At 42.3% G+C, this 140,729-nt stretch overlaps 5 protein-coding genes and 1 pseudogene across 5 annotated transcripts; 3 read left to right on the top strand and 3 right to left on the bottom strand.

Annotated features, from left to right (window-relative positions):
- Positions 1–27,183: 27,183 nt before the first annotated feature.
- LOC139303461 (very long chain fatty acid elongase 6-like) lies at positions 27,184–35,531 on the top strand. The gene is made up of 4 exons (XM_070927291.1): positions 27,184–27,281; positions 32,002–32,133; positions 34,105–34,256; positions 35,101–35,531. The coding sequence occupies exons 1-4, from the start codon at positions 27,187–27,189 to the stop codon at positions 35,529–35,531; spliced, it is 810 nt and encodes a 269-aa protein (XP_070783392.1). The 5' UTR covers positions 27,184–27,186.
- Positions 35,532–43,131: 7,600 nt separating this feature from the next.
- Positions 43,132–58,299, top strand: LOC139302925 (transmembrane protein 150A-like). Its single transcript, XM_070926579.1, has 7 exons — positions 43,132–43,196; positions 45,528–45,575; positions 46,947–47,033; positions 48,441–48,508; positions 52,387–52,514; positions 57,173–57,350; positions 58,052–58,299. Exons 1-7 carry the CDS (start codon positions 43,132–43,134, stop codon positions 58,297–58,299), a joined length of 822 nt encoding a protein of 273 aa, XP_070782680.1.
- A 2,744-nt stretch (positions 58,300–61,043) lies between these two features.
- Positions 61,044–67,213, bottom strand: LOC139303101 (S-adenosylmethionine synthase-like). The gene is made up of 9 exons (XM_070926809.1): positions 66,965–67,213; positions 65,720–65,797; positions 64,809–64,931; positions 64,602–64,714; positions 64,059–64,202; positions 62,951–63,169; positions 62,012–62,194; positions 61,241–61,374; positions 61,044–61,146 (listed from the first exon to the last, which is right to left on the bottom strand). The coding sequence occupies exons 1-9, from the start codon at positions 67,053–67,055 to the stop codon at positions 61,044–61,046; spliced, it is 1,188 nt and encodes a 395-aa protein (XP_070782910.1). The 5' UTR covers positions 67,056–67,213.
- Positions 67,214–67,342: 129 nt separating this feature from the next.
- LOC139303593 (vasoactive intestinal polypeptide receptor 1-like) lies at positions 67,343–71,538 on the bottom strand (annotated as a pseudogene).
- A 5,692-nt stretch (positions 71,539–77,230) lies between these two features.
- Positions 77,231–103,559, top strand: LOC139303758 (microtubule-associated protein tau-like). The gene is given in 11 exon segments (XM_070927593.1): positions 77,231–77,300; positions 85,813–85,978; positions 90,377–90,400; positions 92,967–93,005; positions 93,620–93,623; positions 94,634–94,689; positions 95,076–95,353; positions 96,984–97,076; positions 99,423–99,504; positions 101,248–101,354; positions 103,362–103,559. Coding segments are annotated over 10 exon segments (1,029 nt in total). The 5' UTR covers positions 77,231–77,300; positions 85,813–85,830.
- A 3,020-nt stretch (positions 103,560–106,579) lies between these two features.
- On the bottom strand, positions 106,580–130,198 carry LOC139302997 (KAT8 regulatory NSL complex subunit 1-like). Its single transcript, XM_070926678.1, has 15 exons — positions 130,153–130,198; positions 125,798–127,271; positions 116,178–116,319; positions 115,889–115,972; positions 114,508–114,617; positions 113,741–113,882; positions 112,696–112,861; positions 111,984–112,139; positions 111,304–111,522; positions 111,005–111,159; positions 109,821–109,945; positions 109,583–109,640; positions 108,708–108,820; positions 108,368–108,620; positions 106,580–108,288 (listed from the first exon to the last, which is right to left on the bottom strand). The coding sequence occupies exons 2-15, from the start codon at positions 127,201–127,203 to the stop codon at positions 108,082–108,084; spliced, it is 3,336 nt and encodes a 1,111-aa protein (XP_070782779.1). The 5' UTR covers positions 127,204–127,271; positions 130,153–130,198; the 3' UTR covers positions 106,580–108,081.
- Between the last annotated feature and the right edge of the window lie 10,531 nt (positions 130,199–140,729).

The raw sequence follows: 140,729 nt of genomic DNA, 5'->3' as shown, positions 1-140,729 counted from the left end.
CTAGAGCCAGGAGGCGATTAGCTTAGCTTAGCATGAAGATTGGAGGCGGGGGGGGGGGACAGGCTCTCACCAAAGTTAAAAAATACTTCTATCAACACCTTTAAAGCTTAATAGTTAACATGTTCTGTCTTGTTTGTGTAATGGTGAGTTCCAACGTTGCGTCTCCCAGTCTTAATGCTAAGCTAACCGCCTCCTGGCACTAGCTCAATACATGAGTTTGGTATCAATTATTCCTAAAATGTCTTTGTTTGATAACTCTAGTCGTGTATATTTCAACTCAATTTGTCAAAATATTTCTCAATAGAATGAAGGCCACAAGTTGGTGGGAGCTATACAACCAGGAGACGGTTAGTTAGCTTAGCATAAAGACCTGGAGGCAGGGAAAAAACAGCTAGCCTGGCTCTTTCAAAAGTTCAAAATTACACCTACCAGCACCTCTAAAGCTTACTAGTTAACAAGTTATATCTAATTTGTTTGATATGTACACAAGCAGAAATGTCAAAGCTACAATTTGTGGCTTTAGGGGGAGTTATATGCTTTAATAATGCTTCTTGGGGAACAACAGTCACACTAAACACGGAGCATAGGTATAAACTGCAGTTTGTACAGAAATAGTTCCTGCAATAACAAAAATAGTGTTTGTGTGGGGACTGAACAGACGAGACTACAATGTGTTTATGCTAAGCTAGGCTAACAGCTGCAAGAAAGTGAATAAGCACATTTCACAAAATGTCAAACTGTTCCTTAAAAAAAAACGAACAGTGTAATGTGTAGTTTTGTGGGTCCCAAAATTCACCCAGTGCCCACCTGTATTCCTGAGGTGGCTGCCCCGGTCTCGTTGCTCTGGTGACTGGACTGACTGGACTCTGGGGACAGACAGTCCCTGTCCCCCAAGCTGCCCGTCACCCCACTGGAGCTCCGTGAGGACGACCCTCCCATCACTCCATTCTGCTCCGCCTCTGGAGGCTCTTCTACCCTCTGCAAGCGTGGCCGCTGCCCTGCCACGAATCCCTCCATCTCATTGCCCTGTCCTTCCTCATCGCAGCCCTCATCCTCCTCTGGAGAGTCCAGCACCACTGGTCCCAGAAGCAGGATCTCTCTCCTCCTCTGCTCAGCTCGTTTCTGCTGGGCTGTGGGACTGAGCGGAATGCGACGGTGACTGGATTGATGATCAGGAGTTTGGTCGTTGATGGACCCAAATTCAGGCTCAGGGCTTGGCCTTGGGATGTTCTCCTCCTGATTCCCCCACTGCTGCCTGGATGTCCAACTAACTGGTGCCTCCTCAACACTCTGATTGATACAGAGCCTGCGAGCTAGCTCTGTGCATTCCCCTCTCTCGAAGCAGCTCAGGTCTCCTCTCTTGTCCAGGCTCGGGGACCAGGTGTCTCTGGTGTACTGCGGGAGCTGACGACGATGCAGGGTGGGGGTATCTGGTGCTCGGAGCTCTGCTTGGAATAGCCTGGGGTCCCTCATGGGGGAGCTGAGCTCAGTGGGAGGATGAGAAGGACGGAGAACGCGTGAAGGAATAGCGGGTGAACTCTGAGCCGCTGATAACATTGAGCTCTGATGCTGAGATTTCTGCATGCAGTCCTCCTGGTGTGTTTGATAATTAGTATGGGAGTTTGTTTCAAGTGAGTTTTCAGGCTGGTGAGAGTCTGTGTTGTCAGTTGCTGGCGTGTGTTGGTCGTTTAAAGGGATGTTCATCTTGAGCGTTTGCTTAGACTGTTGTGCATTTGGAGGTGAATTGTGAAATTCTCCAGCATTCGAGCCTCTTGCAGGCTCACCTAAAGCGTTGTGCAATGAGGACATTCTTGCCTCTGTGAAAATAGAAGATACTTTGGTAGCCTCCTCTGCTAGCCTGCGGGCAACTTCAGGGCTATGAGCCGGAGAGGATGATTTACTGTCACTTAACTGGTTCAAGCCCTCAATTACATTATTGCCAAGTGTGAGGATTGATCTCTGCGGTGAAGCGCTCCTGTTACATGTCCTGTGGACATGTCTCTTGGTGGCTGGACTGCCTGCCACACCTCTGTCCTCTCCTGACCAGCGACGAGGGCTCTGGGACTCGACACAGGACTCAGGCTTTGAGTGAGGAGACTGCCTGGACTGGGAGGATAGCTGGTCTGATGCTGGACTCCGAGGCAGCCCACAAACAGCCTGGCTCTTATCTGTGATGTAGTCTTTGGGGTTTACGCTGATGTTCTGACGCTGAACAGGAGACCCGGCCCAGGACTGACAGCGTGGCTGTTGGTTGTAGCGTGAGGATGAGGTTTGCTCAAGTGCATGGGCTAGTTTAATCCTTAGTAGAGGGGAGCCAAACTCCTCCACGGCCCTCTGGGTAGCTGCCCTGCCGATGGGGTCCAAGGGTGGATGGCGAAGGCCAGGAGAGAACGTCTGCTGGTGACTTCCTGGAGATCGGAAAGTCAGCTTTGGACTGGAGCTGCACGATGAATTGGGACTACCAAACCAAACTGGGTCGCTGAGCCTTTTACGAAAGTGAGAGGGGGTGGATCTTTCCTCCCGGGTCCCCCTCTCGCACACAGAGTGGCGTGGACTGTCCACAGTCTTCACATTGGACTTCTCAATGTAACTGAAGGTGACCACAGATCGCGTACCATCGCTGACTTCTTCCTCGTTAAATCTCCGGCAGATGGGAGACGTGTGAGGGACGGTGACCTTTCCAGAAGAGGGCATTGGTGGAGAGTGGACTGTGGACACTGCGTCACAGGGTGCCCTCCAGTTCTTGGTGAGTGTAGGGGAGCTGCCGGCTTGCTGTATCTGAAAGCTAACAGTGTTTCTAGAAGGAGACTGGCTGTGTGTGCAGTCCTGAACCAGACGGTGAGCTGTGGAGGCCTTTGTGGCGGTCTGGCTCGTTAGCTGAGACAGGAGCTCAGCAGGGCTGTCCTGAACCGAATGCCCCGCAGCAATCCCTTCTTCGTTTTCTCCAAATCCTTTCCCTCCCTTCTGATCTGGGGCAGACCTCACTTCCACATACAAATGAAGGACTTTTCCAGACTGGGACATGACCTCCTCTCAGGCCGTAATGAGGACAGAGAAACAGAAATGGAGCAGAGAGACAGAGTCAGACAGGGGGGAAGACAAAAACAAGGGGAAGTTCTTCTTTGTCCTCGTCTTTTTTTATTTGTTGGTTTGTTTTTTTGTTTTTCTGCTGGTGGTGCGTGTCAGTTTATTTTTAGACGGTCTTTCTTTTCCCTCCCAGAGCGTCTGTGTGCAGAGCAGAGACACACAGGCTGAACGGCCAGAGGACAAACATGCCCATGGGACACCTCCAACTGCTCCCTATTCTTCATACCTGTGAATAAAAGAAAGGAGGAGTTGTTACCTTTTGTATCCTCAAATGACGCCAGATACACACAGGATATTCCAGTATCTGTGATGCTCGCTACTTGTTATTGGTGCTTTCTCTTCATACTTTCAGATTACAGTAAATTCTTTACATTTGTGTGAAAACAAACCAGCATTAAAGGATAAATCTGCCGTTATACTTCATTTTTTGTCAACAAATCCCATGAAAACTAACAACGTGTTAATCCATCTCTCAATACTTTCCAACTTCTCTACCCTGTCAGTGGGACTCCGAGCTCATCTTACCTTTAAAAACAGGTCACAAATACGTAAATATGTAAGTCATTTCCCATAACAGCTGGGCACTGAGGTTTTTTTGCAAACATTAAGGTGTGATCAGACAGAAGGCAAAGTGACATTCAGAGGGGGCGTGTTTACTTATGCAGTCAATGCAAAGATGCAATCTTCCCGTTACTTTGTCTGTGTGGCTGCTTTCTTTGCAGGTACTGGAGGTGGCAGAGGGTCATCAGATACACTGACAACACCTGGACCAGGACCTGTGACGGGGCTCCTTAAAAACCCTTTTGGAGCTCAGTCGCTTGGTGCTCTCCTCCCTGAGACACCCATTTGGTTTTTGGTTGACATTTGGCTTCTGTTGCTGCACCATACAACATTGCACCTGCACACTCCTCCACTCACCTACACTGCTGATTTTTATTCCTTTTTATTAATAAATAATTGTACATTGTGACATACGTGAATTCGCCTCACAAGTTGAGGCAAAGATGCGTCTGAATAACAGAAAGAAGTTTCTGGGGTTTCTGGGATCAGTCAGACTTTGAGTTGTCACACAAACACACACAGACACACTCCGCACACACTGGCCTATGTGTATGCTACTAGCTAGCTACAGCTAACGTCTACACAGTCTATAAATTAGCTGTTTGGAGTGAATAAAAATGCACCAACATGGTCGAATTTGCGCGAATAAAACTACATTTTCTGTCTGAACAAAACTTCACTCAAACAGGAATAAATAGTGCATTTGTTGGGGGCTATTTTTAGATCTGAATTAATACACATTTGGTGCAATGGTGAGTATTTACAGTGGCAGGACGCTGTATGTGGCCCTGACGTGTATAGCTGGATCTCAAACAGAGGAGTGAAATCCTTAGAGGTAATTTTTCTGGCAACCTGTTCCCTGAAGCCGCATAAATAACACACACACGAGGCTGTTTGAGGAGTTAATTGATTCGTACGACAATAAATAATAGTACTGTAATCCTTTATCTTTAAGCGGAGTAACTACACTCTCTCTGCCAAAACCAGAGAGGAGCAAAATGCTGCTGCTAGCCAAGGTACAGCAGAAGAAGAGTGAGCGCCTCAAAATAGTAACAAGGCAAAACGATGGAAAACAGCCTCACTTCAGATCATTGCAGCAGGCTTAAACCCCTAATCCATTTAATTTACACCTCTTCTGAATGCATACAGATAAGGATGTACACACTAAAACTTGCTCGAGGCCAACTGATTGGATTCTGCATCATGACAACAAATTGGTGCATTATAAAGGCAACACAAACCTTTAAAGACTTATCAGGTTTATCTACATTATTATATATATCTGGTGAAATCTAAAAGCTTCTTTTACAACTTCAGACTTTTCAGATAATATGTTTTAAGTGGGTTTAACTGTAAACGTATTGAAAGGAAAGGACTCGCCATCCCGCCACATGACATTTTGACTCCTTGTTCGGTTCAGGCAGCTGACAGAGACAACTTCTGCTTTGTTGTAAAAGGTCATTTTTGCTCAGAATTGGCCTTGAACGCACGTTTTAAAATGTCGAACCCGTTCTGAATGTGCACAGATGCTTAGACGAGGTCTTAACAACTTAACATGTGAGCCTGTCATTCACTCATGAAGACGTCTAAATGTTGAGCCTCTTCTAAACGTCCATAGACGCTTCGATGGAGAAGATGATGTCAATACTGAGCCTGACATGAATGTAAGTTGGTCACTCTCTCTTGCGGTCACAAATTTGGCCATAAACCACGTGGCGATATGATTTGAATTGTAGACAATACAGATAAATGATTAACATGCTTTTAGGCCCTTTTCAAAGAGGCACACTGTGGATCTCGTGTACATATGATCGTCTGTGGGATAAAGGTTGTCCTGTAGAGAGGTGAGTAGCTGCTTCATGGTGTCAGGGAGAAGAGAGGAAGCAGGAAATGATCCCTCACTTCCTCCCTTCCTCTCTGACTCACCATTGATAAGACCCGGTGACAGTGCTTTATCTTCTTTCTGAATGAAAACAATTCGACGCTCAGGATGCAGCCACAAACGAATCTATTTAAGGGATTGAGTTTCTGATTGTGGGAGGGGCTCGAATGGAGCACTGAAAATCAGATTAGCCTGATGTGATCAGATTTTATTTTAAGAATCGCTGTGACATTGATGCAGCAATGATAACGAGGACTTCCTGTGTGCAAAGAAGTATTCAAATGAGTAAATTTAGTTCCTCGCTTGTCTCTGTCAACCCATATCTGTGAAACCTCAGAGGTTCACCGACAAGTCAAGCATCAGATCCAGGACACCCGCGGTGCTCAGCCACATCATAGCACCAAACACCAAACGCTTATTACAGAAATGTCTTTGTTATTCTGCGTTCAAATCCTCTGCTAGAGCCACTTTCTTTTCTTTGTTGAGCTAAATCCAGTTTAGGCAGTTCCTCCACTCAGCCCAGCTGAACTCTTTCCAATTGTCGCTCTTCTGTTTAGCATTCATGCAGAACAACTTTCCACGCCAGTAACGCCGCAGACAACAGAACTGTTGTGTAGAAGCGGGGACGGTGAACTCCAGGCTGCTGCCAGCAGCGACAGATTGGAGTTGCCTTATGGTAGCTGTGGGAGAGAACGTGTGTGTCGAAAACTGAAGTTGACAGAACAAAGAGAACTTGTGGGGGAGTTGGCACGCAAGGCGAGCAACTTTCCCTCCTTGACCCCGACTGATGTTTCTGCCCTCGCTTCAAAGAGACCGAACTCAATCTCACCGATCTTTTCAGACGAACAAATTCTCCTTAATTATTTCACCCAGCGTCTCCGCGTGGAGTCGCAGCAACATTTGTTCGGCTGTCTGCTGCCGTTTCGACCTTTACAGTCACTACAGGCCACCTGAGGAAGCTTTTTTTTTTTTTTCAATTCATTATGATAACAGCATCTGCAAAGTTCCTTCATTTAAAATGCAATTAAAATGTTTCTTTCTCTGGTTCTCATTCGCAAACAACTTTTACTGCCTCTCCATTTGTCGCACTCTGTCTTTCTGTCATTTTCACACCTCGGAGCTACTGTTCCCACAGCTACACCATTCACAAAAAAGGCCTTTGTCCAGTTGTTGCTGGCTCCACAGGGTCCCATTGTCTATAAAGGTGTGAGGAAGACGACGTGGCTGCTGGGGTTCATCACCAATGTGAATGTGAGCCACTGACTGACTGAGGACTAGATATGATTTGTCGCTAACAACGAAGAGTACTTCCACACTAAGACTAATATGTTTCGGCCCTTTGGTCCACACTGAGCCGAGCTTTTCAATAACAGTCCATATGCTGAAACCTGAACACACTGGCCTTGCATTTAAAAGTTGGTAAAGTTAGCGTGTGTTCTGATGGAAAACACAAAGGGGCTACAGGCTGAAGTTCACTGACGGAGGTTTATAATATTATGAGGAAGGATTTTACAAACCTGGAAAGTTACCACAGCAGCAATCATTTAATCTATTATCACGATGATCTCAAGGTAGAAATTCACATTACAGAGTCATCTACCAAGAATGTGCGCTTGTAGGTATTTGATTGGCCAATGTGGAGTTGAGCCTGCTTCGACCCAGCGGTCTTTCCCCGAAGCCCCCGCCGCCTCAACAGCGAGTGGTCCTATTCAAACGACTGAGTGGGCTGTTTGTTGGCTAAGTTTTAAAAAACGCATCTTTTTCTCTCCGTCGGCTGCTTTTTAAACGTCTGAAAACTCTGTCCTCGTGTTTTAGTGTGGGCGATGAAGACCGAGCTTCTGGAAAATGATGAGGAGCTGTGAGGCAGTTAAGAAGACAACTTTCTGTCACCTCTCACACTATATTGGAGATATTGAGTTCAGCTGTATTAAAACATACAGCACTGTTGATCACAAAGAGCAGGAGAAGATAAAACAGAGGTGTAACCAGAGTCGGCTGTGAAACACAGTCATTTTGTTTGAAGTTTAACCTGTTTTCTGTTGTTCTGTGGACTGAAATCAATAAGAAAACGACCGGTGAAGCTTGTGTGGACGCTGCGTTTTCAGCTTAATATGGACACGCTTGGTTCATCATCATGAATGTGACAGAGCTGGGCGAGCGACAGATCCACAGGGATTATCATTACATATGATTTGTCATCTTTGTTGCCACCAAGAGAGGAAGTCTGCAGGACGACGCTGGCTGGTATCGATTCTGGAAGGAGCTGATGAGGCCTGAACTTCCTTTGTACCCCTTTGATCCATGAATTCATCATCTGAGACAGATGTTAATGGGAGCGAGCGAGATAAAGAAAGAGCACCAGAGACAGATGGAGAGAAAGTACAAGGACAGCAGGAGGAGGGAGTCATGTATGTGAAGGAGAGAGCTGATGAGAGTGATGGGAGTGTAGAGTTACAGGAAGGTCCATGTGAGAGGCACAACTGCAGATGTAACATAACCCTCTGCTTCTGTTTGAAGGGTTTAAAGGGGCAGTTCAACATGTTTTCCTACTTAACCGTGGTGGTGTCCGGCCATGCAGGTAGTTCAAGTGATAGTAGAGATGCAACGTTACCAAAGATACCAAATATAAGGGATTGTTTTTAGGAAATGAAGACATGCGCTGACTTCAACTGGGGGTGGGGGCTCATTGAATCAGAATCAGCTTTATTGCCAAGCAGGTTTTCACATACAAGGGATTTGTCTTGGTGCATAACAATAATATAATATTAGGAGAGAATAAAAAGATAAAAAGAACAAAAAAAAGTCAAGAGGCATAAATAGAAAATTGGTGACGTTCGTTTTGGCCTAAAAGGAATACCTGCAGCCACCACTCAGGGCTGAACAAACGGCCAACTTTGTTTAGTTTCAGCTGATATCGTCCTGAAAAGATGCTCGAATTGAACGAGACAGTAAGGCTCTTTGTGATGAAGAAAAACCTGGGAAAAGATGATCTTGAATATATATGATTCTGGAATAAAGTGGCTTTTTCCCGCCTCTCTTCTTCTACAAGACTCTCGCTGCAGAGTTAACCCCCGAGTGCCCAGTTTTCTGACAGCCGTCCAGCTTGGCGCCGGCTCTGTTGGGACCATCGCTGCTGTGCCAGGAGTTACAACAGAAACAGACCATTAGCACTCGCCACCTGCCACGCTCGGCTAGATTTACAGTATTCAATCACATGAATGAGCTAAAACAGTGGTACTTTAACTGAGGTACTTGTACTTTGTTTGAATTCTATCATTTATGGGTTACTTTGCAGATTAAGATTTAAAATATAACATAATCTCATCTTCCACCAGCTGCACCATTAAAAAGCCGTTTACATATGAATGCATCAATCCAATAATAATAATAATATCACTTCAGTGTGTTTTGGTGTTAATACTTCCTATTATTATTCTCATATATGATCTGTTTACTTTTAGTTTTTGAGAAACACTGGAGTGACTTTAGCCAATAAAGAGCATGATTGGTGCAACAGCAGCCTGCAGAGGTTGGACATTAATGTATGATTTATGTGAGATATTAGATATCATTTTGTATTTGTAAATGCACGATGTATCTTTGGTCATATCTCATCTGTATTTATGAATGTTTGAATTTTCTTTTACACAATTTTATCAAGTCACTTGATTAAGTATTTATTACTGTAGAGGAGTCCCTGGTTCGTTTTTCCTATAGACAGTGTTCACTATGGTGGTGGTATGGTTTTGTTTATAAATGTACTACCGCTCTGATTCACACCTCTGACTGACTTCTTCTCCATGGCAACGGCAGCTAAGGATCTTGGGTATTGTAGTATTTACACCCTTCCACTAAAATCACAGATACAACATGACTTTTCAGAAACAAAGTTGAAATAATTAAAACTAAAAAATGAAGATATAAAAATATAAACCTACAGGGTTGTTAGATTATCTGGGAGAGTCCTGTATCTGTGTCCGTGTTACCATCCCGATTTTGTTATATCCATATCTTGAAATCCTTTAGGCGGGGATCTCTTTACAGCCAGTGTGGACAGATGGAGTTAATAGCTCTTTTATATGTGACTATTGTTTTAAGATTAACTACGATAGACTGGAGATAAAATCTCCTGTGTGACATGTCGACACTCACTGTGATATTTTATTGATCACTTTTCTGTTGGGATGTTCTTGCATTTTAAGGACGGACCTGATGGCAGAGCTGCAACTCAAGGACAAACATGCAAAACTTGAGCAGCACCTCTTGACATTCCTCCATAAACACAAAGCCACAGCTGCTCAACACTGATGACTCATCCTCTTGTTGTCCTTCTGGGTGTCATCGCTAACAGTAGGACACACACATGCTCACATATGGATAAACTGCATCAGGGCTTTGGCTTTTACAAGTCAAATCACACAGGTAATTAAACCCCAGCCAGCATGTGCAGCTCTAAAATTAGCTCTGTGGACACGAGGGGGTGCGGATGGAGGTGTAGGGAGGGGGGGATCTCATGCTAATATTAGCTCTTGGTTTGCTTGTTGCTGGCGCTGCAGCAGCTACGATGTCAGCAACATGACAGGTTGTGCAGTTTAGGTAGAAACACATTAAAGCCTGCGGAGATTAGGAGGGTTTGTATGGCGGTAATGGGGGGCATTCACAGTGCAACGTGAACCCTCAGACCCCTCATCATCCACTCACACTGATCGGCTCCTCTAATATCAGGTTACATCATACTGTATTTGGCACAGCATGCAAATTCCCAAGAAATGGCCGAGGGCTCACTGTCACACCCAAAATACACCGCGAGCTCGATGAACTTCCACTCGCGCTGCTCTGAATCATAATTAACCAAGCGGCGACTAAAGAGGATGAACTGAAATTAAAGAGGGGAAGAAGAAGGAGTGTCAAAGACGTCTCAGAGAGATGACTTTGTTTGCATGTGATACGAGGCCGCCTCGCTCTCCAGCTTTCCTCTCTTTCCCTTTTTTGCCTTCAAAGACACATTCAGACAAAAGAGACGAGTCCTCTGACTCATGCAGACGCACAGAAAGTGTGTGTGTGTGTGTGTGTGAGAGAGAAGAACGATGCAGAGAAGCTTATTGGTGGAGAAAAGAAGGGAGAGACTTTCATTCAGTACCACAGTGGCCATGACCTTGCTCGCCCCTCCACTCATACACCTCTCATGCCTGTGGGAACATTTCTATAAAGCCGCCCTGTTAATAAACAGCTGACATGTGAAGCTACATTTTCTGTAGTTAAATCTGACACTTTATATTTAAACAACCGAGCAGAACTACAAAACCTAAAAGAAAAAGTCTCAAACATTCTTAAGCATGTACAGGCTGATTTCCACTCTGGTGTTTTATTCATGTTATTAACGATGCATCATGTTTCAGATACTGTAGATGTAGAATTGTTTTCTTGGAATATATTCCCAGATTATGATTCCAAACCAGCGACAACTTTAAAATCTTCAGAGAAAATCAGAAACCACTTTCTCCTCCTGTCATCTGTCCTGCGGGGTCACGCTCTGCTGAGTGGGTTAACGTACAGTGCATCCGGAAAGTATTCACGGCGCTTCACTTTTTCCACATTTTGTTATGTTACACCCTTATTCCAAAATGGATTAAATTATTTTTTTTCCTCAAAATTCTACACACAACACCCCATAATGACAATGTGAAAAAAGTTTTTTTGAAATTTTTGCAAATGTATTAAAAATAAAAAACTAAGAAATCACATGTACATAAGTATTCACAGCCTTTGCCATGAAGCTCAAAATTGAGCTCAGGTGCATCCTGTTTCCACTGATCATCCTTGAGATGTTTCTGCAGCTTAATTGGAGTCCACCTGTGGTAAATTCAGTTGATTGGACATGATTTGGAAAGGCACACACCTGTCTATATAAGGTCCCACAGTTGACAGTGCATGTCAGAGCACAAACCAAGCATGAAGTCAAAGGAATTGTCTGTAGACCTCCGAGACAGGATCGTCTCGAGGCACAAATCTGGGGAAGGTTACAGAAAAATTTCTGCTGCTTTGAAGGTCCCAATGAGCACAGTGGCCTCCATCATCCGTAAGTGGAAGAAGTTCGGAACCACCAGGACTCTTCCTAGAGCTGGCCGGCCATCTAAACTGAGTAATCGGGGGAGAAGGGCCTTAGTCGGGGAGGTGACCAAGAACCCGATGGTCACTCTGTCAGAGCTCCAGAGTTCCTCTGTGGAGAGAGGAGAACCTTCCAGAAGGACAACCATCTCTGCAGCAATCCACCAATCAGGCCTGTATGGTAGAGTGGCCAGACGGAAGCCACTCCTTAGTAAAAGGCACATAGCAGCCCGCCTGGAGTTTGCCAAAAGGCACCTGAAGGACTCTCAGACCATGAGAAACAAAATTCTCTGGTCTGATGAGACAAAGATTGAACTCTTTGGTGTGAATGCCAGGCGTCACGTTTGGAGGAAACCAGGCACCGCTCATCACCAGGCCAATACCATCCCTACAGTGAAGCATGGTGGTGGCAGCATCATGCTGTGGGGATGTTTTTCAGCGGCAGGAACTGGGAGACTAGTCAGGATAGAGGGAAAGATGAATGCAGCAAAGTACAGAGACATCCTGGATGAAAACCTGCTCCAGAGCGCTCTTGACCTCAGACTGGGGCGACGGTTTATCTTTCAGCAGGACAACGACCCTAAGCACACAGCCAAGATATCAAAGGAGTGGCTTCAGGACAACTCTGTGAATGTCCTTGAGTGGCCCAGCCAGAGCCCAGACTTGAATCCGATTGAACATCTCTGGAGAGATCTGAAAATGGCTGTGCACCGACGCTTCCCATCCAACCTGATGGAGCTTGAGAGGTGCTGCAAAGAGGAATGGGTGAAACTGCCCAAAGATAGGTGTGCCAAGCTTGTGGCATCATATTCAAAAAGACTTGAGGCTGTAATTGCTGCCAAAGGTGCATCAACAAAGTATTGAGCAAAGGCTGTGAATACTTATGTACATGTGATTTCTCAGGTTTTTTATTTTTAATAGATTTGCAAAAATCTCAAATAAACTTTTTTCACGTTGTCATTATGGGGTGTTGTGTGTAGAATTTTGAGGAAAAAAATGAATTTAATCCATTTTGGTATAAGGCTGCAACATAACAAAATGTGGAAAAAGTGAAGCGCTGTGAATACTTTCCGGATGCACTGTAGGAGACCTTAGAGAGGACAGCAGCGAGTTCAAACACCTTTCTAGATAAACCAAAGCCAAACAGAAGCAGGCTGCAAAACAACATGACTAACTTTTATCTTTTGGTCCAAGAGGAACATTTTCATCATCTCGCCAAAAGATCATGCGGCTCCAAACCGGTAACTATTGACAAACTGTGGCTGCAACTAAGGATTTAGCCCGTCAATCATTTCTTTTTGATTAACTGACTGATCTGAAGCATCAAACACAGCTTTGTGTACAGCTACTGCCGAGGGCCTGCAGTACATTAATGCTGTACAAACTACACGTTCAAGATGGTCAAAAGAGATATATTACAGTGACACTTTTTATGTCCAATACCAAAAATAAATCAGTCAAATGTCAAAAAGGGGATGAAGCTGTGCAGCTCAACATCAGCAGCATCAACACTGAAAGACTTTTCCTACAAAATCAAGACGGTACGGTTGAAATCATCGTCACAGTATTAATAAAAACATTTTCCGACATCGCAAATTACAGTTCAGAGCACTTTGTGTTACAAACTCTTCAAATGTGTAAAACAAAACTAAATGCTGTCAGTTTTGTGCTCGGAATCATTCATTTGTGCCACAAAAAGATAACAGGATATCATCACTGTATATTTGCTGAAATAATAGATAATAACAAATTTACAGCAGCTCATTGGTTTAAATGACATTGCAGGTCTCTCTTAAACAGTGGGGGCACTGCATGTGTCGACACGCTCACACAGCTCGATTATACAAAAGTATGCCGTCCCCCGTTTCACACATGTTCTCTCATTCATGCCTTCACACTCACAATCTCACACACCCACCCACACACACACACACACACACACTATATATATATACACACTGTAGAGTTCCACTCTTTTCTGTCCATAAGTCTTCCAACATGACATGCACATCTGGATCATCTGGATCGCCGGCGCTGTCAGCTGCCTCGGCGGATGTTTATCTTTATCGACCCCGAGCTGTCAGCAGAAACCAGAGACACTAACAGCTACATTTGTACTATAGACACACACACACACACACACACACACTCTCACACTCACCTCTCCTCCTCTCACAGCCGCTTCATCCATACAGGATTTACACCTCCCACATGGTTTATCTTGTCTCATCCTCTCTGTTATTCCTTCTTCCTTCCTTCTCATCGACCCTCCTTCTCTCCAGCAGATCAGCGCAGACCTGTCCGACCAGCCTCCCTCCCTCCCTCCTTCCCTCCCTCCCTCCCTCGGCAGCAATGCTCACATTCAGCCAAATAGCTCGCTCACATCACCTATAGCCCTGCCCACTTTCCCTCCCCTCTGCCTTTCCCATGCATGCTGAGTCAGTGTGGAGTAGTTAGTGTGGGTGAGGGAGGTGCTGCGAGGAGGGAATGTGTAAGACATGAGGAGGTGGCGGGGGGGGGGGGGGGGGGGGGGGGGGGGGTGGACCCCCTCTCTCCATGTGGGATAGAGATATGAAATAAAAGTGGCAGATGTGAGTGGATGAAAACTGGACATGTGGTCTGATCTCAAGCAAATAAGAAGACGGGGAACTGAAGACGACATCAGAGACGATGTGAATTTATCATGTGACATTTTTAACATGTGATAAATTCACCTGATATACAGATTCAGATATTCAACGCGTGAAACAGCATTTTACACGTCATAAATTGAGATACAGGAACGTGCTTTGTATAGGGGAGAATAATAGAGAATAAAGAGAGTAATCAGGAAATCACAACTATTTTACTTTACAAATGATGTTCAGAAACATCCCTAAAAGACGACTACTACTACTTTAAAGCTAGTTTCAGCTTTAGGTGGATGAAGTGTCTTAGGAATATAAAAGCAAGCAGACAGATAAACTACGACTAAAGTGTAAAAAATATATTTATTTTTTATTTTATTAGATGAACCTTTTCATTTTCTGCCTCATCAGATGACCTAGCATTATCCGTCATACAAACTATTGACAAGCGCAGTTTTATTCTTAAATGTAGACTTTACAACTGCTTACATCGTAGAAAATGAGAGATAATTCTCAATCTAAACATCTGTATTTATGTCTTTTAAAGCGGTTTTAATGCCATGTTTTGATGTCTTTCTTCATTAATTGCCGTGTGATGAAGACAGAGACACGTTTCCATGTTCTGGACAATAGCGTGAAAATAAAATAAATAAAAAAACAAACAAACAATCTGAACTACATTATGTGGCCAAAAGTATGTGGACACATACAGAAACAGTACATTTCCCAGTTTGGTGCGGTAGAACTTGACTGGTCTGCACAGAACCCTGACCTCAACCCCATCCAACACCTCTGGGATGAACTGGATCACAGACCTGATCACCCAACATCTGTTCTGGACCTCACTGAGGCTCTCGTGTCTGAATGGGAACAAATCCCTGCAGCCACGTTAATGCCTGTGTGTCCACATACTTTTGGCCGGGTTGTGTAACATCTATATTTGGTCCATACAGTAACGTCAGTGTCTATTTTGCTTCACGTTATTTTGTTCCAGTTTTTAAATAATTCAATAGAGCATAAAGAGTAACATCCTGATAGTTTCTCTTAATGCTGCAGGAGTAGATGCATTAAACACCGCCTCTATATGACAGATATTCAATAAAAAAAGTTTCTCATAGAAGAAAATATGAGTGACACATGAGTTATGATTTATCAAAAACCTCTTACAGGGTCTGAAAACATTAGAGAGGAAAGAGCAGCAAAGCGCTCGCTCTCACTCCTCTGAAATATTAAAGAGAAGCTCGGAGCCTTGAATGAACAAAAACACTGTTTCACTCTCATTTTCTCTTCATATGAACGTACATGTTGACTCGGCATCCACTCTCAGGTACTCAAACAGCCACAGCGGTTGTTTCGAAAATATAAAACTACCTCCAGTCGCTGATTTATTGGAGGTTTTTTTTTTTACACACAGTGTTGTGTTTATGAGCAAACCCAAGCAAAAGTTACGGTTAAAGCTGCACTAGCAGCAGAACTACACCTGTTATTGTCCTAAATTACAAAATGGAGCTACAAAAAAGCCATTTGAGCATCCCATCCTCACTCAGTGAGCTTCTACAGAGAGTAAAATGTTTCCCTGTACAACATCCACCAGGTCCCTCTCAGATTCATGACACAGTGACAAAACTACAACTTTCTCCTCTCATCCAAAACGTCCTCGTAAACACAACAGACCCTCAAATCAAAGTTTTAGCGAGTTGAGAAGTTTTTAAACAGGATCGGAGTCACTTTTCTAGATAGACTAGAAAGACTAAATGGCCAGAAATATGTGGACACCCATGAACTCTCCTGGTTTCAGGCTTCACACCAGATTTAGGCTGCAGGGATTTGTTCCCATTCAGACACGAGAGCATCAGTGAGGTCCGACACCGTTGGGTGATCAGGTCTGTGATCCAGATATCACTCTATGATATTGCTCTGCTAGCTGACATTCAAGTGTATCTAACGGGCAGATATATTCATGTAACTGCCCTCGAGTTCAAGATGAGCTGTGTGAAAAAATATGTTTACGTTTTACAGGAAGAGGAATATTTAACTTATAACAAGAGATAAATGGACAAACACAAGTTTTGTGTTTTTTTGGAAATGTTTAAATATACATCATTTCTGTTAAGTTTGGCAGGTGTCAGTTGTATCTCTAACGCAAGATAAATGGATAGATAGACAGCAGATAGACAGATAGATGGCGGTTAGGCATTTTTATCCTTCGACCTCTACTCAGCCCTTGAAGCAGGCAGCCCATTTATCTAAATGGAGCCGTGGCTGAAAGCGTCAGCAAAGTCTGGCGCTCGACGTTCAGCTGCATCCTCCAGTGTTGAGCACACGGATCAACGTCTGACTCTGAGTAACAATATCAGCTCGTCGGGTCCTCTAAGAAGACAGAAACCGGATCAGGCGAAGTTACGGCTAAAGCAGCTTATGTTTACTTATATTAATACCTTGAAGAGTTTGGAGATGTTTGACAAAGACGTACCTCTGACAGCAGATTCGTCATCGCTTTCAAACTCCGCGTCCGCCTCAACAAAGCACCGCAGTCGACAGTTTGGCACTTAGTTTTCCTGTGTGCGTGTGTGTGTGTTTAAGTGTACGAGGTGAAACAGGTGAAAATGACAGGCAGCTATCAGCACCGGCACATCTCTGCAGACTGCACCAAGCACCGCCGAGCCAGCTTCCACCTCACCGCAGCGTCAGCACTCCTGAGGCAGATGTGGATGAAGCTTTCAGCAGCTTGCACGAAAACAACAACATCTTGTCCGCCGTTCTATTTCGGACGAACGACGTTAAGGACAATCAAATTAAAAGATCACGTTGATTGCCTCCACCGGCCAATGCCGATCTTTGTGGGTGAACTTGAAGAGTCCCACAGAGACAAACAATGGCACTCATTGATCAATGAAGTTTTAAAAATAAAGTCCTTGGTGTGACAAGTGGAGGATCAGGATTGGATGTCTGTCCTTCACTCCCAACTGTCTTTCTCCACTTACGTCAGGTCAAGAATATACAGAACGCCACATGTTGATTAGTGCTGTAACTATAAAAAGAGTAGCAGAAAATCAATCCACAGCTATTTTAATAACCTCTTAACTGTTTAAGAAAGAAAAGCTTGTGAAATGTGAGGATTGCTGCTTTTCTATCATTATAAATTCAGTATGTTTGGATTTTAGACTGTCGGTCGGACAAAATTAGACATCTGAAGACGCCACTTTGGGCTCTGGGAAACTGAGATGGGCACTATTTCCTGACATTTTTACAGACTAAATGATTGTTTGTTAAATTACTCATTTAAACTGACCCATAAACTAAAAACATTTGAGTCAGTTTCAGGAAAATGTCTAGAATTTTTCATCCTGGCTGTTATTTTGATATTGGTGGCCTATATTGGAACAATCTTTAGTCTTTTTTACACAAATCACTGCTGGTCTCTCAGTCTGACTGAGCATAAACACATAAAGTAGTCCCCTTGATTAGCTATTGTCGCTAAATGCATAGGTGTCTACTTCTGGGGCAACGTTTTGGCTAACCAAGCTAGCTGTACAGCAGTTTGTTTACATGTGCGAGGCTGTGGGTCGCTGTTGACTTGTCTTATCAACATTGTCGTGGTGGAAACTGCATTTCACCTCCCCAAAATCCACTGAAAGATAAGAATCAGGCCGACTGGACCAAATGGTCAGTTCTCCAAAAGGGAAACAACAGTAATAACAAACATTTAGGGCATTTTTAGCCATGCTAGCTCCGGGGATGGCAGTGTAACTCTGTCGGTTGGTCAGTCCACCACTGTGGTCCAGACTGAAATATCTCTCTGAAATCTGATATTTTGTACATTGTCTTTGTTTCTAATTAGCAAATGTTAGCATGCTAACACGGTACAGCCTCACAGAGCAGCTAGCATGGCTGTAGAAGCTTAGTCTTGTAGTATTATCTTTGTTTTATCTGTTGAAATAGAATAATGGTATATGTATGAAACAATAAGTAATACTTATTTGTTTTTGCTGCAGATAAAGAGTTGACGTTTCCCATATCTTTAAGTTAGCATGACTCATACTCAGAAAGGCCACCGTTATGAAAGTAAGGGTCGGGTTGCGCTCGATCACAACTAGTTTGTGAGTGAAAACCTTGCCGTCACAGAGGGAGGATGTTGTTTCAATAAATTAAGCAGCAACAATCATACTGGCAGCTTAAGACCTGTTGAAAAACACTGAATGTTCCTTTAAAGCAGGGGACTTTTTACACAAGACATCAAAACATTTCGAAGTGCATTACAGCGCTTGTGATTTATGTAACTGTACACCTCGATTAAACCCCTTGGAATCAGATAGACTGTGATATCACTTGCCGCTGGACACTTAACAGGGCATTGTGGGCTATCAAGCATCAGGGAAAAATCAATTACTGGCATTGAAATGTTGCCAAACAGCCAAGAATGAAGCCCGTATCCCCATCCTCATACTGCACCGTTTGTGAGTGACCGACATGACAAAACGAGGAGGCATTTCAGCATGTAACAAGGAGAGAGCGCCTCTACAACAGATTTGTGTTTCATTAATCACACAGGATCCAGGCCACTGCAAAGCGCTCCATCTGCACCGCAGCCAACATACAGAAAAAGCCTCACAGATTGGAGCAGCGAGCAGCAGACGACCACTCATTATAGGGAAACACAGCAGGATTGTAAAATGCTAATGCTCGCCATCATCACACATGCTCACTCCTATCCAAATGCTAAAAGGCCCTTTTCATTGCCAGCACTCTCACCTCCTAAATACTCCCACTACCACACCTCCGGGACGTATTCTTGGCTTTCAGCGCTGGACATTATGAGCAGAAAATACACCATATAGCTCTTCATTACAGCCACACTGACTTTGAAGTTTGTATCTGCTGGTTCTTTGAAACAAAAAGGAAACCGAAAACTGAGCAAATGATGCAAAAAAAGAGAGAGACGGTAACCATGAGCTAGTGAGAGGGAGCAAAGAGTGGGAGAGTGTAGGAAGAAATAAAAACAGACGTGGGAAGAACGAAAAAAAATAGTAATTCAAGACCGCTCCGGTCTCTCATGCTGTTTTTCTCAGCACCATTAAGAACATGAGAATAAGAACGGATGGAAACCCAAACATTGTTAGCGCTAACCAGTTTGTTATCACAGCTCTCAAACAGGCCATCAAGGCATCTGTGCTTCCTACAACACGGCTGTTGATCCTCTGACTGCAGGATGATGATGTTCTATATAGTTTTTTACTGTCAATACATTTCATGATAAACAAAACCAACAATGAATTGATCCTGTGTATATCTTCTTCCTCTGTGCTGTAGAGCTCCATTGTTTGTCCAAAAGCTTTTAAAAACACATCAATGAGCCACACTGTTCCCTCATCAGCATGAACACACACACACTGGAGTTTATTTGGACTTGGTTGCGGACCTTAATCGCTGTCCACATGTCTTATTTTTTCAAATGTGTCTGCTGTTGTGCTCATTGGCGTTTGTTTGCTGATTCAGACTGTTAACGTACAAAACTAGGCCATTACAGGCTGTGTTTATAAGGTTAATAAGGTGTCATGGCAGCGCCAGGAGATGCGTCATCTTGTTTAAAAACAGCGTGGAAAATGTGAGAATCAATACCAATATTTGAATAAAAATCACAGCCCTATCAATTACTTTTTAATATCATTTCCTGTGTAACATATTCTTCTTTGGACAGACCTGAGTTCAGTGCACAGGAGGGACGAGAGGAACAAAGAGGTTGGAGGATTATTCAGATGAAGCAGCGCAAAGTGAGTTTGTGGCATAGAAATAACAAAATAATGTTTAAAATGTAAATCAACTATTTTAATCAAATACACACCGACCGGTAGATGCAATTAAATCAACATCAAAAACAACTTTTAATGTTGTTAAAGCAGATTTGGGTTTGTAATCAGTTCATCTGTAAATTAAAACAGGTGATTCTTACAGTATCCCTGCCGCCACCTGAAGGAAGCGGGACACACACGTCGGTAAATCTGAGAAGTGCCGCATCAGAGCGCAGTGCGAGTGAGTTTACCTTCATTAAATGACAGATTAACCACACACAGCTCATATTCTGCCTGTTGACATGACAGACGTCAGATGTCTCATTAATCCTGTGCGTCATGACCTCCTAAATGCATTGCGGTGAAAACACTGTTGTAGCCGTTATGTCAACATCTGCGCGACGTCCTGGTGCCGCCTATTCTCTCAGCCACCTGGAGCTCCAATGCTAAATGCTGCTAATGCGGTCAGCAGTTCACTAGAGTCGGTTCAGATGAAAGATTTGGTGTTAAAGATTTGTTCGTACATTTACTGAACTTGACCGGCAAAAAAAACAAGAACGAAATGGCACTTTAGTCTGATTATCAGGATAATACTGCTGCTGTTAATACTCACTACATCAACAAATGTGTGTTAATCCGCAGCTGAAAATAGTCCCAAACAAACACTTTATTTCCTCCTGTTTGAGTAATGTTTGATAAAAAAAACTAGGAAGCTGTTTTAGGAAGATTCACATCTTCAGTAGGAATCAATGGGTTTGAAGTTGAGAGCCACAGACAGACAGATGAACACATTGTTGGTTCGGTCTTTTCATTGTTTTTTCACTCTGAACACATTTCGAAATCTGTGATCAACTATCTAAGTTACTGAAACTGAAGTAACATGAAGTTCTGCAACGTAACAAACACAAATAATTGGAGTGCAGTTGACTTCTGGAGCAGCCGATTCCTCAGAGAGACGCTCTGACAAACGGTCCTGTAAACGTGACGGAGTAGATGTGTGTTTCTGTGTGTTTCTGTGTGTTTTACTTCTCTATAGGAGAGATGGGGAGAATAGAGTCTTTTTCTACCCCTACCATCCATTCACTGAAACCCAGAGGCAGAGTCTAGACTGAGCCCCAGATGGGGGATTCATAAACTGCCACAAATGAAGACAAAATGCTTCTAGCTGCCCTTGACGGGCTCGGACTGGATCTGCTCTCGGGCCTCTATGGGGATGGGGATGGGGGGGGGGGGCATATGACAGGGTCTTCAACCGGTCATGCAGCTTTGTCCTCTCTGAGCTGCAGAGAAGAGACTTTACCTGCAGTGTCATTTATCATTAGCATCCAGCTACTGATTATTTTCAAGATTCACGCCAGCAAACTGTGAAAATGTTTCCATCAAATGAATAAAATACAACGTGTAACGTTACTATCACAGAAGAGTAAGAAGACCAGAATATTTATTATATATAACATCTGAGAAACCAAATTATTGCTTAGAAACATAAAAATGGATTCATCTTTATTTAAATTATGTAAAATCTACTTTTTTTCTGCTTTAATTCAACATGAAATCTAATTATGTTTATCAACAAAATGGCTAATTCTTTGTGTTTTTGAGGAATTCTGGATTTCCAAAACGGCCTCTTGTGTTCATTTGACTGATTAAAGATACAGCAGGTCTGCATGCACCTGTGTGTCTCTGGTGTTCAGGTGCACTTATCTAAAATCCTCTCACGTACACGCTCCCCTCACAGATAAAAAACACTCCGGTGCCAACTTTTCCTGCCAAGGGCGAAACTTCACTATGCGGGCTGCGAGTGGCACGCGCAGATGCGTCAATGACCGCGGTGCTCGTGAGGTGTATGACCTCTCTGTGGCTCTGCGTCCTACAGGTCCGGCTGGATGTGGCAGTGATGCAGTGCACTCGCTGTGCGTGGCTCAAGTTGTGCGCTCACTGCGTGCATCACAGGCAGCAACACGGCACACCAAAACCCGCAAAGAGCCGAAGCTGAAAAACGCACAGCAGTCATCCCCGCACTGCCGCGAAGGCGACGGGGACAGGAAGGTGTCTACTCACCAGAATATGTGGTGTTGTCTCTGGTGCAGCAGCCGCGTTTGTCTCCTCAGAGCTGATGAGATGCTGCAAATGAGACACTGCGGTCCACATTCATCTGCTTCCTCCAGCTCCGTGCGTGTGTGTGTGTGTGTGTGTGTGTGTCGTGTGAGGGGTGTATGAGAGGAGGGGGACGGTCTGTTTCACGTCAGGTGGAGACAGACGTGATGCCGTGAAATGGACAGCTCCTCGTCGGGGTTTTTACCGTCCTCCTCAGCTCTCAGACATCTCAACTGTCTGTCTCTCTGTCTCTCTCTGTCTCTCTCTCTCTCTGTGTCTCTCTCTCTTCCCCATGCAGCCTCCTCTCCTCTCCCTCCCCACCGGTTTGGGCATGCCCAGTCTCTGCCTCCTCACGAGCACCCGTTTATACTTGCAGGTATAAGTTAGTCAGGTTGAACCAACTTATGTCATCAACAGTGGTGGAGGAAGTATTCAGATCCTTTACCTCAGTAAAAGTACTAATACCACACTGTAAAAATACTCTGTTACAAGTAAAAGTCCTGCATTGACCATGTTATGTAAGTATAACCAGGAAATGGACTTATAGTATTAAAATTAGACTGATTAGATTATTATTACTCCTGCATTAATGTAAAAGCAGGATTTTACTGTTGTAGCTGGTTGAGGTGGAGCTCATTGCAACTAATGATTATTTTTCGTTATGGATGAATTTGCTGATTATTTTTCTCCATTAATCGATTGATCAACATTATTGCCAATAGATTTAAATTATTAAAAGGAATGGCAGAAAAAAAATTAGTAATCGTTTCAGCTGAACTTCAACTGCAAAAATCTTCATTTGCAAAGTAACTAAAGCTGCCAAATAATGTAAAAAGTGCAGTACAGTACAGTACAATAGTAAAATGAGGGGCGTTCCTGGAGAAAGAGATAGAGAAAGAGGAGGTTTCCATTTTGAAATGGCAGACCTTGAAGAGATCCTTGAATGAAATAAGTCAGAGTGTAGAAGAACTGAGCGATACTGAAGAAAAACTGCAAAAGAACTGAACATTTACTGAAATACAGACACACATTTGTGACAAGCTTGTGTTTTATTATATGAGATTTAGTTGGACGGTGATGGCGCCCCCCCTCGTGTGTTTCCTGGGAAATAAATACATTCCTCATATGATTAAAGACACGCCCAGAGACCTGGAGATGTCCATGAGTTTCCTCTCATTGTCCTCTGGAGGGTAATAATAGCTGGGTTCTTGTTTATGTGGGATAATGAACTCATCTTGAAATCACTGTGATCTGAATGTTAATAAAGACAGGAACCACTCTATTAAATTAAGATGTTATCATGCATGTCATTTTTGATTAAAAAAAAGCATGCAAAATTTACAAGAACCAGAAGGCCAAACTCCAGCTAATTAAGCTAGCTGGTGAGATAGCCTAGCTGAAGCTAATTTCACTCTTTTCACGCTTCTTTTACTTTCCTGTAATTTAAAAAAAACAATTTTGATTCTCCAACGTCCTAGAATTTTAGTTTGTTACACCACATAAATAAGTCATTAGATAAAACTGTTCATAAAGGAGAAAAGAAGTAACACCGCTAAAAGCTAACTAGCCTAGCTAATAACTGCCATCTCTGAAGCCTCTGGATTCATGTGGTTGATGATGGTGATCAGGACATTAAGTACACTTACTTCATTAGCCACAGTTATGTCACTATGAGATTCTACTCAGATTGTACTCAGTGGTGGAAGAAGAATTCAGATCATTTACTTAAGTAAAAGTACTAATACCACGCAGTGAAAACACTCCACTACAAGAAAAACTTTGTACTTAAGTACAGCACTTGAGTAAACATACTTAGTTTCATTCCACCACTACTTTACTTGAGTATTTCCATTTCATGCTACATCCCAAAAACCACAAGGTACAACATCAAATTAAACTCATCAATCTGCTCATTAGTACCCATTTTTTCAATTTAAAAAAAAATCATAAATATCCCCAATAAAAGTGTAAAAGAAAAATATTTCCCTTCCTAAATAAGAAACATCTCAAGTGTTTGTGGATCCCTGTGCTGCTGCATTGGACCCAGAGCAGCAACATCCAGCTCTTGGTTGCCATCTGCAGGCAGAGAGGCAGGACGTGTGCTGGGTGGAAGTGGACCAAAGGGCAGCAGCAGCAGCAGCAGTGAGGTCGAGTGGCTGAATCTGAAGTCTTCTGCATTCAATTAGAAATAAATTACATGTTTGGAAACAATCTGATGTTTTTCACTGCAGCTGCAGAATAAGAGACAATCTCCTTCATGCTTTGTCCAGCAGATGGCCCTATGTGTTCATTCTTTATTTTGAGGTACTTGTACTTTACTTGAGTATTTCCATATCATGCCACGTCTCCTTCACCACATTTCAGAGAGAAATATTGTACTTTTGACTTCAATACATTTATTTAAGAGCTATAGTTACTTTTCAAATCAAGATTTCACATAAAAAACATTTTGCAGAAGTTTATAAGATAGTAGTAGTTAAAATTAGCAACAATAACAACAACATTAAAGTGCCACTAAAATATTAATACATCATTAATAATGATCCAATAATATAATAGTGCTGACAGTAGTCATTCTGCACTATTAGAGTGCATTAGAGTTCTTTTACTTCTGAAACTTTACGTACATTTTGTTGCGAATACTTCTGTTATGTGTCTCTTTACTTTGCTTTTACTTGTAATGGAGTATTTATATACTGTACTATTTATTTAAATACTTCTCCCACCAAATTCAGTCAATTTATCATCGTTTTTATTAGTGTGATACATTCCTCTCTTTAAATAAGCCTCAGCTGTGCTTTGTGTTTAGTGCTAATTAGCAAATTGTTAGCATGCTAACACGTTAAACTACCTCATTGTGAGCATATTAGCATGATGATGTTAGCAATTAGCTCAAAGCAACACAGCAAACTCTTTGTTTTGTTAATCTACTTTAATCTGTGTTTACACTCCATGTTATAGAATATTTATTGCTGTTATTCTTGTTATTTTGATAATCAATTATTCTCCTTATATTTTATCTACTTCTTTATAAGTCTGATTTGTGTTTTGTAACCTCTTTGTTCTATGTGCTGCTGCTGTCGTGGATATTAGATTGGATTAGGATGATATGGCGTTTTAGTCGTGCGGACTCTCATGTTCTCTACAAGGTTACAGTTAATCACAAATCAGTTGCAACACAACGAACCTGGGACTTGACTGGTCACCTCGATTGCATCCGGTGCTGCCCCATCACGACAGTGAGCTAACAGACGTTTGTGCAGCTGTGCAATCAGGAGTCTTGTGTAACTGCACACCTAACAGTTACAGATGTTCTCCAAGTGACTGTCTCAACTTTGGCACAGACTCCAACGGTTCATCAGTGACAAAATCCAGTTTAGTGAGAAATGACATACTGTACATACAGTTAGTCCGGGGAGATAATGAAGCTCTCACTGAACAGGTGTGTGGACGCAGTATGAGAGTGACTGAAGAAGGAATGTGATTAATGCTAAACAAATTCATTTAACTAGGGCAGCAACTAATTACATTATTTTTTTTGATTAACTGATTAATTATACTAACTGATATTCAGTTTATTTTTATAGACGACGAAGAAAACACATAAATCACATTTGGAACCACAGCAAAAACTGCAGCCAGTGAATGATACAAGTCCTTGTAGCAGTCCTTCATTAAAACCTTTTTTACTGAAGTAAAAGTATAAGCATTAAAATATATTTAAAGTACTAAAAGTAAACATACTCATTATGTGGCATGGTCCTTTTCATAATAATATATATTGTATTATTATATTATTATTCCTATAATTAAATGCATATAATTATTAATGCATGAAGCTGGAGCTAATTTTAACTACTATATAAACTGCTTAGTAGTTTAATCCATAATATACATCATAATTTATTAGTTAATTTATATTTTGTACTAATGATCTGACTCCTAGGCTAGTGGAGTAAAAAGTACAATATTTGCCTCTGAAGTGTAATGGAGTAAAAGTATAAGTACATCAAATGGAAATACTCTAGTAAAGTACAATCTCAAAATTGTACTGAAGTACTCCAGATTCAACCCAAGAAGCAAACATTTAAATGTGTTCTGTCATAAATCAACACATGGCACAACATTACACACTGGTCCGAATATTCACAGTAAAGAGACTGCTCCCAGTCAGGCTCACTGGTTCTTACTGGGAGTGATCGGGTCAATACTCTCAGTGTTAACGCTCCCACCAGACGATACAGCGTCACATCCAAGCCCCGCCCCCTCCGCCTCCATCACTGCATGCTCGAGCTCGAAGACGAGAGAACGTGCTCTCCCTGCGTCAAACCGCACAGTGACAGCGCGAGGAACCGGAAGTATACACTTTTACCTTCACAATAAAAGTTAGGACCGCAACTGATATTCTTTTCCAATGTACTGATTAGTTAATTGGTTCATTTATAGTTACTTTATACAATAAAATGTCAGATCATCCCACCCAGATATAAAATGGAGCACTTCAGGCACATTTGATACTATATTTATTATTCATTATATCACTTATTATATCACTATTATGTATGACATTTTATACTACATTTATTATTTGTTATATACTACACTGTGTGTGTGTTATACTATATTACGACATGTCACCCTATATTATATTTCACTCTATATCCCATACCATATCATACTGTGCTTTACCAGTATAAAGGGCCCAAGACAATGGCACAGTAATTTGTTACGTCATCGCTCCTACACGTTTTATTTTGAAAGTCCAAACCGGAATAGCATTATTCTATTTTAGCTAGTTTTACGTCCCTGCTGAGGAGAGCGAGTGTTGGTGGGGAAGTGCATCTGGTGGTACCGCATCCTCTCGTCACCCTGGACTCTAACCGGTGATAATCCAGCCAATATCATCTGTATAAACGAGCAGCAGTCAGACTGTCCGCTGTCAGTAGACCGGTTCGGCGCGGTCACGTCCCTTCAAACCCTCCAGAAACGTCCAGAGCCCCGCCGGCTTTTAGCGGAAGAAACGCTGATAAAGAAGATGAACGAGACTGAGCTCAGTTCCCCGCCAGCAGAGTACGATTTCGAGCGGCGTTTCGACGAGAGACGAGCTCTGGAATGGATGCAGGAAAACTGGTGAGTACAGGACAATATTAATCAGTAAAAATGGTAGATGATGAGATAAAAATGTCGGTGTGGTCCTCCTCCTCATCCCCGACAGACTGTGGTGGGTGGTGGGCTCTGTCTGTACTCCATGTCCTGTCAGGGCTGCTCGCCATGCGGACCCGGTGTCTTACATTTTTAAACTGGTCACATCTTCCTCCATTAACGTGGTTTGTTATACACGTCAATGTGTCGCAGCCTCAGCTAAAACCCACCAGAATGAGCCAAAGTTAGCTTAAGAAGCCAGGGAATCCCGTTTTACCCGCTTTAATTCAAACGTCCTTGAGGATGCACAACATGACTTCATCAGTGCTCCCATAGGCCAACTCAATAAACAGGTCTTTAAATAAAAATTACATGTAATCTGCATGCATGAAAAATACATATTGCTTTGTTTACGGTGTGTGCACCAAAGCTACGTTGCCACTTATACACACATGAAGCAGAAATGTTGAATCACTGCTCCCATAAACGCCTTCTTCATTGTCCAATTAAATGTCTTGTAAAGAGGGAGTGACCCCTCACTGAGCCACTCCACAAGGGAAACCTAGTAAGACCACATTTTTTCAGTCTCACACTAACAAGGCTGTGAAAGACTGAACCCTTAATGCAGCTGTGTTTCTGTTACAGAGGAAAGTTAAGTGTCAAACGAAGCCTCATGAAGCTCAGGGAAAAGCCGGCCCGGAGCTCCACGTTGTGCACACAGCATGACAGATGTAGACACCTTAAAGAGTAACAAGAGAATAACAGCAGCTTGGCTGATTTTTGCACAAGGCTTGGACCTGCTTCAGCATTCCTTCTGCTGAGTCGCTGTGTAACTTTGCTGAAACGGCACACAGTTGTACGTCCAGACAGCAGGATCAATTCACTGTATGTAGCTCTCTCTGTAGGATGTAGTGGTGCAGTTCAGCATGGAGTAATCTGCTCCTCCTCCCTAAACTTGTTTCTGACATTCAGTATCGGTCGAACATTTTTGACACAAGTGCTCATAACTTGGCATTGATACTGTAACGTGCGTCGATAGAATATTAGTTTTTCTTCAAAGCAAGGGCTGCAGATATTCAGTGTGATTGTCAATTAATCTGTGGATTATTTATGATTTATCGTTTAGTCTGTAAACACAGGTGGCTCATTGCAGATATATTGTTTCAGCGTATGTGTCAGCTGATAAGTGGCTAGAAATAGAAGTACAGAAATGCCAAAGATATCTTTTGAAACTGAGTCACCATTTTTCTTGATCACAATTGTCAAATTTAAGGGAACCATATCAAAAATGGGGAGGACGCAGGCAGACATGCAAACTTCAGAAAGGTGTACACAGTTAATATTGGCCAATATATCAGTCAATATCAATATCGGCTTCCAAAATCATGTTTCGTTCGGACTGTACTGGTGGCAGATAATTGTGGCTGGGGGAGCTAATTGGGCTTAATTAATAATAGCAGGTGCTATTTTTCCTCAGAACACAGATTGACAGTAAATTGTTTCAGTCATTTCGTTCAATGACGTAACATCTGTTACTTCTCAAATGTGAGGATTTGATGCTGTTCTTTGTTATGTATGCTGGTAAACTGAATATCTACTAATATAATATGAAATACATATGTGTTTTGGACTGTAGGTTGGATAAAACAAGCGGTTTCAACACTGCAGCTGGGGCTCTGGGAATTTAAAATGGGCATAATAAACAGTTTGCTTCATATCTTTGTCCATTTTGACTCTGATGAAGACACATGAGTGTTGAAACGTCTGTTTGCACAATTAAAGGCAAATCAATCAGTGTGCTCCAGTCCCTTTTTCCCTCTGGCATATTTCACTATTTCACTTTCACTGTGAGCACGCTGCAGCCACGCCTCAGGCTGTGCCCTAAACAGCGTCTGATATTAAGTCTTTTCCTCTCCTGGCACTGTGGCAGGTTACTGAACATTTCCACCAGCCACTTCTAAAATCTACGTTGACCATTTTAGAAGTGTAAACACTGAGTCAACAGAAAAATACTGCAGCTGGCAGGTGCTAATTTCATTCCCTGGCTATTACCTGAACCATGTCACCTATTACTATTACACTACAATATACTACTACCACTACAATATATATCTTTTAATATAAATATATTTTGCTAGATTCACTTTTTAGACTAAAGTTTAATGAAGAAAATAAACGAACAAAGGACATTTTCTGAGGGTGTTCAGGGGGAGCGTAGCCCATTCTAGTGGGAGCTGCTATGGCAGTGTTTATAAAATGTGATTTAATCCATAAAAATGTCCATCAGAAGTTCTGACAGCCAAAGATGGCGTCTTTAAATTGCTATTTAAACATTGCTAACATTCACTTTATAGTTCAGTAAAACAGCACCAAATCATCACATTTGAGAAGCTGTGAACGGTGAATATTTGTTGTTAATATCATTTATTAACATTATTGCCTCATAATTGGTTCAAACGATTAATCTATTATCAGAATTGCAAATGAATGAAATTGACTTTCTGTTGATTGGCTAATGGATTAATTGAGTAATCAGTTTTTGATACTCTGTGCTACATCCCGGTCAGCAGAAGTACCACCTCTGCTTTTCATTAGCATACACATTAATGTTCATTACACACACACACACACACACCCACACACACACCCACACACACCCACACACACAGTTCAGGAATGTAATAAAAGGGGACATTGTGTTACTCCTTGTCGCTGCAGTTTACAGAGAGGGAGGTGTTCTCTGTCGTATCGCTCACCTTTAGCCTGTAACAACAGCTCGTCATCTTTCTCTGTGCGCGCGCACACACACACACACACACACACACACACACACTCTCACACTCACACTCACAGTACACATGTTCTTGGAACTGTGTGTGTGACGGTTAATATTTTATTTGATAGAAGTGAATCCTTTTTTTTAATGACATTATTAGACATCAACCCAGGGTATCTGCAGTATGTGATCCAGAATACTGATCCAATACCAGTACTTCCAGTTTCCCCCAGGTTTAAACTCTTATGTACCTTATGGATCATGCATATGTAAGGTAACACGTGGCACTAAAAACTGAACTAAACGCATCATTTATGACATTTACAAAGAATATGACAAACTGTTGAAACTCATGAGCACATTTGAAATGTCACATGCATGAATCAACTGAGACTGATCCTGTTAAGTGTTACGGTGGCTCTTCAACAGAAACGGTGAAGAAAATGTTCCAGGTGACGCGTCAAACTGTGTAACAGACATGTGGATTTGCTGTAATGACTTAATTTTATGCATTTTAGACTCATTAGTTTACTCTGCAAAAAACACTTGAATAGACGTAATACCTCAAAACTGCTGCTCTCTGCCTTTGGACAACACTGTGAGAGATGCTGGATTAATTGATCCAAACAATTAAACAGTTTTGCTACTTTATTAATCATTTGAATTATTTAAATCAAGACATAGATGCTGGTTCCAACTTCTTATTTGTGAGGATTTTCTGCTTTTCTCTGTTTTTATATCACTGAAAACTAAATATCTTTGCTTTTTTTTTGCCTGTTGGTCGAACAAAACAAGCTTTTTAACGATGTCATCTTAGACTGTGATAGACATTTTCACTATTTTCTGACATTTATAGACGAAACAATCATATAATAGAACAAAAATAACCAACAGATTAATCAAGAATAAAGTGATTGCTAGTAAACATTTTACTCCAGCATGGATCGACTGGGAGCGGCTATCAGACGCCCCTGTAACATTAACTGGGTCAAGCAGCAGCAGCATCTACTCGGCCTCATATGTATTGTGCCAATCTGGATTAGTCATCTGGTCTATTCCCAAACCACCTCAGACCCACGCACATCCTGACACATGTAATGCATGCATACAGCAGAGTCGTTATTTATGTTGTGACTGGATTTTAAAAAATCAGGTGTGGCTGTTTTCTTTTATTTTCTTGCAGCAGTGTCACAGTGCACACATCATCTTTTTCTGCTCTGTCATCATTTTCTGCTGCCGGCTGTAATTGAAAAAGTATCAGTGGCTGTGGATAAGCCAGGCGCAGCAGGGCCCAGTTAAAATTTGCCTCATCACTTAAGTAGTCAGTGTGTCAACAACTAATCTCTGTTAATCTTTGCTGTGATTGTAAATGAGGATAAGTATGAGGCTGCCGTTATGAAACGGACAAGTTTTCATTCATCATGTTCATGTCGCCTGACACGTGGACCCAGCGAGCAGACAGTCAGATTGTGTCATGTTTGCTTTTAATTGCAGTTGTCTGGTCCGTTCACCCTAATTGTGTAATGTCTTTGCGTAACAGCACCACATCTGTGGGTCATCATCTAGTGTTTCAGGGTCTGACTGAGGTGATTCAGGATTAGCAGGACTGTCTGTCCCGGGACGTCGTCTTCTTCCTCTTTGTAACCTGATAAGAGGTCAAAGTACATGCAGGGCTGCGTGCCAGAGGAGGTTATTACACTGCTTGTTAGTTCCCAATTCTTATTTACACTCAATAACCAGTTTATTAGGAACACATAGCTAAAGCTAATGCCGTCTAATACAACTGTGAGATTATTTTGGAGGATGTCGTTTGTCCTCCTCATTTATATCAATGCTAGGCTAAATGACAGAAGCACCTCGCAACATCCCAGCTAATAAAGTCTCCCGTGTTGCTAATTAGTGTATTATTATGGTGTGTTGCGTCCTCCACAGGAGCAAAGCCTTCATGTTCTGCGGCCTGTACGCTGCGCTCGTGTTCGGCGGTCAGCACTTCATGAGGGAGAGGCCGAAGCTGAACCTGCGACGCCCGCTGGTGCTGTGGTCGCTCAGCCTGGCCATCTTCAGGTGAGTCACAGTCAGGCTGCTGGTTCATTTACTGCTAAATCTGATATTTGATTAATCTATTAAGTGTAAAATACCAAACAAATGTACTTTTTACTCCATTCAGCATTTGAAAGCTTGAGTTAGACTAATTACTTTGCAGAGTGAGATAATTAATACAAAATATAATCAACTAATCACCACCAACATAGAATGTGAATAGAATGTGTGTGTATGTATATATATATACGTATATATATATATATATGTGTGTGTGTGTAAGTGTATTTAAAACTAGCATAGTTAAAGTGATGCTTACACATTAATGCATCAATAAATATAATCCAATAATTAGATTAGCTGTTCTGCCTAATGAGTACTTTTACTTTACGTCATGGTATTGCTACTTTTACCTAAGTAAAAGATCTGAGTACTTCTTCCACCACCCTGGGCTCTTTGGCATTTTATAGACTAAAATATTAATTGAAAAGAAATGATTGACAGATTGACGGATAATGAAAATGCTGGTTGGTCGCAGCTCTAGTCTGCAGTGTGTTACAGAGGTGTGAGGGTCTGAAGGGAACTGTGGGCCAGAATATACTTTTATTTCTCTGGTGTATTAGAGCATAAAATGTGCATGTGTGAAAAGCAGAGCGTAGTCTCATTCCTCTCGAGGGGGAGAGCTGTCTGTGTGTATAAGCAGAAACTAGTTTCTCAGTGAGTCGTCTTATCTCAGCTCTTTAACTAACATCATTGTTGTGAACCTTTGTCTGCAGGATGAGTTCAGGGTGAGTTCAGGGGGGGGGGGTGCTCTGAGAAGGTGTTCACATCTGAAAACGTTCAAACCAGTTAGATGGCACGTCTGTCGCCAACACATTCCTTTCTGGATTTAAAGGTGTGAGCCGTGTAGTCAAAGGAAAAGCCAAACCTTTTGTGTGTCCACCTGACAAGCTCAGACCTCCATCCCGTGTCCACTCTCATGCACTGCAGTAATGTTGCTTTAGCAGAACACAGTAGACCACTTTATCGTCTTAGCTTGCCAAAGAATTTGAAGTTTCTTCCTGGGCCTCCTCCATGACTCTTGATATTTATCCTTTTCATTCACAGATTTATGCTATAATGAGAAAAATGTGAAATGTCATCAGCCTTGTGCTGTAACACTACAGTCTTTACAGAACCTCATTAAGTAGAAAACATGAGGAGAAACGCCCACGGGACGCAGCAGCTTCATGGTTGGGCTTGGATTCAGTATTGATAGACATGTCGGGACAATGAAAATAAAGGAGGGAGTCTCTCATTTGACCCTACGTCCATTCCAGTCATACTTTTTTAGTTTAAAATTTTCTGCAAAGCGGTGTGGTGATTTCTCTTGTAAATTATTATTTCATACATTTTAAAGTCAATGGGGAAACCAAATGCCCACTGAGATACTGAGGTACACTTTTGTAGAAAAGTAGTAGCAGTTGATCAGTAGTCGAATTGCTTCCTGCAGTCTCTGGATCAATGTGTGAATGCACTCTGCTGTTTATAATCGCAGGGCTCTGAGAGGGTTTTACTGACGTTACAGGGATGAGGAACGTAGCAGAGCTTCAACAACAACATGTGGAAGGATGTTTTTGCCGTGGCTTGTAAAAATGGCCGTCTTAACTTTAAAGCTTGGGACTCAGGAAGTGTCTTGACCCTTGAAGTAGGATGATTTATATTCAGCACCGATGGAACGATTACACTTTCACACATCAGGGCTCCAGACTGAGATCATCCCATTTTTCCAAGGGCGATAAAAGGACTGCAGTGAATGACAAAAACAGGTTTGGGATGCCTTAGGAATGATAATGTTGTGTGCTTCAACGAGTCTGTGTCATCTGTGAAATATACGATAACCTGAAAATGGCTAAATAGCAACATTCAGGAAGATGAGACTTCTTATTTTTGAATAAGAAATGTACACACAAACTGTTTGCTCATGTGTTGTCATGTTTTGTGTTGCCTCTGCAGCATCATAGGAGCAGCCAGGACTGGACTGTACATGCTGCACGTCCTCACAAGCAGCGGCTTCAGACAGTCGGTGTGTGACATCAGTTTCTACAGCGCCCCCGTCAGCAAGTTCTGGGCCTACGCCTTTGTTCTTAGCAAGGCCCCTGAGCTGGGTAAGGCTTCCTCTACCCTCTCCTGATGTAGTCCTGATGTAGTCCACATGTCATCTAAAAGTAAAGTAGCTTTACTCACAGATACACTAGGTGACTCGTATTAGAAGTGAAAAGACGTTCAGGTGTTCGGGTTAAAACTGGGCTGAATTTGAAGGTTACATTTAACAATCCAACATGATTGTCTGTAAATTGAGGGAGCAGCGGTGATGTTATGTTATATTACAGACTTCCATCAGACCTCCAGGATATTTACAGGCAAAGACAGACATAAACTGACCAAATGATTTCCCTCCTCTCTTGAGGTATGTTCCTCAGAGCACTTAAACTTTCCAGTAAATTTATCAGCAGACAATTTCGCTAAGAGCTGCTTCTCTTTGTGCTGCTGCTCCTCGTGCTGTCGGTCCGACGCAGAGACCCGATTGCTCTGTGAAATGGAGGCAGATGCTGAGGTGGCAAGAAAATTCCATTAGTGCGTGATTGAAACGGATAATGTTTCCTCGGCTGCAGACGGGAAGAATGTCTTCATCCTCCTGTTGGTCAGGCCATTAGTTCACTACAGGATGGAAGATGAGATGAGACAGAAATGAGTACAGGAGCGTGAAAATGAAGTGTTGCCAAATGTGTTTATACTAGTGCTGGTACGATTCACAAAGAAGCCAAAGCTCTCAAATGTTAAATGTACGGAGAACTTTGACTGCATAAAATACTGCTGAAAATTGGCAAAATGATGCTTTAAATCAGGAACTATCTGATCAAAGAATAAGTAAATATTTGATGTCAGTACTTGACAGTTGATGATAACGAGGTTCCACTTTCAGCCCTGGTAATTGATTTCCTCTCTCAGGTGACACCGTGTTCATCGTCCTCCGGAAGCAGCGCCTCATCTTCCTGCACTGGTACCACCACATCACCGTGCTGCTCTACTCCTGGTACTCCTACAAGGACCAGGTGGCGGGCGGCGGCTGGTTCATGACCATGAACTACGTGGTTCATTCTCTCATGTACACGTACTACGCAGCCCGGGCGGCCGGCCTGCGGGTGCCCCGTCCCTGCGCCATGATCATCACGGCCACCCAGATCCTGCAGATGGTGATGGGCCTGGCCGTCCTGGGCCTGGTGTACCGCTGGATGCACGAGGTGCGCTGTCCGTCCTACGTGGACAACATCGCGTGGGGCTCCCTCATGTACCTCAGCTACTTGGTCCTGTTTGCCTTGTTCTTCTACAACACCTACCTCAGAGGCTCCTCCGGGGACAAAGGATCCAAGGCAGATTAGCATGTCTGCACTGGCAGTCGTATTGAAGCGTGCCATACGTAGAAAGGGGCCATGAATGTGTGAGTCACAACTAGTTACCTGGTTGCTCGGTCCTCCTCTTTTTATGACATTTTCACTTGACTTTTTATAGGCGTCTGTAGCTCGAAACAGTGATTCATCCGTGGATGTAGAGCGGTAGGAAAGAGGCGGCCGGTTCGGACCGAGCACAGTTTAATATGATCTCATGATTAGTTGGGAGTACAGTATGGAAAGAGGGAATACCATGTTTGTGTTTGACTAACATAGTACTCACTTCATTTAAATTATTGCCTTGGTTTCTTAGACTCTTGACCAGTATCAAAAAAAACAGCCATATGAGGGTCAAATATTTGTCAGAGGTGGTTAACAAATGTTTGTAATGAAGAAGTGAGTCCTTGATGTAAAAGCTCTGAACTAAAACCAGTACTTTAAATTGTTAAACATGTTGGGAAACGCAGTTATTTGCTTTCTTTCTGAGCGTGCGATGAGATGAGATTCATGTCTGTGCTGGAGTCAGCATGTGTGTTAGCTTAGCATAAAGACTGGAAGCAGAGGGAAACATCTCACCTCCAGCTGACTTATTTTAAAGATATATCTATATTAAGTTGTGTGCTGGAACTACTTCTTGATGAGTAACAGTTTATCCTTCCGCCCAGTAATTCTTAGCAGTGTTTTGGTTGTAGTGCGGGTTGCCAGATGCAGCCGGTGTCTGTGATACCAAACCTGGCAACCTTACTACGACAAAAAGACTTCAGGCAGCTGCACACGGTCGTTGTTCTGGCGCATTAACTCCCCCTAAAGCTACAAACTGTCTTTTCAACATTTCTGTTTATGTAGGAATGAAACAAGATACAGCGTGTAAATATAGGTGATATTTTTTCACTTTGAAGGGAGCTAGGCTAGCTGCCCCCCCCCCCCTGCTTCTAGTCTCATGCTAAGCAAAGCTAAGCTAACCACATCCTGACTCCAGATCTGCATCTGACATCGATCTTCTCATCGCACTCTTTTAGAAAGAAAGCAAATAAGCGTATTACCCAAAAAAAGTTGGGACTGTCCTGATAGAAGATGTTTTAGCCCCCAGCACAGCTGTGACCTGCAGGACACATGAAGGATTACCCCAAAAGGGAGCGAAAGACCTCATAATGCACTGAATGAAAGAAGAGTTTTTCTCATGTTTAGTTTTAGCGCGCACACACACACACACACACACACTGAAGCTGTTGGTTGGAAACATGTCTTTCTGTGAAGCTGCAGCTACAGTAAACTCAGACACACCCATGAAGTGTTATTTTAAAAAAAGGAACATTAATGCTCGATTCAACGCGTCTCTTCTTTCTGCTCTCGACAAACAAGCACTTGGTTAGATGATAAGATCTGAGTGACGAACACATTCTTCTGCTGACAGCCGTCCAAGAGCACATAACGTCCGGGAGGAGGGTTGTGTAACATGTTGAGCTGCCGTCCTCCTGTCCCTGTCCTCTGTTCTTTAGTAAAAAAATCATGTTTACACACTGTGCACATTTTGCCTTCTTCATCTCACCTGAGAACTTAGACTGGACGAAGCCCATCTCCTCTTCATGACGGGGGGGGGGGGGGGGGGGGGCTTTAGTGGAGCGGAGTCACACATATGAACCAAACTGTGTGTGCTCTGTTTGTGTCACGTTGGCGTCAGCGTGGATCTAAATGGTTGTCAAACTGGGAGCACATGCACAAGCCGGACTCCCCCTCCCACAGTTAAAAAGATAAAGACACGCCCCCCCATCACCTGTTTGCTTCACAAGACTTTAGACCTGTTGATGGAAAGAGGAGAGGTCCTCCAGCCTCCATCTGATCTTCACCGTTCCTGTAAACCGTCTCAGTGTTTAAGGTTGTCAAAGATTCAGTTCATCGCACTTTAATTGAAACAGACTTTAAGATAAAGAAGAAATAAAAACTAAAAATTAAACACGACATTAAAGCGTACACATTTGTGCGATCACTGTTAAGAGAACTGATTCCTGTTCAGCGAAAAGTCCATTTGGGGGACAGATCACGTGAGTGGTCGTAACCATAGGCTGTATATATTTATATTCGTGTTATTTATATTTATATACAGTCTAATGTCGTTACTGTCAGCAGTTCAACCAGAAAGTGATTCAGAGGCCCCCAAGCGGTGAAAGTATTCAGCGTTTTACCTAAAAAAAAAAAAAGCTAAAATTAGAGAAAAGTCAGAAAAAATAAATCTAAATTAATGTAACAGAAAGTATTTGTGTGTCTTATCCTTCTCATCCTCGTGTAAACCCTCATATTTATCTGGTTTTAAGTACTATGTGTGGAGTTTATCCACGTGGTCATAAACATCCTTTTTGTTTTAATGTGCACGCTCGTCCTCCGTTACTTGTACGCTGTCTTTTGTCCCGGGGCTGTTGAACTCCCGCTTTTCCTCGTGTGCTGTGATACAGATTGTTTGAATACATCCAACCCAACATACTGTGGATTAATTCCTGAGCTATAATTGGATTTAAATTGTACTGTAAGGTACAAGATGATGTGTCCATTGTAAATACTAAGAATCTATTTATTTTTAATATATAACACTCATGCAGCAGATCTGAAGTGTACCTGGTAGATGTTAGCCTATTTCTATTAGCTGTGCTTCACTTTGTTCCTCTTTCCATCCAAACGTCATGTTTTATGCCTTTCCTCGTTCCTTAAATCTGCCGACAAACGCATCACGACACCGTTTCTGCCTCTTCAACGTTACGAGATGGAGGATAAATGTAAAGGTAGACTCTTACTGCCATTAATACTTAATGTTGAGAGGAGATTTAGGTAATTGTGTTGTGTGATTTCATGCCGTCCTTCTTTCTTCATGTCCTTTTCGGTGAAACTCGGTGAACAATGTGGATAAATATCTGTGTGTAGTAGCAGCTTACAAAGTGTGCATTGAGGGGGATTCTGGTTTGAACACATGAAGGAAAGATGTTTGTTCTGCCGTCACGTCTAACCACTATATATCACCGTCTGGCTGTTGAGGAGGAGCTGACGTTTACATTAGCCACTTGTCCTTCCTGCTGCCAGAGTGGCTTTAAAAAAGGACACAGTTTAGATAAGATGGCGTTTAACGTCATGTGGACTTCCCCACGTAAAAGTCAAACTACTTTATTTTACATGTTATTCAGCAGCACGTTGGATCTTTAAAGGTGTTTTCATGATGTCTTCTGTCTGCTCAGAGGAATAGGAACAGTTGAACAGACTTGCTGCAGACTTAACATTTCTGGGCAGGAAGTAGAATCTGTGAAAAAGTGCCTCTGAGGATACAACCTGCAGAAGAATAACATTTTGACTTTTCCAATCAGGTGATAACGTGACCGAATCAGGAAGTAACACGAGGAGTCCTGAGACCACAAATGTCCCAACATGTAGCCTGAAGTTCACTCGTGTTTCAGCGCTTCTCACGACTACTAGACCTGTAGTTTTACTGTAGAACCACTCAGAATACTGCTTTTAGGAAGGAGGTGAAGACCGTCGATACTGATTCCTGGTCGGGACTTGAGAGCTGAAAGGCCTGCTTATTGTAACACCGTTTAAACTTGAAGTTATTACGAGTCATTCGTGTGCCAAAACGATGCTTCTGTTGTGTTTTTTTTCTATCGTGGATCCATGAGAGCGCGTCGGTCTGTGCTTTATGTCTCTATCTCTTGTGAAACATCAGAAAACACGCTGATTTTGAAGGGGGGAAAAAACAGTTCAAGGGCTTTTGATGTTGAAATGTTGTTACAATAAATCCATTCTGGTTTTAAAATGTCTCCGTTCATTGCTTCAGAGAGAACAGAAGAATATTTAAGACACTTCATTCGGTTCTTTCAGGAGCTTTAAAGTGAGAGAAACCAAACTTCACTCTGTCCTCTAAAGACCAGTTTGCTCCTGCAGGTATCTTCATCCTCTTGATGTCTCTAGTGCTGCTGCTGTCCTCAGTTCATGAAGCTCATCTTTGCCGTGAAACTTTGTTCATCAACATTCATGATTCCCAGAGGATGAATCAAATCAAACTCCTGCGCAGCTAATGACCCGTCAGCCTCGGCTGTACTTAGAGTTTAGTGCTAATTAGCAAATGTTGGCATGCTAACACGCTAAACTAAGATGGTGAACATGGTCAACATCAGCATGTTAGCATGTTGATGTTAGCATTTAGCTCAAAGCACCACTGGGCCTCAGTGTCTGTGGGTTAACAAACCTACTCTCATATTTTCACTGCAGCATTAAATCCGTTGTTTTTTTTCTACTGATAAATGGTAGTTTTTCTATTATTTCTGTCTCCTTTGGCATGTTTTCGTCTCTGCTGAGGATAGATCGATGGAGGACAACAGAAACTGTACAGGGTGATAATCCATCTCTCTGACATCCACTGTCCTCCACTTTTACAACCAGTTAAATCCCTGAGTGCATGGATTTGTCTTGTCGACACAGTTAAAACCCTAACGGGCGTCTCCTCGGCCGGGCCCCCCCCCCGGCACAGAGTCTGTCCTGTAAACGTCCAGGCTGAGACCGCCGGGACGTCGTGGGTTGATGGAGGACAAAACTCTGCCTGCTCAGCACATTAGTCTCGCAGCTGTGGGTGGGCGACACCAGAGGACATGGAGGACAGACACACTGTGAGGAGCTGAGAGGAGGCTTTGATTCACTACATCCCAGACAGGATTAAGGTCACAACTGCAGGGTTTCTCTTTACAAAACCACCACATGATACGCTGCTCTGCTCTCTGACACTATTTCATGTTTTGGAGCGTTTCACCGCAACAAAAACCACGTTTATTTGAATACAATCACTGCAGTAAACACATGGAGTACATTTACTGAAGTAGCCTACTGAACCTCAGTACAAATATGACAAATACTTTTCATGCCACTTTATATACTTCTACTCCACCACATCTACTCACAGAGGGAAATACTGTACTTTTTACTCCACTACATTTATCTGACAGTTTACTCGTCACTACTCGCTATTTTCTGAATATTTACAAACCAAACAATCAATCGATTGATGGAGAAAATAATCAGCAGCTGAATCCATAATGAAAATAAGTAATAATAATCTAATTATATAATATGCAATAGTAATAGTACAATAGTAATGGTATTAGTACTTTTACTGAAGTTGGTCTATCTAATTATAGTTATCGATCCTTTGGCGCCCTCGTGTGGCCGCTCAGTGTTTCCGCAGCAGCTTCAGTGAAACACAGTAAACCAGCAGCGACATTTATCTGAACACACGTGCTAACTGAAAGCAGCTGTGGGAACCCACGAGGAGCGAGGCACGCGAGGAGCCGCGTGAGGATGCCTTCAGTGCCTTCGGAAAAATGGGAATCCGAACTGAACATATGTCAATTAATGAGCAATAATATCTCTAATAATGGGACTTGTACCCTTAATATTTCAATGTATACACACAGCTATAACTAGTTGTTCAACACATGTTCATGTAATACTTCATATAAGCTCCACTTCAACCAGCTACAACATCAAAGTAATAATAATAATCCAATAATACTATTAGTAATATAACAAGATAAGATAGAACTTTATTCATCTTAAAACATTTTGTGCCAAGGATGCACAAATAGATATAACATCGATATATACATCATGTATGTATGTGTACAAACATGGTAAAATAATACATGTAATACAATACACATACCAATGATACTAAAGGGGATATTACACATAATGAATACGTTTTGATAATACATCATTTTACTTCAGTAAATTTGTGAATGGAGTACTTTTACTTGTAACAGAGTATTTTTACATAGTGGTATTGTGGTATAGTATGGGTACTTTTACTGAAGTAAAAGTTGTGAGTACTTATATAATAAGTTATTTTGCCGAAGACAGAAAAATGACTCTGACAAAACACACTGATCCATCAGGATGAACAATTAATAATGTTATATAATAATATATTACTTTCACATGTGACACTTATTGTTGTATTGTGATTTTTACTTCAGTAAAAGAGACTTCGTGTACAGGACAGTGAGAGCAAACATGTAAACAAACATAAAGACAAACATTAAATCACACAAAAGTGCAGCAACAATAAAAAGACGAGGATGAAAAGTTAAATGGTGAAGAAAGGGGGGGCACTGGAACAGCTAAAGACCTGGTTCATTCAGTAAGAGCCTCAGTCTGAGAGGCACAACTGTCTCTAATCAGTTAAAAAGTTAATGCACAGGCTCATCGGCCCCCTCAGAAGCAGGAGCTTACAAAGGGCCTTGAAGGCGTCACATCCGCTTTCTTGGAAAACATTTCGAGTGGAAAAGAAACAAGAAATCCATCTTCCCAGACTCCGGAGCTCACTCAGGGAGGTTTTCTGCAACTCGGTTGTGAAATCAGTTTCCAGGAAATAGACGGAGAACAAAATGATCAGAACAACAGAACAACATCACCTGCAGTCAGAGACTCTGCTGCTGGTTAATAACCTCAGAAAAGGGACAGAATGGCTCATTTCCAACCTCCGGTGGAATGAAAAGTGTCAGTAAACAGACTGAAACATGACTCTGTGAAAGGGGGGGGGACCAGGAGCGGGTTCAGGGAGGAGTTAAAGTTGCTGCCTCCAGCTGCTCCCTCCTCCTCCTCCTCCTCCGGCCACAACAGTCCGGCTGCAGGCGGAGGACAGGCGGAGGACAGGCGGAGTGTGAGATGAATGAAGACAGGGACACGCAGCCTCAAACCTGCATCATATTCGCCACATTTGGACCATGAACGCGGCTGCAGCAGCTCAGGCAGCGCAGCGCACACTCGCGGCCACTTCTCGCGACTTTTGCTGGAGTTTGGAGGAGCTGAGATGAGGAGCAGATCCTGAAGCCCCCCCCCCCCCCCCAACACCCGACAGGTACCACCAGAGGTGTGAGCCTCCTTTGCTTTAACTTTGCGTCTAAACCGCAGGAGAGCGACTGAGAGGTCTGATGCTGCATTTGTTTTATTAAAGCTTTCCTGTCTTCAAGTAACTCAAGATAATGAAGCTACAGACTTATTCTTTCTGGCACTCTTTCTCTTTCTTCTTTCTTTTGAAGAGACTGAATATAGAGCTCAAACTAGAGATGTGTACTTTTATTTCATGGGTATTTCTTGTGTTCTGTAATCAGTGTTGGATGATTTGGGTGGCAGCGCTTTGATTTACAGGATTTTACGGATGAAAAAATGGAACCATGAACTATATGGTGACGGCAGCTTCTCAAATATGAGAGTTTTCTAGATAAAATAAGACATTTTAAGACATAACTTCAGTTTTAGGTCACGTACCAAACTACTGTTTTAATTGTTTATTAACCCGAGAGGCATTTCATTTACATATTCATTGATATAAAACACAGAAAACGCAGCAGATCCTCACATTTGAGAGGCTGGAAGAAGAGTAGTTGTACATGGATCAATGAATAAACGAATTGGTACGTGACAGCAGGATTATTACATTTCTGAACTGTAAACTGTGATTATGTCACCAACACAAACTGGTGCTTGTGGTCCTGCTGGTCTGGTTCGGAGCCCTTCAGGTGTTTGTCGTTGTTTGCAGTGGAGATCTCCGGCGGTCGTCATGTCTCTGTGGATGATCCTTCCTGTCAGCCTGCCTGTCTTCACCATCGCTGGAATATGGGTCGTGTAAGTCCTCCAGAGTTCACTAAATAAACGTCTGTTTCTTACAAAGCCTTGTAACTCAGGAGTCCAGTTGTCTGTACATTAGCCTGGTTAGACGGGCTACCTATTATCTCTGCAGTGACCTCGACTCGCTGTACAAAGGTCACGAATGTAAAACAGTCTCCTTTTTTGGAGGCAGAGAGTGACGACTTGCTGTTTATTGTGTCGGAGGAGAGTCATCCTTGAAATTCCTCCCGGCTCGTCGCATCTGTAGCTCTTTACATGACAACAGCAAACAGTAAGTGAGCGAGCAGAGCTGCTCCTGAGAGTCCGTCTGTACGAGTCAACAGGTGGAGGGACGATCCGTCGTCCGCGCTGAAGTGTCACAATTATTGCACAGAATTCGTCTTAACTCAGACTGCGTACAGGATTCAAAGGAGATGTCTTTAAAAACATCTTGCTGAGAGTGAGATGAGAAGATCAACGCCACTCTCTGAAGCCAGCAGGTGTTAGCTTAGCTTAGCATAAAGACTGGAAATGGGGGGAAACGGCTAGCCTGTCTGAAGGTAGTGAAATCCGCCCACCAGTTTGTTTAATCCTCACAAAAACTGAGGTGAAACAACAACAAGTTTTGGTTGCTATAAGCTAAGCTAACCACCTATAATTGATTTGTCATGTATTTCTCGGCCGCAGGAATAAAAGTCTGGATATTTTGGGCCTCTTTTTAAAAAAATCTGTCTCTTGTACGTCCCCCAAATTTATGAAAGTGCAGTACGAAACTCCCGCAGTGACCCTTGGAAATGAAAAGTAATCAGTTGTTGCAGCCTCAGCCTCAGGAGAATAATGATTTAATCATAGAAACAGATTGTGTCCCCCGGGGGCTCATTTCTCTTGTTGTTAATGAGAGACTATGAACAGTGGGACACCTTCATCACACACTGCAGGTTCAGGATGTTGAGACGTGTGCTGAGAACTCGCCTTAACGTCTTTCTTTAAGTTGTTTTCTGGACTGACTGACTGTTTCTTTATCTCTCCTCCTCTTCCTCTTATCTCCCTGGTGTGAGTGGATCCTCACACAGCCTCTTTTTATAGGAAGCCTTTCACACCTTCCCGAGAGTTTTTCACGACTGGTCACCAAAGTGCTCCCTGTCAGTCGAGTCAGTAATCCCCCTCGTTCAGCCAGACCTGTTGTAACATGTACTGCAGCTCTGGCCGGCCCGTGAAGGTTTCATAGGAGCGAATGAAGAGATGTGGTTATAAAAAGTCCATGTTTTAGATTTTAATTAAAGCCAAGCAAACTATTTAAATCAAACACAGAAACTAAAATGCTGTAATCGTCTCAGTTCATCGCTGTTTGTGCAAGTAAAGGCAAATCAATTCTTCTGATGCGAGTGACCCCTTGTTATCGGCGATCAATAGAGGCACTCCACGTCTGTTATCCGTCTTCTTGATGTGTTGACGTCTCAGATGTTGTTGACATATGGCAACGGTTTAAAGTTTGAGAGTCTGCGGCCATGCTAGCAGCTCCGTGCTTCAGCACAGAGGCTCTGTGAGCTAAGTGCTAACATCAGAATGCTAACATGCCGCAAGTATAATGTAAACCATGTTCTCCATCTTTAGCGTGTAGCATGTTAGCATGCAAACAGTTGCTTTTTAGCACAAAACAATAAGTAGAACTGATGGGAAGGTCGTTGGTTTTGCAGGTATTTGGTCGAAGTGTTGATGATCGTTCTAGATGTGAAGTCAAAGGATCGCCAACGTTTTTACAACCTGAGGGAAAGTCAGGAAATCAGTCATTAGGGTTTTTCCTCTGGGAACCATGAACGTCCATCCAATCCATCCAGTAGATGTTGAAATATTTCACTGGAGAAGAGAAAACTTTGACCTGTTGGTGGCAATAGAGGAACAGTATCATCACAGTCAGGAGGATTCATCCTCTGGGGGTCATGAAAGGATGGATGTCCATCCAGTAGTTGTTGAGATACTTCAGACTGACTGCGTGCTCGTGGAGGTGGTTATCGTGTCGTTGAGAGATCGAAGGGATTTAAACAGCAGCTCCTGTGGCATCAGAGCGCAGGTTAAAGTACAGCCAGCACCCTCTGCGTAGGTCACGTCACACACGTTTGTTTTATCAGTAAAATGAAATGTTTGTACTCATCATGGGATGTTGTCAGTGGGAGAAACTGAGCTTCAGTGCTGCTGTAGCTCATTTACGTCGTGTTAAACAGTAATAAAGAGTGGAGTACCGACTGCCGTGTTCTGGGACTGAAGCTCCAGATCATATCAAAGTCATGCTGATCAAAACCGTATTTATTTCATGTCTTCTTTGACTCTTCTCTCCTTTTAACTTTACAGATATGCGATGGCCCTGTACAACCAGCACGTCTGCCCTGTGCACAACTGGTACAGAACACACACACACACACACACACACACACACACTCAGATTTAAACACATGTTGCGTTGGTTTTGGGATAAATCAGCATCTTTGTGAGTTTCAGGCCGCTTGAACAACAGTAAAGCAGCTAAATATCATCTTCTTCGTTCATCACAGCTGATATCTAGTAAGAAGGAGGACGTTCACTCTGCTGAGGAAACTCCCAATCTTTCTGTTTCTGTTTCTGCTGTCAGACAAACTGTATGTTGTGATCACAACAGATGAGTTTTCCTGAGGCTCGTTTCCCTCGTCTACAAAGCTCAGTTTCAGTGCGGACGGAGGGCCGAAACAGAGAGGAAAAAGTTGCTGTTAATGTGCCATAAAAACTCCCAAAAACTGTGAATAATCACTCGCAGGTGCCCTCCAGTGTGGAAGGAAGAACACCACTTTCTCAGCTGGTGTGTTTATGTAGCATTGATTCAGGAAGAAGGTCATTCGTGGTGGGTTTATTTTGCACGAGGAATCTTTTCTGGACCGCGCTCCCCTCCTCCTCCGTGTTAATTCAAACAGAAAGAGGCTTGAGATGGAGAGATGGTGGAGGTGGGGAGTGGACATTAAGTAAATACATGTGGAAAGAAAGAGTGTATGTGGGTGTAGAGAGGGAGATTTTTTGGGGCGAGGAATGCAAACAGATTGGTTGAAATGGAAAGAGGAGGACTCGTGTCAGGGCAGCAGCTGGATTTATCTCTGATATCGAGTGACTTCTGCGGTATGTGAAACCTAAACATGGATTTAAATCAATGTTGTCTTAATAAAAGTACCTCCCCAGCTGGTACAGGAAACACATCAATACACCAAAGTACATTAATAACAGTTTTAGTTATTGTATTTATCAGTCAAAGTCAGAAACACCTGCACTGTCCGGGACACATGTGTAAAGAATACACGGCTCTCCTGTTAACATTTAAAATACGGACGTCTGATGCATTTCTTTTCCTACATTTCTAGAAATTAGAAAAAAATGAGGCCGTTAAATTGTAAAAAATGTTAGATCCACGTCCACGTTAATTTAAAAAACGCTGCATCTCTCAGGTTTTAGGTTTGTTGGTGGCAGTTCTGTAGAAGAAAGCCCGGATACGTCTTACAGTTTCACACTGAAAACATCTAACTGTGTTGTTGAAGAGACGTTTCACCTGCACATATTCTGGGTTAATTTTCTACTGCAGGCGTAGATGTTGAGTCGTGATGTACTTTTAACTATTAACAGACCTTTAACACATTTGCTCACTTTACATTCATTATGCACCATTGAAGTGTGACCTGACCTTTGACCTCCTGACGTCCTTTGAACCTCCAGTCTTCATGCGTGTCCGTGTGTGTGTGTGTGTGTTTACAGGCTTTATAATGAGTCCTGTGAGGAGCCGCTTCCACTGCAGAGGGGTCCTGTCCTGTGCTGCACCCTGGACAACATACCCCTCATCAGGTCAGGGATCTGCAGGTCCTTTACCCGTCACGTGGCGGCCCCAGTCGTCTGCTTCCTGTATGTGATCCTCAATAAACCAAACAATGGCACATTGTTGACGCTGAGTCGCCGCCATCGGTGCGGTTTATTGAGGCCACAGATGATGAAACTGACTGAGGATCTTCTTTCCGCTCTCACAATAATAAAAACACACATTGTACACATGGTGTGACCGCGGGGGATCGGATGATGTGAAATAGCAGCTTGCCTCTCTGCGGCCTGCGGCTTCATCTTTATATGGTTTTTTTTAAGCAATAAAATAGTCGCCTTTATTTCTGCTCTTTTATAAAATTCTCTGTTGTTGAAACACTGAACCCAAACAGGAATCTGTTGGCACACATTGTGTTTCACTTGGCTCGCAGCGCAGCCCGAGTGATTAGTGAGAAAACTTTTTTACTGGACGAGTGAGACTCGAGGACAAAATGTGGAATATAAGACTTTTAAGTAGCTGCAACAGAAGATTTGTCTGTTAAATGTTGTGCACTAATCTGAAGCTCCTTTCAGATGTAAATAAACATACATATGTTCACGTCACGACCCTCTTCTTTTATATTGTTACTGCATCTATACAAACTCTTTGCCTGCAGTTCAGCACGTGAGAGTCCTGTCAGGCAGCAGAATTTGCTCTATAATAATGTTAAATTATGAAATTAAATATATTTGTGGATGCAACGTTAGAAGAACCCGTCTCTTCTTCTGTTCCAACATTTGGAGTCACTGCCGTTCTCTCCTCTACCTGGCTTTGGATGAACTGCTCTGACAGCTGATGAGCAGCTGCAGTCGGAGTTGAGATGAGCCCAAACTCGCCCGACTGAGGCTCAGTCGGAGGGGGGGGGACCTCTTCACCTCGACAGGAAGAAGAGCTTTTGTTGTGTGTTGTGGATCCTTCGCCGCTCTTTGAAATGTAAACATCTTCATGGATGCAACTAAAAGATTCCCCCTGCTGACGACCTCCTCAGCATGTCGCTCCTCTTACAGTCCTCATGTTTTCGTTTTTCGCGGCGCTTTTGAACGATAAAGATCTCGGTGTCGTTCTTTCCGAGACCAGAAACACTTTCCCATTTATAGATCATTGTTTCTCTGCTGAACCGCTTTCCGGGGAAAGATGCCGGAATAGTTTTAATGCCACAGAGTAAGTCAGGACACATATAAGGCTGCGCTGCTTTCCATGACTATTTTTAAGGAATTGTTGCCTCAGAGTGCAGCACAGTAAAACACACAGGATCTAAAACCAAAAGGGGGGGGGGACGTGGCGGTCACGGATCTGATTTGAACTCTGCAAAGACTTGATTGAACTTGCACTTTCGCCCACTGAGCCTGGAGGCCGGCCCGCACTAACCACCCCTCCTCTCTGTGTTTTCGTTGCAGTAAATGTGGAACTCTCCCGCCTGAAAGCTGCTTCTTCAGCCTCATATGCAGCACTGGATCCTTCATGGGTGAGTGTCAGTAGTTCGACGTAACTGTTTCTACCCAACATCCAGCGAAACCTTCGGGCTTGTTTTCTCAGCTGTTGTGGCTCCAGCCAAGTCTCTGCTCCCCAGACTCCACTGCCAGGTCCCGCCTCGCCCCCCCCCTCTTTACTCTATGCCATGAATGGTGCATTTTTATGCCATCCGACCACAAAGGCAACGTCTCTGCTCTGCTGTGTGCCAGAACTACTTTAAAGCAACTATTTAAGCTGGTGTGCTCGGGGGTCACTGCCCAGTGTGCAGCGCGGTGCATTTACATTTCTTTTTCTCGGTGACACTTTTTCAGGATCCTGAGAATTTTAAATCCAGGAGTTTTTCCAGTTTTCTGCCAAAGGTCGGGTCGTGCTCGAACAGAACAGAACATATAACAGAAAGAAGCCCAGTGAATGAATATTGTCATTATTTATATTCTGATGAAGTATGTGCTAGTTTTCTAGTCAGCTGTTGCTCTAATAGCTTTTAAACTAAAGTTATGACTCTGTATATTCAGAGAGCACAAACTAACACCTCTGCTGCTGTGTGACCCTGTCTCCTATACACACTGAGCCATTGATGATTGTGATCATTACATAACAGCGTTACGGGGGTCGGTGTTTGTTTGTTTGATCAGCGCTGTTTGACTTTTTGATGTAGAGTTTCAGAGGAACTGGGTTTATAGTGTGAAGAGCTGCAGATCACGTAGTCTTATCTCAGCACGACACGCTGCTGTGTGTAAACTCCCATCAATACAACACCGCTGCACACCTTTTTATATATATATATATATATATATATATATATATATATATGTAAATGCTTTTAACCTTTTAGTAGTTCAGATACATGGAAGTAGATTTATAATCACGTGATCACTAATCATATATGAGCTCAAACAACAGCCAAAGCTTGATGTTGGAGTTTCCCATGAACACACTGTCAAACATCATAATAGTTGCAATATACAGTCAAAGCTTGACGTGAGCACATTTGTGCTTTCTTCAGACACTGAGTCTCAGTGGCCTCTCAGCGCAGCACACCTGGTTTTCAAAGTTTTTCAGAGAAAATGCTGGAATCTGGGGAAGTTTAACAAGCCCGTTAACCTGTCCCAGCGCTGGTTTGTTTCTGTGTCTGCTGTTTATCTCACAGATAACTCCCACTGAGCTCTTCATGACTTCACAAAACCACGACCCCGGCAAAGATTTAGTGTTAGAATAAGAGCGTCAAATAGAGAATAATCTCAGGAATATTTAATCTCATCTAATCTCAAAATGTATATATATTTCTGACAGTTTCAGTTCACACCTCATTACTTACTGCTGGAAGGTAATTTTGTGTTGTTGAGCAATCTGTCAAAATGTTTTTGGATGGCACACAGCAGCATAAACAAGAGCTGTGTGGTGTTGACAGGTTGTCTGGGAGACCTGCTGTTAACCCACAAAGGTCAAAGGTCAGGTCAGACAGTAAAGGATCGAGTTGCATTTGGTTAAAATGAAAGTAGAGCTGCAACTAATAATTATTTATCAGTGTTTTTCCATAAAAAGTCAGAAAAATGGTAAAACAAAATCTGTTTTCCAGAACGTGTCTTAAAAACAAAATATTCTGTGTACAATCACATGAAAACAAATATCTCGACAACTGTTTGATGGATGGTACAAACATTCACGTTCCCGTCAGGATGAACTGTAGTTACTTGGATCCCCTGACTCTTCATCTAGCGCCTGGCTATAAACAAACTACACTACGGTCACGTGACTTCAGCGTCACGTCCAATAAGCTCCCAGCCTGTAAGAGAAGACAGACAGATAAGAAAGATGTCGCAGAACAAAACGTTAAAAATCTCTTAAGCTTGTGTTAACCACAGACCTTATTTTAGGCTTCTAACCAGAAACCCGTTGACTTCTTGACGAGGGAACCGATGCTCAATGCTAACCCTCTATTAGCATTTAGCTCAAAGCAGTGCTGTGCCTAAATACAGCTGCACAGAGCTGTTGGCATGTTATTAATTGATAATCGAAATAGTTTTCAGCTCTGAATGGAAGCGCCCGTGCTGCCGTGTGCGAGCTCACACTCTGGAAGTTTCCCCCACGACATCAAAAGCCCCCCGCCCCCCCCCCCCTTTTTTTTTATTGTGCTCTCATAGACAATACTCGGTTTATGTTTGTGGGAGCGTTTGTTTAACTCGAAGGTGTGGTGAGAGTGCAGATGAGAAGATCAGACAGTCGATCCCTCGCTGTGCTGCAGCCAGTGAAACACACAGACGACCCAGAACCCCAAACAAGGAGTCTTATCGCTGCGTACACTCCATCATCAAAAACTGACCACTGCGTTCGCTGCTGGACTCACAATGTGAACACGAAAACAGTCGCTCTCTGTAGTTTGTAGCGTGATGAGCGCCAGATGTGAACGACATGAGCATCAGGCGGACGTGAGGGAGATCAGCGTGAAACTGCTGAGAAGCTTTGATGCAGCGGTTCGATAAACAGACGAGAGGAATCTGCGCGTACAGAGATTTATGTTTCAGATGCAACTCTGTGAACTCGCTCACGTTAAAAGGAGAGGAAAGGTCTCTCCAGGAAAACACTTTAAATTTTTATTTGAATGGTTTTCACATTAAGAAGATCACACTGAAGATACAGAATACACAGATTCACACACATATACAGAAATAAAACTAATCTGCAGGAGAGGTTAGAAGTTTAAAGACTGAAGTACGGTGGCCCTGAGAGCTCAATGCACTGCAACTAGAAAACACATGCAAACAGATAAAACACATAGCAGCAGCATAACAACCAAATAATATAATAAATGGTTTCTAATAAGTGTAGTAATAATGTATAAACATTTATATCAACCCAGCAAATGTTATAATTACACTTTGCAGTGAAATCGTGCTTTCCACAATAATGGTAGTTAACAACTTGTGTAAATTGCTCCATTATTAGCATTAAAATTTAGATTCATTGAGAGATGATACTTAAAGCTGCTCTAATTACATTTTACAAATTTATAATGATAATAATAATGATAATAATAATAATAGATCAAATGAGTCGCTTGTACTTGCGGTTCCTCGCAGCTCTACGGGGCATTTTATCGTTTCTCAGCTCATTGTTTTGGTTTTACAGCAGCTTTACTGTCAGTTCAGCAGGCGGCTGTTCACAGAGAAGAAGCTCTACAACGTAGCGGAGCGTTCAGCAGCTGAGGAGACGGATATTTCCCTCAAAACAAAGCCAGAAGAGAGTGAATACTGGACACAAACACGATCATGTTTCTACGTAACTTCTGGGGGTCTAAATAAGCAACTGTTTGCTAACAAATGTCAACTTTAAAAGGTGATAATGTGTCAGTCTTGTTTCTGCTGCCCCCAAGTGGCCAAAAAAATCAGTTTCTGCAGGTTTAAATATGAAAAATGTTATATTTATTTATTTATTCAACCTCCTTATCTCAGACAGATGTTACACATTTTCAGCCGTAACTCAAAATATAAATTAAGTTATTATTTATGGCGCTAAAAATGTCCCCAAAGCTCTTGCTGCTGCTTGTAATACTTCTTGTTGTGAGCGAATGGAAACAGTTGACGGTGGCGTCCTTGAACGTAACTGCAGTTTTAACTGCTCAGAGGTTTTCTCATCTGGATTACGGCGTTTGGAAAAAGGAGGATTTTGAAAAGCAGAAATGACATCTGACAATCAGTGTAAGTTCAAGTAAACAAAGATAATGAGTGCTGGACAGGACGTACGAAGTAACTCCTGGAAAACGCAGCTTGTAATGTGGGAACAGTTCCTGGAAGAGAACTCATGTTTGTCACCCAACTGTACTGACGAAACACGCCGTCATCTCTCTCTTGCTTCCATCTGTTGTTCCAGTGATGCTGATCGGCCTGCTGCGTTACGCTCATGTGATCGAGAAGCACCAGAACTGCATCCTCAACACGGCCGGTCTCTCCGCCGCGTGGATCTGTGCTGCTGGTCTCATCATGGTGGGAAACTTCCAGGTAATCAATCTATCTGATCACTTTCGTCTCGACCTTCACTCACAGCGCTCGTCTCTCTGTAATCGTTCGCTTCGTGTCGGTCAAGGGTGATGATAGTGAAAGTGATAGCAACACATTCTCTGTTGATAGATACTGAACATATAACAAAGTTTGAAGTACTGTGGCCAGTAAATCATTACAGTCAAGGCTGGATCCCCGACCTGTCCGGGGCCCAACACCTTCAGGGCCCACAAATATCTCAACAACTAAAGGACGGATTGCCGTGAACCTTTGTTGTGGTTTCTCCTCAACATAAATTCTAATAACTTCGGTGATCACTTAACTTTCCTCTAACGCCATTCTCAGGTCCGAATTTTAATTTGTCCCCTACTAAAACTAACGATGTCCTCCGCTGTATTTTCTGTGCAGTGCTAATTAGCAATTATTAGCATGCTAACACGTTAAACTAAGATGGTGAACATGGTAAATATTAAACCTGCAAAAACATCAGCTAGCATTGTCATTGTGAGCATATTAGCATGCCGATGTTAGCATTTAGCTCAAATGACCACTCTGCGTAAATACAGCTTCACAGAGACGTCAGCACACCTGCAGACTCTTTTTATTAATTCATTACACACACAAAGCACAGAGAGAGCAGGTTAATCTGCTCCTGGTGATTTACTGATAACAGAAAAGAGCTGTTTTCTTTTTACAGTTTGAGAGATCAGGAAGCAACAGAAGGCTTCAGGATTATAAAACTGAAATGTCCCAAAGAAAGAGAGGCACATTCAGATGTGGTGGTCGAGCTTTGAAGAACATTTAAAGTTGCAGATCACTGCTGCATTTTCTCCAATCTGAGTTACATAATTTCATTCACACAGAGAGAGAGAGAGAGAGATTTCTATCTCACTGTTTGTGATTTTCACCGCCTCCGGCTATTGTCAACCACAATTACTCAGTTTGAGATCGAGGCGGAGGCTCCCAGGTGAAGTCTGATGACAGTCAGCGGGGCATTTTGTAGCTGTGGCTGCGTAACACGCGGCCTTTCTTCTGCAAACACAACTCAAATGTGTTTTAAATACAATCCAGTTTCACTAGATATCTCATTTCTTACACAGAGACACTGTTGCTGCTTAGATAAGACTGGACGTGATTTATCAGAATCAGAATCAGAAATACTTTATTGATCTCCGGGGTGGGGGATTATACAGTATTCAAGAGTAGAAAGTAGCATAAATTTAGAAATGAGAGTATGTACAAAAATAAGATATATGCAGTTATGATAAAGGAATAAAGGAGAAAAGTAAGAAAAAAATAAGAAAACAAACAGGAGCGACTGGAACAGGCTGCATGCACGGTCGGCGCATGCGCACTAAAGAATGGGTCAGCGCCATGGCAACTGACAGCAGAGGGTCTCTGTGGCCTCTGTGTAACGCTGGAGATGAATCCTGCTGTCGTTTAACGAACACACGGATACAGAGAAGTGAAATCATCCTCACTGACGGTGAGAACAAAGAACCGTCACACACCTGCTGATGTTTACTGATATTTCATCAATACTTCATTAGAAAGAGACACAAACGCATTTAAAAGCTTTCTCACAGATTACTGGTTGCCGTTGCTTCAGAGGATTCTTCCTAATGATGAGTTTATGAGTTTAATGCTTCATTACTAGGCGTCTGAATATACTTTTATATACTTTATACTAAAAGTTTTTTGATGTTTGTTGTGTGAATTCTTTGAACTAACACATTAGCAGCAAAGAAACAGAGAGTTGCGGCACTGAGGAGGGTCTTCATGTGCCCAGATCTTTATCTAATGTGAGATGGATCCAGTATCCAGCCTGTTGACGCTAATATAGCTACTCAAAACAAGACGTAGTATCGGTAGAGTTGATTCTGTCGACCCGCTCGCCTCTAACAGAAGAAAGTCATCAGTATATTGTCTGTTGTGACCATCGATTAAGTACTTTAAAGGCGGGACTAAACTTCCACAACAATCTTTGCGGTAATCGGCTGTATTATGTCACTAAACACAACCTGTGGATGATGGATCGAGCCTGTTGGCAGCTGAGTCTGATCAGCACATGTATGTGTTGCCTCTGCTGGTTGAATAACGCTCGGCCTTCCTGATGCGCGGCTCCTCATGCGGCCTGTCGGACGCTTTGTAGACCTGCCAAGCAAATCTCTTTTGATGTTGTGTTTGTGCAGTCTGGAGATTGTCTGGCAGCCTCTCTGTGGTCGCATGATCTTAAAAAACAAGAGGTTTTTGGCTGCGTGTCTCCGCGCAGTCAAGAGAAGTTCAGTTTAACAAAGTGCACACGTTGAGAAGACAGTCTGTGTGAGATTTACAGCTGCAGGGCGGCATGTTTTCAGTAGATGCAGGGGGACATACTGTGCGTACGAGCACACACCTGCTCAGGTATATAAGGCTCGAGTTGTCCTCGCCTCAGGTGTTAAATCTGCGTTTTTCCAGGAATGCAGCATTTGACATGTATGTGTTCAGACGTGTGCTGTGGTGGAAAGAAACTGTATACTGAAGTACTGTATTGTTTTACTGAGTATTTCTGTTTATTTCACAGCTGTAGTTGTGATAATCTTTAAAAGGATTTGTCTCTGTCTGTCGATCTAACTGGGCATTTTAGTACTTTTACTTCGAGTATTGAAGTACATTTTACTGATAATACTTTTGTTCTTTAACTTAAAGGAGACCTGTGACATTTTATTGTAACGTTTCTGTTTACAGTTGGTGTTAAGGTGGATTTATACTTCTGCGTTAAGGAGGACAAGTCAAGTACAAATCCAACTTTACTCACCAAAACACAAGAAACGTGATGAATTAATTTCCTGCATTGTTTACGTCCACGTCTGCCAGTTTTCGTGCTGTCACTTGTTATTATATAAATATGAATTTTAGCAGCTTTAAGTAAAAGATCTGAATACTTCTTCCACCTCTCGTGTGTGTGTGTGTGTGATGTAACATCCATCACATCTGTTTTGAGATGTAAGTGGTAATTCTCAGACACGAGAGTGTTTTGTTAAAGGTCAGTGTTGTAGTTAGAGAGTGTGTGTGTGTGTGTGTGTGTGTGTGTGTGTGTGTGTAGCTGCTCTGTCTGGACACGTTGGGGCCCCTTTAACTACATTTCGGGGAACGCGGTCCTGAACAGTCCGTCATCCAGTTCACCCACCAGCGGTTACGGGTGGTCCTCCTCCTCTCCTCTCTGATTGGCTGCCGGCCCTCCTCCCTGTCCGAGAGGGTGATGTACTGTATAAACGTGCTGCGCGATGTTTACGTCCCGGAGACAGTGTTGATGTTGTTTCAGGAAGTCAGCAATTTACACAGCATTTCATTTTTTTATTAAACCACCTTTAATCTTGACTTATTCTAGATTGACATGCAAATATAAAATGCAGGAAGAGGTTGTTGATTTCCCTTTAACGTCCTCGTTGGATTTCATTGTTGTGAAGGACACAACTTGTAACTTGAACTGTAAAATTCTTCTTATTCTTCCTCGTCAACATGAAGGGAGAACCTCGAGTCTCTGCCCTGTAATTACACGGCTTAAACAGCTGTGACGACTCCCACAATGCACCTCTGTCATTCACTTAACTCCATGCTGAGGATGTGTCATCATCATTTGAAACTGGAAGATTAAATTACAGTAACAGGTTGTTTATCAGCAGCTGAGTTCGACTCGACACGACGTCGTCTCTCTCGGTGTCAGATGATAAAGGCGATGATGTCGTTGCCCCCCTCTCGTCTTGTGTTGTCCCGGTGCAGATCGTCCTGTCCTGTGACGCTCTGATATTGTAACTGTGATTAGTGCCAGTGGGTCAATGTGACCCCCGCGTGTGACTTCGCGTGTCATTTCTGTTTTTATCAGCTTTGTTGTGTCCAGATGTTCCCACAAGAAATGATGCTCGCGTGTTTTTAGATTTAGACTAACTTGATGAAAATGAGCCTGTGACACGATCAGCTTCAGCTCGTCTGACGTCTCACGTGAGACGGTTATCTTCGTGGCTCACTGATCTGTGAAAAGAGAACAAGACTAAGAATCTGCAGCCGTTCTAGCAGCTTTGTGTGCTTTGAGCTGGATGCTAACGTCAACATGCAATTAGCAGTTAACACAAAGTGCAGCAGAGGCATCATCGGGTTTGAAAACTTAGCTAGACGCCAGATTAAAGTGTTCTAACAGTTAACGCTGTGAGGAACATCAATCCATCAAATAGTTGGCGAGACATTTTACTCAAAACCACAAATGTGAACCTCATGGAGGCGCTGCAGGAACAAGGCGGTCTCCACAGTCGGCCACAACAACGGTTTTGTTCCAGTCCATCGAAGATATGTTTCACAGGGTGAGTGACAACTCGTCAGGGGGTCAACGATGAAGAGTCGGCCCCACTGTGAGTGAACCATGAATGTCTGAAAGAGTTTATTGTGATCCATCCAATAGTTGTTGAGACATTTCAGTCTGGACTGAAGTGGTTAGTAAAAACAGAAGAAAGATGGAAAAGAAAAAAAGGTAACAAGGAAAGAAGAGTACGTCTAGTATATAATATTTATCCCTTGATGAGGTGATTCTGTCCCTGACGGTACGAAGTTTAGGTGACAACAGAATAGTGAGACTTACATGTTTTGGGAAACTGTATGTTAAGTGTTTTGTGTTTATTTCTCAGGTGGATTTTGCCAAAGTCCTCCACTACGTCGGAGCCGGGGTGGCCTTCCCCTCCAGCATGCTGTTCGTGTGCCTCCAGTCGGCTCTGACCTACAGGCTGGCCAAGACCCAGGAGGAGTACCGAGTGGGCCACCTGCGTGTCGGGATGGCCCTGCTGGCCCTGATCGCCCTGGTGCTCAGTATCCTTCCGTCATGAAGCAAATTCTACCAACATCGTCTTGTTTTGTGAGTTTTGAGCTGTAAGATCAATGAAAATGTCACTATGAGAAGAAGACATATTTACAGACGCAGAGTAATTCCCTCTCGACACCTTTAGGGAGGTTTGTGCAGCTGGAACATCTGGTTTTATAAATGGCTGGAAGTATTTCAGTGAGTTACGTCTGCTTGATCTCGGCTGGGAGTTTGTCGGCTGTCCTCACTCTGACTGCGAAGCTCTGTCGTCCTTTTCTACATGTTCAGATGTTTTGGGTGTAAACTGTGTTATGTGGCCCCCTGCTGGATAAAGAACAGCATTACATCCTTTATGGATGAATCCAGATGTTCACCATCTACACACCCTAACCCTAACATTTTTATATACATTATATCAGTAGCTTGTGAGTATAATTTATTTATTGATTGAACTTGTAACTAAAGCTGTCAGACAACTGTAATGAAGTGAACGTCTGGTGGAGTAAAAGCAGAAAGTAGCATGAAAACAAAGGATTTAAGTACAAATCGGAGGTACTTATACTTGACTTGTGTTCAGTACTTTAACTTTACTTTCCCGCACTGACAGTAAGTCTCAGGACATGACTGAAGGTTTGTGTCTCTGGGTGTTTTCTGGCTCCGTCTCTCTCCTGCCGTGCAGCCGTTGTCCTCCTTAACCTCCGATCACCAGGTGGAGTTTTCTTCTGCCAGGAGAGCTTCGCCCTGCAGCACGCCTCCGCCATCTTTGAGTGGATCTACTGCATGCTCATCATGCTCTTCTACGGGACTTTCGCCTTCGAGTTCGCGGGCATGTCGGGTGACACCCTGATGGTCCTGTCCAGAGGAGGGGGGTCGCAGAGCTTCTCCGCCTCTGAACACAAGACGGAGGTGGGCGGCGGCTCCAACCACCACCAGCCGGAGAGCTTATCGATGCTGTAACCAAACTGCAGCGTGCTTCCGGCCTCTCTGCAGGTCAAAGGGCGACCTTGAAGACACCAGCTCGGAGTCTAGAGCCCGGAAGCTGCATGCTGCACATCCTCACGCTCACTATTGCACACGGCGACGGTGCCAAAGCTGTTCGGCTCAGCAGCGACCAAAGACTCGCAGACGTTACTGACTTTTATCCTGCTTTGCAAACGTGCAGGCTGCGCTGCAGAACATTGCACAACGTTGTTAAGTGCCTCTCTGAAACACAAAGGCCAGCAAAGAGATCCACATGTAGGCTACACACCCACACACGAACACAGTCCTCGCTGTTTGTTTTTATTCGCTTTCTGTAACAATCACTCTCTGAGTTCTCGGCCCGAGTTGCCTTTTATCGGACTGAACGTCCTCAAAGGGCCTCAGATGTCTCGCCGAGCGGAGAGCAGCTTGTTTTCATGTTTAGACGTTCGGACACCGAGCTCTGCATTGTTTTTTACTCAGGAAGTTTTGTTACATCACCAGCTTTCGCTCTTTACCTCACGAGTAAGGAGACGTTATCCAAAGACGTTTGACAATAGATGGAAAGTTACTGTGTGCCAAGAATAATACGTTTCATTTAATGTGGTTTAAATGTTTATTATTACCAATTGATGTCTGTCCTTTTGTTGGACAGTTGTTTTTTTATCTTGTAATTCAAGTTATGATATCCGCAGAAACATCTGTATGGCTCACGTAGCTGCCTCATACTGCTCAGATAAGCTCTGTTGTATATTTTGTTGTATCTCACTTCAGCTCTTTTTCCAAAGACGTCGTGTCATTGCTCTCAGTAACAATGAGTCTTACAGTTTTAATGGGACCAAACTGCTCACTAAGGAGAGACGTTGTCATGCTGCATTTGATCACATGCAGAAATACTTTTCCAAGAAAACAAAGTTCAATAATGTTTGCAGAGAACAAAACAATTAAAGCAAATAGGAAAAAAAACAAAACATGATTTCCTCATTTTGCGGTTTTCATTTATTTATGAAGCCTTGGAAAAAAAAAAAATTCCTTTTGTCAAAATGTTTTATTTATGTTCAAAAATCATATTTACATCATTTTCCAGGATTAATGGCACATTATGTTCAGAGAATGAGACGTGGTTCACTTTTAGAAGATAAATATCCTCAAATTTCGACTTTATTTTCACATCTCTTCGTTGCTTCGCAGGAGTCCGCAGGTTTAAATGACGATTCACGATGTTTTAGTGTCGAATAATATACAACTTAAGAAGCGGCTGTTTCATCTCAAACATCGACCTGAGAAGAAAATGTTCAGAATATGGTCGGCCTATTGTGAATGTAATGATTTTAAAGATCTTTAAAGGCTGCAGATGATCCAGCGTGGCACTAAAACTCTGCCAGATATCTATTATACAAAAATAAATGTTGGGAAGCGTTCAGGAGTTCTGTGAAACGTCTCTGCCGTGTTTCCAGACCACTAAATAATCTGAAACTTACGGAAACGCGGACCTCGGGAGAAACTATAATGTAAATATGTTTAGAACACAGGTTTGTGTGTTGATCTCCTTCTGAAAAATACAAGAGCTCTGAACACTTTGAGGACTTAAAGTCTGTAATAATTCAAGACCTTGAAAGGCTTTAAATGATCCAGTATAACACTTAAACCTGCCTCAACAGCAGCCAGCTATCTACCACAAAGAACTACTGCTAAAAAAAGAAACTCTAGATGTTAGGAAGCATGCAGGTTTTTAATTCCCACTAACATTTGAAACTTCTTTGGAAACTTCTTCTAATCTGTTTCTTTCCTCAGAGATGATCTTTGTTTTGTCTTTTTCTGTGGATCAAGTGTCTGCAGGTCATTTGGTTTAATACCAAACAATATAAAACAATATTTTAATCTCAAACATGGACCTTAGACACGGTTATATAGAAAACATAATGGTACATTTAGAAGAATACATGTTTGTGCATTAAGACTTCTAAAACTATAATGATTAAAACATCTAGTGTAAATGTTTCGATGCATGCAGCAAAACATTCACTCTGACTTAACTTAAGAGTCGCTAACGTATGAAACTTCTTTGGGATATCTGCTGTATATCGTCCCCTTCTGTGGTCACACCTCATCTTTGTTTTGCAGTTCTTTAAAGGCTTCAGATGATCCAGTTTAACACTAAAACCCGCAGATACTCTGCCAGATATCTATTATACAAAAACAAATGTTAGGAAGCACTTAGGAGTCATTTGAAACGGCTGTATATCTCCCCCTTCTCCTTTGTTTTTGCAGGTCTTGATGAAATCCGTGTTTTAATACCAAATAATATAAAACTTAAACAGAATCAGGGAAAAACAAACGTTCAGTATTGATCGTATAGAAATACTGACAACAATAACAGAAATGTAGATTCTGAACTGTGTCTCCAAACAGGCTGCTCTCCCTCAAAATTTGGTCATTCACTTATTTCTGGACAGAAAAGCCGAATAGCTGCAAACTCTCTGAACCAGTTTCAGCGTGAAACAAACCGCACGTGACGGGACAAAAATACCAAACAGCTCGCTCATATTTCAGGTTTCTGTTGAGGGAAGTCGTAAATTACAGATGAGACCAATGACCAGAGGTTATCTGCAGCCACCCTGACCCTCCCTACACACCCTGCCAGCTGCCCCCCCCCCTCTTACTGGGTTACAGGAGCACGAGGGCAGCTATCTATACATCACTGACACACACACACACACACACACACACACACAGATGCTCTAGAAGTTCAGGTTCTTTGGGACCTCCCAGGGAAACTCCTTCCTGCCAAAGTGTCCGTAGCAGGCCGTCTTCTGGTAGATCGGTCTCTTCAGGTCCAGGTCTCTGCAGCACAATCAAGCAATAAAGATAAATGACTGACACGTTAAACACTTAAAACACAACAAAGCCGACGCAGCATCGTCAGTTTGACGCCGACCTGACGATGACGCCGGGTCTGAGGTCGAAGTTTTTATTGACGATCTGCAGCAGCTCCTTCTCGCTCCTCTGAGAGGAGCCGTAGGTGAACAGGGAGATGGACAGCGGGTGAGCGACTCCAATCGCATACGCCACCTGAAGAGAGAGGCAGCGTTTATAACAGTGATCTGGTTCAGACCTGGTTCTGGGTTTAGAGGTGGACACCTGAACATTACAGCCCTATGTGATTAATGAACATCTCACTCCTAAACCACGTTCATTAACGTGCTGCTGTTAACAGTCTCCACATCCAGCTGTTGAACCAGCTGCAGGGATTTTATCACTCCAGAGCATTAATGAGGTCCAACACTGATGCTGGGCAATCAGGTCTGGCTCCAGTTCCGGACGTGGCTTTGTGGGCATGATCATGTTGAAACAGGGAAGGCGACGAACACAAACTATCGTCTAAAATATCACTGTATGTTAGAGCGTTAAGAGTTCAGCTGTGTTAGAACTGGGGGGCTCAAACCAGGAACAAAAGAACAGAAGAGGGACCACATATGTGTCCACATACTTTTGGCCGTACAGTACAGGTGAGATTCATTTCAAGTTGTTGAGATAAATCAACATTAAAATATCTTCACTTCTTCACACTTGATCTTCCAAAATTAAAATGCTCAACTGAGCCACATTGAAAGGGTCAGTTAAAAGGTTAAAGGTCAAACTGTGAGAGATCCACTCAAACATCACTGGTTTGTGTATTCTTGGAGGATTTTCTGGGAAGGGGTCCCACCTGCACCAGCACCCTCCTGCACAGTTTGGCCTTCACCAGAGACTTTGCCACCCAGCGGGCGGCGTAGGCCGCCGAGCGGTCCACCTTGGTGTAGTCCTTCCCAGAGAAAGCTCCGCCCCCGTGGGCCCCCCAACCGCCATATGTGTCGACGATGATCTTCCTGCCCGTCACTCCGGCATCACCCTGACAGAGAAACAGAGATTTATATTTCTGTTATATTCTCAAAGTATTTAATCCAACGCAAGAATCAGCATGTTGAATATTAGTTCTTCAGTATCTTGTATTATTTTTACACCTGATGCATTAACTGCATTAACTTAATGGATTCTGTTACAGCTTCTTTAATTATGCTCATGTGCAGAGTCATCTGTTCATTTTAACCATTAATAGATTATTAATTTAGTCCATAAAATGTAAGAAAACAACAAAAAATACTCATAATTTCAAGATGATGTCAAAAAAAGGATATCAATATCAAAAGATATTCACTTTAAAATGATATAAAACATTTGCATCTGAGCTGCTGAAAACAACAATGTTCTGCATTTTTCTTTATTAAAATGATTTAAACAATTAATCAGAATTAGAAGATGCTTCATTTTCTGTGAATCAGCAGATCATTCTATCGACTACTTGAGTCAGCAAAGCTCAGGACTTCTGGCACAACTTCACCTTCGTACTTCAAAGGTTGGAGAAGAGAAACTCCAGCAACACTTAATAATATTAATAATTTATACAACAACTTGATTGTGAGACCAACTTGTTTTGACTTGAGTCCTTTTAACACACATCACAGAGAACATGTTGTGTTGCTGGAGTTTAGACCTCTTCCTCTTGTAGTTAAAGGACTTTCACCACTACCTTAAGACCTTAAGACCTTAAGACCTCCAGACCTCAGGACCTCAAGACCTCGAGACCTCAAGACCTCAAGACCTTTACCTGTGGCCCACCGATGACAAACCGCCCGCTGGGCTGCAGGTGGTAGATGGTGTTCTCGTCCAGGTACCTCGACGGGACCACGGCCTTGATGACCTTCTCCTTCAGGACCTTCTTCTGCTCCTCCAGGCTCACGTAGTCATCGTGCTGCACCGAGACCACCACGGTGTGAACCCTCTTGGGGATCACAGCTCCGTTCTCCTGGGTGTAATGAACCGTCACCTGGAGGGTTTTAGCATATTTACCTCAGATATCTCTTTGCATTGTGTCTAAATTGGGACACAATTCCATGTAAAGTGATTTCATCTGTGAGTCGCAACACAAGAAGCTCAAAATCATCGACAGGCGACTTTGGGAGTTGGGAGTCTCACGTGTGCAGCGAGCTCAAACACGATACGCCTGCACAGGCTGAAACTGGTGGGGGGGTTACTGGAAAGGCGTCTCCCGGCTCAGATGTTGCATACCGGCGTGCTCTGGTTGGAGTCTGCTGGTGAGCACATTCTGGAGGTCTAACCACAAACACTTCCTCGACTTCCTCACAAACCACGACATCCCTCCGTTTAAAGATAAATATGTACGTTTTATTTGGGATGAGCATCAGACTTTAAAGGAGGGAGTTGTGGGATTAATACTGAGTCAAAGTCAAACTATGTAAAGATCTGAGATTATATACAGTAAATCTTGTGTGTGTCCTGTTCAGATTATACTTACGTGAATATGTACGTTTCCAAACATCACCAGACTGTGAATATCATCTTAAACTGGGATCTTTGACGTGGACATCCCTGAATCCGTGAGGTGAAATCTTTATTTATATGTTTAAAGGAAAGATTACAGACATGTTGTCTCATGAAAAACCACTAAACTCAAAGTTAAAGGTCCCTGTGTGCACAGTCACAGTCGGGTGCTTCACCTTCAGCTGCAGCAACACGCAGCTTTAAACGTCTCCCTGAAGAGAAAAGACTTTGTTTCTGATGTGATTTAATTTAAGATTGAAGATGAAGTCAATCTCATGTTTTCGTTGTTCATTACGAGACGCATCTTATTGGTGAAGTTACAAGAACAGCGGACACAGTTCTTTGTTTACTGCAGTGGTGCGTTTGGATCCCACCTGTGTCTTGGAGTCCGGGCGGAGCCAGGGGACGGTCCCGTTACGTCTCAGTTCCACCATCTTGGCGTTGAGTTTGTGGGCGAGGACGACGGTGAGCGGCATGAACTCTTCTGTCTCATCTGTGGCGTATCCAAACATCAGACCCTGTCCTCACGGAGCGAGCAGAAAACGAATAAGAGTCTGTGTCCTGTTACAAGAACACTTACTCAAGTACTATTCTGAGGTACTTGTACTTTACTTGACTACTTCTACTGCACTACATATTTAACCGCTTGAGTTACGAGTTACTGTCCAGGTTCAGATCATTGAAACAAAATATAAATTAACTAATAAATGACGATATGGATATGGATTAAGGTACCCAGCAGTATATAAAGTAGTTGGAATGAGCTCCACCATAACTCTCACTTCTACATAGTAGTATTTGTATGCTCTTCAAGCGTTTCTGTGAATAGCAACAACATTTTGGGACCTCAAGGTCTCAAAAAGTTCAAATGGGACGGTCCAAGTTCAACAAAACAGACGACCAGCTGACCAGCTGACCTGGTCTCCAGCTCCGATGTCGCTCTCCAGACGATCAATATGAACTCCCTGTGCGATGTCAGGGGACTGCTGCTCGAGGGCCACCAGCACGTTACAGGTCTTATAATCAAAACCTGGACAGACGAGGATGCATTCAAAATAACTGTTAAATGAACACGTGCAGATGTTTAAACCCTGACATCATCAACAACATCTGCTTCCTCCCACCTTTGTCTGAGTTGTCGTAACCGATGTCTCGGATGGTTTCTCTCACCACCTTCTGGTAGTCCACGTTGGCTCTGGACGTGATCTCCCCGCAGAGCAGCACCATGCCGGTCTTACACACCGTCTCTGTTTGCACACACAGAAGAGGGTTTATCTTGGTATCATGAAGTGTTTTGTTTTTCTCAGCAACCGTAAGATTTAAACAACCATTTGAAAAGGATCAACATCGATGCAGCAGAACCAGAGATATCATCCTTCTTCCTCCTCAAAACCTGGCGCCTACATTACCCATAATGCAACTCAATCGCCCAGTTTGGTCGTAGATTCTAGTGTGTTATGCTAGTTGCGGCTAATGTAGCCTGGAGCTGCTAGCCTGCAGCAGAGATGAGCGGCAGTTACAGATCTCTGGTCAGCTCACTTCTCTCTGACTCCACACCGACAGACGGTTTTCATTTTCAGACTTGTAGTCTTCATGGACATCAGCTCCCTCTGGGGACACCTAATGCTTCGTACCACTTGTTTCAGGTACGCAGTGGTACTCCCCACCACCTGGAAACAGACTGTGATGTGTAGAATCGGTGGAGGTCCCCTTTGAGGGGCCTGCACACCAGATTGGGCTCAAACAACTCAGCAAACAACAACAACAACCAGGTAAAACATCATCACCAACTGGCTCACTAAGACCTTTCCATCTTGCGTTTATCCTTTTATTGAATTAATAACAAGTTTAAACACACAGATGTTTGGGACTCATCCTCCTCAGGGTGGAAGCAGAGAAGTCGTGAGTGCTTTTGGGGGACAGAAAGTTGAAGCTGTCATCGTTTCTTTCATGTTGCTTTGTGTAAAACCTGTTGTGAAAGGTTAACCAGGCGCTCTACTTCCCTCTGCTGGAGACAAACACATTGTTAACTCACCACAAGCCACTTTGGCGTCCGGGTCCTGCTTCAGGTGAGCGTCCAGCACGGCATCGCTGATCTGGTCACATATCTTATCTGGGGAACAAGACAAGGATTTAAATACATGGAGATCTGGATCACTACGCCTGCCCGGTGGTTTCCTCGTGTGACCTTCTGCTGCACGTCACATTCCTCATCTGGGCAGAGCCAGAAAATATCAGATATCACCGCTCCATCAGAGTACTACACATCCTTCCTATTAAGAGCTGCAGGTCTATAAATATCCTCAGTGAATGCATGACAGGGTGACATGAAACACTGGGACTCCATCAGACCATCAAAGCACCGACAGGCCGTCCATTCACACGGCAACACTGTACTTTTTACTGCACTACATCTATCTGACGACTTAAGTTACTCTGTTGTTGTGACAGCTGGTTGGTCTGCAGGAGGCTCTTTCACCATCAGACCTGCAGCGACACACTGTCACTACTGCAGCTACAGCAGCAGGACGTGTCTCAGAATGGGCACATTTTAGCTTTAAAACTTTGAGCAGAGGCGAGAGCTTTTTAGAGCGTGTGCATATGGCTACTTCCTGGAGTTTGTACCAGTGTAGACACGGTACGAATCACAATCAGAATAATTGTTTGGTCATTTTTTTTTGGGCAGCGCTACTCGCTTGTTGTCTTTGCACCAACTGTGGTACAAAAGTGTCTCCAACAGCTGGAAGATCATTGAACAACTGACTCTTCAAACTGAGAGAATGTGAAGAGAAAGCTGTAACGTGAACGTGGCTGAACAGTTGATCCAACTTCACATCCAAAGTTTATTGAAGTTGTTTTCTCAAGTTCAGTGAACGAAACGACTCTCAGCTAATAATTCACTTCTGAAGCAGCAGAGAAACTCATGTGCACCTTTTTTGAACTTGGATTGAAATCCTGAGCATCACGTGCAGCTACAGTAAAGTTTGATAATCAACTGAAACATGTTTAAAAAAGGGCAAATCTGATTTCCCATCTGTTTATTCCAGGATTCGTTCCTTAAATACGTCTCCTAAAGACTGACCACGCCATAAATCAGAGCTGTGTGGCTCTACGAACCTCTCTTTATGCTACAGTGCCTCCGTGCTCCACATTCCTCAAAGTCATCAATGATCACTGAAACATAAAAGTGTTGAACACATGATAACCACTACTCCTCATTCGCAAGGCGCAGCAGCTGCAGCAGCTGAAACGCCGCATGGAGAGGGAGTCCTCTACTCACCAGGGTGTCCCTCTCCCACAGACTCAGAGGTAAACATGAAGGACCCGTCATGGGGAGCGTGGTCGTGGATCCCATCGGTTGTGCCATTCATCTTGCTGACGGTCTGTGCAGCAGAGCAGCTGTTTCTACCACAAGTCGCGCTTCTTATCAAAACAGGGGGACAAAGACGGACAGATTGTGCGGCTGCAGTCTAATCTCACCGTCCCAAGGCAGTGCAGCCGGATAACTCTGCACTATATAAGGCAAAGACAACACACACACACACACACACACACATGGGGGGAGGGTGCCATGTGAACCAGTGGGTTAGACCATTCAGAGGCGAGGAAGGGGAGGTGGGATTCCTCTTTCTCTTCTTCTTCCTAGAGACACTTTGTTTTAGACCCGTCCAGCGCTGAACTTTCTCACTCTGTCAGAATCTGGACTCATCAGACCCAGATCCCTCTGACAGTCAGACCCGAGGTCCGTGAATCTGCAGCCGAGCGTTCATTTCATCAGAGGGTCACGTTGAAGCTCCTCCACCGATTCATTCATGCCCGCTCTTTGTTTCTTTGTACCTGGGGGCCCCTGAGGTCCCTGATGGGGCGTCTGTGTACACGTGGAGCTGCCTGCCAGAGAGACGCGTTCACTGCCCGAGTCACAGATATTAGTTTATTACCACAGTTTAATAGTAATAAAACTATATTCATGTACACACACATCTGGGAACAGCTGGCACTGATGAACAACATCAGCTTTGTAAATTATGCGAGTTAAAATAAATAATATATTGTCCTTTATGTCATTATTAAGACAGAAACTTTCCTTGTTTAGCCTTCATAAGCTTTTAATAAACTATTAATAAATGCTTTATAACACCAAAGTCAGTCGTAAGTTGTGTTTGATGCTTTAGCTCCTTCTGCTGTAACAACAGATAATAGATGATAATATAACATAAAAGATGTGTCTATAGATTATAATATTTATTTATCATAATTTCTGACGATGCTGTACATTAATAAATGTGATGTTTTGACCACTAGATGTCGCTCTGATGCAGAAGCTCTTTCTGGATTCTAAACTGACAAACAAACAAACTCCAGAGTAAATGTTATTATCTTATTTATTATTATTAAACCACTTTTTATTACATGACCGCACACACATCAACACACACCGCAGCGCTGATGAAGCGTGAACAAACAGGAAGTGAGAGACGCAACAAAGATTTAGATTTGGAGATGAATGAATTTGAATTATTGAGCCGTGGTGGAGAAGAAATGACCAGCAATATAACAATAAGTAAAACTGTGCAGTTGTCAGTGGTGGACGAAGTACTCAGATCTTCTACTTCAGTAAAAGTAGAAATACCACAGCCTAAAGATACTCTGTTACAAGTAGAAGTCCTGAAAAAAGCAAAGTATTATCAGAAAAATGTACTTAAAGTGTCAAAAGTAAAAGTACTCATTATGCAGAATGGCTCCTTTCACAGTGTTGTATTACTATATAGAATATTATATTATTCTGTTTTTATCACTAGAGCCAGTGGAGCCAACGTTAGATACTTTGTGTACTACTGGGTAGATTAGTAGAATAGTACTGCATCATATTGTATGTTTTTGTATGTAAAAAGTAATTACAAGTGTCAAATAAATGTAGTGGGGTAAAAAGTACAACATTGCCCTCTGAGATGAAGTATAAATGTAAAGTAGCATAAAATGGAAATACTTGAGTAAAGTACAAGTTTGTCAAAGTTGTACTTAACTACAGTACTTGAGTAAATGTACTTCATCGCACGAGAGAATAAACTAACTAACGTGAAGAAGAAACCAGTTTGTTTGACACTCTTGTGTTGGGAGATTGAGGACATTAGTTTTGGTCTCCGGCCACCATCTTCTCAGCGTCCTCTGGACTTCTTTTTGGACCTGAAACACAAACAATCATCTTCTTTTTTATTTTTAATGCTGTTAAACTTGAGAAACCTGCCGCTGATGAAGTTGACTGTGTAAACGTGGCTCATCTCTCCGTTCAGGAAGCAGTACAAGAGAGCGACAACGAAGCCCTGATGCAACAGGAAAAACACAAGCTGGCACAGTTTAAAATGTGAAAATGTTAGAGCTGTGACGAGAAATCGATCAGTTGATCGACTGAAGATTAATCTGCAACTTCTGCGATAATCCATAATATATTTTTGAAGCAAACATTTGCTGGTTGCAGCTTCTCAAATGTGCTGATTTACAGCTTTTCTTCGTGACATCTGACAGTAAACAAACCAAGACATGTGAACACATACAAACACTTAATCATTAATCAAGAAAATAATCTGCAGATTAACTGACAATGAGAACGCCTGCTTGAGACGCCTCTTCACAGGTTGCATTTGTGTCCTGGTTGATCCAAAGAAGGACCTTTGTCCTTGTTTTACTGAATGATTATTAAAAGTTAAATTGTCTAATAATTCACAAAGTAAAGATTAATTAATAGAATTTGGTGCAGCAGATATGTGTTTTTCTGCTGTCCTATATTGTTAATCATCAGATTTATCTCATGTCCTATAAGACGTAACTAACTAACTAACTAATCCATCTTTTGGACGAGCGGCATCACAGATCTGTTACCTGGAAGGAGCCTAAAACTAATTCAAAGTAGAGTCGCGGCCCGACGACGAGATGTTCTGGGATCAGTGCAAACACCACGTAGTGAAGTGGAGCCGGAGTCTCCTGCAGGGGGCAGCAGACGGCAGGAGGAGGAGGAGGAGGAGGAGGAGGAGAGTGAAGTGATGAATAAACAGGTGAGTGTTACCTGTACAGGTGTGTCTCAGTCTTCTGAACGATGATCCTGCTGATGTTCAGGAAGATCACCAGGTTTATCTGAGGATCATATTTATCATCGCAAACAGAAGATTTGTTGACAATAATGCCGTCAGTCTTCCTAATACTTATTACATAGAATTATTGACAAATATTAGCTATTCCCTAATGGAAACAAGCACTAACTATTTTTTATCTTTTTCACTGTTTATCTGTGATGCTTTAAAGGAACAGTTATTAGCTTATTATCATGTTTGTACTCTAAATATGAAGCTACAGCCAGCAGCCGATTAGCTTAGCTTAGCATAATGACTGGAAACAGGGGGAAACAGCTAGCCTGGCTTTAAAGCTCACTAATTAACACGTTATATTTAGTTTGTTTAATCCATAAGTGTTTGTTACCTTTGAACAGAGCCAAGTTAACTTTCTCTCCCTTGAGTCTTTGTGCTAAGCTAAGCTAAGCTCCATTTTGAACGGAGAGACATCGGAGTGGTTTCAATCTTCTCACAGCGAATAAAGCAATCGAAAGTCTGGACAATCAAACTTCCTCTGGATGAAGTTCTCACTCTCAAGCTGCTGTTAGCAGACAGTTAAAGCTGTGGAGGGAGAGAAGATGATCTTACAAAGATGGAGAGCAGGATGGGAATCTTGATTATCCACCACAAGCGGCTCTCCAGATTGTCCCAACACCTGAAACAACAACGGAATAATTGTAAATATTTGCATATTGTCGTATTACTCACCCCTCATTGTCAAGCTGTTTTTTCAGCAGAGCCCAGATCACAATGGTCACTGACGGAGTGCCTAAAAAAAAATCAGACTTTCCATCAGACAAACAAAATAAAAGACCAACACGAATACATGTATATACATAGCGTACACCAGCCGATGGAGGCGTAGATCCAGAGGAGCTTCCTGGTCTGAGTGAAGGTGAAGTCCAGCAGAGTCTGCAGCTACAGAGCCTCCACCAGCAGCCACCAGAAGTTAGACAGAACGCACAAGTGGAAGGATGTCGCTGCTGCTTCACACTGGAGCTGTCTCGAAGTAAAAGTAAAAGTTTTCTGGGTGAAGGTTTGGTGCATTTTGTTGAAAATGTCCTTGAGTTTTGCATTAAAGTTTGATTCAAATAATCTTAATGATGGATTAATAGTTTCAGTCAATTATCAATCAAAAATAGTGAAGAAATGCTACAATTTCTCAGGTTCCAGCTTCTCTTTGTGTTATGTTTGAGTTTTAGACTTTTCTAAAGACCTTTGAAGACATCCTCTTGGTCTCTGGGAAGCTGTGATTTCTTCACAGAATAAACGACGATTGATTCGTCAGAAAAGGTGACTCCATAATGAAAATAACGCTCATTTGTTTACCGTGGACACCGTGCAGTGGTCGGCGCTTCTGTCTGCAAACAACACTGAATCTTTGATGAACACAGCGAGACTCCGGAGCATGAAGGTCACGAACAGGTGGAGGTGGATGTAGTTGCAGAGCAGCTTCCTGAGAGAAAGAAGAGCACCGTGAAGACATTTCATCAGAACAGCAGAGCAGCGATGAGGAGAGCAGCCAGAGAAACTGCGTATCCAACGCTGTAGATCAGCTTCAGACTTTCAAAGTTACTTCTCTGCAGCAAAACATGAAATATTTATCAATCCTTTGGTTCCCTGCTGCCACAAATGATTTGAATTAGATGAAAAGCGGGATCAACCGCGCTGAAACAGTAAACCTTTGTATCTGCTGTACCTCTTCACTCAGATCTTCATCTTCCTCAGACGTAAGCTGGGCGGACTCCATCCTCCAGCTGTGCAGATCCTCGTGATGACAACTGGAGGAAAGTGTTCAAACTGAAGAATACTTTCTGGAACAATCTAGAGAATTCAGTATAGTTTACTTCTAAGCTGCAACAGCATTTAAATATAGACAGTCATTAAATGAAAGATATTTAATATTTCTCCAACACTGTATGTTCTTTATGTCGATGATACGGCTTTGTATAAGGAGAATAAACTGACAGAAAATATATTTTAATTGTTAAATTAAACCTGCAGTAACACGTTGTTTTGGAGACCTGAGAAAAACAAACATGGCCCGATATAACTTCAGGACAGACAGCATCAGAGACGGACACAGACATCACTAAGTAGACTTAAAGTTAAGTTAATCCATTTATGAGGTGCAGAGTAGTAGAAAGGCAGTCTGATGAGAGCAGCGAGACTGAAGCAACAGATTAAAACTGTGGGTTGTAAAACCAAAACAATGAGTTTTAAAAAATGTTAAAATTCACCTTTAACTTTACCTGCAGTCATTTGACTCATTGTTATTTTAATTATCGCAGCTTCAATATAGAAAATAAACTCAACTTTAGAGACTTTTTGGCGGCCCTCTCTTCCATTCTCTGCTGTCTCTCAGAGAGAAACGTCTCTGTCCTTGAAGACGACCTGATGTTGAAACTACACCTGAGGGTGATGCTGTGATGACGTTTACCTGCAGGAGCTGCAGGCTTCAGCAGCAGAGGACGGAGGACAGAGGACGGAGGACGGAGACGGTCTCTCCTTCAGAGGCAGCCGGCCAACAGCTCACTCCGTCACACACAACCTCAAACATTACAGAGAAAACGTTCAAGAAACGTTTCTCTAACTTCTGTCTCAGTTTAGATACGTTATTATCCAAAGGAAGAGTCACCTGCAGTTATATTTCTGGTCATCTTCAGTTTACACTTGTTTTCTTTCTCTTGAACAATTAAACAATCCGGATGAATCGAACTCACCTGAAAGATTAATGCAGGTTCATTTCATTTACCTGTAACAGCTTTACAGTAAATCTCATGTTAAATACAGTTTTCATTCATTACTATAATCTATAGTTTCTCCTAAACCTGCAAACAAGACAATTACATAAATAGATATTATTAAATGCTTTGAAAAGTTAATAACTCACCATGTATCTTATGATCATCAGGACGTAAACGGCAGCAGTCAGACTGAACTTCATGTTTCAGGTTTTCAAACGTGATGTTTTTGTTAAATATACGTGAAGAACGAACGTTTCCTCCTCAGGATTTGTTGTCAGCCGGACTGACGAGAAGCGTTTTGAAGGATGAGACGAGCAAACGTCACCTGAGCAGCTTCATACCGACTCAAACAGCCAGAAAACCTTTAATTCACTGCTTTATTTATGCTGCACATGTTGACATGACTGTGGATCAGTCCAGTGGTAAACATTCAGGGCATTAAGTGCAGTTATTTTAGTTCATTTTGAGAGAAAAATCCTCCCGCAGCACGAGTCAACATGAAATATTCAAACACAAAACAAAAAACACAGAACATGAAGCGTTTAATCTTTAGTCTTTAGTCTCCGTTATAACATCTGAACCCTCAAACTGTGAAAAAAGGAAATTGTCTCTTTGTACATGGAGCTTATAAACACTTCTTCTTCTTCTGGGCTTGGCGTTGGTATGTTGTGTGAAGTCTTTGCATTTTTAAAAAGATGATTTCATGCTGCAGTGAGGCTGTTTGATGCTGCGATGTCTCCCTCTAGTGTTTGGTTAGTGATAGTGCTGGTCTTCAAATATTTAAAAACAGGCCACAAAAATATAGTTTCTTATTTTTTTTAAAAAGAAAAAAGGACAAATAATTTCCTAAAACACTGTAGCTTTTAATCAAACAAGCGCATTTGTTGGGGACTATTTGCAGCGGCGGATTAATCCACATTCAGTGCTCTCATGAGTATTTAGGGCATTTTGTAAAGTCGGTGCGAGTGAATGCGAGTTAGTCTTTAACTGGCATCCAGAGACCAATCGCGTGAATCTGCGGTCACGGTTAGCTCCCAAATACTTGAGCCACTGGTGGGTCTGCTGCAGTCTTTCTCTCTGGAGCTGCAGCACTCGACCGAAAATGAAAATCAACCGCACAAAACTTAAAACAGGAAGCCCAAAAACACGGGAATGACCCTTTAAGCTTTAAACGTCAAGGCTAAAGAAACATATCCTTCTTTAATAATCCATTCTCACACACGAGACCAACTGCGGACGTCCATCTAATGAGCTATAACACATTTAAGCCAATTTTACACACTTGCAGTTTGGGGCCCTGTATACCGTGGCGGCCATTTTACTTTCCGCCGTAACAGTATGATGATATTTTTCATCATATCTCCCGAAACAAACATGACGCCACAGTGACACCATATGAGCGTGAATTCAGTGACGTCGTGAGAAGATAAGTATTCAGGTCTTTTACTTGAGTAAAAGTACTAATGTCACACTGAAAATACTCCACTACAAGTAAAAGTCCTGCATTCAAAAGCATATCAAGTATTATCAGCTGAAGTTACTTAAAGTATCAAAGTAAAAGTACTCATTTAGCAGTAAAATGGTCCCTGTTAGATTCATATTACTGCTGCATTGATGTTGGGTAAAACCGCAACCTTCATCTTACTCCACTCCTCTTCCTCTGCACGGAGAGATGGAAATGTCCTGCGGTCAGTGAAGTGGCTCCTCCAGGTGAACAGCCTGCTGACCACATGAGGATTTAAAGGGTGCCTGAAGGGAGAAGGATCCCACAGCAGCACCTGGCCCACAGTGAACCCCCACCACAGGATAAATCCAATCATCTTCAGCCACACAGCTCGTGGCAGCTGCTGCACCGGGCAGCGCTCCAGGAAGGAGGGGGGGGGGGCAGAAAGAAAGAAGGGAGGCACAAAGAGTCTCGTCCTGCCAACACATCGTGGCTTCAACATTCCCAAACAGATCTGACCGTCAGTGACTGCAGCGCTGTTCTCCGGAGCTCAATGGTTTCTCGACTTGGTGTAAAAGTTGGCAGCCGGTGAGCGACACAAGGGTGCACTGTTCAGACCCCCACAGACCCCCACAGGCCTCCTCTGGTCCCTGAGCCAAGACTGGAGCTTTGTGTGCCGACCACACTGATCCGTTACTGTCTGGATGTTTTTACATGAAATGAATATCCGTTTATTTCCCTCCAGTAGCTTTAAGGTTGTTAAAATGATCTTATTCTGAAACTTTATTAACACAATATCATCTAAACACAAGACTCTTTTTATTTTTTATTTTATGACTTCCCCCCCAAAACCCAGCCTCACATGTTTGGTGTCTTTGGAAACTTTGGGATCTCCACTAGAACTTTAAATAAAGTTTTGTGGGTTTGAATGAAGTTTTTGCTACATAGCAGGAGTTTTATATTCATAAAACGAAATGTAAAAATATCTGAATTAATAAGCACTGTTTAACTAAATGCATCACATAACTCTGCTGTACATGTAAAAGATATTAATTCAGTTAACCTGAAGGCCTCTGATGACCTTCGCTGCTCCACATCACTTTTTAAACAACAGTTTGATTTGACTTTTCAGTTACCTGCTGCAGGTGAAGTCGTCCACTGCTGCCATGAGGGTTCAGTGGAAACACCTGGACCTGGACTGGACCAAACAAGCTGCCACAGCAGGGGGGTGTTTTGGGGGTGGGGGGAGCCTTCAGTTTGTGTTCTGAAGTTCATTTTGAAAGTTAAGTTTCATTTAATTTTGTTGTATTTCATTTTGTTTTGTGTGTATTTTTGTATCAAACTGTCTGTGTGGTGTCGTGTGTGTGTGTGTGTGTGTGTGTGTGTGTGTGTGTGTGTGTGTGTTCACCCCTCGTGTCAGTGAAATGGTTTGACCAGTCAGTTTAAATCTTCCCCTCTTGCCTCATTAGAGAGCTCAGTTTCTCTTCTGTCTGTTGACCTCTTTTAAAGGAACAACAAACTTCAGTGTCTCTGCTTTAACTCATCGATGTGAAGTAAACGTTGGTTGCACATCGTGACGGCGAGAGAATAAAGAGTGAACCCTGCAGAGGGTTTCAAACCGACATCCGGTTCATTCTTTCTACCCGATCAGTGAGTAACAAACCCTGCCGGCTCACTAATACTACAGGAGCTTTATCGCAGCTCTGAGATCAGGGCTCCTGCGTCAGACTGGGACTCTTACGGTTGCTTCTTGCTAGCTGTAGTCAGCTTAGCTTGTTCTGGCAGTTTCACTTTACCTCTTCAGTGAACCTGCTTCTCTCTTGTTATTTAATATTTTATTATGTGTAAACAAATGAGTTGTTTGGCTCTGAGGATTCGGTTCTTCGTGCTACAATAATACCACTTGGAAACTCGTCTTCATCGCCACTTTAATTAGCTTAATAATCGCGTCCTCGTCCTGCAGCTAATCGACAGTCAAACCGACTGTAAAGACTGAAATCTTGCTGCTTCGTCCCTTACAGACTATTTTAGGTCCATTTCTCCTCGTGCTGCTGAAATCTATAAATAACATCAAAAGCAGATTTGCAGTCGGTGACATGAACATCAGCTCCTTTTGTTTCAGACATCCATCGAAGGCAAAGATACAAACACGCACGTTAGATAACAAATCAACAAATATTCTCAGTGTGTTTTGTTTTGTCTTGTCTGTCCGATTTGTATGTTTACGCACACGTGACTATTAAATGTATCACGCAGACATCATTCACCTGCTCTGACGGCCTCCACTCGTCTGCTCTCAGTCTGTCCTCCAGATGTTGAACCTGCTGCATTCAGCCAAAGAGCGTCAGTGAGGCCCAACACTGATCAGGTCTGTGATCCAGTTCATCCCTCGTCGAGGTCTGGACTCTGTTCTCTCTATTGAGCCGCTTTGTGCACAGAAACAGAACTGAAATATTACTTTAAGATTGACTTCATAATGTAGCAACATTGTGTACAACTATACAAAATATTCAAATTGTATTTCATTTTCACGCAGTACATTTACTCAAGTACTGTACTGAGGAATCTGTACTTGAGGATTTCCATTTTCTGCTACTTTATACTTCTACTGCATATATATATATATATATATATATATATATATATATATATATATATATATATTATTGGATTGTAATTATTGATGCATTAATACATTCATGTAGAAGCATCACTAATGATGCAGCTGGTGAAGGTGGAGCTGATGACTTTATATCCCGCCGGGTAGTTTAATCCTTATTAATAATATTTATTATCATGTATTAGTTGATTGCTGTTGAATATTAGTTATATTTTGTATTCATCTGTAAAGTAACTAAAGCTGATTAAGTACAAGTATCTTAAGTAGAGTAAATGTACTTAGTTACATTACACCACTGGAAATGAGTGCTTAATGAGTGCTTTTACTTTTGTACTCTTACTTCAATTTTGATTGCAGGGCTTTTACTTGTAACAGAGTATTTGTACACTATAGTACTGCCACTTTTACTGCAGTTAGAGATGGTATTCTATAATAAGGTGAGTTTTGACATTTGCAGTGTGTTTGTAGTCAATATAAAAGACACACAGTGTTTGCAGAGCTCGTGTTTGCAGCTCTTTGTTTACAGTCTGCATGAAAGCAGTCGGGCTGAAAGCTGCTCCGAGCAGACAGGTTGCATTTCAGGACAGACAGTCGCCGCTCCGCAGCGCCCCCCTCCGGCCGCCCGCTGCACTGCGAGGAGAAGCTGTGTCAACCCGGTGAGCGACCGCCGCTGAAGAGACAACACCGCCGCCCGCACTCAGGTAAGAAAAACCCGACATATTTCTCATATTTTCACCGTTCCGGTCTCGGTGCAACCCCGGGGAAACCTCTCCGCGAGCCGCCGACACGAGATCCAAACGCTGCGTCGTGGTTCTGCATCGGCATCCGTCACTTAATATGTTCTGCGTGAGGTGGGAGAGGTTGGGCCTCTGAGCGTTTACACGTATAGAAATATATCATGCACATGAATGAGATGCATGTTTCTCACATCATATGTCAGCACACGTCCCCCCCCCCCCCCCCCCCCCCCGTGTTTTTATAAACGAGACTTTCTTTGTGCGCCGTCTTCATCTCCATCGATCCGCCTGCAATAAACACAGAAAACGTGTTTTTGTTGCGGCCGTCGTCGCTCCGGCTCCGGAGCAGCAGTCACCCCCCCACAAACACGGCACACTGCGTGTTTTCTCCTCATTCACAGCTGAAAAAGAAAATGTCTCCATCCTCCTCCGGTGCAGGTCCCGCTGCCGCTGCAGCCGCGCGGAGGTCGTCCTTGCGCGCGGTAACGAGACAGTAATCCGCCAGAATATTTATAATCTCATTATTAAAGGATCCCGTGGGGACAATAATGCAATGTTATTTTCTCTGTGACACATTTGAATGGCTCCTGTCTTTGTGTGTTCTGATTTGAGCGGGTTGAATGTGGATTTGTGGCGGCTCGGACTCTTCACGTTGCTTATTTTTTTCTCTCCCGTTATTCTGGATCTTTCGCTTCTTTCTTGCATCTGAAGGCCTGAATGGTTTCCATCTGTGCGTGCAACACAAATGTTCTCCTGTTATTCTGTAACGTTGAATCCTGCAGCTAAAGCAGAAAGCAAGCCCCCGGTGTGTTGCATTCATTTACACGCGTCTCTCCTGTATGTTCATATTCTTACATTATTTAGAGGGACTGTAGGGAATCGGAGTGATGCGGCGCCTGTGCGCAAATTCCAAGCCCATTTTTCATCTGATCAGCAGCGGAGGGAGAGAGGGAGCGCGTCTCCGCTGTCACACAGCCGGAGCAGTGAACCGGGCTGCTTATCTGACACATATGGGCTCTTGGGTAATCCTCCCGGGGTCAGTGGACAGGATCTGATCCACCGTAGGTGCATGAAAAGCCCTTTCAACCGTCCACAAACCAAATGAAAACAATAGGGCTTAATGCGCTGTTTGCGTGCCGGTGGTGGTAACATATGTGGTCTGATGGACTGGGTGGATCCGTTGGAATGAGGATCTCTTGTCTAGTCCTTCGCCACAGACACACCTCTTCCCCATCCTCGTGGGAAAGGCCAGTTTCTTGTGCGCGGAAACGGGCACGTTTGTAGCCTGTAACCGCAGCTGGAAGCCATTCCAGATGATCCGAGGAGGCAGACCGGACGGCTGACAGACATCTCCGTGTCATTTTATTAATATGTGGAGAAACTCAGACAGCCTTCTGCAAGTTCCTGCAGCGCTTTGACACGGGGTGTTGCTGGAGAGATGTGCTGGTATGCAAAACATGGACTCCTCCCTCCCAGAGAACTGCTCAACTTGTACTTCAAAGTTTTTTCAAATGCATCTTAATACAATACTCACATGTCCATTGTTGCTGTCATCAGTTCAATGTCTTCAGCCACAGAGAGACAAAGTGAAGCCAGAACTTACAGGTTCTGTTCCAGAAGAAAGAAAACCTCATTCAAAACCTCATTGACATTTTTAACTATTAAGGAAAATCCAACCTCGGAACAGAGTTTTTATTCAACATCATGTCATGTGGCTCGCTGCATATGTTTAGATAAGGACGGCAGTTATTTTGGAAAACTAAATAATATTGTTTATTCAATATTTGTTTTTATAGGCCTTTAACAAACACCATTTCCCATAAGCCCTTCACAGGCTAAAGATCATGGCTCCACAAAATAGGCTTTATGGTTAGATTTAGCTTCTGCCTTCTTTATGTGGTATGACAAACTCAAAATTGATATTTCAATTAGGGAAGTTATTCAGGAAAGCACAGATAATGCGATGGAAACCTATTTATTTTACCCAAAGTTGCTTGTTATTATTTGGGATAAAAAAAGAAAGATGCCAATATAAAATCAATTTGATGCTTTGACGGCACAACAGTTGTATTGCCAATGACTGTTAGATTAGAAAATACAACGTTTGCCCGATTTAACGTGACTTCCTGTATAAACCACGCCCACTTCCGGTCTTCTGCCCAATACAGAGACGGATAATGACGTTCTCTTTACACCTGTAATGTCAATTACAGGAAACGGGTTGGAAAAAGTGTAGAAATTAGCTTTAGCGGAAGCTAGCTGTGGCCGCATCCCAGCATTCAAATATATCTATAAAATTCAAACCAACAGAAGGGAAACAGCTGAAGGGACATCCAAAACTACAACATGGCCGACGCAGGTTCATCGACACCATCACTCCTCCGAATCTGGCCGCTGACTTCACTGCGTCGTCCGAGTTTCATGAACTGAATCCACACTGAAGACCGACGTGTCGGCTCGAGTCCAAAGATGGCCGCATTCAGCCAGCCTCATGTTGGAGGGAGCTGCCTGAAGAGCTTAGGCTGGCAAAACCAACGACATCACTGAAATTACTTTTATATGAGTTAGTCAGATTTACTGCGTTTGGCTCAGATATCTGCTTCGGCCGAAACAATTAGGGGATTAATCTTCAGTCAGTTTGTAATCTTTAAGCAAAGAAATGCCAAATATTCTCTGGTTTCTGGTGACTTCATATATTTAGGTTTCGAACAAACAACATTAACATGATTAATAATGAGTGAACAGATTATTTGATGATGAAAATAATCATCTATTGCAGCTCTGACCTGCTTCTTCCGGGGTCTCGCCTCTGATTAATGGCTCACTTGCTTGCCTTGAATATTCTTGTATCAAACTTTTATTGGTTTTGTGAAGACAAATCGACTCCCAGGTGTGTCCGGTTTATTCTCTCAGCTGTGCAGAAAGAAGATAAAACGGACCAGATAAACCTGACGGAGTTGTAACGACTGCCAACAGAAGCGTCGGCTCGTTAAAGAGAAGAAAAAATGCCACAGCGGGCGTTAAACTGCTTTCTTGTACGCAGTCAACTGTCTCCATGCTGATGGAGGAGTGTGTGTGTGTGTGTGTGTGTGTGTGTGTGTCAGGTCGTAGCTCCGGGTCTTGTGTACATATTGAAACATGCAGCAGCTGGAGCGTCTGATTACTTGACTCTCTGCATCATGACAACACAAGAAGACGTCCTCACATTCGCGGTTTGTCTGCAAACTGGACCTGAAAGTCGAGCTTTGATTATGTAACAAATTCTTTTAAGAAGCGGCAGCGCCTTTAAACTGAAAGGAGGATGTGGAAAGGTAGCAGGGTGTGGTCTACATCCTGGAGGTGTGGAAACTGCGACTACTGGGCACCGCAGCTACTGAGCATGTGTGTCTGTAGCTGCTGGTTGATGCTGTGCAGGAGGCCGGCCCTGCAAGATGTTTCCCCTCCAGCGCTTAGATGGAAACGGGCTCCACCTTCAGCCCCTCCACCGCAGGGCCGGGCCCACATTAGAAAGGTAGAGGCGGTCTGCCGGAGGCCGCGAGGCTGACAACACAGAGAGAGAGAGAGAGAGGGAACGACGAGGAAAGTAGGTCAGAGATACAGAAGCAACCAAGCATGAGAGCAGCATCCTCGTCTCTCAGCCGAGCTACAAGCAGCTCCGCTGAACCGGCAGGACGAGACACGGCATCGCAAATGCCTTTTTTGTTTTGGGGGGTTTGATTTTGATCTGTCTCAGCACGGGAACAAATGCACGATGAATCAATCAGTCAAATGACATGAAAGGAATCGACAGTCTGAGGATCTGCTGCTTTTCTCTGTAGACGGAAAATCTTTTGTCTTTTTCGGCTTCTGGTCGAACAAAACAAGCATTTTAAAGACGTCAACGTCGGCATTCTGCTCTGTTTTTAGACATTTAATAGACTGACCATTTAATATCCAAACGCCCCCTGAAGGCAGCATATTGTTGTTTTGTCCACACAGTCTAAAGATAATTATAGATATTCAGTTTATAAAACACAGATAAAGAAGCAGCGAGTCTTATTTTAGAAGGTGGAACCAGATCATATTTTCCAAAACCAGCCATTTTGATAATTGATTAATAATTTAAATCATTTTCAAGCAAAAATGTCTCAAATTCTCCGTCTCTGGCTTCGGACATGTGAAGATTTCCCTGTTTTTATTTGAATGTCGTGATAATAAACTGAATTCCTTTTGGGTTTCGGAGTCGAGGACTCACAAGAGACAGATTTATAAAAGGATGATCAAACTGAGAGATCCTGATTTTTACTATCTAATATGGGTCAAGCTCCAAAAACACTTTGCATCTGATAGTTTCTTTGAGGTTCGTGGCTGTAAATGTCCACAGCTTTAAAACAGTAAACCAGTTTGGAGAGCTGGTTTCCTCTTTAATGGTTTGTTGACTCAAGCCCAGATAACCGGTTGTTGTTATTATTAACAGAAGACGTTATATAACCGTTTCCTGCTTGACTACAGAACTCTTATTCGTGTGTAAAATCAGTGGAAGAGAAATCAACATTTTGACCCACTTTGGCGCATCACACTTTTGAGTTTGGGGTGGAACCACACACGCAGCTTCAGACTGCATGTCTTGCTGCATGCTCGCTGCTCCTGGAGCTGAGTCAACGTCCCTGTTGGTCCTTGCAGAGACGTCTTAGCGGTTTGCTCTGGAGGCCTGAGCCAAGATTACATTTTCACACGCCCCTGAGAGGAACAAGCTGCCTCAGCGGACCTTTCAGCCTTTTTCCCCCCTCATGAAGCTGCGACAAAGACCGCTGTCACGTTCCCTTTCTGCAGCAGGTGAAATGTGTGTGCGTGTTTTGTCCCAAAGCAAACCATCAGGAGGGTCTGGTCCTGGCCTGGCCTCGACACAATGAGTGGGTGCGATGAAGATGATAAACGCTCTCGTGTTTACAGAGTAAACTGTAACTATTTGACACCAGTCTCCTGTAATATAACCACGGCGCAGACTAACGTACATTCCCTCTGCACACACGATTATCAGCTGAAGGACCCGGTTCTTATCAGCCGAGAGTTTGTTTGCTCTCTAACCGTCTGAGCACCCGGACGCAGAGTGAACGGCCTCTCGGAGGGATTGTCTTCGCTGGCAAGGCTGCAGCTTTCTTGTTGTTTGGATTCTGTCATGTGTGATGCTACAATGGGAGTTTTGTCCGGGAGCTGAGTGAGAGTGCACTATTCATTAGAAGCTCTACGGGGCACGCAAATGTCAGCGTACCATTTATAATATCCTCTTTTTTAAATGCAGTTCTGCACGTTTTTAAAGGGTATGGTTTGTGTTATTCTATATTCATCTTAATGTCAATAAATCCCACAAAAAGACTAAAACCAAGGACGTGTCAGTCGGCGTCTGAATACTCTCTGACCCCCCGGTCCTGTCTGTGGCGCTCAGCTCAAAGCCAAGCCTGGTTCCAGACCTCTCAATCGCTGCCTACATCTGCGATTATTTCAGTGACAGTCAAATACTGTAGCTCTGGTGTTGTGCTCATTGTGGCTCACTGTTTCCACACATTTGGAAGACACAACGGAGCCAATCAGAGCTTTGTGGGCAGGATTAAGAGATGGGGACGTTATGTTCCTGCACCAGCGCCAGAAAAATCACCAAAGGCAACTCCATGAAAATGGCGGCAAGCGTGGAGGAGATGGATGCAGCTATGCAGATTGTTGTAAGTGAACTTACAGAAATAATAACTCTTAAATAGGCTTTTTTCTTCAGTGACAAAGGTTAAGTTAACAGCTGCTAACAGCCGCTGCCTCTGTGGCGACTGGAAGTGACGTTGGCGGGACGGATACGTGACAAATAACAAACCTCGTCGGCTAACGCGAACACGACGGCTGATCCGTCTCGTGTCTCAAGCCCACTTAAATTTTAAAGTTTAATTTAAAATAGACTCACTGTAGTTTTTATCAAACGTTTCTCAAACAGGAGGAAATAGTGCTTTAGTTGGGGACTATTTTCAGTGGCGGATGAATCCACATTTGGTGCTGTAGTGAGTATTTGGGGCAGCAGGACGGTGTGTGTGTGTGGGAGTCTTAATAAACTACAGTGTGTGTGTGTGTGTGTGTTCATGGTGATGAAGGAACATGTCTCCCAGTAACACAGTGAGGCTCACTGGTGTGTTTTTATAGTTTTTAACAACGATGGAGCTCTACGGCTCAGAGGACGGAGACGTATCAGGCTGTGATACACACAGATGATACTTGTTAGTCGGATCAATTCATGTTGCTTTTGGTCATCAACGGGATTTGTTGACAATAAGAAGAATAAGAAATTATAGAATAACGGCAGCTTTAACGTTTCAAAATGAAAAGGCCTTTAAACTTCTATCTTAAAAAATACAACTACTTCGTGTCAGCGTATTAATTCAAAACTTTTAATCTAAATATTTATACCATATTATTTGTATTTATTTATATACCAAATCACTGCTAATTTAGCCTGATTATTATCTTAGTTTTAATGTATCAGAATAAATTGACTCATGGGGCCAAATGAACACAATATTACAGCAGAATGTTTTGTGAATCAATACTCTGCACTTGTATTATAATATGTCGTTTGGTTATGATGCGCGTCATCAATTCATTTCCTTCCAGAAGGAGCGTGTTTTGTTTTTTTTCGCTGCCGCTTTGTCCCACTCACAACGTTTGTTTAAACGTCGAAGGTCAGGAGATATGGAGGTCCACAGAGGGAAGGTCACACAGCTGAGCCAAGCGTGCCTTTAAGAGTAGGTTTTATGGTGTGGAGTAACCACGGCGACAGTTTAGGAGTTGCTGCCTGTAAAGAGGCGGTTGCGTCAGGTGCCGTCACATCGCTGCAGGGTGTTTGGGGGAAAATCCCGAAGATAACAAGAGGTGGAAGAAGTACTCGGATCCTTTTATTTAAGTAAAAGTACCACTTCAACAATGTAAAAATCCTGCTTATCCTGCTCCAACATAGAAGTTCAGAAGTATTATCACAAAATGTAAAAGTATCAAAAGTAGAAATGTCACGTGATATGTATATATATAAGATTATTAGATTGTTAACACTGATGGTGTGAGATGCTTGAGGTGGAGCTAGTTTTAACTAATCTATATACTGTTGGCTAGTTTAGTCCAGTGGTTCTCAACATAGGGGTCGGACCCCCCCAAAGGGTCACAAGATAAATCTGAGGGGTCGTGAGGTCATTCATGGGAGAAGATATTTTGTAAAATAATGGATATTTTTACCTCTTTGGACCTCGAACTGTTAAAGTTTAAAAGAAACAATGTGAGAAGTTTAGAGGGGAAACGAACAAAACGTTCAGTAGTATTAGAATAAAAATATACTTAAAGTACCAAAAGTAAAAGTACTCATTATGCAGAATGGCCCACTACAGAACAACGTGTATTATCTTACTGGATTATAATGATTTAATGTGTTCCTCTTGGTAAATGTGGGGCTCATTATAAGTACTTTATATACTGCTGAATCAATAAAGTCTTGTCTTAACCATTATTAATACATCATAATTTATTGATTATGTTTTGTGTTATTAATCTGAATCTGCAAAGTAACTAAAGGTATCAGAGAAATGTAAAATATTTCCCCTGAGATGTGGTGGAGTAGAAGTATAAAGCAAGTACAATTACCTCAAGACTGTACGCTGAAAATGTAGTTAGTTAGAGAGGGAAAACATTCACAGCAACACTGACTGGTTTCCATTGATACGCGATATTGACGGATGATCATTTTGTGAGTATAATCTGTGATCGGGTCACTGCAGGCTTTGAGCAGCAGAGATTAAACCGAGTCGTGTTTGTGAGCCAAAGTGGGCACGAGGATGAAAATAAAGACCAGAAGCCGACAAATCTGCGTCCGAATACAAACACGGAGGAAAAAGAGCAGTTTGGATGCCGACACTGATTACTCCATAAGCTCTCTGCACCGGCTCGCTGTGTGATTGTGAGAAGAAAAAAAATATGATTCAAAGTGAAAACTGCTGATGTAACCAGAGGCTCGGCTTTAATCTGATATGTAATCCTCTTTTTATGAGATTTGACGCAGTTCACATCTCGCCGGTCGAAGGAGCTCGTCGGGGCTGCAAGCTTTATTTCCTGTGGTTCAATGTGAAGCATCAACATCTGAATGCATGAAACACTCACTGCACTCGCTCAGAGGTGGTTGTTTAGGCAGTGTGACCGTGAGGACGGCGTGCACATGGGCAGGAGGGACTATTTTTATCTGTCAGGCTGTAACATGAAGCGTCAGGATGTATAAATAACTGGTTTTTACAGCCACAGTGTCTGTTTACGTTTGGTGGTGACGGACTGGGTTCAAAGTGAAGTACGCCATCATTGTGTTTAATCCTTAAAACCAGGGTCCCTCCTGGTCCGATAGTCTGCATGTAGAACTTGTGTGACTCATCCTGGACCTTCACTGTGACTCCGTCCTGATCTTCATTTGTTGGACTCTTTGCAGCCTGACCTGCGACTGGCAATGGACTACATGAACAACGCCTCCAACAGCTACAGTTCTGGAGACACCATGAGCTCCTCCTTAGGCAACATGACCATCAGCGACCAGCACCACCAGGAGAACGGAGTCCAGATGGGACACAGAAGCCCCGGAGACGCCAAAATGAAAGGTCAGACATGAGACAGACCAGGACGGTCAACTAGGAGACGCCTCCTCAGTCAATGAATGAGGCCGATGAGAAACAGAATCATGAGTCTGAAGGTTTCTCAGGTTTTAGGACTCGGCAACTCTGTGAAGTTGTACGTGATTGGCTGCGCGGCGTCAGGTGATGTGTCATTGTGCTGCGACAAAACTTCAAGTTCAACCCTTTTTTGTTTTTGCTGCATCAACATCAACGCAGCGCCGCTGTCGGTCTGAACGAGGTGACATAATCCTGATGACATCATTCACATTATCTTCTTATCATTACATCATGGGTCAGCTGTGGTGTCCTGAACACAGAGAGTCACACTCACACAATCTATTTCCAACTGCGACAGATTAAATATCAGATTCAGATTCTCTCCGGAGAAAACCGACCAATAGCTTCATAAAGTAACTGGTTTTAATATAGTTTATTTATCTGCAGCAACAACAAAACATTTGACGTCCAAGATGAACTATACATGCTAGTGATATATAGCTGTCTAAATGAACAACAATACAAGTTAATATGTCGGTTGCTTACATTTTCAGGGAAGTTCTGAACTGTTATTAACAAACAAAGATAATCCAGTTGCATTGACGATTACATCCAATCATATTCTGTAAAGGACAGCACAGATTTTATTATAGATCAAATTAATATTGTTATGTATATATATATATATACAGTATATATATATATGATTTAATGGCAACACTTTTTAGCATTTGAAGTATATAAACATTGAATCATTTAACGGTTTATAACAGATTCTAATGTTGTTCTAAGTTGTTTATTGACGTATTAACTCCTCCTGGTAAATAAACAGAAAATGAATGATAATATAATATAACACAGTTGTAATAATAAAGAGTCTTCAAGGGAGGAGTTATCATTTTTGACAAATACTGTTTATTATTATTAATAATAATAATAATATGTACTTGTATCTACATTATAGTGTGTTGTTATTACTGACTTGTGGGTAAACTTTGGAGCCCACAGGTTAAAGGTCAACTCGACCCGAGTCTTCAGGCTTTAATCCCTGGAGATATGATATTAAATGGTCTCAAAGAAGGTTTTATATTTCCACCCACAGTTTCCTAAAAGTCTGTGAAGAGTCGGGGCTGAATCTGAGCTCCAGAGTTTCGACTGTGCTTTGTTTTAATCCCGCTTTACATAATGAACACAAGACGTGCTTGACTGGCCCTGAGTGCCCGACTGCAGCTGTACTGTGCTGCACTGTAATCCAGGCATCTGGGTCAGACCCCCTTCAGAAGGAGGCCTGTCTCCATCCTGTGTCACTGTTCGCTACCAATTCAGTTCAGATACAATCTGGCTTTTAACGCTGCGCAGAAAACATCAGATGTTTAAATGTCTGAAAGGGTTATTAATGCAGACTTTGTAAAATAAATGAAAACAGTCGAGACGGACTGTTGAGCCTGTAGCTAATAATCAGTTTCAGTTTCTTCCTTCTTGTCCCGATCAACCATACGGCCAATTAGTACGTAGCCTAGCTTTCCCCAGTTTACAGCCCTCACTAGTGCAGTCGTTCTCCCCGTTTCCACTTCTCACCATCTCACGTACAAACAGGAAGCAGCACTCAGAGTCAGGTCCGCCTGCAGAGACAAACTCCACATTTATCAGCGGTGACACGCAGAGTGAGTATCTCATTGATCTGTCTGAGTAGAAGACTTTGGAAACTGTAGTGTTTGTAGTTTAAAGTTAGCTGTGTGATTGTGGTTAGTTTAAAGGAAATGTAGAGCAGTAAATTGTGCTATAAAGTCTATGGAGTCTGGTCTAAAAATGTCTTAACCAATTAGAATAAACTTTTAGTTCGTTTTATAGAGTTGTGAAGTAAAGGTCTGATAGACGTGCACACATGAATAAACAATGTTATTAGATCATTTTTCAATAATATAATAAATTTGTGACTCTTTTGTCCAAATTCATCGCAAAGGGTCTTAAAATCCAAACATGAACAAGGAATACACAAGTGCAGTTCTCTGGTTACCATCCATGTTGGAAATGAATGAATGACTTTACATTTCGGAGGGAATTTAACATACATTTTAAGTTTGTAGTAGAATTATATAAGATAAAAGACACAAAATCATTTAATTTGATATATTTTATCCCCTTCTATGTAAACAACACGACGCGACCACAGCAACGTATCGTCAAGCTTAAATGTCGTGTTATCTTTGCTTTAACGTTTTCTTTATTTCCTTATGTGACTGTTAATGAGTGAAATTAACAACGAAAGCCTCCAAATGTGTGTTTCTCAGGATTTCTTGTGCATTAAAACACCATTAATCTTTCCCAAAATACAGCCACCAAATTGTGAATATATTTGTGTTGTAATCGTCCAGCTCTGAGACCGCTCTGCTTTTTCTTTTTAATAGTTTGTTCTTGTTGTGAGGTGAATGTTTGCGACTGTACAACGCTGATTGTCGTTTCAACCATTGTAGCTCTATTTCACAGCCCACAGGAACATTAATTGAGGTTGATGTCACAGCGATGTCGTCTTCTGTCACAATGAAGCTCGAGCTTGACCTCCTGTTTACCTTCAATCCGCAGAGGATGAAGCGGCGCTCGGTGAAAACCAGTTGAAATGTGTGTCTGAACTCTCTCAACCAGAGAGCAGCCGCGGTGGACCCGGTACGCCCGCCTGCACTCGTCACGTCACGACGCCTCAACACCAAAGAGCGCATTAACACAACTTAACCCTCATGTGGCATGTTTTCACTTTGTGTGCAGGTTATCAGCTCATTTCTCCTCTTTTACAAATAACTTTCTTTTGTTTCAGAGATATAATCAGAGAAACGTTCATCTTAGTTTGTTGATTTTCTTCTACCTCACAGTTTTCATTATTTTCAGCCCTCCAACTCTAACCCGCTTTGGTTTTAAATGTGGGGGTTCTCTGCATGTATGCTAATGTGTAAAGTATTTATAGCGAGGCACATGTAGCCGTGTTGTCACGATAAGAACTTGTAGATTAACATGGAGAATAAAGGCTCTCTGTGCCTGTAAGAATTAGCCAGTAGCTCCACTCCAGTCCGGCTCAAGCATGCTTTGATCATGAATACCAAGAGTGACGGCTAGTCCTGAGGAAGGGAGGGTCATCAGGTTGAAGAGGCTCCTTGATCTGTTAAACAGCGAACATGAGAAATACCACAACTGACCCGCCGCGGCCAACGCGAGGTCAGGAGGTGTTGATTTAGCCGAGTAAACCCGAGGAGCATCTGCCAGATTACGGTTAAGTTTAGGCTTGAACAGCTCCTGTTTTCTGACTGACTGACGTCCATTTGTCCCGCCGCAGAGACGTCTGCAGAGAAAGCCGAGCTCTCAGAAATGGAGGGCGCCTCGTGTGAAGACGAGGGCCAGCTCGGTACGCCTCCTGCCTCCGAGCTCTCGCCTCCTTTCAGCCGCTTGTGCATTCAATTGTTTTCCTAGCGTCTTTATTTGGGACAATTTGGGAAATATGCTACCAGTAACTTCCTGGAGTCTTGTCATCTTGAGGCTGCAAAGAATTAGTTTGTAGAATAATCTCTCTCATAAAACAAACAAGATATAAGAAGTTAATTAGAGAGCTTTAGCTAGGCTAGCTGTTTCCCCCTGCTCCCAGTCTTTGTGCTAAGCTAAGCTAACTGGCTGCTGGTTGTAGCTTCAGAGTGAGAGGCAACAATCTTCTCATCTTCTCATCTAACTCGCTGCCAGAAAGTGAAATAGTGTATTTCCCAAAATGTTGATGATTCAGTTTGATGACCGAAGCTTCCTGCTGCTCTCGTGTTTGTAAAATGAAGCTTACTATCTTTTTTTCTTTCAGCATCATAAATGGAAAAGACTGTTTTGTTGGTTTTTTTTTGGGTTTGTTCTGTGGCTTCGTTCTTTTTTCTTTACGCTTGCTCTGATGGTTGATCCTCTGCTGCAACATGATCATAAGCAGACTCAAACATGTCCTTTTTTTTGTTTTTCTTTTAAACAAAAAGATGGTTACATCCTGGCTATTTCAGAGTGAACCGAGTAGCCAAACCGCAGGCAGATTTAAGACTCCTGTGATCTGTTAAACAGATGTCACGAGGAGCGCCAGAATAATGTTAAAAACAGCTGAAGTACCACATGGAGCACCAGCTTAGGTGTGGCACTGCTGCAGCGTGACAGGCTTTCATTAAAGCTGCGGAAACCTGCTCGTTTGCATATTCTCTCTATGTTTTTGAATGACTTAATTAACAGTTATTCGCTATGGGCTTTCTGCATTAACTGCCGACGTGCTGTATTGATTTCTTTGCAGTGAGCGAGTGTATTATTCAGTCATGAATGACAGAGAGTCATTACTGATCATGCTCTAATGTCTTTTCCATCTGTCTCATCTTCAATCAGCAGCCGGAGGAGCAGCTTCAACAGGTAGGCTGTTTTATGGTTTATTGATCGCACTTAGACTGAATTTATTTACTGCAGATGATGGATATCAATACAGTTGTAACTCACGGTGGACAGAAAGGAGGCCAGAGGGGAAGGACCTGTTCTCTGCAGTCTGTGTCCTTAGTACGTGCATGTTGACACTTTTACAGGGTTTAATTATAACAAATTAATTAATTAAAGCAGCTAATAAAAAGGTAATTTTAGATTTGATGTATTATAAACTAAGTATATATAGATATATATAAAGATCATTAAATTTGCCAATTAATAATTCTATTTCCTAATTCTGTCGTTAAATGAGTTAATGATTGAACTTTAAAATAGAATCGCAAAATGTTTTTTTAATTCTTACTTTTAAAGTTGAAATATGAGACTTTTTGGCCACTTGAGTGCGGTACAAGCAGCTGTAAACACAACTTTGAATAAAATCTTTTGCTGAAAACGTTAACAATGATCTAAAAGATGCTAAAAAGCTCAGTTTATCAATTGCTAATATGAAAATAGTTTAAGGAAGCTTTAATTATTCGATTTACTTACATGTGTGTCGCCCTGTTTCAAGTCCCACCCACAGAGCCACAACCGGAGCTCTGATTGGTCAGCTGGTGAGCGTTGGTAGGAGTCTGACCAATCAGAGCTCCGGTTGTCGCCCTGTGGGTTGGATCATAAAATAGAAACTTTAATGTAAATGTTTTATGATACAGACATGAAAATAAAGTATTAATTGTTTGATTCGGTTAAAACTCAATTATTAATTCATAATTTAAAGGTAGAATGAGGAAGTAAAATTATTATCAATTTATTAAATCCTTTTTTTTATACACTGTAAAACACTCCAGACTCCATGCTCTTTTAGAGCGCTTTAACAGTTTGCTTTATCACTGCAAAAACTGGGTGCAAATGTGAAGGTTTTCTTTGGGGGGGGTGTATTATTTGAGTTCAGGAAGATTTAATATCATAATTTAATCACTTTTTTTACAAGACAAATGCATATTTTAGTGATCTGTTGTTCATTATGTTCACCGGAATGCATCATCTGTCGTCTGTCACCCCAGTGTGATGCATTACTGTCCATTTTCATCTCATTTTATTTTCATGTGAACCATTGATCACGTTCATGGTGTTGCATCTTCACCTTTTTATAGTTTCTTTGTTTTTCTTGATGAAATGGTCTTTTTTTTCCTTTGTTGTTCTTCTGGACATCAGTCGCCCGGTTCTGTTCACTTCTTGAATTATTTTTTGGTTTCAACGGGGAGATGGAAAACGAGTGCTGTGAATGTCATCATTAATCTGCTTTCCAAACAAATTAGCAAAGCCTGGCTCTGGAGTCCGCAGTGAATTTGCGTTTGACGGATCAAAGCCTGCTGTAGACCGAGCCGCCGGACCCAGGTCCTGCTCCCCGGACCCAGGAAACAAAGCAGTGGGAGACTGCGGCAAGAGGCTGAGTGAGTCTTTATGGGCATCTGAAGACCTCAGCTGCGCAGCAGAGACCGGACGGGACGCACCGGCCAGCAGGGGGAGCCCCGAGCGGACTGCAGCTGTGGATTCTCAGAGGGCGATCAGCCTGGACGCCTCCGAGTGCCTGACTGAAATGAGCAACCTGTCTTTAGTCCGCAGCACGGCTTTGGAAGACCTGACATCCATCGGGGACAGACGCTCGTGGGCTAATCAAGGAGAGGAGCTCGTCTCCGAACAAACAAAGGATGGAGAGACTGATGGAGATGGAGCCGCTTTGAAGTCCTGCAGTGACTCTGGAAGCAGAAATATCACCCCAGAAACACAACAACCCTCTCACACCCAAAGTCTGTCACACTTTGATTCTCGTTCAGAAGATCTTCATCCAGCACACAGCAGCAGGAACATTTCCGAGAAGGATAGCCTTTTTACCAAAATGCCATCTGGCCCGGCAGCTGAAAACAGCAGCAGTGACTCATCCTTACATAGAGCCAGCTATTCGAGGCCTGACATTTCTAATGACTCAGACATGAGGAGCAATGTGGCTCAGACCACCGGTACCGCTGAACTCCAGAAAACGCCCCCCCAAAGCTCTCCAGCCAGAAAGTCTTTGGTGCCAGTCGCTATTTTCAAAGGTCTGTTTGCCGTCATATTCACCAGAGTCCTCTTCAGTTAACTCCTTCCACTTCTTTCTTTTACAACGCAGCTTCTACTGTGTGTTATGCTGCACTCTCCCTCTGAATTCTTTCTGTGGACGTTTTCTCTGACCCGAGGAGAAGCTTGTTGTCCCCCCTCCCCACTTTATCATTTCATTTTTTTTGTTTCATCTCTCCATCTCTGCTCACTCTGCTGGTTATGCAGCCCGAAAAAGACACTTTTTTTGGTTTCCACGAGCACTTTGTGTCACCATGCATGCTGCATACCCCACATCACCAGGATTTGGTTTTTGTTTCGTCGAGAATGTGTTTAGACACACACTTGGAAGTCAAAAGTCTCTTAGTTTATTTCACTCGGGTGGAAATGAAGGAGAAAGTGTAGATTAAACTTTAAAGAAATGGGTCAACATGTAAAGTCTGCTTCTCTCTTCTGTCTGTAGCTCAAGCTAAGATGGATAACGGCTCTGCAGATAAGGTAAGTAACCAAGGACATTATTAAAGGTGGTGTGTCACTCATTTCTTTTGTTAAAGAGATAATTCTGCTTTATTACAACGTGGAACATGTTTCCTATCAGTATGGCTGAGATCTGGGAACGTTTTCTTGTCTGCTCATTTTATGTTTTGCCTGCAAATAAAGTGGTTTAGATAATCTGGTTAAACTGCTGATGTTTTGAGACTTTGACAGCATCCGTTGTTTGTTAAAATGCCTGAAGTAGCTTATATTCATGTTCACCTGTCTAGGACCCCTAGTGGCCGTGTGGATTATGACTCATGTCTATCATGTGCAGAGATGGAAGTAGCACGACGTTATCAGCGTTGGAAAGTCTTTAATAGAGGTTACAGTGGCTGGTTGTGTCTAAAGAGAAGAACCCGCTGTTTGTTTTCTGTTTCCTCTCAACGGTCAACGTTTATTTTAAACATAACTACGATCTTTCTCTCACAGTAAACCTGCAATAACAGAGTGTGGCCACTAGGGGAGCAGTGGAAACAAGCTGTAAACTGACATATTATTAGGTTTTCAATTGATATGATGAACTTTTGAAACAGTTCCAGCTAACTAATGAATGTAAGTCCAGTGTTCTCTCTCTTTTAGCTCTGTTTTTGGTCTCCACCGACTCCTGAGGGAAATATCTGGCTCTTCAGCTGCTAAATGCTCCACTATGTTCACCAGCTAGTTGCTAACTTTGTCAGTTTGCTGAGCGGGTCGTGTGCAGTTGGTTCCAAAAAATGATGCTGATGAGAGCTGTGAACCAAAACAGTAAAGTTGTGGGCCAGAAAACCAAAACAATGAGCTAAAAGATGCAAAAACGCTATTTAAAGTCAGGTGATAATTCTCTGTAGGTTCATCACTGTGAGCGACACCTTTTTACGTACAATTGGCCATTTTGTGATCCATTGTTTTTGATTAGTTTTGGGAGCATCAGATCAAAAATCAACATATTTGTTGTGTTTCTTCCCGGATCTCAGCAATTTCTTTGACTTGTGCAAAGTTTTTACAACTGATGGAAACGATGATCCGAGTTCTAATAAAGCGGAATAATCCTGTAACATTATGCTCGTGAAACACATTCTTTTCCATCATTTTTCATTTGTTGAATCATTCCTCTGTTTTATGGTCATTGTCATTCGAACTTTTGTTTTTCATTAATTTTTTTCCCCCTCTTCATGAAAAAGACTCAAACTGCCACCAAACCAACCTCTTCCCTTAAAAGACCATCCATAGTCACCAAGGGCAACAAATCACCCGCTTCCTCCCGAAACGGCCCCAGCTCCATCCCCATTAAAGCCAGCAGCACAGGGCCCAGGCAGCCCGGAGTAAGTACAGGTCTGAATGCAGCTTAGAGTTTAGACCCGAGCTGAGTCCAGGATGGATGGATGCTCAGTTTCCTCATTTTTGTCAATTACCGAAAACACTAACCAAAGCCTCACCCGTTCATCACTGATTTACAGTTTGATCAGAATGATTTGTATTGTAGATTTGTGTGATTACTGATCCGCCTCGCACTTAAATGCAAGTAGAATAAAAGCGACGGCAGCTTTCTGAGGGAAAAGCGACGTCTCTGCTGAAAACTAAAAAGCTTTTCGGTTGTGTTGTTGATTTCCAGAGTGGTGGTGCAAAGTCTCAAACCCCTGGAGCCAAACCTTCTGCCAGACCTGCAGCTCAACCAGGTACGTAATGAGGACTTTACATGTAATCATTTCATTTCATTGTCATTCTTTTCATTTTATATGTAGAGGAAGATTTAAGGATTATTTATGATGTGTCATATTTTTTGTGATGCAGCTAGTGCCAAGAAACCTCCCACTCCCAAAAATGAAAAAGGTAAAAAAAAACAAAAAAACAAACCAAATGCACAAATGATTAGAGATCACTTTTAGAGTCGCACAGCCACAATGCCACAGTCTGATCCAGTCCGACCTGGATCAAACTTGGCCAGCTTTTAGCCAGCAGAGCTCCTAGTTTGTTTTTACTTTAAGGATTTATTATTATTTCTGTTATTCTTTTCCTTTCATCCCTGACTGTTGACTTGTTTAAAACCTCTGACCCGCTGCTTCTCCAACTGCTTAAGATGCCCAGAGTGGACAGAGCAGCCCTGGTACTCCAAAATCTCCCTCTAGCCAAGCCCTCGCTGCCAAGGCGGCGGCTGAGGCCAACAAAGTGAAGAAGGTGGCGGTGGTGCGCTCTACGCCCAAATCCCCGGGCTCGCTGAAGAGCCGCCCGCCGGCTCCGCTGGCTGCTGCAGCGGCGCCCATGCCAGACCTGAAGAACATCAAATCCAAGATCGGCTCCACAGACAACATCAAGCACCAGCCTGGAGGTGGAAAGGTACCTCATAGTTACAGTCCAGGCCTCTACGGTAGTTTGCAGACGGGAGGTTTAGATCCATTTAAGGTGTTTGGAGACAGAAGCTGCTCTGGAGGCACAGATAATCTTATTGGTAGGTTTGATCCTCAGCAGGCAGATCCAGAGGTCAGCATCACAACTGACAAAAAAAAAATGGCCAAAAGCAAATAAAAATACTCCTTTTTCTGTGAAATGTATTTCGTCATCTGCCCATGTTCTGCAGACGGCCAGTGTAGTATAAACAAGACAGCGTGCGTTATTATTTAACATGGTCAGTTCCAGCTGGGAAGGCCAACTCGTCTCCAAGCTCCGCCCACTGAGATTTGAATCAGCCAATCAGTAAATGTCTTGCTTCCCGAGCAGCTGAGAAATGGAACTAAAAACTCCAACCTGCCTTTTGATGTTTCGATGCCGTCAGTGTTCGTGGGTGTGCTTGTGTTGTGGTTGACGAGTGTGTTAATGTGCGAGAGGTTCATTTTAGCATTTAAAGCACCGCAAGTCTTTGTTCTAATGTTGTGTCGGTCAGTGTCACGTGTCAGATGTTTTTTTACAGCTGAAATGTGGAGGGGATCTTGAGTTGTGATATTTATATATAGTTCACACCGTGGAAGAGAGTCTTTATCTTACCAACGTTTAAATGTCAGATCAAATAAACGGCACAAAAGCTCCAAACAAATGTTTTTATACATGTTCCTGACTGCAGTGAATCCCTTCTGGTGTCTGGTGCGGTGGCCTTCCTGCTCAAGGAAATGAGAGGGAATGAGAGTATATTCAGGGGGGAAAGAGTTTCAAGAGTAGCCCAGTGTTATCTCGTCCTCTCTGACGTAATATCACCTCGACCTGCATGCGGTTACACGAAGCAGCGTGAGTTAACAGCTGTTTCTGAGTCAGTTGCGTCCGTTTCTTTCAGGCTTCACAGCTCATGTGTCAAACCACCGTCTACACTCAAAATCTAAAAGCTGACGTTTTCATCTTTCCAGGTGCAAATCCCTGATCAGAAGTTGGACTATAGTAATGCCAAGTCTAAGTGTGGCTCCAAAGGCAATATGAAACATGTACCCGGTGGCGGCAATGTGAGTAACTGAGGGATGAACTCAACACCAGACTCTTGAGTATCTCTGCAGTTATGATCATCAAAACCAACTTTTGGTAAAAGAAGAAAGTGCTCCTCTTTATTTGTGCTCATACATGATCAGAAGATGGACATGGAATCTGTACAATCTGCTCAACAATCGCTAACAAGACACTGAAATATGTTGCTTTTTCTAGTTGTTGCCCTAAAAGCTCATTTAAACAAGCATTAAAGTTGGTATCTGTAACATTTTATTAGTTATTGTATGATTTATATGGACATTTGTGTGTGGTGAGGTACAGAAAAACTGTGTGGAGACTCATACTACTCTGATATTTACATAATAACATCTGTTCAAAACTGAGCCAGTGTATCGCACGTTGCTCAGCGTGGATGGCAGCTTTAATGAAATTAGTCCAAATATGTCCATTCTTCATCCCTTCAACTTCTTATTTCCTCCGTTTTGGGGCTGATCTTCTCCTGCAGCTCTTCTCTTTTTCATTTCTGATTCGTTTTATTTTTTCCTCTCACACTTTGCAGGTCCAAATCCTCGATAAGAAGCTGGACCTGGCTAACGTACAGGCTCGTTGTGGTTCTAAGGACAACTTAAAGCACACGCCTGGTGGAGGAAAGGTGAGCAATCTTAAAAATGGAGCACGTCCGTCCTCTTCAAATAGCCGACTGCATCATTTATTTACACAGTGCAGCTACGTTATTTGTGGTACAAACATGTCCTCAGTGAAGAACAGTAGCCTTGCTGCTCTCAGCGACTTTCCAGGTTAAGATACTTGATCTGAAGGTGGTTTATAGTCATGTGCTCCAAAGATAATATCAAACATGTACCCAGTGGCAGAGTGAGTAACTTAAGGGATGAACTCAACGCCAGACTCTTGAGTATCTCTGCAGTTATGATTATCACACAGATCCTTGTTAAGAGGAAATTAAAAAGTCCTTCCCCGTCCTCCTTAATCTCTCTCCCTTGAGCCTCGAACTCATCCCTCTAAGATCTAATTTCCTCTCCAGCTGTGGTCCTCATTCGCAGCTCAGCTGCTGTTGCTTTCTCCAGGATAACCGTCTTCTTTCCCCACATATCAACTTTCCAGGTACAAATTCTTGATAAGAAGTTGGACTTAAGTTCTGTGCAGTCCCGATGTGGCTCCAAAGATAATATAAAACATGTACCCGGTGGTGGCAATGTGAGTAGATATGGGATTGGCCCATGGCAAGCTGCAGGTATGCAGCTGTTGCCAAAAACCCTTCTTGTTGCTTCTACTGAATGCATCTTCACAAAGGAGTGAGATGTCAGAGTGCACGAAACCTCTCGTCTGTGTGAAACCCACTTCTGACCTCGATGCTCCCAACACCTCTACTAACAGTTTTATCATTGAACTTATACGCAGTCATGAGCATTTCATACCGACAACTAGACTAGCACTAAACCCTAGATCAGTGTAACAAGTAACAAAGTACATTTACTCAAGTGCTGTACTTAGATTTGAGTTACTTGTGCTTTACAAGAGTATTTCCATTTTATGCTACTTTCTACTTCACCAAATCTCAGAGGGAAATACTGTATTTTTACTCCACTACATTTATTAAAAATTAAGATTTAGTTCATAAAATATGATGCATTGTTATAGATTAAATTACCCAACAGTATATAAGATTAGAGATTCAATCGACTAACTGATTAATTCATTGACTATTTTAATAACTGATGAATTAACATTTTATGGTTCCAGCTTCTCAAAAGTTGCAGTAAACTGAATAATGTGTAATTGTGACGGCATTTCTCACGATTTTCAGAATTTTTACAAATCAAACAATCACTCAATTAATGGAGAAAATAATCAGCAGATTAATCCAGAAAGATAATAATCATTAGTTGATAGTTCAAAATGAGCTCCACCTCGACCGACTACAACAGTAAAATCCTGCTTTTACATTATTGATGAGTATTCATAATCTAATAATTTAATACGATTGTACAATAGTCACAGGGGACATTTTACTGCACTGAGTACTTTTACTTTTAATACTTTAATAGTAAAAGTACATTTTCCTGATTATACTTACATGCAGGACTTGACTACTTAAAAGAGCATTTTTACAGTGTGGCATTAGTACTTTTACTGAAGTAAAGGATCTGAATACTTCCTCCATCACTGCCATAGACCAGTCTCCACTGTCACAGCTAACAGCGTTATGTAATGCTCATGGTCTAATGTAAGCTTGATAACTCTGTTGAATCTGTGCTTGTCGGTTTGACTGTGATCGATTTATTAGCACCCAAACTGGCCCCTGAAACAACATGCATGACTCCTGTTTGTGGATGTTTTTATTCACACTGCTCAGTTGCAAGATCAGATATTCTTTACGATCAGATCAAATCTATAAAAAGAAATCTTAATTCCGTCACGGTGAAGCGAACTAATAGTGTCATGAAAGCGTGAGGAGAAGGAGTCTCTACATGGTAACAAAGGGTCTCTGTCCTCGGCCTCTCCACCAAACTGTGCCTGTTGTCATGAGCGCTGAGATGACCTCAGCTGAGAGACTGAGCGCTTTGTGTTACGAGACAAACGGCCATGACGGGAGATCCTGAGATGAGGCCATTGTGATTCACGGCTGAGAGATATGGCTTTTATTTCAAATCAACAAGCAGCACATGATAAAGAATGCAGAATATGATCGATTAATCTTAATACTAACATGAAACTGGATCATTTTTCTGCATTTCTTTTTTTAAATGTAAATGATCACGTCACAGATGGTAGTACGAGACTTTAATATCTAATCCAGTTTGTCTTCACGTGTATGATTAGTGTTTTATTGATCTGTGTTTCCTTCCTGGTAGCAGTTCAGACTAACAGGCCAGTTTCTAGGATCAGTTCCTCTGTAGTTGCATGCAAAGTGAGTTTAGAGTGACATGTTACTCTGAATTAAGACTGCATTTGTTCCGCGCTCCCTTCTCCTTCACAGGTTCAGATTGTGCACAAAAAGATCGATCTGAGCAACGTTCAGTCTAAATGTGGATCGAAAGTCAACATTCATCATAAACCAGGTACGTTTGTGCAAGAAAGATAAACCACATATCTCAGAAGAACTGAAATATGTTTGTTAAGGACGATAACTGAATGTAATTTTGAATACTATAATATTCTTTGACATGTAACAAAATACTCTTGACTCAAAGGTCCACTTACTAGCTTTATAAAGCTTTCATTCAGTCTTCATCGATGAATGGAGCTGGCTCTGGTGTTTCGCTAACATTCATGGTACATGTTCATTGTGCACTGTTGGAAAGTGCATTTACTCAAGTGCTGTACTTAAGTACAATTTGAGGTACTTTTACTTTACTTGAGTATTTACATTATTCTACTTTACCTTATACAGTATGATAAGTAGTTCAAACTAGCTAACATTATCAAAACTAGTTAAAACTAGCTAACATTATCAAAACTAGTTAAAACTAGCTAACAATATATAGTTAGCTAGTTCTAACAATTTTTGTATATAAAGTAGTTAAAACTAGCTAACTGTATATAAAGTAGTTCAAACTAGCTAACTGTATATAAAGTAGCTAAAACCAACTAACTGTATATAAAGTAGTTAAAACTAGCTAACTGTATATAAAGTAGCTAAAACTAGCTAACTGTATATAAAGTAGTTAAAACTAGCTAACTGTATATAAAGTAGCTAAAACCAACTAACTGTATATAAAGTAGTTAAAACTAGCTAACTGTATATAAAGTAGTTAAAACTAGCTAAGTGTATATAAAGTAGTCAAAACCAGCTAACTGTATATAAAGTAGCTAAAACCAACTAACATATAAAGTAGTTCAAACTAGCTAACTGTATATAAAGTAGTCAAAACCAGCTAACTGTATATAAAGTAGTTCAAACTAGCTAACTGTATATAAACTAGCTAAAACTAGCTGACTGTATATAAAGTAGCTAAAACCAACTAACTGTATATAAAGTAGTTAAAACTAGCTAACTGTATATAAAGTAGCTAAAACTAGCTAACTGTATATAAAGTAGTTAAAACTAGCTAACTGTATATAAAGTAGTTCAAACTAGCTAACTGTATATAAACTAGCTAAAACTAGCTAACTGTATATAAAGTAGCTAAAACCAACTAACTGTATATAAAGTAGTTAAAACTAGCTAACTGTATATAAAGTAGCTAAAACTAGCTAACTGTATATAAAGTAGTTAAAACTAGCTAACTGTATATAAAGTAGCTAAAACCAACTAACTGTATATAAAGTAGTTAAAACTAGCTAACTGTATATAAAGTAGTCAAAACCAGCTAACTGTATATAAAGTAGTTCAAACTAGCTAACTGTATATAAACTAGCTAAAACTAGCTAACTGTATATAAAGTAGCTAAAACCAACTAACTGTATATAAAGTAGTTAAAACTAGCTAACTGTATATAAAGTAGCTAAAACTAGCTAACTGTATATAAAGTAGTTAAAACTAGCTAACTGTATATAAAGTAGCTAAAACCAACTAACTGTATATAAAGTAGTTAAAACTAGCTAACTGTATATAAAGTAGTCAAAACCAGCTAACTGTATATAAAGTAGTTCAAACTAGCTAACTATATATAAACTAGCTAAAACTAGCTGACTGTATATAAAGCAGTTAAAACCAGCTAACATATAAAGTACTAAAACTAGCTACACTTTTGTGTTAGTACTTGTTTGTATTGTCTGCTGCCTCTTGTCTTACATGTTTCTACGTATGGTTATATATATTTTAACGTATTAATTACAGTACTATATTCTGTTTTCATCAGGTGGTGGAAATATCGAGATCAAAAATGAGAAGCTGGAGTTCAAAGTCCAGTCCAAGATCGGCTCTCTGGACAACATTGGCCACGTTCCTGGAGGTGGACAGAGAAAGGTGAAAACATCACAACCATACTCCATGTTAAAAACACTAGATTACTTCTTTACTATTAGCGTATTGTTGCCCTTCCTCATGTTATCATGTCCTGCTGACTGCATGTCCAAAGCTTTATCTGCGCAGCTGGAGAAGTTACTCATCTATTTTCATTGTCATTATGACGATTTACGGACGTACCTGAATGCAGCATGAGCAGCAGATCCTTGTACATCTCATTCTCAGCCTTTGGGTTTTCTTAGTGGGTGAAACGCAGTCAGCAACACAGCAACAAGTTTCACACCTCAGACACAGCAACACCCAGGTCATCTTAACTATTACTGCAGAGTTCTGCAGAGAACTCGCAGCAACGAGTTCTCTGCAGCCTTTTTTTAGCCCTGGATGTCGCCTCTCAGGCCATGTAGGCTGCCTTATCCTCTTGTGTGCAGCCTCAGACAGGCAGGCTGAAATAAGTATCCACCTTTTGTGGGGAAAATGGAAAGACCACATCATTTATCATAAAAAATAAAATAGTATAGAATAGCATTAAGGAAACTAAATGTGCAATATTAGTGCATTAATGATTCAGCAATTTACATAGTATTTCTAAGCAAGATAACCAATTTCATCAGAATTTATTATTTGCTAGATTGATATAAATGTATATAAATGCAAATACAAGTACTGTTTTTTTTTTTTAGATGGTTGGTGTTTCATAAATGTCCACATCGTTTGTCTGCACCAAATTCCACTCAAAAATGGAAGCTTTTAAGGAGCCAAGTCTTGATTTTGGTCTCGTTTTATAGCTTGAGAGCCGTGCGTAGCAGCGCTTTTGAAAGGGCTGGAAGACTTTTTCTAACCCACAATGCAGCACATGATCTTAAGTCATCCATCTCTCCCCTGAGTTTGGCCTTACCGCTTTTCTCCCTCTTCACGCTCCCATCTTCTCCATCCAGCTGATTTTAAGCTCATCATCAGTTATTGATTGTTGTCATCATTTTTCTGCTTCATTTGTTTTTTTTTTCATATCTTGTGTTGCGTTTTGATTTCTGTTGATATCATCCCGTGTATTTTTGTTGCATGCCTTGTCATTTCCTTTGCTGGGGCTCCTCTGTAGAAGGAGAAGGGGAAGGAAGCAGAGGGGAGTACCTCAGACAGCCCCTCAATCCCCTCCCCCGCTGTCACCCCCCCTCAGTCACCTCAGACTGTCCCTTCAGCACCCATCACACCCATCTTGACGAACCCCCTCATAAAGATTGAGGACTCCTGTAAGTACTCGCAAACAGCAACGCAAATGTTTTTTAAATCTGGAGCAGGTCGTTCTTTCATCACTCAGACACGAGAGCTTCAGTGATGTTGGGGGAGCAGGTCTGGCTCACAGTCGGGGGTCCAGTTCGTCCTGGATCTCGCGTCTATCAGAGAGTTAGACCTCCTGACATAATGTTCACTGATAGCCTCATATCACATATAAAACATGAAATATTGCTTCATTTGTTTGTAACAACGATGCTTTATTTTCTTACTTTCTCTTCTTTACTTTTCTACATATTTGGGTTAAATGAGGTCAGACGAAAGGAGAAACATATTTAAAGGAAAAACGCAGTTATTATTATTTTCGCACATACAGCAGCGGTTGTTTAAGGTACCAGTGAGACATGAAATATGATCCAGGAAGACAGATTAGATGAGGCCTTAGACCGGCTTCATTACCTGGCCTTGAGGTCTGCAGTCTAACAGTGAATCTTCGATGATTGGTTTTTGGTGCATATCCACATGCAGAGAGAGTGGGAGGGACGGGAGTGCAGCAGCTCATTTTGGCCCCGGGGCCCACAGCAGGCTGCCTCTACAAATGTCAAGTGAAAGTCACATAGTGCACCTGAGGTTTTTGGGGCCCCGGGGCAGCATTCAGCACGTTAGTGTACATGTTGTTGCCCACCAGAGGGCGCTCTCCAACATGTAACCGTTACTGAAGCAGAAGACAGATAACTCAGGCAGCATGTGTAACCTCCACCTGTGATCTGACCGCAGATCGAGAGCCACAAGCTGAGCTTCCGTGAGTCGGCCAGGGCCCGCACCGACCACGGCGCTGAGATCGTCTCTTTGGAGGACTCCCCCCAGCAGCTCAGCACCGTGTCCTCCTCCGGCAGCATCAACATGGCCGACTCTCCGCAGCTCTCCACGCTGGCCGACCAGGTGTCCGCCTCTCTGGCCAAACAAGGCTTGTGAATGCACCCGACACCCCCTCCTCCTCCTCCTCCTCCTCCTCCACCTCCACCTCAAACACTCGACCACGCAGAGGAGTTGTGATGCCTTCCTCGTTATTTTCACAGGACTTTTTTAGCTACCCATCACTGTTTATCCTCCACTAACCTTTGAAACTGATCTTGAGGCATTAATTGTAGAGGCCTTGAGAAGAAGAAAAAAAAAAAAAACACAGATTAACAAGTAGGCCAAAATGTATTTAATTTCTCTCTGTGGTCTTTAATCTCTTTATTTGCTATTTCTACCTTTTGTAAGTCTCCCTTTAAGAGTTAAAGCACTCCAGCAGAGCAAAATTCTCCCTGTGAATCTGAGGAATGATCTTATCTTCATGCATATCCTGGTAAATCTGACGTCATTTAACACTTGGTTTCCTGTCACATTGACTGTAAACCCTTTAGAACGTTTCTAATGTCCCCTTTGATGAGTGTCCCCTGATGTTTTTTTGCTTTTTTTGGGGGGGGGGTAAAAAAAAACAAAAAACAACCCAGAATATCGACTTGTAGACGGGAGGGAGATGCAGACTGTTAGGGTCCAGTTTGTGCTGAAGCAGAAGGAACAGTTACAGGGTCGCGGTGAGGGGCGCGGGAGGAAAACTGTTAAAAGAAAAGTAGCAAACGTTTCGTCAAGGCAGAAAAAAATGCTTTCAGACCTCACTGCTGTCTTTTGCTTTGTGTAGTCCCGACATGTGCTGCTCCTCGAGCTGCTGTAGGCGACAGGGGATAGAAAAAAACAGAACGGCTAGAGTAGAAACTTTGGTTTGTGTTGGGCACAGTTTTATAATCGTACTCTGTGGATATATGACATGTATTTGATATGAAGAAACATTTGTATTGTGCCTGCTACTGTCAGTGTTAATTTTCTTTTTTGTTACTGCTCTATTGTAAATGCGCTGCAGCTTGACGTATGAGGAGGGAAAAATAACCTTAAGGCATTTTAAAGTGTAACTTTCATGGCCAAATTAAGAAGAGGAGGGCGAGTTCATCGTTGATTACAGTATTTAAACTGCTATATGCACATAAAAGGTAGGTAGAGTCACGTTCGTCGCAATTATTGAAAAATAATTCTTAAAGCGAGACTACGTAAACAGAGGAGGATGCTAAATGCTAAACTATTCATCATTATGCTAAAAGCTATTGTAAGAGTAGCACGGACTCATAAAGTCAGCTAACATTAGCCACCACAAGCTAGTGGTCGTACCAGACAAAGTAAGGCTTCAGCAGCAAAACCCCTCAGTGTGTTTAACTATGCAAGGGTGCGTTTTACTGATTACGAATTCGACTTTTCACGTAAGAAGAAGAAGTTTGTGTTTCTTCCCTCAAACGTTACATAGTCTCACTTTTAAGATTTACTCAAGCGGAGTGAATAAAACGGTCTTGCAAAGCAGACGGATGGATGATGGATGGATGATGGATGGATGGTGGACGGATGGTGGACGGCTGGGTTGACTGGGCCAAGTTGAGATGAGGGATTTGGAAAGCAACAAGAGAAACTGTGCAGCAATGAGTTCATTTGCTCGGGCAGTTATTCATTAACGATGTGTTTAGGTACCTGAGCACTGAACGTGGAGAAACACGGGATTCACCAGCTGGTTGCTTTTATCTTCTGTGATTAAAATATTCGAGTTCTCTGCAAAGCAAAGACTTCACTAGATGGCCAAAAGTATGTGGACACCTGGATATTACCAATCATCCATTAATTCACAGCGATTAGAGGAAAGCATGCAAAAGGATTTTGTGCTGTTGTGCTTTCCAATCCTGGTAATGGCTCCTAAAAATGATCTTGTGACCCCAAGTGGGGACCTCGACCCTCATGGTGGCAACCACAATACGAGGACAAAACCCAAACCAAAAGTACAGTAGGCTTAACCCAGCAGGGTTGTCCACATACTTTTGGCCATTTAGTGTATTTCATATTAAGACCACAGATTAGAAAATCTGCTGAGGGTTTCTGGGTAACACATTCATTTACAGTGAAGAATCTTGTATTTTGTATTTGTGAATGAAATGAATGCAACCAGCTGCACATTAATGACCCGTTTCCCTTAGAAATATTCTCTTGTTCATGTGCTCAAAACATGTCCTGTCCATCAATACTCCTGGTGATTCATCACTATTACTCACATTAATATTGAGTGAAACAACTTCTTGCATGCACCTCATGTGAGAGACAGCCGTCTGCTTGCTGCCTCCCCCTTTTCATTAGGTGGTCTCTTTGTATATCCTGTTTATATATGCTGTCTGGACTTGGACGGATATACTGATTTAGAACTTAAAAGAAAAAAGAATCTATGTGGTTATAAAAGTCAAGACGCCCCCCACACTTTGCTCCCAACGGTGTATGTTGAGATAAACCTGCATCTCTCTGATGGCAGAAGCTACTTTAAGTTAAAGAGCACTCACGTAGGACTTCAGGGTGTGCTTGCAACTGCATCTGCATGCTAAATTCTGCTTTTTTCTTTTTGACCACATTCGTCTCAGTGTGCAGGACAGACGTGGGAGCTGCTCCCACTGAGCAGAGGAGGAGACTAAGTGTGTGTTAAAGTGTGTGTGTGTGTGTGTGTGTGCTTTGGTGGTGCTCTCCATGTATCTACACTGGAGCTGTCGGGGAGGTTTCTGCAGTAACAAAACTCATCACCTTTCTTTTGGTTTCTTCTGACGCTGTACAGTTGTGGAAATGTGATTGTTCTCGTTATTGTGCATTTTATCAATAACTGGTTTATGATGATTCTCGTTGCTGTATATGTGTATTTGAAAATAAATGCTATGAAGTCACCGTCGTCCCGAAGGATTTACAACACGAGCGCCGTCTGAAATCGCTCCCTATGTACCACATAATGCACCACGTTCACTGTCTGACATTTTATCCGAGTGTCCAGTTTTCTGCTCACGAGCCGTCAGAACGTCACAGTTTGTGTTGATGCAAAGTGTGATCGAGCGACTTCAGACAGTTTGTACACTGAAGGACTTGAGGCCAGAACAATGACACCAAGTTAAACATAAATGTTTTAATGGTACTATTTACAAAAAAGAAAACAATTCTGCTTTTTGATTAGGTTAACTGCTGCAACAATCGAACAGGTACATTGACATCTTGCTTAACTACAAAAGAAAAAACAGTGATTGAATGGCTGTGGCATAAAAACAGGTGGAAAATGAAACCATAGATTTTTTTTGCATAGCAATTAGTTACTTAAGGGGGGGGGAGGGGAGGGGGGGGGGGCGAGAGAGAGAGAAGAGTGTGGTTATGACATTGTGGGGGTGGTGAAAACAAAATCCATCTTGCAACAGAGTAGTCTAGATCTGATCAATCAGAGAGAGAGAGAAACTATGAAACAGCAGAAAATATTCCCTTAAATTGGAAAACCTGAGCTCGGGGTGGCTTCTAGCTGAGAGCTGCTACATTTGAAAGAGAAAACCCAGAAAAAAGAAGAGGGGGGGGGGGTAATTGTGTTATGTCTTTATTTTGCCACAATTGAACTTTTCTAATACAGCAACGACTGTACGCAAAGACGAAAAAAAAGGGAGTGAGATTAGCAGATGGTACAATCATCCCCGTTACCTGCGATTTGTTACGTTTTCTTTTTTTAATAAGTGGAAATCTTACTGTGTGCTGTTGTGATAAGACTAACAACATTAGCATGTTCTTCAGCATGCAGCAGCGCTTTCAGTAGGGCAAGTGCTCAAAAAGACACCCCAGTCCTCTATGCCATCACCCTCTTTTTAAAAAAAAAAACAGAACAGAGAGAGTCGGAGACTGCGGGGCGAGACGGGAGCTGGACACTCTCCAAAGAGACTGTAAAGGAATGATTTACTATTCAAAAAACACAAAGAATGTGTTACGCTGGAACAGACAGAACAGACACAAATAAAACATGTCAGGAATGAAAAAAACAAACAAAGAAAGCAAACCAACATAACTAGACTTGGCAGTTGGAGAAGTGCTCTGGTGATTTCAGGCGACCTCTAGAGGGAGAAGAAGGGGGCCACATCTCAAATGTACCTGTTTATTTGGATGCGGAGGGGGGGTATTTTTTCTTGTTTTGTTATTTGTCACTCCACTAAAAATGTACATGGGAATTACAAGCAAACTAGTCAATAGAAAACACCCTTTGGCCATATTTTGAGGAGTCCGCTACATAGTGCGCTACAAGTGTACACGCGACATATGAAACACCACTAAGCCCCCATGTACATTGTTTAGCCTACTACAGAAAACATTTTTTGTAACGTGTTGTTTTATACTTTTTTTTTTTTTTACATTTATCCTTTTTTTTTCCTGTGACAAAAACAAGTGTAGGGAAAGGCTTCTATCTCCATAATGTTCACTAAAAACTGTGAAAAGTATTAGACTGATGTTTGAATATCAAACAACAGGAACCCATTTAATATCTTATTCTGCTTTGAGGTTCTGCTTGTTAATGCCAGAGAGGAGCTGTGGGTGAGAGGGGGGGGGGGGGGCAGGGGGAGGACCTCAGCCTGTCAGTCATTCATCGGTGGGTGGAGGCCTTGTGTTTGGCGCCGCCGTCGTCCTCACAAGGCAGCTCCATGTCGTCCGAATCGAGCCGTCCGTAGGCTGTTGCTCGGCAACCTGAGATGCTGCGCATTCTGGGCCTGATGTGGTCGCTCTCTGCCTCGGGCTCCGGGGCCGGGTCCTCTGGCAAGGGGAAGCTGCGACGCTCCCACGGCGCTACCGTCTGCAAACATCAGACAGCGATCATTAAAGACCACGAACACACGGCTTCAAATCAAATCACGGTATCATCACAGTCGTACCTTTTCTTCAAAGGTGAAGTCCGGCGTGGAGCACCGCGTGTCCTCACTGGACAGCAGCCGATGGGAGTCCCTGGAGCAGGGTGTGTGGGGGTTGGAGGTGGTGTCGGGACTGGCTGGACTCATGGGTGACGGCACGTGGCTGTAGTCGTGGAGCATGGGGCAGTGGCCCGGGTCTGGGGACGCAGGCTGAGGGGTGGGAGGGTTGGTCCCACACAGCAGCGGCGTGGTCCGCCCGTCGACAGATTTGTACGACCTGAGGGACAACATGGTCCACATCACATCTACAGTCCACAAGCAAAGACTAGTATGTCCCTGTGTGTGTAACAGAGGGGGTACTGACCTGCTGCCCCTCCTCTTAGCAGGAGCCAGGGCCATCCAAGTCCAGCGGGAGCGCTCCTGGTCCTCGTAGGGCTGATGGAGCAGGGTGAAGGCTGCGTCTGTCAGGTCCTCCACCTACACACACACACACAAAACACCATCAGGACCCTAGAAATGAGCTCACTTCAGTCCAGAACTGAAACAATTAGTAAGTAAAACTTTATTTATATAACACCTTGTGTTTATTCATCAACTGCAGGAACATTTATTGCCACAAATTTGACAACTGATTAAGGTTTTTAAAGGTCATAAGGGCAGAAATTCTGGTTTCTGCAGGTTTCACCAAGACATATTTAGGACTTTTTAATATAAAATAGAATATAATTTAATACTTGTTTCACAGTTATACCAAAGTAAGATATCAATAAAAACCAGTAGGGACGATACGGCCTTGAGTTATTTACCAAGTGCATGAAATTATTGACAGATTTTTGTCGGTCCTTCCCTGCTGTATATGTAACAATGACTCATTAAACACGACCTGGATAAGCAGCAGGAAAGTGATGGATGAATCAATTTAAAAACTACTAATTCATTTAAAGTCCACTTCTGAATCTCAACAGAAGTCAGAGGTCTGGAACAACAGTACAAAGGCTGACTGGGGATTTCCCGGCCCGTTTTAGACTGAACTGCTTAACCTTCAGTGTTTGACCACCAGGTGTCACTGTTCACTCACGGCCACACAGAATATTGGAGTGGACATTCTTTAAAGTGCAGGGGAGAGTGGATTTATTGAAGTGGATTAAATAGTGAATAATATGGAACAGACGTGTAACTAACAGCTGATAAATTAACAAAGGAGGGACACTCGGTCAGTAAGTGGTAGTTGACGCTTACCTCACGTTCATTTTCCTCCTCAGTTATGTGCTGGGAGAAGACGTCCACGGATCGCCACCTACACAAACAGAAAAATAAATGTGAGTACAGGAAGCCAGCGGCATGCCTCACAATAACTCACAAACGGAAGAATACAAATACGCTGGATAAGGAAACCAACACAGAGTTACTGGGAGGTTTTCTCCAGCTCACAGGCCTCAGGACAAACGTCTGAGCCGTCGGTGGAGCAGGTATTTACCTGGGGGTGAGAATCTCTTTGTACTGCAGCTTCTCCACTCTGGTGGTGGCGGCCACAGACATGGGGATTACTATGTTGTTGATGTCAAAGGAGCTTTCACCTCGCCTCCTCTTGATGGGCTGCTGCTGGGGGACAAAGGGACATGTGAACATACAGCATGAGGATGTAGACAGGATGTACACAATGAAACACCTGTAATGCAATCAAATACAACCCCATCAAATGTATGACTCATTATGACCACAGGGTTTAATCAGCATTTCTGTGACACAGTTTCAACGTTTGAACAACTAAATCATTCATTGCAGGTAGAGCTGAGACTTAATTCAATATCTCCCATTATCATGATTTATCTTTCAACGTAGTCTTATTGCAACAGAGATTTCATGTTAAAATATCATAATAGTTGAGTGTAACATGGCATCACACCCATTTACATAGTGATTTTGAGTACTTGTGAAAACTGTCATTACAATATCTAGAAAGGGTAATTCCACGTTTCTTGTCCAGATCAGCCACCTCTAACTGCAGGACCATGGTATTGGACTACACATTATGTCACCTTCTAAAGGACAAGAAGTTTATAAATAATTGTTATCCTGCTTATTCAGTCAAAAAGACCATCAGGAGTCATTTAAATGTTGATGCTTTGGTTAGACCTTGCTTAAAAATCCACTTGTGTGGCTGACTAGAGTTCTGGCCTGATGCTAACTGTTCGACTGCTGCGTGATTCTGTTTCCTGCAACAGCAACCGCAAATAAAAACAAACAAAAAACCCACCGAGTTAAGTTTCAGTTTGAGTTCAGTTTCCCTTTCTCGCCTGCACTCGTGTCTGACATTAGGCTGTATTTGGGCGACATGTTTTCTAACATTTACAGTGAGTTTGATGCCTCAGAGAAGCCGCCCCACACCAAACTCCAAGTCTCACATTTTACCTGTCAGACTCATGTTTTAGTGCCTTTCACACGAAGATACTCGAACATTTCCACACAAAGAAATAAAAAGATGGTGCTCTGCCAGGTGTGGAAAAACTGACAACCATGAGGTTTAACGTGGCAGCTCCTTAACTGATAATGAGAATCATCAGTATCTAGGGGCAGCCCTAATGAAGTCCTACGTCGTTATCAGATAATAATAATAATAATAATACACATAAAGCGAGACGCCATCCAGTGTGTCCTTACAGGTGTGCTCGGCATGCTCTGGCTGCTGGGGCCCAGAGGTGTGGAGTTCTCTGAAGACGTGGACAGCTGGCGTGTGAGGGGGCTGTGAAGGGACGAGTGCATGTTGGCCAGAGTTGGGCAGGGGCTGCTTGAGTCCATGAAAAGTTTGGGCGAGGCTGGAGGACAGGAGACAGGCAGATTTAGAGGACTGCTCAGTTTCCTTGAGCCATGGCAAACTCATCACCATGAACCTTCCATATCACATTAAAAAAAGACCTTGAAATGAAAGTATTTACTACCTTCATTCATAAAAGACTCACAGTCAGTCCTGTCCAGCGAGTGCTCTCTTAACCTCTTGCGGCTGTAGTTCTTGTCGAAGGGCCCTAAGGGGGTGGAGAGACCCTGCAGCCGCTCGGTCTTGCACACGGCCTGGCCCTCGAGCCTGGCTGTGTTCAGTACAGCGCTGCTGCTGCTGCTGCTGCCCACGCTGCTGTCCACTGTCCTCTGCTTCTCAGCACGGTTCTTGTAGTGGCCCAGTCCTGCAACAGTCCCATTATTATTAGACGGGGGAGTCGATGCAAGGTTTCAACTATTTTAGGGACCGCCACACCGCAAGCCCCCAAACTCATCAGATCCACCTCACTGGGTCTGAACTATGTATGTGTGTTTCACCACTAAAATGTAGTCCTGTAAGAACATAGGTTGTTACTACTGGGGCTGAGCACAAACAGCCAATCACATAACTGCCTCTTCTCTGTGGCACTGTGAAAGAAAACAGTTACTGGGACAAACGGCACTGTGAAAGCAAAACAGCTGGAATTAACTCCGTTATTGTGAAAGGAGGATGAAATAACATTTCATAACAAATGAGCCGAGTTTTAAGAATATAAAATATATAAATATATTTGAATATGGAACAGTTTGTGTCTCCATATTGAAGTCTTAAAGCCAGGTAACATTTAAGGGATTAGCTCTATAGTATCACTGTGTTTGTACTTACTGACTGCCATAAGTGAGTTGGTGAACTTGTGCTTCTCTTTGGACGAGGACAGCTTGTGTTTGAGGGAGAGCTTCTTCAGTGGTTTGCTCCTCTCCAGTGACTTGGTCTGCCACTGGCTCTTCATCACCTGCTGCAGACGGAGACCTATACAAACGTCTGAGGGAGAAGTAAACAAAGACGTTGAAGTCTTAATACACTAAAATTACGAGATTTCACCAGCATGCAACCAAGTGTGTAGTGTAAAGCTGGACTCTTCAGATTTGCCATCTGTAGTTCCACATAAGCAACTCACAATGTGATGCAACATTTATAAAAAGCCAAAGGCGATCTACTATATGAGCTTATGCCAAACCCATTGTCGTCTTGCGGTTGTAAATACAACTTTGTCTCAATTATGTATCCGTCTAGTGCAACACATTCCTTAATAATTACAAAGATGTCTTGTTACACATGAAGATATATACAAGTAAAACAAGCAAAAAGGTCCCTATTATCAGTGAACGGTAAGAGGAGCCAGACAACACTCATTCAGGGGAATATGACACCCATTACAGAGAGAAACGATTGTCTAAATCGCTGAAAATGTTCTCTCAGAACTTCCTGGCAAGAAGTCTCTCTACGGCCACTCCTTGTTTGTCTTCCCCTCCAGATGTAAAGGAGGAAATGACTGCGTAAACTGAGTTCTCCACTGAGTGAGGAGCCCAGCACTGACCATCAGGGAAGGAGAGGATGGGGTGGACGCCAAGATCCAGTCTTGACAGGCGCTCCAGGGTGGGCAGCTCATACTGAGGGTCCTCTCTGGGGGTGGGCCAGCCACCGCACATCACACAGCTGGGGTTAACCCTGCAGTTACACTGGACACAGCTGCTTCTCTGGGCCTGTGGGTGGACAAACCATGTAAAACTCAGCTGTGGATACTCAAAATCCAACTTCTCCATTTGCAAAACTATTAAGCACTAATTACTCAGTGACGAACAAACGGTTTCTATAATTTCCTACAATTTAATGCACCAAAGGAGTTAAGTGAGTCACCCCAGAACACACTTCCCTCTTTGAAGCCACTGGCGTCATGGAGACAGAGTACCTGTATTTCTCAAAAACGGTTCTAATATTAGTTGTACTTGGCACTGAATTGCAGACCAATTTAAAAGCCAGGAAAAAAACAATACAGGCAATACTTCAATCCAGCCCTGAAACTATAAATGAACAGTACACCACATTGAGGGGAAATTGATTGGTAAATAGATTTCATATTGTACAATTAAATGTAAAAGTGGAACTAAGAAATATCATTGCATCATGAAACATTTAGTACACCAGACATTTAACACATTTTCAAACTAGCAGTAGTGTTGTGGAGGGAAGAGCATCCAAACAATCAGCCAATGTTTCGGTTTTCCTCAAATAAAACTTGTGAGTCGTCACGAGGGCAATTACTCTTTTGTTGTTTGCCCTAGTTTTTCATAAACAAGTCAGCCATCTCAGCTATTTACTCCGCTACTGGGTTACAAACCAAGGAACTAACCAGCGCAGCCTAAAAACACATAAGATGTTGTCTAAGAATAAAAGTCCACTTCTTTGCTCTCTGCAACATCGTCACAGCACTTGGTCACACATTTCAGTATCAAACCCCTTTAATTTGAAAGCACTGCATGATTTAATGATGAATCTGCTGCATGCACTGAATTTATCCAAATGTTACGCTGGCCATAAATGTAAGCATGTACAAGCCGATGACCACGGACGATGAAACTCACCTTGCCGTTGACGTTGGGCACAGTGTTGGGCTGAATGAGCCGCCGCCGCCGACAGCTGACCAGCGGTCGCGTACGCGCAGCCACACATGTGCTGTCGTGGGCTAACGGCTGCTGGTGCTTGGTGTCTGCACTCTCTGCCATCCTGTCACAACAACAGCCGACAGAGCAAGTTAGGTCACACATCTTACTCCTTCAAATGAAACAAAAACACATTTTGTCTCAAGTGACAAAGGTATTAAAGATATCCGCAACGTGGATAAATCTATTTTTAGTCTTTCTGAAAAGTGTCAACATGCTAAAGTTGAAAATGACACTGATGGTTATTTTATTAGCTTACATTTTTTTTAAAAGAAGTAAAGTGAATTTATATTAGGATATTTAATAGTAAAATCCTTTAAGATGCAATAGCAACAGCAACTTTAGGCCTGCAACTAAAGATTAATTTCATAATCGATTAATCTGCCAATAATTTTCTCAATTACTCGTTTAGTCTTTGAAATGTCAGAAAACAAACTAACAGTGCAAAACACAGACATTCAGTTTACTATCATGACAAATAGCATTAAATCCTCACGTTTGAGTAGGTGGAACAAGAAAATATGTGGGATTTTGCTTTAAAAATGAATTTCCAATTACTTTTCTGATGTTCTGACGCTCTAAAGAACATCAGCATCTCATAATTACACACAAAAAAAATCCCCTCGTGTTTCTCAGAAAGCAGATTCCCGCCTGGGAAGTTGAAATGAGGTCATCATTATCAGCCGTACCTGCTGAGGACGCCGTTAACTGGTTGTGCGTTTTGACCTTTCCACTGGCCGGCCTCCGTGTTGGCGATGTGGGCGGCGCCTGTGTGCTCCAGCCGTTCTGAACCAACATCCTGCATCGACAGATAAGACAAAAACCAGTGAGACTACACCTCGTGTTAGCTGGCACAGCAACACAGGCTGACCGACAGCACTTAGCGAACCCAGGATATTTAAGGAAACTACATAATAGACAAACTGAATCACCCCAGTCCTGTGGCCTTGAATTATTCAGTCTGGATTTGTGAAAAGGGCCGGGCTCTCCCAAAACTTAAAAACCAACGCTGCACTGTCATCACGCTTGGAGCTCCTCCTTCACAAGCTTTCACACACAGATGAACACAATTTCATGGTTTCAATCAAACTTAAGTTATCCAAGGTGTCACCCTCACAATTAGGAGGTCTCCTTTCACTAATACCACACTCGGCAGTTCCTCAATTTTCTCTAACATTTATTCAGCAAACTGGCTTTAAAAGCAGCTTATTGTTACACCAACAACATGCCTCAGCAAAGACACCAAAGCACACCACCGATTAAAATGAAATTAAGGTTAAAATGAACACAGCAGTCCAAATGTAAACCACCAAGATTAGATGCCACACCTGCAGTTGTACTGGTTTAACAAACATTTGTATAAACAATCCAAACATGTCCAGAAAGACGGGCTCATCCTGGGACAAATCTTTTGGATATGAATGTTGAAGGAAGCTTATTACACAAAAGGTCTTTTGTCTGATTCATTTCAGACCTGAGAGACAGATAAAAAAAAAACAATTTCCTCTGAACATTTAACATTTCATTTAACATCATTTCCACCAGATGCTTTGACAAAAAACAAACAAGTTGAATGTTTCATTGATAACCAGGTAATCAGGGACCTATGAATAAACTAAGTGCACAGGAGAGTCAACAGCTCACATTCACCTGCCAATATAATATACGATCCGATGCTCGGGAAACTACAGTGCTGAATGAAGGCTTGTTTAACCAGATCTTTACTGTGAATTTCTTTTCTAACAAGCCTTTGTTGCAAATATATATTACCTAAATTACAGCTACACCTTTTTGCGTTTTTGAGGCTCTTTCTTGCTCTTAGTAGTAATTTGTTACACATGAACTGGGTTAACGGCGTTTCTTTCCCCTGATGGCTTTAACGCAGTGTATCACCAAATAAAAAAAGCAAAATCAGTCATTTTGGCTTAATAATCACAAAGAACGCCTGCTGAATACTCATTAAGAGATACTACATATGAGAGCCAGAATTAAGAACAACCTCAAACTGTGAATGTACAACAGATCAGTTTATCAGATCAGTTTTCTGTATGTGAACACCACCCTCCTTACCTGAGTGTTTACAGGCTCTGTCTTCACTTCTGTCCCACCTGCAGACACTGTGCTGGGGGCAACGCCTCCCAACTCTACTGAGCCCTATAGAATCAAGACCCGAGTGTTACACTTCCACCCCAAAGATAAATATAAAAAGGAGTATATTTGTGACCAACTGATCGAACAGCTCAGTGTTTCTGCAAACACATCAGAGACATGGCTAAACTATATTATTGCACACACGCGCACACACGCGCACACACACACACACACACACACACACACAACATAAGAGTGAGCAACTGACCTTGCTGGCGCGGATCTGTCTGTAGATGTCGGTCTGCTGTCGGATGCGGTACTCCAAGTCCGAGATGTGGGCCTGGAGCCAGTTCCAGTGGCTGATGATGGCAGCTCTCTCCACGGTGTAGCGGCTCTCTGCCCGCTTCCATCTGGGGGTCAAAAAAGGATGCGAGTGCTCGTTTTACATATTCGGATTCTGGATGAAATGTTGCAATAAAAAGCATAAAAAAGGATCTATATGTTTCGCTGCAACAATTAGTGAAGGATAATAATTTGCAACTATTTTGATAATCTATTAATTGTTTCAGTCATTCTGGAAGCAAGATTCCTGTCATTTCTCAGTTTTATATCATTGTAAAAAGAATATCTTTGGACTGTTGGTTGGATAAAATAAGACATTTGAAGACATCACCTTGAACTGTGAGAACCTGGAATGGACATTCTTCACTATTTCCTGATGTTTTAAAGACTAAACCATTGATCAAGAGAAATGTTAGTTGCAGCCCTACTTCCCGCCAGTTAAAGTCAATTTATTTTCCTATACAATTATTATTCTGTTGTAAGTAGTGTACAGGCAAGTATGGTGAAAGTGTGGCCTGTCATGAATCATCCCATCGAACATAATACATTGAAATAGTCATGTACATTTATGAATGTAACACTAAAACTGATCATTTAGAGCACATTATCTTGAGAGCCTCTGAGCATTCCCCCTGTCAGACTGCAGAGGTCAGTGAATCAGCATTATACACAGCTCCCAGCAATGGCAACTGCAGGCACTCTGGACAAGCTTTCTAATCAAAAACCAATATGATCAGGCGTGCCTTGGAAGTGCGGGAGAAATATAAAAATAGGGATTTTCGTCACACTGGTTTATTTCATGGCAAAGAACGAATGCCAACCGAAAGCAGAGTACTCCATTTTACCAGTATGACACACAGAATGGGCATTTCAAAGGCAGACATGAGAGGAAAATGTCTGCTCTTGCACTGTGCAGCAGCAACCACAGAGGGCGCCGTTTCATCAAAATACAGGCTGCAGTGACCGAGGCTGAACAATGAAAAAAAAAAATGACTCAGATGGCAGACAAAGATAGACCTTGCACTCCTCTGCGCTTTCTCCTCCCCACACCCGTCTCTGTTTTCAGTTTTCAGAGCTCCACCAGGAAGGAGGAAGTGGAGAAAGGCTACTGCTGAGAGAGGGGCAAGGGATGGGAAGGGAAGGGGAGAAAGAGGGGAGCAAAAAGAGGGACAACAAGGACTGGGCAGCTCTGGCAGCCCTGAGAGGAACAGACGGGCTTTAAAAGCAATCTACAGGCCACAGGGTGCTGGAGGGGGTGGGGCTGGGTCAGGGAACAGTGCGGCAGACACATAACCAATAATCCAACCAGGCATCCTGTCTTATTGTGGAGCTGAGCGGAAGGAGACATCAGCCACCAACCAGAGCAACTAAAGATGTCTTGATTCCTTTCTTTACTTGAGCAATCTATGTACTTGTTCACTGCAATACAGTATCAAGGACACTGCTGCAAACACAGCTGCAGTGCTACCTGCTAATAACATTTCCTATTGCTAGTCTACAGACTCAATCCTACTCTGCACACACAAACAAACATGTTCTGTTCTTACACACTGGGGTGGCGGGTGTTCACAAACACTGCAACACTCCTGAACACGCCCATGACTGGTGCATCAGATCAATGCACTGGCAATTCATTTGCATCCGAGAGTCCCCGCGGAGACTCATCTTAGAACAACACTGGTGGCGCAAAGTGTGTCGCACCATCTACTGCACAAATTACTCCGAGCCAGTGTGCCATGATTCACCAAGTGGTGGGAGGACAACTGATCCACCACAGGGGGGGATAGGCCAGGTGTAATGCCCCTCAGGGTGAACTGGAAAATGATCTCAACGAGATTCATACTCTCAATGACACGAGACTGGGCATATATTGCAGAGAGTGTCAAAACACTGAAGCAGGAGCAGACATCTCAGCACTGGCCTGCTTACAAAGGCAATAAAGGCGGTCCACAGAGGTCACAGAAAAGGGAGACTGAGACCTGATCAAGACAGCAGGGAAATTCAGGTTGAAGGAGAATGTTTAATACAGTGGATCCCAACTCAACTATATCATAAGGACTGATTTAGACAAGACCATGGTGAATTAAAATCATTAACTACAGAGAGAGTGGAAAACTCATCCGTTCTCTGGGTCCAGTGGACAAAATCTGCCACTAGGTTACAGTGAAGGGTGGGATACAGGAAGAGCGAAAACTGTAGTTTGGTAAAAATATAAACACACAGAGGCCATTACAAGTCCAATGACCTTAATCGTCAAGAGTGACGGAAGAGGATGAGGAGGAGGGGTCAGCTAGCAGTACTGAGAACTACCCCCCCACCATCTCCCGACACTAGGAGCTCCATCCCCCCCTCTAACCAGGACATATTTCCCTCCCCCCTACTCCCACACACAAAGCACCAGCGGCAATCACTACAGCCGTCGTTTTCTGGCAGTCAGCACATTCTCCATTGTGGTGCTTCTCTGGATGCAGCACATATGTTGTATGGTGCTGGGCACCCCTGTACCATACTGTCCCCTCCAAAACCAACACGGCCTCTCAAAAAACATGGCCCAGCTCTTCGCCAAACACCAGTGGGCCTCTGGGCTGAGAGCTGGCCACTGAGCCGGCCGACCCATCTACACCTGATATATGTCCATCCACTGGAAATTTACCGTCAACGGAGAGGACACATGTGATGTTCCTTCGTGATAGGAGAACCAATTCTCTTACTGGTATTATTTAAGGCGCTATTCAGTCAGTGCTACAAGTGACGACCGCACACAATCATATTCACATGCCAAACCAAGTGCATTTTTATCATCTTTGTTTAAATGTCTCTCTCCACACTCCATCTTTGGCTGATGGAAAGAGAGTAACTCTCCATTTTGTTGACGCCTGTAAGAAGCAATGTAATTATGCTGTACACTTAAAGATATGCAATTCTCAAGTAATTGTAATCTGCACTGCTTGCCTATCATTTCATCAAATGTTCAGTAGAGCATATACATGCAAATCCCCTGTATGGTAAGTACTCACTATACCTTAACCACACTCCACTACAGAGACGTTTTACTGCATCATTTGTTTGCTGTTGTATTTTATAAGCAACAGTTTTATCAAAATATACTACTTCCACAGTTATTAAACGGGAGCAGGAAAGTCTCCCAAGGCATGCAGCATAATTCAAAATTTCCCAAAATCGTACAATATTTTTTTCTGTTCTGAATAACAAACGATCATATCAACATTAATTTATGGAAAAGCACAATAAATATCAATGAATACACAGGAGGCAGCTTTCATCTGCTCCTTTTCGTCACATATTCATTTCCTGGTTTCAGGAAGGTGCCACAACTATAGAGCACTGCTGTTGCTTGAAAACAGGATCTGCATGTTATAATTTGCTCAGGCTGGCAATGAAGAGAGGGCAAGGGTCTCCAAACCTGGCATGCTAGCTCTCCAAGCCATCCTGCCACAATAGTTCAACACTGCACCCTCAAAAACTTTCTTTACAGACCTCACAAACAACAGGATTATACAAGGCCTATATTTTCTAAATGCAGTGACATTTTAATTTTCTAATTTGGGCTATGGGTGCACTGTGTAGCTACAAACATTACGAGGGAAAACATAACTATTGTATTAGGACTAATACCCAATATTAACTCCAATCGTGGGCAAAAAACACTTGATCAGGACATCCCTAACTGAGCCCATGTCTGACTTACACAAGGCAGATACCTCAGTTTTTATGTGCATTAGCTGACAACCATGTTCATAACTTGAAATATGAGCTCCTTGAACAGAGATCTGCCAGAACATATAAATGAATAGAGGTGAAGCAAAACAAAGGCCTGCAGACATTTTGGGTTTTCATGCGAAACACAATAAAACCAGTTTGCAATTATGCTTCACAAACCATTCAGTCATCATTCATGCTCAGTAACAAGAACAAGGGAAATCAAAGCAGCAGCTGTCATTTTAATTTCTTTGTTCTCTAGAGTCAAGGATTTTCAAAGCACATTAAAGAGCTGAAAATTATCCAAACACTGAAACATTTATGGAAGCAGAAATCAGCCTTATTTTTCAGGTTTATTCTCATGTGCCAGGAGGGCAGTTTCACAGGACAGCTGGCTAAACTCATCATTTACAGAAGAAACTGCTTGGGAGCCGGGATTGTGATCGAGGCAGGCCGACAGGGTGTGGGGCAGGAAAAACTAGAGAGGGCAAATTCAGCCAGAGAGCTGCAGCAGTCATTACATAAAAGAGGGGGGTTATGTAACGCCTGTGGGTTCGTGTTGAGGAACTTGGGCCGAGCTAAACACATCCAGATGTGTCAAACGGGACAGAAACCTATACAGGCGTTCACATACATACATACATAAATACACACACACACAGAGGATGAAAAGAGGGGAAAAAACATGGCTAAGCTACTCAGACTGCAGAGTAATGCTGAGCCATAAGCATGAAAGGCACGCTGTAGTCTCAGCCAACCTAGTTACCCTAGTTCACGAGCAGCAGGCAGGCAGGCATTTAAACTATCTTATTAAGATCATACAAATTTACTCTGGATCATCCAGCCCTAGTTTTATCATCCAGGTACATTTTGCTGATGGTCAGATAACATTTCAGACATTTTCATTGTTCTGTCTATGAGCCATTATGTAAGCTCTGAGATTTCCTGATGAGCATTATTGTTGCCTCAGAAACAAGAAACTGTGCCCACTCGCTTCTTAACACAGAACAACCCGTGCTCCATGTAACATGCCTAAATAACAGACTTCCCATGAATATCTGATTCTGATGTATCAACTGTCTTAGTCATTATGCAGCTAGTATAAAAGCAGAATTCATTTCTGAAGCTAGCAGCTCCCACACCCTGGTAGAGGCCATTATGGACATCACATTCACAGACAGACACACTGGCTAGAGCAGAAAGGCCCTGCAGTATAAGCATGGCAACAGATGTTGGCCGGCCCCCAATCCCCTAAGATACGGGAAACCACGTCTACAGTATAGACAGGGATGACAGGATTAGTTCTAAGCATTGCACTGCATCCAAACAAGCTGCCCAAATAGGTTATTTTCCACACTGCTGTCAACTCGGCTGACGTTAAATAATTGAGGTGCTGCTGCCTGAAGAAGACATTACATTGTCTGTAGTGTTGACTGGTGTGGTGCTGTAAGCCAGTAATTGGTAACTGAGACAAAATGTCAGTTGTGAAAATGTGGCATTATGGGTATATACACACACCCTAGTCCTAGAAGACTAACTTGTTCACAATGGAAGTATGCTTTCTCCTCTGCAGGGCTGGGAGCTGAGAACCAGTTTTTTACTTGTTGTGGGATGCATGATTATACAATGTGTATCAGACAGCCGCTTATAAAGCCATTACAGATGGACGGTTTTAGATTTCCGAGGCAGCTTTCACTCAGTAAACAGTACGGCTGGGCCATATGACGTTATACACCATGTAACGGTAGAAATGTGTCCACCGGTAGAGATTTGACAATACAGTTTCCACCGTGGGAGCTATCCCTTAGTGTCTCTGCTATATGAGAAGATCTTGTGAATCCAGCTGCCTGCCTTGCAAAGTGATTTGGGTAGCAGGACTGCTTACTACATTCTCACTAGGGTTGGGTCGATGTAAACATTTTCTAACCGGTTTAAGCCAAATACCGAATACCACATTTTACCACTAGGTGAGTAAGGTGGCACCACCATCAGGACAACTGAGTGACACATCATGTTTTTATTTCTCACAACAACCATTCATCTTAACTTTTCTTCTTCTAAAGCCAAGGTCACAAACAGGCGGGCCGAGGTCTGTATCTGGACCCAGACGTACACCAGACCGGACACTAACCCAATCCCAGTTCTCACATGATGTGAGAGAGACAGTTGGTGGCGGTAATGCACCTCTAAGCTGGTTTGCCAGCAGCCGCAGAAGAAGAGAGTAACAAGAAAACATGGAGAGTGAAATTGTAAATACAGAGCATGAAGTACAGAATGGTTTTCTAAACCATTTGTTAATATAATTTACAGACCAATCACTGTATGGTGATATATACAGTTACCCTGATATAAAATGAAATGTACCGTGATAGAGGATTTGGGCCATATCACCCACCCCCAGCACACAGAGAATTATTAGGCTTGCATGTGCTACCACTTGGCAAACATTTGCAAACCTGTGACAGGTGCTTTTGTGACAGCAATACAAAAACCCTCACGTTGCTTGATCAAGAACATCTGAGCAAATTAACATGGCTCTCTGAGCCTGTTTTCTTTTGCTCAAATTGCATATTTTTCCTGTATCGTATAGCAAGTATAAGGCCAACATTGTGCCCTTATGAAACATTGCTAAACCAGTTGTCAAGTGCGCTCAGGTCTGGGTTATTTTTATGAGTGAAAAATGACATGGGGTTACTCAACACAACTCCTGCAGGGAAGGTACCAGCAGGCTGTTATGTGGGTCAGCATCTAAAGATCACAGTTACAGATTAATCAGTGATTTTTCCCCAGTCAACTAGATTCATTATAAAATGAATTCAAAGCTTACTGACGCTTTTTTTGTCTCCTCAATATGGAGTGTGGTCTCATAACCAAAGGACATTTAAGTATGCTATACACACAGCCAAAGGCCCAAAATGTATTTCTGGTATCGGTAACTATATATGTATTAGCCAAAATACTGTAGTACACTTGGTCTGGCAGATTTTTCCTCAACAGGTATAGGAAGACACAAGGAATTTACTCTGAAAGTAAAATAATGTAGTCATTGAACATGCTAGCAATGCTGTAGTTTCTGGACATACATTAACTCCTGCTTTTTCAATGAGGTATACAAACGCAATTATTTGTCTTAATATGCAAACATGAAACCTCCAAAAGAAATTATAGTAAACATTCACCTTTTCATCTTTTACAATTCCACCCTGTAATAAATTAATACTGATCCACTGACAAAGAAGCACCAAGAATGCCCGTGCATTTATGGAGATATTTTTATGCATTGAGGACTTAGCAGTCGTTAACAACAGTGCCTAAGGTGGCAGGAAGCTGCTGTACCTGCTTCACAATAACACCCTTACAAAGGTCGGCCGCTGGGAAGCTTTCATAGTGAAGCAGCAACAAGATGTGTCATGTTTTCTATAACAGAAGATTTACTGCAGCTCACAATGAATCAAATGAGAAAAAAAGGTTTGCTAGCAGTCATTTTGTTGTTTAAGGACATTAGAGAGCTTGGTCAAGATTAGCTGAGCTAGGCAGGAGTCATGTTACCATTGTATTGTAGTAGCTGCCTTATCCCTACAGTTACATCTGAATAATACCTCAGTATCTTTCAGACGCTTTCCCAAAAAAAATGGACCTGGCATGTAGGGAGTACTAAACAGGCTGTTTAGAGACTGCAAGAAATATGACTGGGTTCAGAAAACAACCAGAGCTGGTTGCTTTAAATCAGAGAACACAATTACTTTGGGTATGTGAAAAATGCACAACACTGCTTGATAATGTACAACACAATCATCTTTGCTGAAGTTTGCTACAAGTTTAATCCTATGCTCAACTATAAATCAATCTCCCATTCATGAACACTGTCATGGCTGCTAATTAATGCAGCCTTTAACCTCATTTTACTTCGTATGGCATTTATATTTATGAGATGTGATTATTTGGTTTGTGTTTACAAAAAAAACACACATTAAATCCTCTTGTTCCCTGCCGAATTCAGAATGACAATACAAGGACGTATCAAAATATCTAATTTGATCGTTTTCATTAATCATTATATCCCAAATTTAATGAGAAATTAAAATGTTGCTATTTCTAATTTCTATCATCATGACCCCAATGTAGCTGACCTGACAAAACTCTTTCAAACAAATAAACCTAATTCAATATAGTCCTTACTATGCAAATACGTTTTCCCCCCTAGAGAGGCACATCTTTCACTTTCATTATGAAAAGAAAAACTAAATATGAATCATTGTTATAATAATTAGTGTGGGGATGCACATTTCATGTGATGTCATTGATCATTTACTTTTCCAAAAGATTAGGTCTGACTCAGTCTCAAGATACTCAATATTAGAAAGGGCTAAAAACTACATTACATGACCAAAACACAAACTGTTGATCTTTTAAGATCGATTGATTGTGGATGTGAATGATAAATTGATGATTAATTTTGTATATCTCAAACAGTATATAGTATAGCAAAACCACTACGTTTTTTAGTGCAGTCACCCTGTGTGGTTATCAACTGAAAGGCTGAAAATTTTTTCATCTTTACTTCCTAGTTTTGGTCGTTATCTATTTGTTACATACTTAGATAAAGTAGTGACAAAGTACACAAAATTCAGGTTTTCAAGAAGAAATGTAGAATATTGTTTTGAGAGTTTAAGATCTAAAACAATACACAGAATGTGAATTTCCCAACTCAAAACAATTCTTTGTTTGCCACCTTTGTTTACATGAACTATCATATTCACAATGACTTGACACGATCTCTCACTCCTCCCACACTCTGAGGTCACATAAATGTAGCTCACTGTCCGTTCTCCTTGAAAATGACATGCTATACATTTACACACAAACTGCTCTATAATAACACCTTGACCTTAAATGGCACAAGACACAGTATGAATATATTACAAGCAATTTTTCTACTTTTGCATCATGCATGCAACACACACGCTTCCTGTTGGGTTATGAAAATATCTAGGTCAAAGGTCTAAAGTCAACACAGGAAAGGATAATAAAAATCAGTGTTCTCAGCTACGTTGTTAATAATCTACCCAATCCTACACAGGTCAGTAAGTCCATTAACGCTGCTGACCCACCTGCTGTATTTTTTCCCCCCTTCTACACACTAATGACACAGAAATGAGTACTCTGGTGTGAACTTCCCATGGAATACATTTGCAGGCTCCTGCTGAGGTAAACCTGACATCACAACAGGCAGCATGTGAAAACATCAAACCCACACCTTTTGCAAAACCACCACCACCCCCTAACTCTGTGTTTCTTCTTGGTTTCAGTTTAAATCAAAACATTCACTGGCTCTGTGGGCGCTCACTTGTTCGCTCTGCAGTTAAACAGAACGTTCAGTTTCAGCCTCGGCCCTCTCAGGAGGAAGTACTGTGTGACGAGGGAGCTTTTTACTTCGAGTCCATTCGAGCCTGTGTGTTCTCCACAGGATGATTCCACCCACACAACTACACATGCTCTCTGGGCGAATGGTATCTCTACCCCTCCCTGGAGTTTGACCCAACCACTACTGAGGCAGACCAGGCAGTTATAATTGTCATTAGCACCTGCTAGCATATTGCAGGGCCTAGAAATATAGGGACTTTCACAGGACAGAGCTCCTAGCACCATGGAAATGTGAGTTAACTTGGGCATGGGGCAAGTGTAACAGAAGAATATAATCAATGTTTAATGAATCATATAGTGCAGGTTCACTATGACACCTTTTTTCACAGTGCTGCAGGACCATATATATGTACAGCCCTAAATAAGCTTGATGTCTCAGTGGTTGAGGGAACTTTTACTTACATTTTGACATGTCGCTGCTCAATGTCAACTCTGGCCAGCTCCTCCTCCTCCAGGTCAGAGTCCCCTCCAGAGCTACTTTCTGTTACATCTGAGTCAAAGGCGCTTTCTGCTGAATGAAGGTTGGCTGATCCGCTCAGATACAGCCTCTCCAGTTCCAAGGGCATTGAGCCGCTTTTCAGGAAGCGACTGAGGCTGTCTCTGTTGTTTGAGGAAGAGTGGCGTCCAGTCCTCCACGTAGCTGTGGGGGTTGCCGTCTCCGATTTGCGGTTGCCAGCCAGTAGCCGGTTGAGAGCCGAGTCCAAGAAGCCACCCAGCTGCTGCTGAATGTGCCGCTCCACCTGCTTGGCCTGTACAACCTGAAGACGTTTGCGCAGGCGTCGCAGCCGGCTTTCAATCTCAGATTGGCGGCTGCTGTTGAGAAGGGTGCGCTCCCTAACATGAGCATCAAGGCTGTCCGAGGAAGAACTACTGGGTAGAGGAGGCTGTGGTGCAGGTGTGCAAGACGGGGAGCCCTGCTGGCTGCTACCTGGTCTCTCCCTATCAGAACCCTGTGGCTGACTGGTAGGCATGTGTGAATCAGCCTCCTCTAAATTCACTTGTTCAGTGGGGTTAGGGTTGTCGTGGATAAAGGGGGAAAGTGCAGCAGACTGAAGCACTGGTAGTTCAAGATTTTTTCCGTCTGTATTTTGAGAAACGCCAGAGGAATGCTTCTGCTTAAGGGTTCCTTTTACCGGGATATGCCCTGATAGGGTAGCTGTCAAGGTCTCAGAGTCCAAGGGCAGGTTCTGTGACTGAGAGTCTGTGGTGGCAGAAGGCTTGTCACCATTCACTGCCACCACACAGCCAGGGCCTGACATAGTAGCCAGCTTCTTGGCCAGACCATTGACAGGTGCCATGGGCTGGCCACCTCCGTTGGTGCTGCCACTCATGAGGCTTTTGAGCTGGTCGCCAGACAGTTCTATCGCCTGCCTCTTCCTCAACAGGAAGTCTCCTCCGCCGTTGAGCAGGGAACTGGGCAGTATTCTGTGGCCTTTCAGCACAGACTGTTTGATGAGGACTCCTTGCAGCTTGATTGACTCCTTAGTTGAAGGAACAGGTGTCACATCAGAGCATAGGTAAGAAGCCACCAGCGGCTGGAGCTTGCCCAGGGCCGAGGCCTGAGCCACAGAGTCTGCTTGGGGCTGCTGTTGCTGCTGTTCCTGGTCACCGCCACAAAAGTCAAGAGGGCACTCTTCGGAAGTGGCCTTACACTTAGCAGGACCGCTGCTATGGATAAGGATGTTGCTGGCGTTACCGTTGTTCTCTGCACTGGCCGGTGAGAGACTTGAGGATGGGGCAGCCAGTTTGAAGCGGATGTGGTGAGCTTCGGCTGGGGCGTCGGTGAGAGCGGGCGCCATCGCAGCCATGCAGTGCAGAGGGACGGGCACCTCGGCCTGCTCCACACCACCCGCTTACTGCCCCACCTGAGGACAGCCTGGATAGAACAAAGACAAAATAAAAAGACAGAAGGAGGGAGAGACAAGAAATAAAGTTAAACAAAGTTTAAATCTAATGAACTCAAGAACTCAAGGATACATACAAACCACACTACATCAAAATCTGATCCTAGTTGGTGTGACAGGGTGTTGGGTGGAGATATTTTCCTATCACCATGCCTCAGGTAACGTTCACAACCTTTTACAGTGATGAACGCACAACCATATAGTGTAAACAAACATATAGACACCACCTAGAACATGTTTAAATATTGATTTAGTGCTGAAACCAGCAGCTCTTTAAAACTTTAATTTGTCCACGCACAATTATTCAGAAAGAAATCAAGTAAGGAACGACAACGAAAAACTTGTTAAAGAAAAAATACAAAAATAATAGAAATAAAATACAATCGTCAAAGGCAATTAGTGGTTTATGACCAAGTGGACTCAAAAACCTGCTTTGACTGCAATAAACTAAAATAATATATATATATTTTTTTTACATATTTCACCATATTAAATATTATTTCTTAAGTGAAAAGCAACATGAACGCAGGCTGTACATGTACCATAAAAGATACAACTGAAATAGTTGCACTACAGGTTCTGTAAGCCTTTAGAGTGAGTGGAAAATTACTAACCACCACCTAAAAAGAAAGTAGCGTTTCCTAAACATTTAAACATTTGGCACCAAATATAAATCAATGGAAATGCACTAATACCACTGCTTAATATCAAGTCTAATGTGCTGACTCAAAAACAAATCTACAGTAAATGTCTTCGACTAATCTAGTTAGAGGCCTAATCAAATTAACTGGTGACTCTGACATTTTCTTCACATACTGGTTGCAAGTGTTATTAAAAAATTATCCTTCAGAGGAACCGGGGAAAAAACCCTTCAGGCGAGGTGATCCAATGAACTTTTATCTTTCTGACCATTCACTTATCTCACACAACATTCTGGAAAAAGTAATTTGATTCCACTATAATCACAATAATGCATTTGCCTACAGAGGCCCTTCTTCCAAGAGTTCAATGAATACAAAAAACTGAATGATATGCACTGACCTTGGTGAGTGGGATGCAAACGATAAAGACGGAATAACAGCAGACATCTGAACTATATCCCTGGCCAATAAATAATTCCCACTGCACCCATGCTTGTGTGAACAAGCCTTCATTGTCATTTACTTACAAGGCTCCTCTTTCTAGAATGAGCTTTGAAATTCACTTCTGATGAGGAAGAAACAGTAAAAGCCAATGCAAATTATCCAAACCCCACTGCCCTACATGTGCCCTGGTAAGTCAGTGTGCAGAAGGGTTCCACACAGGCAGTGTAAGTAGGTGGATTTAGGCCCCAGCATTAGTCCAAAGCACATGATGTCATCCTGACTAGGTTCCTGTGTCAATTTCAGCTGTACCATAAAACCATCCCAATTTACCAAATATCATTCCCAGAAAAATGATTAACAAATTAAATATGTAAAGAGACCGACAACGACGTGATTATGGTGAAGTATCGTTTCACATGCCAGCCACACAGCCTGCCCGTATATCAATAAAAAAAACTTTTAAAAAGCCTCCCTTCAAATAACACACGAGATAAAAGCGAGCTGCATCTCCGCGTATCGTCTGCAGGTCAGATGAATGGGGGCTCAGTATTTCACCGCAGTTTCTAGTCAGCGCGCACTACGCCATGTTGGTATTTCCGAAGCAGATTATGCAATGCAATTCATCTACCTAAAACCGCCCATTCCGCTCCAAACACACCGAACTTGTTCATGCTACAAGGGAGGAAATTCAATTACTAACGTTAGTAAATGCATAACTTGAATTAGCATGCATTATAACACCAGTTTCTCTGCAAACTGTCTGGCTAGAGATGCGACAAAAATGTCCACATCCAACGTTAGCCAAGCATAACGTAATCACCAAAATGTCTTCCTGGTGTTTACAAAAACATTTGTTAATTCAAGAGGAAGGTTGGCGCCTCTGTCCTACATGCGTACAAGTGTAATAACGTAATTTCATAATCTTGAATTGTCAATAGCTTCCGCGGAAAACAACATATGATCGGTGTGTTTGCATCGTTGTATCATCAAAAATCAACAACAGATCATCACATCAACCAAACTCCAACGACCGAAAGATAAATATCTCGCTAAACCCTGTCACTCTATACACTGCGTGCAAATTAATGCGCTTCGCTTCTGGCTAACGTTAGCTCTGGAAAGCTGCTGATGTAAGAAACACAACCTGCTCGCAAGCTAGCGTGCGGGTCTCATAAGCCAACTGCAGTGAAACGCAACCTTCCCTCGTCACATTATACATCATTTTGTGGCTTTCGTTTTGGTAACAAAAACTGGCGATTTCTGTTTTTGGTGAAAGCCGACTTGGAGCTTTACGCAAACCTCGTCAGACAAGTAAACATTTTAGTCACCGACTACGCAACCTACGCTCGCCCCAGTGATAGTTTTAAGTCAATAACGCCCGAAGTGATATATATTACACGTTAAAAGCCATGGTATCACTTGCATTGACGTCAAGAGTTAAATCCAGGTCCTGTAGCACAACAAACGCCAATCTTTGGCTATAATAACTAGACCCCGTCGCTCGTTATGGATCACAACTTATTTAAAACAACGCTTTAAGACCTATTGCAGAGTGGAGACATGGTATGCATTGCAATTAGACTAAGGAAATAAATACAGGCAGTCTGTTGTTGTAAATCGATGGTGTCGTTTGCCTTACTTGTGTACACTAGCTGGTGGGTAATCAAAATGCACACAACGTTAATGCACATATGTCAAAAGCTGAGAAGTTGGGAGTATACCCTGCCAGTCTAGCTAGCTCGCTAACAAAGAAAAAGGAGGAACCTACCACGTGACGAGGTTGCACTATCCGAGGGAATTTCGGTAACAATCCCCTGCAGTTTTTAGTGGAAAAAACCAAGGGTGCTAACACAAAAACGCGGCTTGATTCGATCACTCGGCCATTAATTAATCCAAAAAAATGCAACCAGATTGCCAAAAAGGCCCAGTTCACACAGCCGCTCGGGTTCGTTCCGGATTCAGGCAATGGGCGAATCAACGATCTACACCTTGCTCGCCAGCTAGCTCGCCTCGCCGCTACAGCGAATATAAGACAAGGCCGTGAAACAGTCCTTTCTACTTCAAATTACTTCAAATGTAGGCGATTTCACCGCAATCCTTTACCAAAAAATCCAATTCTCAGTAAGCGAAAGGTAATCCAGATGGCAGTTTGTCGCGAGCCTTTTTCTCTCGTTTTAGGGAGAGACGCTTAGAAAATGGCGGCTAGCTCCTCTCCCTCGGATTTGAGTCTGACAAACATAGGAGGGCTGTGTGTGTGTGTGTGTGTGTGTGTGTGTGCGTGTGAGTGTGTGTTGCTTGCTGGTAGGCGGGAGACATTTCTCATACTCACCACTAGAGTAAAGGGCAGATAAGAAACGACATAAAAGCTCAAAAGAAGATACCACAGGAGGGCATTGTCTTTCCAAAACATAGCGCAATGTCAATTTAGCACTTGTTAGCCACAGACTGTTATAGAAGGAGCTGCTGGTGGTTGAACTGTTATATTGCCACTGCTATTGGTGACTCCTTTCCACCATACGTACAGTAAATATCCCAGTATGCTTTAAGTCGCCAAGCGTTTAACTACCTGTTTTTATCCACATAAAAGCACCTGTACAAAATCCAGCATTTACACAGAAAATAACGGATATATCTATATATTAAGCATTTGCTCTTATAAATAGCTAAATTCTATCAATAATAAGTGCTGGGAATTACTCATTATGCTGCCTGTTTCTACTCGGCATTGCAGGAGAGGGGATCACCCTTTTGAGCAAACTGTGCCGAGTCCAGACTGCCTGGCTCTCATGTCACTTTTTCTTTTTTTCTTTTTTTTTTTTTACAGGAAATAGATCGCCCACCACTACAGCAGCCTTTGTGAAGGTACAGCCGGTGGCCACTTGAAGGAGCTCTTCTCCACATGATTTTAAAATGCAGCCATAACCCAAATATAATGCAACACTATATGCTGTGCAAGAGCAGGGAGAAACGCATCAAATAAGATTTGTTATGTACAAATGTACACATTTGTACATAACAAAACCTACTGCACCTACACTTCTCACTGACACTACAGGGGTGGACATAAAAGCAAAGATGCCAATATAATGCAATTTAATACACTGACCTATAAGATTTACTTTTTGTTTAGTCTGTCAGAGATTAGTAATCTGTCATTTGAGGCTGTAGTTACTTGGTTGTGTTGTAGTGGATTAAGATGATATTTAACAATAATTTATAATGCAGTACAACACCACCACAAACTTCAGCCTCAGAGTTACATAAAAACATTTCTGACACAGCCTCAACAAAACAGTACATACAAGCATTAAATAGGGCTGGGTATTGTGTAACGTTTTTGATACGTGGGTTTTTTTCTACAAAACTCGCAGGCCTTTTGCATTGGATTACATTACATGGTACAGGTATTGCTTTACGTGTCTATCCCCGGTTGAGGAAGTTTAAATTTCTGTAGTTATTCGCCTATTTGTACTTTCTCATTTAGGGACGACTGTTGTTGATGCGTATCCAGTTTATCTTCTGTGGCTTTTAAGTAAACAACTGATTATCACTTCCTGTGCACATTCCCAGGAAAGACTCATTGCACATTAGATGTGTACAATGCTGTGTTCCTTGGATGAGTAATAAAGCATAAATGTCATGCATCATTAATTTAAGCCTGATAATCACCAGGAGTGGGTTACATAAGTAGTGTGAGTTTAGTCACAATGCTTGTGACTTGCACTGTTGTATACCACTTTTACTGTTAAGTAATGCAAATGAATGCATACCACTTATTTCCTACTGTGTCTTGCATGGCTTCTGTGTATTATCAGACTACCAGAGTAGATATGCATAATAAATAAGTAATTATCAGTGTGTGTGTGTGTGTGTGTGTGTGCATGTGTGAATGAGAGAGAGAGAAAGAGAGAGAGAGAGAGCGCAACTGTCTATCCGCCTGTTCTGAAAATTATATCAAATTCATATCTACTTAAAAGTCTCGGAAGGCAAACTATAAATGTCAGGATCAAATAGCTGATGTCTTTGCAAGTTATCCAGTAAGTTATTCCAATGAACTGCATTTATCCTTGTCTGCTGTATCGGTAATTGGTAAAAACATCCATCCATCTTCTTATCTTGCTCCAGGTCACAATAGCAACAGGCTATGCAAAGCTGCCTTCACTTCCAGCTCCAAAGCCACATCCTCGAGCTCCTCCTGGGGGATTCAGAGGCGTCACCACACTTCCACCCAGCATGTTTTGGGTCTCCTCCCAGTAAGACACGCCCGTTGTCTGAAATACTTCCACAGGGATGCGTGTGTATCCTAATGAGATGCACCTCATATGGCTTCTTCCCAAGCGAAATGGCAGCTGTTCCCGTTGGGGTGAGCCAAGGCACCCGAAAAAGGCAGTTCATTTCGGCCACTAGTATCCGCAACCTCACCAGTCAAAGCCCAACCACAGGTGAAAACTGATCGAGAACATCTCCCTCAGGCTCCGTCAGAAACACACAAAAATAAAAATAAAAACTAAATAATAATTATTAATCGGGAATACCTTTAACTCCATTGTTGAAATACTCCATTCAGTAATCCAAGGGGCCATGATTCCGGTTGCCACACATGGGAATAACATGACACCTAAAAACAAAAAGAATGAATAGACAAATATTAGTTGAATCCTATTTAAACATTTCGGAGAAGAGCCAGGATCAGTAAATAAAGTTGACAACTGTCTTGGCAGCGGTGTGACTCTCAAGGATTTTTTACGTCCAGCTGGCAAGCTAGCGCTAGCTGGCTAACGTTACCTACACGAACGTTATCATTGCAAATTTATAATGAAAAAGTTTTAGATGTTGAATAATTTTAACACTGAGCTTGAAATTTTAAAAGTAAGTTATGAAGGGGGTTTCTTTATTGACGACCATGTCAAAGAATGCATTGCCAGTGATTTTAGTGATACAATTAACAGTACTTTCTCTCAAGCTAGTGTTAGCCAAGCTAATGTTTGAGACTGAGGTACACCAACGTAGTGAGCTAACGCCGAGAGGCTGGCCAATAGCAGCCAACTTAGCTAGCAGGCTAAGCTAATGCTCGCTAGCTTGTTTGCTTCCCGATCCCATACTGACTTCTCAATGACTACCGTTTTTTGCACGTTTGGCAGTAAAGTGTACTAAATAAATCCCACCTACTCAAACTGAACAGCCGAAGGTTTAACCAAATGAGTGTTTTTTCCTGACAAGCGGAGCGTTCATTAATTTTGAGAAAATAACAAGACAAAATCTTACTTACCTGCTTGCCCTGTTACTAACCGTTTACGACTTGATAACAACCACCCCCCGCGTTCCTATTGGTCGATGCTTCCATTTGAGGCTTTCTATTGGCTCCCACAGCTGTCAGTCTTAGCAAATGCCCGTACAGCGGAAATGTGGACGAAAGTTCATAGCACGAAACTTCATTATCCAAAAATATTGTTTTCATTTGAAAATGTTTTCTTGAGTCCCACAACCTCCCCATCATTTGTAAATGGCTGCTTTTACTGCGCCATTACACGAGCGTTGTTTACACCACACGCATGCTAGCTACTCACAGTCCAGCCTGATGTGTTTTCACTCAATGTAACTACAATATTTTTAAAGCTGTCTTTGGGACTTTACTTAGAAATGAACCACTTATTCTCACAGCACAACACAAACCGCAAGCAGATAACGCCGATGACTGCAAATGAGTTTGTTCAATATGTTTAATTTAATCATATTCCGTGCATCAAATGCTAAACAGCAGCTGGAAATGAAACTGAATGATCAGAGTCTCTCGGTCTTTGCCCCAAAGTAGGACAGGAGACACAAGGGCAGCCATTTACTTTACGAGAGTGGAGTTTAAGCTGGAGCTGCTGAGGCAGGAGACACATGTAGACAAGGGACAGAGGATGGATGGAAATATAAATGAGTGAGGCAGTATTGAGCTAGTGGTCTGAATATCCAGAGTTGCAGTGGGATAGTCCTCAGAGGTTCCCATGGAGTTATTGAGCATTTCCCCACATAGTGTCAGTGAGTTTGACCTTTCTCAATCACATTTAAATATTGAGTGAAAACGACCAGCAGCCCACGTCCAAGGCAGCTTAGCAACAAGGGCCTGAATTAGAGGATGGCTTTCTACATTGAGGGCAATTGTAGCTACAAATGCATGTTGAAAATGTGAAGTAACAGCTCACCTAAATCACATTTACAATGCTTTGTTTACTATAATGTTTGTAATGTGTGCATTGTTGGCTTCAGTTGATCCATCACTTCTTCTACCTCTGTGTATATTATCCTCCCATTATCATAATGTCATATTCAAGTCCTTTACTGAAGTAAAAGTGGCAACACAACCAGTGGTGGAATGTAACTAAGTACATTTACTCAAGTACTGTACTTAAGTACAAATTTTAGGTACTTGTGCTTTACTTGAGTCTTTTCTTTTCTTGCCATTTTCTACTTCGACTCCACCACATCTCAGAGGGAAATATTGTATTTTTACTTCATTACATTAACTGACAGCTTTAGTTACTTTATAAATTCATATTTTTGGACTCAAAACATATGAAGAGCTCATAAAATATTCTGCTTGTTATAAATTAAACCACCCAACTGTTTATATAGTACAGCAGAAACCATTAGTCTCTTAATTGATAAGTCAATAGAGAGAAAATTAATCAGCAACTATTTTGATGATTGTTTAAAAATGGCAAACATTTCACGGTTCCAGCTTGTGTGAGGAGTTTATTATTTTAATAATTTAAATGTATCGTTAATACTGTTGAGGTTTGGACAAGCAAAGTGAAGGCGTCACTTTGGGTCATTGTGACGCCATTTCTCACTATTTTCAGGATTTCTACGAACCAATCAATGGATTAATGGAGAAAATAATCAGCTGATTAATCCAGAATGAAAATAATCATTATCATTAATCACACTGAGTACTTTTTCTTTTAATACCTTAAGTAAATTTTCTTGATTATACTTGATTCCCTGATTTATTTAATACATTTCACTGTGATTGTACCTTATATGATTGCATGTGACAAATACACTTGATTGATTGATTGATGCTTTTACTTAAGTAACATTTTCAATGCAGGACTTTTACTTACTTACAAACAACTTACTAAAGTGAAGCGCAAGTACCTCACAGTTGTACTTAAGTACAGTACTTGAGTAAATGTACTTATACTTACAGATTTATCAGTGACAAATTTGATATTTCTTAATTTTGCCACTTTCCAGAACCAATTTAAGGGGATTCCACATTCACAAATGTTACTACAGGTATTCAAGTATTACATGAATCCTTAACAGTCCAGTTTGATGAGTTAGAAACCTGTAAAGATCCCAACTAACCAACACACACACACACACACACACACACACATCTGTATAGTGTTCCAGTGAACTGTGACGAAAGCTGTGACGTGGTTTCTGGGCACATCTGTTAAATTGTTGACTTGTGACGTGTTCAGAGATCAGAAACCCTTTTTGTCCCCGCTGCATTATTGATGGACGCTGTCACAACGTCCATTTCCAGCTGCATATGTAGTCGACTGAGCTCAGCTAATAATAGAGTCTGGTTTATGTACCACATCTGAAGCTTTTCCCCATAGATTCCTCTCCGTCTGGCCTCTTCCTCAGTCCTCTCTTTCTCCTCGGCTCATCGTCGTTCTCTCTTCAGCCTCAGCACAGCTTCACCTATGAACTTTCTTGTATTTGAGTGTGTATTTGTATGAGAGTGGTGTGAAGAGTTAGTGGCCTTCAGATCTTTAGTTCCTCCTCGTCACCTTCTAAATGTCTGTAGATCTTCTGTTAACGGTCATTTGGCCCTGTAATGGAAAACTCCCATTTAAAGGGCTCAAAACAGAGGAAACATCTGAATGAAGTTGTAGAGAAAAAACACTAGATGGAGCCGAGACATCACACTCAACAACAGGCCTCACAAAAGGCAGCTCGCTCTCACTCTGAGGTGATTCAGTTATTAGCCATGCTCTGGTTTCTAATATTTCCAGCAGCACTTTACTTTAGCATTTATAAGCATGTTTATATAAACATTTAATAAATGGTTCATAACACATTATAATGTAGTTAGGACATTTTGAAGTGTTTATTAATGTACCAAGACATATTTTGTATTATTACAAATGTGTTTTACTATATTGTCATTTATTATCTGTTTATACAGCAGCCTCCACTGGTGGGTGCCCGCAGGAGGAGCTAAATTTGTAAACAAATACATTAATAAACTCTGCTTACAACGGCATTATAGTGTGTTATAAACCATTTATTAAAGGTTTATATAGTGCTCATGAATGTTAAATAAGGGGTCTTAAAGTTAAGTGTTGCCATGTTCCTTTAAATTATACTTTAGATAGCTTCAGAGTTAGGTAACGATTTTTCATTTTTCACTGTGGAACAATAACACTTGTGATATATTGTGTCCAATATTCTAGTCAAAGACACATTTTTCAATATCTGCAGTGCACCATTATATTACAATGATATTAAAGAAAAGAGATGAAGCCCATTGGTCTTCCTCAGTATCTCTGGATACCAGCTCTTTCTCTTCTTCATATAGGATCATCCAATCACTGTAACACAGGTGAGACTAGACAAGAGATCTCATCGGCATAACAATGTCTGTTGCTTCATGAAAGCTCCTCCTTGGTGCATCATATATATTTGGAAACACAGAAGTTTGTAGTGATGGACGGACCAAAGAGTCCGTGGGGTCGGAGGGGGTTGTGTCCTTATTCTGATTGAGCTGTTTACATCATTCCTTCTCATTTTCACAAGTACGCCAGTTAAAATAGTGGTTCCTGCCTGACAGACCACAGCCAAAAAATGTGCCTTATTAGTAGACAAAAGTAAGATGTTTGCATGCGACTGAACGCCATTTAAGATTGGACAAAGCCTGACTCACTCCTACTGGAGGAATATGAGCTTAACTGGGTTATTCTAACAGAGTTATATTGTTTACAAGTGAGCTGGTTACTTCGGTAACCACGTTATGAGCCGGACTCTCATGCATATGAACGCACCGTTGAGAGCTGGTTGGCATGACAGCTCCCTCATGGGACAGAGCTTCCAACTTCCAGCTTTGCCCTTTTTTTTTATCTCTACCATTATTAAACTCATCTTATTCCCCGCTGTCTGACATCATTTATATTCTGCAGCGGCTTCTTCCAGATCTTTATTGAAGCCACATGATGGGTCAAATATTCGAGTCTGTGTTGTTTATGGATGTACCATTCAATCAAATGGAAATGTTCCAGATGTCTTCATCATCATTTTATACTAATTTTGCTGAAATATTTGACATCTTTGGAGCCTGTGACTTTGTTTAACGGCTGACCCACCATCAGGTCAAGGGGGTTAAGAGGATAAATCAAGGCAGTGGTGCATGTAGATGTATTGATTGCCTTGTTGTGAAGGTGGAAGCAGCGTTCACTTGTCCTCTGAAAGGGACGCTGCCTCTGATGGTACAGAATACACCTCCCTAATGTAACACAAACAAACAAACAGTCATTACATAATCATCAGAGAAACTCTGACAGTTAAACTAATGAGAATAAGAATTAAATCATCCTAAAGTCTAATCAGTAACTGTGAAGATGAGCAACGCTCCCAAAGCTAGAAACCCTGACTGCAAATCTGAATCTGTAAGATGGCAGTACTAGTTGGCCTGGAGCTGCTCTGTAGGCACTGACTAACCTTGTTGGTAAGGGTTTGCATGGAGCTTCACATCCAATTTAGCGTTATGGTCGTACCAAGAGACCCAAATCACAACGCATATTGTGATCCTTTGAAAATCGTCATGAACACCGTCACAGTCAATCTTTGCAACCCTTTTCTCTCTGTTTTGTAGCTGTGCGTTGTCATGACATCACAGATTAAAAGCAGGAAGATCTCCTCTCTTGTTCGCGGTCATGGGAAAATATAGTGAATGTTCACTTGGGCAGAAGGTTCTTATTTAAAAGCTGTTGTTCAGCAGCGCTTCCCTCCGAGACACACACACACACACACACAAAGCTTAAAAGGATCACACGATGCTCGAAATGCATTTCTTGTTTTCTTTTGTCTCAGGGGACGTGGAGACAAATGGCACTGTGATCCTGAGCGCAGCCTTCACAGCGGGTATCCCGTAACGTCAGTTAAATGTGTATATGTGTATCTTGTTATACAAAGCACATGCTGTCGTCTCTGTGAATAAACTCGACATCTCGGCCGTTTGTTAAATTTTTCATTCAGTCAAATGCAACACACAGTTTATTATCTCTTCACATCTTTTCAAGTATGAAAATAACAACATTGAAAATAAATAATAATAAATAATATTGTGATTTTGATTGACCACCATATGTACCACATAACTATGAAGAAGTCAGTGTCAATCGTTGTTTGACCAAATGCTTCTTTCCTGTGCTGGAATGAAAACATCCTCCTCCTGCAGCTTTTTTAACTTCTCTTATTGGATAGATTCCTTTTACATTGCAGAAGTGCATGATAACTAGACTCTTCTTTAATTTGAGCACACAGTCTGGCGTTCTGTTCGCCAAAAAAACCTCCAATGACTCAGGAAGCAGCTACACAGACTGCTCAGTTACAACAGATGATTAACATTAGAATAAAGCACGTCACTGTGGCACGTTAAATCCTCTTGTCTTAAATAACGTTTCATCACAACCAGAACTCACACATCACTTGAGAGGGATTTTAAAATAAAAATCATGGATTTTAGGGCGACATAAAGATGAGCTTCATTTACAATTTGACAGAAACAGCATAGAAATAGAAATGCACAGGTGCTAGGCATTCTGGTATCGTAGGAATGTGGACTGTGAATTGCTGATCACATGGATAAGGTGCCCATATGATTCACAGTGTGTGGTTTGTGTTTTTTGGTTTATATTTGTGACGACTCCACTGGATCTTTAACACCCCACTTGAGTATTTATATATTTACAACAAATCAGTAAACAAAGTTACTGCGTAGCCCACTCAAACGTCATGCTTCAAGTCAACCGAACACCACAGAAAGTCACTTGGTAGATAACAGGAGTGAACGTCTTCCTGACTGACTGATATTCTGTATTCTTCTCACCTTATCTGGCTTGCTGGTAGAGAGGCAACAATAGTAAGTCTCTTTATTCAGCTGAAGAATTTTGTTCCAAAACACTAAACATCACATGACCGTGAAAGTTCATTCTTCACCTTTATAGAGGTTTGACAAAATAATCTTAACTCAAAGTCCATTTACTAGCATTTTCTGGAGCTTTCAATACAGGACCATGAAGAAAATGCCAGCATAAGTGGAGTTTGAAAAAAGCTGCACTCAATATTTTAGAGGCCCAAATGACGATGTGTAACAGGATCTCTACGGAGCTTTTTAGCGTCTTTCAGCTCATTGTTTTGTTCTACCGGTTCACTCTCACCGCTCTGTTGTTTCCAGCCGCGGCAGGAAGCTGTTTTCAGTGAAAACGCTCCGATAAATCCACTGTGTCGTTCCTGCTCTGCACCAAACAGCATGGTAATAGGCCGGTGAACATAGTGGAGCATTTAGCAGCTAAACAGCCATATTTCCCTCAGGGGTTAAGGGCTGAGAGGAGAGCGAACATTGGGCTTACATTCATCAAGTGGACACAAAAACGACTTTAAATGGCCGCTCGTGTTGCTCTGTGCTAACATGTGTTTGCTAACAGGTTCGCCTGTTAACGGCTTTATGAGATGATAATATGTCAATGTTGAGATCGCAGCTTACTGTGCTGCAAAAAAAAAAAATCAATTAATGCAGGTTCAAGATTATTTTGTTGAATTACACGTCCAGTTTGGATAAAATATTTCCTGAAATCGGGGGAATAACTGAGAAACATTTCTAAAATGAATCCAACATTTTGGAAAACACACGCATCTCCTTACTTTCGGAGAGTTACAGTGGATGAGAAGATTGAAGCCACTCTTATGTCTGTGCATTCACTCTGGAGCTGGAGCCAGGAGATGATTAGCCTAGCTTAGCATAAAGACTGGAAAGGGGGGGAAACTGATAGCCTGGCTCACTCCAAAGTTCAAACATACTCATTTTAAACGTTTGTTTAAGCGTAAAAAAACAATTTGTGGTTTTAGAGAGAGTTACGTAACTACTTCTTATTTTGGACATTGGAGATAGGCAGGCTAGCTGTTCCCCCTGCTTCCAGTCTTTATGCTAAGCTAGGCTAATCGCCTCCTGCTTCTAGCTCAACATTAACACATGACAGCGGCATTGATCTTCTCATCTTTAACTTTAAATAAACTTTAATGGCAGCAGTAAATGCCATACATGTATCCATACTAGACGTATTA

The sequence above is a fragment of the Enoplosus armatus genome, chromosome 20, assembly GCF_043641665.1.
Source record: "Enoplosus armatus isolate fEnoArm2 chromosome 20, fEnoArm2.hap1, whole genome shotgun sequence".
NCBI lineage: Eukaryota > Metazoa > Chordata > Actinopteri > Centrarchiformes > Enoplosidae > Enoplosus > Enoplosus armatus.
The sequence above is the reverse complement of the archived record's forward strand: the minus strand, read 5'-3'. Positions and strand labels throughout refer to the sequence as shown.

Excerpts from the sequence above, each read along its gene's own strand:
- LOC139303461 (XM_070927291.1), top strand. The coding sequence starts at position 27,187 with ATGAACGAGACTGAGCTCAGTTCCCCGCCAGCAGAGTACGATTTCGAG. Across the intron at positions 27,282-32,001 it reads GAATGGATGCAGGAAAACTG|GAGCAAAGCCTTCATGTTCT; the intron begins GTGAGTACAGGA and ends CGTCCTCCACAG. Across the intron at positions 34,257-35,100 it reads TAGCAAGGCCCCTGAGCTGG|GTGACACCGTGTTCATCGTC; the intron begins GTAAGGCTTCCT and ends TTCCTCTCTCAG.
- LOC139302925 (XM_070926579.1), top strand. The coding sequence starts at position 43,132 with ATGTCTCTGTGGATGATCCTTCCTGTCAGCCTGCCTGTCTTCACCATC. Across the intron at positions 43,197-45,527 it reads ATCGCTGGAATATGGGTCGT|ATATGCGATGGCCCTGTACA; the intron begins GTAAGTCCTCCA and ends TTAACTTTACAG. Across the intron at positions 48,509-52,386 it reads CAGCACTGGATCCTTCATGG|TGATGCTGATCGGCCTGCTG; the intron begins GTGAGTGTCAGT and ends CTGTTGTTCCAG.
- LOC139303101 (XM_070926809.1), bottom strand. The coding sequence starts at position 67,055 with ATGAATGGCACAACCGATGGGATCCACGACCACGCTCCCCATGACGGG. Across the intron at positions 64,932-65,719 it reads GGACGCCAAAGTGGCTTGTG|AGACGGTGTGTAAGACCGGC; the intron begins GTGAGTTAACAA and ends GTGTGCAAACAG. Across the intron at positions 61,147-61,240 it reads AGACCCGGCGTCATCGTCAG|AGACCTGGACCTGAAGAGAC; the intron begins GTCGGCGTCAAA and ends ATTGTGCTGCAG.
- LOC139302997 (XM_070926678.1), bottom strand. The coding sequence starts at position 127,203 with ATGGCTGCGATGGCGCCCGCTCTCACCGACGCCCCAGCCGAAGCTCAC. Across the intron at positions 115,973-116,177 it reads GACAGATCCGCGCCAGCAAG|GGCTCAGTAGAGTTGGGAGG; the intron begins GTCAGTTGCTCA and ends TTGATTCTATAG. Across the intron at positions 111,523-111,983 it reads CAACTCACTTATGGCAGTCA|GACTGGGCCACTACAAGAAC; the intron begins GTAAGTACAAAC and ends GGACTGTTGCAG.